At 39.3% G+C, this 144,179-nt stretch overlaps 1 protein-coding gene across 1 annotated transcript; it reads left to right on the top strand.

The window, feature by feature from the left end:
- The first annotated feature begins 66,096 nt into the window (after positions 1-66,096).
- Positions 66,097-136,353, top strand: LOC110901083 (uncharacterized protein DDB_G0279979-like). Its single transcript, XM_022147935.1, has 6 exons — positions 66,097-66,256; positions 66,353-66,411; positions 66,481-66,603; positions 134,410-134,552; positions 134,898-135,037; positions 136,346-136,353. Exons 1-6 carry the CDS (start codon positions 66,097-66,099, stop codon positions 136,351-136,353), a joined length of 633 nt encoding a protein of 210 aa, XP_022003627.1.
- The last annotated feature ends 7,826 nt before the right edge of the window (positions 136,354-144,179 follow it).

Genomic DNA, 144,179 nt, shown 5'->3' with positions numbered 1-144,179 from the left:
TGAAAGCTACTAACTTATATTAGAGTTTGCTTCCTTTAGCTGACTTATCAGAGATCGAGAGAATTGCCATAAAGTGAAGACAGAAACCACGCAAAGGTGTACTAGTATCAAAAGTGAGTAGACAAGAAGGCTGTCGGTCGTTTGGCAAGGCTGTCTGTTGGGGGCACTACTCCCCAAGGAGCCGAGTGGGAAGGAGTGGCCTCAGCTTCGTTCTATAGCGCGGAGTCCTTTAGTTCTCACGCTCCCCTCTCAATCATAGTCGTCTTGTCTGTAGCTGCGGAGTTTCGCTGTTTCCGAACTTGGGGGAAGACTCCCTAACCCCTGGGGAGCTCGGAATGCTAGTTCTTAAGCTACAGTTTCTATGATCACTTAAGAGATTTCTCATTTGAACCAAGGAGATAATTCATGATTTCTAAATAGAATAGATTTGTGATTCGATTTAGAAAGTAGGAAACTATAACTATATATATAAAGAGGACAAAGTAATACAAAAAGAACTCTGTTCGATTTTTTAGTCTATCTATATGAGGAGATCATATGAAAAATGTAACCGATTCTTTCGTTTCTTTGGGCCACTGGCCATCCGCCGGGAGTTTCGGGTTTAATACCGATATTTTAGCAACAAATCTAATAAATCTAAGTGTAGTACTTGGGGTCTTGATCTTTTTTGGAAACTGAGTGTGTGCGAGTTGTTTATTTCAAGAATAGGCTGGATCCAACCAGATGTGCTTTTTCTGTTATAACTAGGAAAGTTATATCTAAGAAAGAAGAGTGCATGATCTCGCGAATTACTTCTGAATAAATTCAGAAATCATAGCTTTGGAATTGTATAAGAGCAGGCAGTTTTAGGAGAATTGTTCTTCGACATCATGCTCTTTGGATAATACAAATCTAAGTTCTGCTGATACGATGAGTGATTGACTTTGTATGTCTTCTTCAGTTCCAACTCGTGACTCTCGAGTTTCTCAATCAGCAAATCTATAGTAACACTTCTGGCGCTTTGATAGTATTTTTCAGCATCATCGCGTAATATTGCCAATCCAGCTCGTCTGGCAATGAATCGAACAATTTGCCTACTAGCTCATCTTTAGGATACTTAATTCCATGTCTAGCTAGTTCCAGCTTCAGGTGCCCAATGTGACATCTGTGCTTGTGATCATTATAAACAGTTCATTTATCAATGAAATAAAGTTATTTGATCCCTATGTTTGTTTGTTTGTGTTTGATGTTTTTCATGTTTTGACTTTTATTCGATTTCCAACTCTATATCGCTTTCTAGAGAATTATACGCAAACTGGTGCGAAAACGTAATCAGTTAAAAGCGACAAATACTCCGGAACATCAATTCATGCTTAACATACCTTAAATAACCTTTACATAACTTAGAAATAAGTTTTGAAGGCTTTGGTATGGCAAAATCCAGTCAATTCGCTTACAAGGACTAAAATTGACAAACTGCGAAAGTATGCCAATCTGAACTGTAACGAACGTTCCGGAACATGATCATAAGATAAACACACCTTAAATATCCTTTACATAGCTTAGAAATAAGCTTTGAGGGGTTCGGTGTGCTAAAATAAACTTTTGGGTCATTCAGGGACTAAAAGCGTCAAAAAGTGCATAAGTTTGCATTTTCGCGCATAACTCACGTTCTGAATACATCCGGACATCCAAAAATTTATGTAAGCATTAAAATATTATGTTTTAGTGTTTGGCTTGTCAAAAATCCATTCGTCGCGCAATTTGGACCGTTTTTGCATCCGTTACAACTTCCGTCGTAATTAACCGAACAACGCAATCGTACGACCAAACGAACCGACATCCGGCATATTTTTGAACATGTTTTATGTTCCCTATACTTTAACATCCTTGTAAAGCTTAGAAATGGGTTTGACGGGTGTTAGAAGTGCCAAAACACGACCATACGTGCACAGGGACCAAAACTGCCAAAACTGAAACATTGCTGGTCTGCAGGGTCCTTATGGACCGTATGGACCTGCTTACTATCCGTAAGCCCCTCCCAGATCAGCAGAAATGCTTTCCAGCCATTTCCAGCTGTTACACACCTTTACCCATGGTTTCTTGCATCTTGTGGGCTGGTTTTGGATGTCCCATGGTTTTCTAAAACAATGGGCACACATGGAGGGTGGAGATCGAAGCTCGGATTTCAAGAAACGATCTTAACGGTTCTACGAAATCTATAAATACCCCCCATGAATTCAGTTCCAACTCACTTGATTTTCTGAGATTTTCTCTAAGTTGGAGTGATTACCACTTCATACCTGAGAAATACTTGGAAATCAATCTTGCGGGGACCTTCTGTAAGTATTCTTTCGCGTTTTTCGTTCATTTTTAGCGTTTAAGTCAAACTGTGTTTGACTTTCTGCATTGACCAGTTTATGGTCAACGCGAAGTTCGTTTGAACTTCATAACGTGAGCGTAATCACGATGGTTATAGTCCCTAGTGACTATACCTACTGATTACCACGTTATCTAGGCTCAGTGACGAGTCGTAGTTTCGGCCAAAATGCGTTTTCTCGCGTATTTTGTAACCAAACTACTCTAGGTTATTAAAACTGTTTGTTTTAATACCAAACCTGTTTTCTAACTTCACTAAGCATGTTCTAGCATGTTTAGCTCGTCGCTTCTAGTTTTGTGCTTGTCTAAGGGTCGTAAGGTACGCGATCTAATCAATCGCCTATGCTTACGAACCCGACCCATTTGGTCGATCTTTAGGATCCGACCAAACATATTAGGTGACCATAGTTGTATAGGGAATAACCTTCCGAGGTTATACCTTATGGTCACATCGTTTAACTAGTTGTATGATAGGTAATGTATGTGCCTTAGGTAAATTACCAAAATACCCTTTTTACACCAAAATTCATTTTAAGCCTATGTAACATAATTTTTGGTATCTAAACTGATTTAACAACAATATTGAACATGTTAAGGCATATCTTGTTTATCATAGGGCTAGTTAGGCATTTCAAACGCGTTTTATGCGAACGACGCGTTAAAGTAGCATAAGCTACCTAAGCGGGTCGTAACGGGTCAAGAGCACTTAGGATAGGTTTCGTTTTAGTACGTAGGCTTTGTTAGACCATATTACATAAGTTCCCACACTTATTTGGTTTACGAAACCTCGTACTACCCGATCCTCCGATAGGTCCGTTTATTAATGTAGATACCTATATAGGTGCCGTTTGATTCCGTGATCTTCTAGCATTGCTTGGTGGTTATCCTACGACTCCTAAGCAATCTCAAGTGAGTACATAGACCCCTCTTTTACTGTTTACTAAACATCTTGGGGTGAAACACATGTGCCTACTTGTTACTTTCATGCTTTCATGTTTTCGCATCATATACTTGCTATGTTCATTAGTACACTAGTAGTACATTATTTCATTATGTTTTGCTATGTATGTTTACTTAGCATGCTAGCACATTGTTTTACATTACATTTCTTTTGCTATGTATGTTTACTTAACATGCTAGCACATTGTTTTACATGACATTTTCATGCTATGTATGTTCATCATACATAGTACACTTGTTTTACATGACATTTCACGCTATGCGTGTACATTTGATTACATACTTAGTGCATTGTTTTCACATGTTTATATTTTGGGTATGACATTTGGTTTGTTTAAATGGGACCATATACATTCATTAACTTTCATCACGCCGCTCGTTAGTAGGTAGTGGTACCATAGGAATTGACAACTCCCGTTCCTGACATCCTAGGTATGTTTGGATGAGAGGAATGACCGAATTCGATTTAAACATAAAAACCGATAGACCTTTAATTTGTTTAGAGGTTTATCACCACAGTCATAAGGCTTGAATGTATGCATTTTCACAATACCGCATAAATGTTTGTATTCAGTATAGCATGCATCTCCACAAAACAAAACGTTGATTTAAACTGAGTTTTACTTCAATACTTTGTTTTGTGCATTTTTCACCTATGGTTTAGTTGATACATATTTCACTTACCATACATGACATTTTGTTTACACATGACATGATTGACATTGACATAGACATTTTGACATTGTTACACACATTACATGATTTACACTTGACGTTAGACATGGTTTTTCGCATAAACATTTTGACATTTGGTTAAACATAAACATGTTTACATTGGTGGTTTGTTTGGGTAAGTGATTTGAGTGACGAGGCGTGTGTAATATGATACAAACATGGTGGATACGCCGCTGGTTCTTCCTATATATAAGTGTTTGTATGATATTACGCATCGCAGCGTTGTTTAGATCATTTCAGTTTAGCTATATAACATATTTTCACAATACATTGTTTTACAAACAACTTGTTTTATACAACTTATTTTACTTGGTTATTCATTTAACCATACATTATTCTTTCAAAAAAACATATCTACCATCGTTTTTCAAATGATTTACCAACAATACAATCAACAAGGTTCATGACTACATTTCATTAAACATTTTTCTAAAACCTAAGTCATGGATCCTATTTTCACAAAACCTATGTATCTCACAGGCATTTTTATGCTGCCGTACCTATTTTCACATGTGTTTCAGGAGCAAATGCATAGGATGATCGTGATACACTAGGGTGGACTTGGGCCTTAGTGACGATAAAATGGATCTAGACTAGTTAAAACTTGTTATGTACTTTGTTTCTTTTTTATTTTAAGACAATGTAACTTGTGGGTTCTCGTTTGAAACAATGTATTCCACCCTTGGGTGATGAATAAAATATTATTTAAATTACCTTGGTTGTGGAACAATAATTCTGTTACAACACTCCCCGACGTTTCCGCCACGATTTGATGTTTTACGTGGTCGGGGTGTGACAGAAAAGTTGGTATCAGAGCCAATGGTTATAGGGAATTAGGTTATTAGTATTGCTTTGACCTAGACTATAACCTTTCTAGGACCCCAACACAAGTTGTCTTGTGTTTAGATTTTAAAACATGCACTTCACCTATCCTTAGGTGATCACCAAAACAAGAACCCAGTTTTCTAAAACGATTTTTGAAAAACAATCTTCTGTTTTCAAATGATTTATTATATGGTTTTGAACCCTTTTGGTTTTTCAGTTTGATTTTGAAACTTTATCATTTGTTTTTAAATGATTCATTTGGCCTTGTGCCTTCCAAGTTTTCAAAATCTCGTCAAAGTTTTGGGTTCTAAATAGTGTGAACACGTGCAAACTGGAAGGGTGAATGCCTATACCCTGGGTTTTCTGTCTAAGGCTAGAGTGTTCGTACAAATCCACATAATCGGACCAGTCACTCTTACCTGGGAACTCCTGGGGTGAGTGTTCACTTATAGGCGAGCATGTCTTCGCTAAGCATTATTTATGAGCCCATTTACTTTGATTAGTCACTGTGTGTCGTTTGTTTGCTTTGTGATACGGACAAATGACCACCATCCTTGCTTTGTTGATTTTGTTTCGTCTCGTTCTTTTCATCTAATCATCTCACTCGTTTCCTCTCATGTTTTCCTCTTTTTAGCATGCCTCCTCGACGCGAAAATCAGCTACCCAATGCCGAACTGGCAGAAATCATCGCACAGCATATGGCTGTTGCGTTCCCAAATCTTATTGCTCAGTTTAACCAAGCCAACATCAATCAGAACGCTCCTTGTAACTTCAAGAGCTTCAATTCGACTAAACCACTCAAGTTCAGTGGTACTGAGGGGGCAACTGGGCTCCTTCAATGGTTTGAGAGCATTGAGAATACTTTCCGTCATGTTCAGTGTCCTGATAATCGCAAAGTTGAGTTTGCTTCAAGTGTTTTTCAGAAGAGGGCGTTAACATGGTGGAACGGGGTTATGAGAGATCGAGGTGCTGAAGTCGCTTTAGCGCAAACATGGGCTGAATTGAGGACTCTCATGATGAGTGAGTTTTGTCCTTGTCATGAGCTACGAAAGTTGGAAAGGGAGTTTGACGATCTGAAACAGGTTAGTGGTGAGCACCGGGCGTATACTGATAGATATGAAGAGTTGAGTTTGTTATGCCCAACAATGGTCACCCCACTTGACAAGGCTATCGAAAGATACATCGATGGTCTACCTGACTCTGTGCAAGACATCGTTACTGGTAGTAAACCTACCACTGTTCGTCAGGCAATCGAACTATCTGCAACGTTGACTGAATCGCAAATCAGAAAGGGTAAATTGCATAGGAAGGGTGACAAGGGCAAGAATCAGGCGTCTGACAAAGGGGATAGCAAGAAAGGTAAGAAGGGGAAGGATTCTGGCTCATCAAAGGGCTCCAGGAAGCGAAAGGCTTCCCAAAATTTTGCCATCACTGCCCAACAGAACCAAGCGGTTCCCAATCAGCCAGCGCAGCCTCCCGCAAAGAAGCGGTATGAAGGGAATGCACCTTTGTGCAATAGGTGCAATAGTCACCATCAACAGCAACTCCCGTGTCGTTTCTGTACCAACTGTGGAAAATCGGGTCATCTTGCAAAGGTTTGTCGTTCTGCTAGAAATCCAGCCCAACAGGGAGCTCAACTACCTGTTCAACAGCAAGCACAAGCTGCACGACCTCACTATCCTCCTGGCTCGTGCTTTAACTGCGGAGACCTAACCCATTATCGAAACCAGTGTCCAAGGCTGGTTAATGCAAATCCAGTTCAGGCTCAGGCTCGTGGACGAGCTTTTAATATGAATGCTGTTGAGGCGCAAGCAGACAACGAGATGGTGAACGGTACGTTCTTAGTTAATAATCAACCTGCATCTGTTCTTTTTGATTCAGGGGCCGATAAGAGTTTTGTGTCGTTATCTTTTGAGCCCTTGCTTCGCGTGTCTAGAACGAAACTAGGTAAGCCTCTGACAGTTGAAGTTGCGAGTGGTGAACCCATTATTCTTAATTCTGTTCTTCGCAACTTCCAGTTGAACCTCAACGACCATCTTTTTCCTATTGACCTCACGCCTATGCAACTTGGGAGCTTTGACATCATTGTGGGTATGGATTGGTTAGCCAAGCATCGCGCAGAGGTAGTTTGTTTTCAGAAGATCGTTCGTGTGCCGCTTTCGTCAGGTGAGATACTACAGGTTCGTGGTGAAAAACCTGCTAGTAGCCTCAAGCTTATGTCTTGTTTTCAAGCTCGGAAGTATCTGCGAAAGAACTATGTGGCCTTCCTGGCACATGTTACGGCAGATAAAGACCAAGGTAAGTCTATTCAAGATATCCCTGTTGTTCGGGATTATCCGGAGCTGTTTCCTGAAGAGTTACCTGGTCTACCCCCAGCACGCCAAGTCGAATTCCGTATTGATCTTGTACCTGGTGCAAATCCTATTGCCAGAGCTCCATATCGTCTTGCACCATCTGAGACGCAAGAACTGTCTAAGCAGCTTCAAGAGCTTTCTGACAAAGGTTTTATTCGTCCTAGCTTTTCACCTTGGGGTGCTCCCGTCCTTTTTGTCAAGAAGAAGGATGGATCCTTCAGAATGTGTATCGATTATCGTGAGCTGAATAAGCTTACCATCAAGAATCGATATCCCCTACCTCGCATTGATGATCTCTTTGACCAGTTACAGGGTGCTACTTGCTTCTCGAAGATTGATCTTCGTTCTGGGTATCATCAACTTCGTGTGCATGAAGAGGATATTCCCAAGACAGCATTCCGCACTCGATATGGGCATTATGAGTTCACAGTCATGCCATTTGGTTTGACCAATGCTCCTGCTGTTTTCATGGACTTAATGAATAGGGTTTGTAAGCCTTATTTGGATAAGTTCATCATCGTTTTTATTGATGACATCTTGATTTATTCTAAGACGCAAGCTGATCACGAGCGCCATCTTCGTCTTACTCTGGAACTCCTAAAGAATGAGCAACTTTTTGCCAAATTCTCCAAGTGTGAATTTTGGCTTAAGGAAGTTCAATTTTTAGGACATATTGTCAACGAACAAGGTATACATGTAGATCCCTCCAAGATCAGTGCGATTAAGGATTGGGATACGCCTACTACTCCTACTGAGGTTCGTTCTTTTCTTGGTCTTGCGGGTTATTACCGCCGCTTCATCAAGAACTTCTCAAAGATTGCAGTTCCTCTAACTGCTCTAACTCAGAAAAACAAACCCTTTGAATGGGGTTGTAAGCAAGAAGAAGCATTTCAGACCTTGAAGAAGAAGCTTTGTGATGCACCTATTCTAACTTTGCCTGAGGGCAATGATGATTTTGTTGTTTACTGTGATGCATCGAAATTGGGTCTTGGCTGTGTTCTGATGCAAAGGAACAAAGTCATAGCCTACGCATCAAGACAATTGAAAGTACATGAGAGAAACTACACCACTCATGATCTTGAGTTGGGTGCAGTTGTCTTCGCTCTCAAAATCTGGAGACACTATTTGTACGGTACAAAATGTGTGGTTTTCACTGACCACAAAAGTCTTCAGCATATCTTCAATCAGAAAGAACTCAACATGAGGCAAAGACGTTGGGTCGAACTCCTAAACGACTATGATTGCGAAATTCGCTACCATCCTGGTAAAGCGAATGTTGTGGCTGACGCATTAAGTCGTAAGGAACATACTATGCTTCATTGTGTTCGTGTTCAATCTGCTGTTCAAGCTCGATCTGATATCCAAGCACGCATTACTCAAGCTCAACAGGCTTGTGTTTCACAAGACTTGATGGGTAAGGAATTACCCTATCACATTAAGCCTGATCTTGTGCTGAAGGAAGATGGATCATATTATTTCATGGACCGTTTGTGGGTCCCAAGCCAAGATGATCTTCACACTTTGCTTATGGATGAAGCCCATAAGTCTCGTTATTCTATTCATCCTGGCTCAGATAAAATGTATAAGGATCTTCGTACTCAGTATTGGTGGCCTGGTATGAAGAAAGACATTGCCTTGTATGTTTCAAAATGCCTTACTTGTCTCAAGGTTAAGGCTGAACACCAGCATCCTTATGGTCTTTTGGAGCAACCTGAGATCCCAGTTTGGAAATGGGAAAACATTGCTATGGATCTCATTACCAAACTCCCGCGCACTAAGAAAGGTCATGATGCCATCTGGGTAGTTGTTGATCGTCTTACAAAGTCAGCGCATTTCCTGCCGATCCGTGAGAATCTATCTGCTGAAGAGCTGGCTAAAATCTATGTGGATGAAATCATATCTCGACATGGTGTTCCCCTGAACATTATTTCTGATAGAGATGCTCGTTTCTCTTCTCGTTTTTGGAGAACCATGCAATCTGCTATGGGGACCCAACTCAATCTGAGCACAGCATATCATCCACAAACAGATGGCCAAACTGAAAGAACAATCCAGACTCTGGAGGATATGCTTAGAGCTTGTGTGATCGATTTTGGTGGTAGTTGGGATTCACATCTTCCATTGATTGAATTTTCCTACAACAATAGTTATCACTCCAGCATCAATATGGCTCCTTTCGAGGCTCTCTATGGTCGAAAATGTCGTTCACCAGTCTGCTGGAATGAAATAGGTGAGGCTCAGCTTACTGGACCTGACCTCATCCTAGAGACAACTGACAAGGTAAAGAAGGTTCGTGATAACTTACAGGCAGCTCGAAGCCGTCAAAAGAGTTACGCGGACCAACGACGCAAGCCCTTAGAATTCCAAGTCGGTGATCGTGTATTACTTAAGGTCTCACCTTGGAAAGGTGTGATCAGATTTGGAAAGAAAGGAAAACTTGCACCTAGATACGTTGGACCATTCAAGATCGTCGAAAGAATCGGTAAGGTAGCCTACAGACTTACATTACCTCCTGAACTTGGAAATGTTCATCCAACTTTCCACGTATCCAATCTCAAAAAGTGTTTAGCTGATGAGAACCTCCACATACCACTTGACGAAATCCGTGTTGATAAAACACTACATTTTGTTGAGAAACCTGTGGAAATTATGGATCGTGAAGTCAAATGGCTTAAACGCAAGCGCATTCCGTTGGTTAAAGTTCGCTGGGAATCTAAACGTGGACCTGAGTTTACTTGGGAACGTGAAGATCAAATGAAGGCGAAATATCCACATCTATTCCCACGAGTTTCCTCTAAACAAATTTCGGGACGAAATTTCCACAAGTAGGGGAGACTGTGACATCTGTGCTTGTGATCATTATAAACAGTTTAGTTATCAATGAAATAAAGTTATTTGATCCCTATGTTTGTTTGTTTGTGTTTGATGTTTTTCATGTTTTGACTTTTATTCGATTTCCAACTCTATATCGCTTTCTGGAGAACTATACGCAAACTGGTGCGAAAACGTAATCAGTTAAAAGCGACAAATACTCCGGAACATCAATTCATGCTTAACATACCTTAAATAACCTTTACATAACTTAGAAATAAGTTTTGAAGGCTTTGGTATGGCAAAATCCAGTCAATTCGCTTACAGGGACTAAAATTGACAAACTGCAAAAGTATGCCAATCTGAACTGTAACGAACGTTCCGGAACATGATCATAAGATAAACACACCTTAAATATCCTTTACCTAGCTTAGAAATAAGCTTTGAGGGGTTCGGTGTGCTAAAATAAACTTTTGGGTCATTCAGGGACTAAAAGCGTCAAAAAGTGCATAAGTTTGCATTTTCACGCATAACTCACGTTCTGAATACATCCGGACATCCAAAAATTTATGTAAGCATTAAAATATTATGTTTTAGTGTTTGGCTTGTCAAAAATCCATTCGTCGCTCAGTTTGGACCGTTTTTGCATCCGTTACAACTTTCGTCGTAATTAACCGAACAACGCAATCGTACCACCAAACGAACCGACATCCGGCATATTTTTGAACATGTTTTATGTTCCCTATACTTTAACATCCTTGTAGATCTTAGAAATGGGTTTGACGGGTGTTAGAAGTGCCAAAACACGACCATACGCGCACTGGGACCAAAACTGCCAAAACTGAAACATTGCTGGTCTGCAGGGTCCTTACGGACCGTATGGACCCGCTTACGGTCCGTAAGCCCCTCCCAGATCAGCAGAAATGCTTTCCAACCATTTCCAGCTGTTACACACCTTTACCCATGGTTTCTTGCATCTTGTGGGCTGGTTTTGGATGTCCCATGGTTTTCTAAAACAATGGGCACACATGGAGGGTGGAGATCGAAGCTCGGATTTCAAGAAACGATCCTAACGGTTCTACGAAATCTATAAATACCCCCCATGAATTCACTTCCAACTCACTTGATTTTCTGAGATTTTCTCTAAGTTGGAGTGATTACCACTTCATACCTGAGAAATACTTGGAAATCAATCTTGCGGGGACCTTCTGTAAGTATTCTTTCGCGTTTTTCGTTCGTTTTTAGCGTTTAAGTCAAACTGTGTTTGACTTTCTGCATTGACCAGTTTATGGTCAACGCGAAGTTCGTTTGAACTTCATAACGTGAGCGTAATCACGATGGTTATAGTCCCTAGTGACTATATCTACTGATTACCACGTTATCTAGGCTCAGTGACGAGTCGTAGTTTCGGCAAATTGCGTTTTCTAGCGTATTTTGTAACCAAACTACTCTATGGTATTAAAACCGTTTGTTTTAATACCAAACCTGTTTTCTAACTTCACTAAACATGTTCTAGCATGTTTAGCTCGTCGCTTCTAGTTTTGTGCTTGTCTAAGGGTCGTAAGGTAAGCGATCTAATCAATCGCCTATGCTTACGAACCCGACCCATTTGGTCGATCTTTAGGATCCGACCAAACATATTAGGTGACCATAGTTGTATAGGGAATAACCTTCCGAGGTTATACCTTATGGTCACATCGTTTAACTAGTTGTATGATAGGTAATGTATGTGCCTTAGGTTAATTACCAAAATACCCTTTTTACGCCAAAATTCATTTTAAGCCTATGTAACATAATTTTTGGTATCTAAACTGATTTAACAACAATATTGAACATGTTAAGGCATATCTTGTTTATCATAGGGCTAGTTAGGCATTCCAAACGCGTTTTACGCGAACGACGCGTTAAAGTAGCATAAGCTACCTAAGCGGGTCGTAACGGGTCAAGAGCACTTGGGATAGGTTTCGTTTTAGTACGTAGGCTTTGTTAGACCATATTACATAATTTCCCACACTTATTTGGTTTACGAAACCTCGTACTACCCGATCCTCCGATAGGTCCGTTTATTAATGTAGATACCTATATAGGTGCCGTTTGATTCCGTGATCTTCTAGCATTGCTTGGTGGTTATCCTACGACTCCTAAGCAATCTCAAGTGAGTACATAGACCCCTCTTTTACTGTTTACTAAACATCTTGGGGTGAAACACATGTGCCTACTTGTTACTTTCATGCTTTCATGTTTTCGCATCATATACTTGCTATGTTCATTAGTACACTAGTAGTACATGATTTCATTATGTTTTGCTATGTATGTTTACTTAGCATGCTAGCACATTGTTTTACATTATATTTCTTTTGCTATGTATGTTTACTTAACATGCTAGCACATTGTTTTACATGACATTTTCATACTATGTATGTTCATCATACATAGTACACTTGTTTTACATGACATTTCACGCTATGTGTGTACATTTGATTACATACTTAGTGCATTGTTTTCACATGTTTATATTTTGGGTATGACATTTGGTTTGTTTAAATGGGACCATATACATTCATTAACTTTGATCACGCCGCTCGTTAGTAGGTAGTGGTACCATAGGAATTGACAACTCCCGTTCCTGACATCCTGGGTATGTTTGGATGAAAGGAATGACCAAATTCGATTTAAACATAAAAATCGATAGACCTTTAATTTGTTTAGAGGTTTATCACCACAGTCAAAAGGCTTGAATGTATGCATTTTCACAATACCGCATAAATGTTTGTATTCAGTATAGCATGCATCTCCACAAAACATAACGTTGATTTAAACTGAGTTTTACTTCAATACTTTGTTTTGTGCATTTTTCACCTATGGTTTAGTTGATACATATTTCACTTACCATACATGACATTTTGTTTACACATGACATGATTGACATTGACATAGACATTTTGACATTGTTACACACATTACATGATTTACACTTGACGTTAGACATGGTTTTTCGCATAAACATTTTGACATTTGGTTAAACATAAACATGTTTACATTGGTGGTTTGTTTGGGTAAGTGATTTGAGTGACGAGGCGTGTGTAATATGATACAAACATGGTGGATACGCCGCTGGTACTTCCTATATATAAGTGTTTGTATGATATTACGCATCGCAACGTTGTTTAGATCATTTCAGTTTAGCTATATAACATATTTTCACAATACATTGTTTTACAAACAACTTGTTTTATACAACTTATTTTACTTGGTTATTCATTTAACCATACATTATTCTTTCAAAAATACATATCTACCATCGTTTTTCAAATGATTTACCAACAATACAATCAACAAGGTTCATGACTACATTTCATTAAACATTTTTCTAAAACCTAAGTCATGAATCCTATTTTCACAAAACCTATGTATCTCACAGGCATTTTTATGCTGACGTACCTATTTTCACATGTGTTTCAGGAGCAAATGCATAGGATGATCGTGATACACTAGGGTGGACTTGGGCCTTAGTGACGATAAAATGGATCTAGACTAGTTAAAACTTGTTATGTACTTTGTTTCTTTTTAATTTTAAGACAATGTAACTTGTGGGTTCTCGTTTGAAACAATGTATTCCACCCTTGGGTGATGAATAAAATATTATTTAAATTACCTTGGTTGTGGAACAATAATTCTGTTACAACACTCCCCGACGTTTCCGCCACGATTTGATGTTTTACGTGGTCGGGGTGTGACACCCAAACCTCTCGATCATTTTTGACACTGATTCATTCTTTAAACATCCAAATAAATCAAATTCTTTCCTAAGAAGTTTCTTTTTTGTTTTTCATGATTTTAGTACTTCCTAAACATTTCTTTTCTAACTTATCCCAGAGATCTTTAGAACTAGAATATTCGATCAGAGAAATTATATCTTCACGAACAGATTGATACAGGAACGAAACACATTTCTGCTCAGCAACAAACGATTATATTTCCTCAGCTGATGATAAAGTTTCACCCTTTTTGCCTCCGTCATTATATCCATTTTTTAGACTCTTCCAGCTCGGAAACGCAAAAGCCATCAACTAATCTTCGAATTTCCTTGCCCACCGACTATATTCTTCAATAGCCATCAACTTCGGTGGTTTGTTGTAAGTTCCGAAAGCACTTTCAACCTCCAAAGCATCCGATAACTTCTTCTTGGCATTTGGCGGGTTCTCATTGTTATTGCTTGTAGATGTATCATCTCCCGAATTTCCAGCAAAAGCATACATATCGCTAAACGGGTTCAAGAAAATGTCATCCATCTTGAATGTACCTGACAAATCAGCAAACACTTAGAAAAATTTTTGAAATTCTGAAAAACAGTGTTTCGAGCGAAATCACCTATGAGCGAAATCAACAGAATGCACCTCGAGCGAAATCAGGTATATACTAATTTCGAGCGAAATCAGATAAGTTCCCACGAGCGAAATTAGAAATTTGTCTCTACGAGAGAAATCAAAAATTTCTATGAGCGAAATCAAGATTTACACTCGAGCGAAATCAACAGTTTCAAGCGAAACCCCTTTGATGACCGTAAAAGCGAAATCAGGTTTTTAGCTAATTTTCACCATTTTTAGTCCGAATTTTAACCTGATTCTTTCTAGGTTTGTTATTTCTATGTTTTACACGTTATACTCGAAATTCAGTCCATTTCAACCGTAGGAACCGGTTCAAATCAGAAAAGTATGAGAAGAAGTGAGTAGAAGTAAGAGAATCTGGTAGAATCAAGCTGTAGTAGTATGAACTCCTCGTCCTGAGCTCTGATACCACGTGTTGGACCGTTCTATGACCCTGAAAAGTCAGTTAAGGTAGTTCATCTTTGCGTATAAAGGCGGAATCAATGTACACAAAGTAACAACAACTTTTCCTTTCAATTTCCTTCTCTATTGATGCTTTCTGAATGAATTTTGACAGAGTTTCTACACCAAAAGTCAGTTGGACCGTTCTATGACCCTAAACAGTCAGTATAAGGCAGTTCATCTTCAAATACAAAGGCGGAATCAGTGTAAATGAAGTAACACAGCTGTTCCTCTTAATTTCCTCTTTATAAACACTTTCTGAGTCGTTTTACAACAAATCTGACAAAAATTCGACAGCACCTTGACTCAGATTTTAATCCAACGTTACAAATGAAGATCACACATGAGGTATTTATAAGCTGGCTGATTTCGCTCCAAACTGCATGAGCGAAATCACCATGTGACCTAATAAGCGAAATCACCAGGTAACCAAATGAGCGAAACCCCCTGGCTGACCCTATGAGCGAAACCTACTCAAATGTGCACATAGGAGCGAAATTACAAGACTAAATGATTTCGCTCAGAATGACACAAGTGTCATCTAGAGCGAAATTAACATCTAAAACCTATATCTTGATTTTCGTGCTCCAATCCTAACCTATCTAGACCTAAGACTCAATACAGACGTAGTTAACAGACATTCAGTGCAACAACAAGTAGCATATAGTCCAGTTAAACATACAGCCCAACCATGTCAGTACACCCTTTTTAGCCCAATAACTAAGTCAAGCAGCCCAGTCGAGACTAGGTGGTCTCGACTCGAGAACATGCAGTCTCGAGTCGCAACCAAGGGGTCTCGGGTTGCCAACTGAAAGTCTCGAGTGGTACATAAATGAGTCGCAACCTTGGAGGTCTCGAGTCCGGTCTCGAGTCGAGATCAGGAGATCTCGTGTCAAGATATTGCTGGTCTCAAGTCCTTATTGTCTGCTGCTTGTTCTCGAGTAGCAACTTTGATGATCTCGAGTCGCAACCGAAGGACTCGACTCGTACATCTGATGAAGGGATCTTTCTAGAACATCTACCATCATTTTGTACACTCCAATAGAATTACAATTTCATGATTTTGTACTAACCAACCAAAATGCACAAACATGTTTTCTTGTCTAACTCCAAATCAAAACAGATCAAATACAACAGTTTCAAATATTCATATCATATTCATATAATATTCAACACATATTCATCATATGTTCATATGGTTCATCCTAAGGGTTTTCATCTTGCACACTTGATCAATCATAATAAGCATGCATCATCTACCAAAATCTATTCATAGTTTGGTTTATTTCATCATTCAAACACATGTAACTATTTCATTATCCATACTTAAACCTTATATAGAAAATGTTATCAAGCAAGTGTTTAACCTTAATCATGTGAGGTCCTAGTTATCTTCTTAGTTTTTTTACTCTACACATATATGAAAACAGCTCATATTATCATTCAAATGTGCACATTATTCATGTTCATACATATTTATCATCATCAAGGAAACATCTTTACCACACAACAATATCCATAATACATCCTCCCACTAAACAACCGAGATATATGGAACTAACCGGAGCTTGCTTGGGTGCGAATGCATGTGAGATGATGAAGGAAGTCCCCATGTGATGAGCACAAACTGATCCGAGGGGCTTGATGCTTCCAGTTGAGTCTGAGAGAGAGATGAAGGGTGATGCAGTTAGGGTTTTGTTGAGAGGGTGAAGGAGTGTGTGTGGGAATGAGTGTGAGGGAATGTTTGGGGATTTGAGTGTCCAAAAATATAGGAAGGTGTCGGCTTATGCGGGGGTTTTATACCCGTTCCAATTCGGTGCATCCTAAAGGGGTTCCGAGTGGGCTCAAGGAGGGGTGCGGCCTAATGGCCCAACTCGTTTGGTTCACTCGAGACCGAGTGGTCTCGAGTCGGGTCCTTGGGGTCTCGGCTCACTAATATACCTATATATATATACTATATACAAATAACTTAATATAAGGATCACATAACACACCAAGAAAATTCACAGACTTTCATTTTAAACATACGTACACATAATGCTATTACAAGAAGGTTGCTCGGGAAAATCAAGAGTGTCACATTATCCTCAAGTTTTAAGAACTTTCGTCCCGAAAGTTAAGGCAGCCACTTTCAAGCTAGTATGAGTGAGAACGTTTCAACGGGGTGTTACATCATCCCCCCGTTAGTTTGGAATTTCATCCAGAAATTCCGTTGTAGCTTCAGTGCTGGGAGTTTTGTTTGAAAACAACTTGGGATATTTGCGCTTCATCTGGTCTTCTGCTCCCAGGTAAACTCTGGGCCACGGCGCGAGTTCCAACGAACTCGTATGATAGATATCTGGCTACGTTTGTGGGTTTTGACTTCTCGGTCAGTGATCTCAATCGGTTCCTCAATAAGGTGTAGCTGATCGTCGATAGTGAGTTTCTTGCAAGGAGCGGTGAGTGTTTCTTCAGACAGACACTTCTTTAGATTAGACACATGAAAGATGTTGTGCACAGCACTCAGCTCTTTAGGCAGATTTAATCTGTAAGCAACTTTACCGATCCTTTCAGTAATTTCAAATGGTCCGACGTATCGCGGATTAAGCTTGTCTTGATCACCAAAACAAATTACGCTCTACCTTGCAACAAGCCTGACGGCTTCTTGTATTTGATCTTGACCGTAGCATAGGTTAAAAATTTGTTAACGTACTTAGAAATGAGGACTTTCGTGTTAGGCCACCAATATAGGATCTAAGATCGTGCTACATTCCATCCGCACCAGGATATATCGAGTAGCGAGATTTGTGCACTTCGTCCATAACTAGTTCTTGGAGATTTCGATAAGGTGGGATTCAGATATGGCCAACAACGTAACGATTACCATCGTCCTTGAGTTCCAGCTGCTTCTCCATGCCCGGCAGGGATTTGGCTGGGGGGGGGGGGGTTCTTCTTTAAGTGCTTCAACTTGAGGGTTGTGGATCTGACTAGGGAAGTTTGAGTGGATAGTGAGCTGTAAAGCACGAACACGCTTAGGTTTGGTTTCCTTCCTGCTGAGGGCGTCGGCCACCACATTGGCCTTGCCTGGATGATACATGATTGTGTTTCCGTAGTCGTCAAGGAGTTCCACCCATCTACGTTGCCTCATGTTCAACTCCTTCTGATCCAAAATATGCTGGAGACTCTTGTGATCGGTGTAAATCATGCACTTGGTACCGTACAAGTAATGTCTCCATATCTTGAGTGCAAAGACGACTGCTCCGAGTTCCAAGTCGTGTGTCGTGTAGTTCCTTTCGTGAATCTTAAGTTGTCGAGAAGCGTAGGCGATAACTTTCTCGCGTTGCATCAGCACGCAACCTAATCCCTGAATAGACGCGTCGCAGTAAACCACAAAATCGTCGGTACCTTCAGGTAACGAAAGAATAGGAGCACTACAAAGGTTATCCTTTAGTTTCTGAAAAGCAGACTCCTATGCATCATCCCACTTGTAAGCAATACCCTTCTGAGTGAGAGTCGTGAGGGGTTGAGCGATCTTCGAAAATCCCTTGATGACTCTACGGTAGTATCCTGCCAATCCCAACAATTGGCGAACTTCGGTCGGAGTCTTAGTTGTAGGCCAATTCTTAATGGAGTCGATCTTGGCTGGGTCGACGTGAATTCCATCCTTATTGACTACGTGTCCAAGGAAGTGAACTTCTCGAAGCCAGAAGTCACATTTCGAGAACTTGGCGTACAGTTGCTCATTGCGAAGGAGTTCGAGAATAAGACGTAGGTGTTGTTCATGCTCCTCTTGACTTTTCGAGTAAATCAGGATGTCGTCGATAAACACAATCACAAACTTGTCGAGATAAGGGTTGCACACTCGGTTCATGAGGTCCATAAAAACCGCAGGCGTGTTGGTCATTCCAAAAGGCATGACGAGGAACTCGTAGTGACCATAACGAGTTCTAAATGCAGTCTTGGAGATGTCCTCGTCGAGGGCTCTCAACTGATGATAACCTGATCGCAGATCAATCTTGGAGTAGTAGTTCGATCCTTGCAACTGGTCGAATAGATCGTCGATACGCGGGAGTGAGTAACGGTTCTTGATGGTAACGTTGTTCAGCTCACGATAGTCGATGCACATACGGAATGTGCCATCCTTCTTCTAGACAAAGGGTACTGGTGCTCCCCAGGGTGACGAACTAGGACGGATAAATCCTTTATCTAATAGTTCTTGTAGTTGCGTAGAAAGTTCCTTCAGTTCAGCGGGGGCTAGTCGATAAGGCGCACGAGCTATAGGCGCCGCTCCGGGAGTAAGCTCGATTTGAAATTCGACCTGACGGTGAGGAGGGAGTCCAGGTAATTCCTTAGGGAATACCTCAGGATAGTCACGTACAATGGGAAAATCTTCAATCCTCTTTTCTTCCCTCTGCGTGTCAGTAGCGAGTGTTAGGATAGTAGTATACCCCTTTCGTAAACATTTCTGGGCCTTTAAGAAGGAGAGGATGCCTGTGACAGCTGTGTCTTTGTCACCTTGAACGATAAGAGGCTTGCCCAGAGGACGTGGAATACAAACGACTTTCTCTTGACAGAGGATTTCAGCCCGATGTTTGGATAACCAATCCATACCAAGGACGATGTCGAAGCTTCCAAGAACGATAGGAAAGAGGTCGATGGAAAAGGTCTGATCAGATAATACGAGTTTGCAGTTACTGACAACGGGTGAGGCCTCAATGTCTCTACCATAAGCCAATTCAACAACGTGCTTAGAGTTTGGTGTCGGCCTAAGCGTCTTCTTACGCGTATTGATACTTAACTATCATCGGTTTCGGAATTAAAGTATGACAACAAGATGATCGTTTAGCAGGAACTTACCCGTTACTATGTTGGGGTTGTCCCGGGCTTTACCAGTGCCTTGTTTGTTGCCGTTACGACTTTGATTCAATTGTGGACAGTCCTTCCTGATGTGTGATGTGTCCCCGCACCGAAAACACCCTCTAATGTTACCTTGTTGCGAGCAATTTTTCCTCATGTGCCCAACCACTCCACACCAAAAACATCCCTTGTTGATCCCTTGGTGTTGCTGTTGTGGTTGCCGTATCTGGTCTTGCTTTGCTGGGTGTGGGCTCCTACAATCCATTGCTTCATGTCCAAGCTTGTTGCATCGCTGACAACGACCCCTCTCGCATGGCCCATAGTGGTGTCGGCCGCACTTGTCGCACTTAGGGTGACTTCCCAGTTAGCCACCAGTTTGCTGGGTGGGACCCTTGTGACCCTCGACCTTCCTTTGCTGAGCTTGAGGCTGCGAGGAACTAACACCCTCGTCTTGTTAGCCATTCCACTTGCGCTTGCTTTAATCAAAAGCATTAGTTGTAGCACTTACACGCCTGGGCAACCTACCCTCTTCCACCGCTTGGTTCGTGAAATGGTGTGCTAGACGGATGACTTGCTGGATTGTAGGGGGTTTGGTTGCGATCATTGAACCCTGGATTTCTAGAACTAAGCCCCTGAGGTAGAGTTCGATTCGCTTGTAGGGAGGCTGCGATAAGTTAGGACACAAAGCAGCCAAGTCATTGGACCTTTTCGTGTACGCCTCGATCTCCGAGCCAACCATCTTCAACCCGTAGTATTCCACTTCCAGCTTCTGCATGTCATTCCTGTGACATAATTCTTCCCTGATTAGATCGTTAAAATCGTCCCAGGGAGTGGCATTTGCATCTGCCAATCCGAGCATCTGGACTTGATCGACTCGATCCTCGTTTACTGCATGGGCTTTCACCTTCTTCGAACGCTATTCCTTGAAACGTGTTAGTATCGTACTCTACTCGTTTGCTGCATGGGCTTTCACCTTCTTCGAACGCTGACTCGATCCTCCTGATCCAATGTAAAAGACCTACTGCTCCTTCCGTGCCATCGAAGGGGTGTGGTTTGCATTCCAAGAACGCCCTGAAGGTGCCAGCTCGGGGTTGGGTGTATGTGGATGGTCCTTCTGGGTTGGTTGCCAAGGCTTCAGCAACCCGAGCGTCTATCAGGGCCGCCAGCTAGTCCTTTGTCAGGGTTATGTTGTCTCCATCGGGTCCGGTCATTGTCTTGGTGTTAAGAAAACACAGAATGAGAAAGACGTCGTAGTGAAACAAGAGTGAGGAGGAGGATGGTGTATACATCTAACTAGTCACACTAGTATGTATAATAGCACATAATCACTTAAACAAACAAGCAAGTAAACACAAGTCCGAGCCATGAGGTCTAATACGTTGAGTCTTGCACTTGGAGTGTAGTGTCGTCACGAGTCACGGGTTATAGTCTGGTTTTTTTTTCTCAAAAAGTCCTTCTTTTTAAAACCGAGTTCACTATAACCAATGGCTCTGATACCAATCTGTCACTATAACCGCGAGGCGTGTGACATGACCAGGATCCAGCCACCAATTATACTGAGAATTTAGTTAAAAAATGTTCACCAACCATAATGGTTAGTAAATACCATAGCTAAAGTTCAAAGGTTTCAAGTTCAAATAACAGTTTAAGTAAGTAGCGGAAGCATAGGCAAAACAGTTTAAACAAAGTTCATGGTTCGAGTTTATTTAGAACCCAACACGTGGGTTAAGACGACCACTACACATCCCCAAGCTGCAAGCTCCTAAGTCACTGGGTACCTGCAAAGCATGCAGTAAGGTATCAAGATAATGTTTGCGAGTCCACGAGTTTGTCCAGTTTTTAGTTCCGAAAACTTGTTTCAACAGTTAATTTACTCATTTATACATGCCATGGGGAGCTACACCATAAGTAAGCTACTAAACTGTTTAACAATACCGAATACTATTCATCCGTACGTTTCCGTAGAGTGCCCCATTTGTCAAAGTTCTATCATCATTGATGGTTTGCCAGAGTCTATTAGTTCACGACCGATCCTTCAGAGGCACGGTGTGAGGCTGGTGAGACCTAAATAGCGCTATCAACTAATAACCCGTTCGCCAGGCCCCAGTGACTAATCGGTATTAAGTAGTAGGGACTTGAGTGATAGAGTTGCGTTTAGTGTTGCTTGTTGCATGCAGTATAAATAGCAATTAACTAAGGGTCCCGCATAAGGGGAGAAAAGTATGTTTGTATCCCTCATAAAGGGATAGCGTTGTCATAAGTTCCGTTTCCCAACCACCGGGAACGCATGCTTTTAAAGTTGTGAACTCACCTTGGGTTGCTCGGCAGAGAGTTTACTTGGTCAAGTATGCTGGTCACCACATCCTAACATGGTTACCAGTATGGGTCAGGCTCAGATACAAGTAAATCACATATATCCTACACGTAACTAACACATAGCATACAGGTTATACCATCATTTACCATGCGGGGCTGGTTCTAGCAAATTGAGCAGTAACAGTTAATATAAAGCACGTAAGTCACACTAATGTTATTCGGCCTGTCCTAATCATATAAACAGTTAACCAACAGTAGCATATAGTCCAGTTAAACATACAGCCTAACCATGTCAATACACCCTTTTTAGCCCAATAACTAAGTCAAGCAGCCCAGTCGAGACTAGGTGGTCTCGACTCGAGAACATGCGGTCTCGAGTCGCAACCAAGGGGTCTTGGGTTGCCAACTGAAGGTCTCGAGTGGTACATAAATGAGTCGTAACCTTGGAGGTCTCGAGTCCGGTCACGAGTCGAGATCAGGAGATCTCGAGTCGAGATCTTGCTGGTCTCGAGTCCTTATTGTCTGCTGCTTGGTCTCGAGTTGCAACTTTGATGGTCTCGAGTCGCAACCGAAGGTCTCGACTCGTACATCTGATGAAGGGATCTTTCTAGAACATTTGCCATCATTTTGTACTATCCAATAGAATTTCAATTTCATGATTTTGTACTAACCAACCAAAATGCACAAACATGTTTTCTTGTCTAACTCTAAATCAAAACAGATCAAATATAACAATTTCAAATATTCATATCATATTCATATAATATTCAACACATATTCAACACATATTCATCATATGTTCATACGGTTCATCCTAAGGGTTTCATCTTGCACACTTGATCAGTAATAATAAGCATGCATCATCTACCAAAATCTATTCATAGTTCGGTTTATTTCATCATTCAGACACATGTAACTATTTCATTTTCCATACTTAAACCTTATATAGAAAATGTTATCAAGCAAGTGTTTAACCTTAATCATGTGAGGTCCTAGTTATCTTCTTAATATTTTTACTCTACACATATATGAAAACAACTCATATTATCATTCAAATCTGCACATTATTCATGTTCAAACATATTTATCATCATCAAGGAATCATCTTTACCACACAACAATAACCATAATACATCCTACCACTAAACAACCGAGATATATGGAACTAACCGCAGCTTGCTTGGGTGCGAATGCGTGTGAGATGATGAAGGAAGTCCCCAAGTGATGAGCACAAGCTGATCCGAGGGGCTTGATGCTTCCGATTGAGTCCGAGAGAGAGATGAAGGGTGATGCAGTTAGGGTTTTGTTGAGAGAGTGAAGGAGTGTGTGTGGGAATGAGTATGAGGGAATGTTTGGGGATTTGAGTGTCCAAAAATATAGGAAGGTGTCGGCTTATGCGGGGGTCTTATACCCGTTCCAAGTCGGTGCACCCTAAAGGGATTCCGAGTGGGCTCAAGGAGGGATGCGGCCCAACGCCCCAACTCGTTTGGTTCACTCGAGACCGAGTGGTCTCGAGTCGGGTCCTTGGGGTCATGGCTCACTAATATACCTATATATATACTATATACAAATAACTTAATATAAGGATCACATAACACCCCAAGAAAATTCATAAACTTTCATTTAAAACATACGTACACCTAATGCTTTTACAAGAAGGTTGCTCGGGAAAATCTAGAGTGTCACACAGTATATAGGAAATCTAGGTGAATCGTCTAAAACTTAATGTGAAATGTAAGCTCAACGATGCTAGTGACACGTTGGTAGCTGATATGATCCTCTAACACTGCTCACAAAAATATGTTTGTAAATAGTTTACTGTTATTTCATTTCAGATTTATACCCAAAAAGATTTTTACTATGTTTTAACATAAACTTTCTAAAAATTCGAAAAATTTTATTTCTGCTTTAGTTTTGACGAACCATTGTGGAGAGCTGATCTTCAGAATTTCAGATGCGATGCAGAGAAAGTTTTTGCTGAACGACTGGGTTGGGAGCTAATCTGAATGTTTGAGAATCATAAAAGTCAAACAACTTCATTAATTGAAACTTGTATCTTTTAGAAAAGGTTGAAAAAGTGTCAGTTGGTTCGAATCAGGTCAACCAATGTCATTAACTTGGAATTGGTCGACAAATCTAGTAACCAGGGTCATTAACTTGGACCTGTATACTTGAGTGGATATTCAAAATTGATTAAAAGTGAAAAATTGAAAAATTTGATTTGGAGTGTCACCCAAATGGATGACCATCCGATCGGATGGCCATCCGAGTGGATGACACCCTATAAATACTCATTTGACAGTCATTAGTCTCATTCGATCGACTGCTCATCCGACACACTCACACTTTTTCTCTCAAATTCAAACTTTGATTCTGAGCCATTTTCTTGCTGGATCTTTTACATAGGCTTGTTGGTTTGCACATCATTCACTATGGTCAAGGTGAGTTCCACTGATCTCAACGTTTAATACATGTTTTTGATGTTTAAAGCCGCCAACAGTGCCGATGTCATACTTAGGCTTAGATCTAGGCTTGTTAGTGGATTTTTATAAAAATTTATCATAGATCCAGGTGCATCGGCCTTAGATTTAGGTGTTTCCCATTCCAATTTCATCAAAAACATGTTAGATTTGAACAAGATCCATTCGACTGTTCCGATAGCCAACAAGGGTTTTTGCTACATTTAGGGCTCATTAGACAATTTTGGGAGAAATTGAACATAGGGATTTCTTAATCGGTGATATTTTTAAGAGAAATTGAGTTCAATTTTGCAAAATCATGAAAAACTTGAGTTGATGTGTTTGAGTTATCATAACTGTTCTTCATTGTCACTCCAATGACCATTCGATCGGATGACCATCCGAGCCGTATCACTATCTTGTTTGAATGATATTGAGTACTTAACTGTTTTCACTCGAATGACCATCTGATCGGATGACCATCCGAACCATCATACAATCTTGTCCATTTTGCCATTTGGTGTCACACCCTGACTTTTACGGAAGCGTTTGATGTGTGACTGGTTTAATATCATTGCATTCAATCGTAATAAACAACACATGATCAAAACGATGTTCATCCATTCATAAAATTTAAAGTGTTACAAACATCAATTACTTAAGTTTTAAAACACAACCTTCGACTAAGTCACAACCAACAAAAGTGGATGACATCTAAACTTTAAATTTACTTCTAGAAACAACACCCGCGCCCAAGATCCAACCTGTTACCTGAAATACATGTAATTTTGGAAAACCTCAACAAAAGTTGAGCGAGTTCATGCGTTTTGTGTGAGTACTGGCAAACTTGTAAACATTTGAGAGACTCCTTTGAAAACAGGTATGAAAAGCGTGTATGAACATACCAAATAAATGTTGTACAAGGACATTAAAGCATGTGAGGGGACAAAGGGAGAACTCAAAATGAGTAGGCATATACCCTTGTCGATTTCCCTCGACTATGTCGATTTCCCTCGAATATGTCGAATTTCCCTTCGACTATGTCGAATTTCCCTTCGACTATGTCAATTCACCTTGACTATTGTCGATTTACCTCAACTGGGACACCGAAGCACTCAAGTGGTCACAAGTACCATGAGTGGGGTTCGGCCATACCCGTTAGATCGAACCTTCGTCCCTAATGAAGAATTAATGGCATTTCAATTTTGATCTATGCTCACATGATCCAATAGTTCATTTCATGGCCAATTCATACCGTTTAAGCATTCGTAACATGTATTCCACCCCGAGAGTTATAAAACCGAATACAGTTAAAGAAAATGGGGACATGAACTCACAGTTTTGCGTCTTCAGTACTCGTAACTCAAATCTCGCCAGCAAACACGACTACCTACAATGTGCTAGGGTTTATTAGACGAAAGGGTCGTGCCTTGCCTTAGTATTCACGTTTTTTAGTTACGTTTCTTCCACGTCTTCAGTGTTATCCCAAGTTATAATTATTTGTTAAAATAATAATTATTTTGACTTTAAATTATATTTAATTTTGGAATAATTATTAAGCAATATTTTGTAACAATACTTCTCAAGTATTTGTTTTCGTATTTCCTTCCCAAGGATGGGGGTATTTCATACATGTATTTTCGTATTCTTGTATTTGTAGTTCCGAAATAATATATTTTCAAGTTTCACTTAGAAAATATATATAAACTTATTTTGTCCAAAAACATGTATTTCTTGAAAATATATATTTTTCCCAAAGATCATATATCTTCTAAAATTCCAAGAAAATATATTTTTACTTTCAAAAATAATATATTTTCTCCTTGTCGAAAATATGATATAACTTGGTAATATTTACAAAAATCATATTTTCATTTCTTGTATCCAAAATAATATTTACCAAAAATATATTTGTTACGGTATTTTCCGGAATATTTTATAAGTTACGTTCTTGTTTGGTTTGCCGATATTCTGTGTGTAACTTATATATTTATCCCTTGTGATCTTTGGTATCATTTCGGATTTTAGTTTCTTGGTATTTTGTTAAGTTATATTATTTTAACCCCAAAATAATATAACTACTACACAAAGTATACAAATAATCACACACAATGTGTCTTGAATCTAAATATATATTCTAAATACATATCTATCCATTTTTATTTCTAAAAACCAACCTCCAATACTTGTATTTTTGTAACAAAATCTATGGCAAAGTTTATATTGAAAACCATAGTTAAACTCACTTGTAACTATTTGTTTAGAAAATATTTTTCTAAGTGTTTGTATTTTTAGAAAATTAGGCCATAGTTTCCCCTAAAAATGGGGGTGTCCATGCTATTTAAGCATATCATTTTCTTTTCAAAAATCATCATAAGCAATCAACAATCAATCTACACTTACCATGTGCTAAAACAAAGCTATCTACATAATGATCATGAACTTGAGTTTTCATAAAAACTTGTAGTAACTTGATAGTGTGTTTAGTAGACTTAGTTACCCCTTTAAAGTGTGTTTATTTCTTTAAAAATCTCATTCTTGAAAGATTTGAGTGTTTCAACTTGATAGTGTGTTTACAACTTGTTAGATGATTTTTCCAAAAATCATTCTTTTGAATCTTTCTTGTAAACAATGTATTCTTATACTTGTTTCAGTACTAGAAACATGGTTAGTTTCTTTAAAAACAATGTTCTTGTAAATCTTGTGGTTTAACTTGGTTTCTTTGGAAAACTATTTAGAAATCATCTACTCACAAGACTTGCATTTTGTTTAAATGATCATCACATGAAAACATCTTTTATCTTTCAAGTTCATGCAACATAAGGCATGATGATCTTGGTCTTTCACAAGATCATCACATTAACTTACTAGATCATGTGTTTAATCACAATCTAGTAGGCTCCATATGATGTCTAACATCATTAACACTAATAATTAATCAACAAGAAGCAAATAAACACAAATCAACAAGTATTCATATCTTTATAAGCTTATGTTAGAGATTCATGAATATGTCTTTCAATGTTCATCAAGATTAACAATGTATATCATCTTTTAACCAACAATATATGAAGTAACAAAGGGTTATGAGGGCCTTACTACTAGCACAAGGCTAGGGAAGAACACAAGGTGATGGTGATGACAAAAGTGTTGGATAAAAGCTATTGGGAGAGGTCCTTCAAGATCCAAGATCACCAAGCTTCATTAGATACCTTCTCACACCTTAGGATGTATATGGAATGGATGATCAATGGTTGAAAGTGGTGGTGGAGTTGTTGTTGATTCTCGGCCATGAGGTAGAAGAAGAAAGGGAGAGAGATGAGTGGGGTGAAGTGTGATAGTTCAAATCCATCTGATAACCATTTTAATGCATTATCCATTGGGTCTTGTGTCTCTATAGTACACAACATGATCTAAACAAATCTAAGTAATATCAAATGAAATCTAGGAGATCAAGGGAAGATTTGGGGTAATCTTGCAAGATCTTGGAGGTGGGGCCACCCTGATAACCGTCCATATGGACGGGGGGGGGGGGGGGGGGCGGTCTTGGTTGATTTTGAATGATAAGTTAAGTGATTAGTTAAAGTTCTAAGTATAATAGTTAGTGTGTATGCATATATGGTGTTATATAGTGTGTTAAGGTGTTCGGGGATCATAACTAGCTCAGAAACATTAAAACAATGCTTTTAGTATAATTTTGGTGTTTTGGGTAATGTCTGGTTGTTTGGTTAGATACCGGTTCGTTAAAGTGTTAAACTATTCCGTTTAGTGATATTTATGTACCCTTTTGTGACCCTTTTAATTCCCGACCCTTAGGAAAGCATTCAGGACCATTTAGTCATATTTTTGCATGTAACAAACTTGTTAAAATGCTGAATTTTGCTGATTTATGCAGAATTCTGCACTTTATGTGGGTTTTAGGCACGTTTCGGCACTTTATCTATTACCTAGAAGTAGTTTTGTGGTCCTTACTTCCCTACACACTATACTAGTGTAGTACGTCGTCTCTGGCTCATACTGGGCCTCAAAACACTGTCTGTCTATGTACTGAACTCCCGTCAGTGCTTTTTGTTTGTCTGATAAAGGTGCCAATTCTGTTCTGTGCATTTATTAGAACTATATCGTGTTGCATGTAGTAATGATAAAAGTCTTGCAACATGAAATGCCATTGTATGTATATAACAGTAATTCGAATTTCATTTGTCTTGTAAGCTAGATCATGCGCAGATTACTATTCAATTTGTGTACGGAATGTACGGAAAAGTGATAGTTGTCACATTCTCCCCCCGCTAAAAGAATTTCGTCCCGAAATTCAAGCGATGCCATCGGTCGCAGGGGAGTTGTGAATCAAATATGGTCACTTAGGTTTAAAATTGTTCTTCATGTTCCCAAGTAACTCTGGACCATGATATGAGTTCCAACTTACTCAAATAAATCAATTTCATCTTCTCTGTGTTTTGTGGACTCTCCGTCCGCAACCTTAATAGGTTCTATAATAAATTGGAGTTTGTCGTTGACGTGAATCTTGTTTGTGGGAATAACGACTGTTCCTTAAGTCAGACTCTTCTAAAGACTAGACACGTGGAATGTGTCGCGAGCACTACTGATCTTTTCTGGAAGTTTCAGCTTGTGAGCAATGGTCCCAATCCCTACCAGGATCTCGAAAGGTCTAATATACCGGGGGGTCTAATCTTCCACGTTTTCCAAATTGCACCATGCCTTCCCAAGGCGAGGCTCCCATTAAAGCCGTACTTCTTATCTCAAATTCCTACGATTTTCGCCGCTCGTCGGCGCAATCTTTCTGTATTTCGCGGGCTGTCATGATATGATCACATATCTGAACGATCTTGCCTCTAATTTTTTTTTCTGAACCATCTCGGGCCAGTAGATTGTTTATCTCCGGTCTCCGTTTAACACAACGGGGATCGACTTATTATGTTTCATCTAAAGCTTCACACGAAGCGGTTTAAACAGCGGTGTGATAAATACCGTTGTAGGAAAACTCCACTAAAGGCAAGTGAGTGTTTCAACTTTTCATCAAAGTTTATCACACACGCACATGAGATGTCCACACAGTCTGAATCGTTCAGTAGCTCAGTCCACCTTCGTTAATATTTAAGTTTTTATGATCAACGGTGTGCTGCAACCCTTGTGATCAGTAAGGGTCGTGCAACGTTTTTCTTGCAAGTAATGACGTCAAGTTTGCGGCGCGCAAATCACTGTATCTAGATCAAGGTTTCTTCTCATGATCCCTTAATCAACGTGTCGCATATGAAATGTCGTGGCCTCGTTGCATCGATGCGCAATCGAGACTTTGTCGAGAAGCGTCACAAAATTGCAATTCTAACTCCTTAGCTCTTGATTGCAGGGTTGGCATGAATCTCATTTTTATCCATCACGTATCCTAACAATCTTACCTCGCGAATCCCAGGTTTGCACTTAGACATCATAACACACAACTGTTCTTCCTCTAAGAGTCACAAGATAAATTGCAAATGTTGCTCATGACCTTCCTTGGTCATTGAGCATATAAGTACGTAATCAAATAATATAATCATGGCTTTATCCAAGTATGGCTTACACACCTGATTCATGAGGTCCATGAGTACCGTCGGTGCATGTGTTAAGCCAAACGGCACGACAAGGAACTCATATTGCTCGAAGCGAGTCCCAAAGGTTGTTCTAGGGATATTTTCCTCTTGTAATCGTAGTTGAGGACATCCTGACCTCAAGTCGATCTTCGAGTAGTAACTACAACCTTATGATTGGTTTGTTCATGTCATCAATCCTTGGCAAAGGATACCGATCCTGGATATCCAATTCTCTGAGGTTGATGTAAAGTGGAAACTGCCAACTTTCTTCTTATGCCCTTAACTAAGGACACCATGTCACACCCCTTTCTAAGGTGGAAGCACGAGGTGTGATCATGAAAGGTTCTCATTGCATACGAATGGTAAACATATTACATGCTCGTAAAAATAACTTCAAATGCCAATAACATTACGTAACTAAAAACTTAAGTTTAGTGTTTACATAACAAGACATCATATTGTCTAAAAAGTTTACAACTTTATTCAAAGACAAACATAAACATCATCCAAGAGTAAGAGTAGGACCGTGCGCACATCCACTTTAGTTACCTGAAATGCATGTGAGTTTTTGGAAAATCGTCAACATAATGTTGGTGTGAATTCATGCAGTTTTTGTATTGAACGTTTGTATACTTTGTATGAAAACATGGTATGTAATTTGTATAAATCAAGTATTTCTGTAAGTATCGAGATTGTTAATGGGTTGCAAGGCCATTAACATGTGACACGACATAGGAAGCATCCAAACCATAGGCATTTTTCTAGTTGTCGATTCACGACTGAGACACAAAAGCACTACTTGGTACTAGTTATCACCAAGAGTGTGGCTGCCCGAAAACCCATTAGATCTAACCTTTTGTTCTGCGGTCTTAGTATGTACACGATTAATGGTGCTTCTGGTACCCTATTCTTGACACGATTTAAAGTATCATTCCTTAGTTTTTGTATCCAGCATACCATAACACATGTATTTTCCCCAAGTTTAAAAAGTATGTAAAAGTTTAGAAGTGGGGACATGAACTCACAACTTTGCATTTCTCGCGCCGTAAACTTCACCTGGTTTGCTTATATAGCGTCGTGACCTTTACGTGTTTTATTAATGTTAGTCACTAGACTTGTATCGCACAAGTACAAGTCACCATCTTTCATGTATGTATTCTTTGTGTGTTAAAAATAATTTATATTTTTAACTATGTATGTTACTTATATTATTTTCTCAAAAATAAATATAAGTATCTTGTATTTTTCACCCGAGTTATGTATTTTTGTCCACGAAGACATTTTCAGTTCGTAACTTGTCCGTGTTACCTAATCTATTAAGAAATATATTTTCATAAATATATTTTCTTGTATTTGTCTAAGCATGTTGTGTGTGTATTTTGTATTTTTACTCCTTAGGAGTATTTAGTGTATTTTCAAGTCCTAATACACTTATTTACATATAATACATACTACATACACTTAGCACAAAATTTGGTGATCAATAAATATATATATTTTCCTCAAAAATATACATACTTAATATCAATTTTTATCTTGAAGAAATCATCATTTCTTAACTTGAAGTTTACATAAAAATTAGGGAAACCTTGGTAAATATTTTTAGGTGAATTTTTACGGAATAAGTTTCACCTAAACTTATATTTTTCTAAGTGTCAAAATTTTATAGAAATTTTGACATGGTTTCCCCTAAAAATGGAGGTTTCCCATGTTTTCAAAACATGTGTTTATTTTCTTTTAAAATCATCATCAATCATCAATAACACAATCAAGACTTGCCATAAGCCAAGATCATGTAAATCACACTACACAATGAACTTGAAGTTTTTGTAAAAACTTGTAGTAACTTACCATGTTATTTAGTAGGTTTAGTTACCCTTAAAAACATGGTTATTTGTTTGTAAATCACTTTATCAAAAGATTTAGTCATTTACATCTTGTAAGATGATTTTTCTAAAAATGTTTCTTTTGTATTTTTCTTGTTACAATCATGTTCCTATTCTTGTTTAAACACTAAAAATATGATTAGTTTACTTAGAAACCATGACTTTGTAAATCTCATAAATAAACTTGGTTTCTTGAGAAAATTATTTTTGTAATCATCTATTTACACGATTTGTGTTTTTTTTTAATCATCCTTTCATATGAAAACCAATTTCATCATTCAAGTTCATGAAGACATAAAGTATGATGATCTTGGTCTTTCACAAGATCACCACCTTAACTTACTAGATCATTTGTTCAATCACAATCTAGTAGGCTCCATATGATGTCTAACATCACTAACACTAATAATCAATCAACAAGAAGAAGCAAATCAACACATTCAACATGTATTCTTATTTTTTAAGCTTATGTTAAAGTATCATGATCATGTTCTTTAGTGTTCTTGTGATTAACAATATTTATCATCTTTTAATCATCAAAATATGAAATAACAACAAGTGTTAAGAAGCTTACAACTAGCACAAGGGCTAGGGAAGAACACTAGATGTTGAAGATGATAAATGGGTTGGTTAAAAGCAAACGGTGAAGGTCCTTCAAGATTCACAAGTTCCACACTTCGTTAGGCACCTTCTTGCGCCTTTAAATGAACTTGGAATGGAGGATTAATGGATGAAAGTGGTGGTGGTGTTGTTGTTGATTCTCAGCCGAATGTGGGGGCAAGGGGAAGAAGAAGAAGTGTGGTGTGAGAATGAACCTTCATATCTACTTATAACCATTCAATGTTATTATCCAAAGTGTAATGTGTTCTTAATAGTACATGCATATCTAAGATCACAATCTTCACAAATCTTATAAGATTAAGTAGAATCTAGCAAGATCACACAAGATCAAGAGTGGGGCCACTAAGGTGACCGTCCACCACATGGGGGGGGGGTAAAGTGTAAGTTTCAATGGTAAGTTAGATAGTTTAGTTGGAAATTAAGTGTAAAGTTTAGTGTTTATGTGTATGATGCATTATATAGTGTGTTAGGGTGTTCGGGGATCATAACTAGCTCAGAAACATTAAAACAATACTTCTAGTAATATTTTGATGTTTCGGGTAGTTTCCGGTTGTTTGGTTAGATACCGGTTTGTTAAAGTGCTACATTGCACCGCTTAGTGTCCTTTAAGTACTCCTTTGTGATGCTTTTAATTTCCGACACTTAGGAAAGCATTCAGGACCATTTAGTCATGTTTTTGCATGGTACAATCTTGCTACAATGCTGAATTTTGCTGAAATATGTAAAATTCAGCATTTAAAGTGTGTTTCGGGTGCTTTTCAGTGCATATTCTAGCTTCCGGAACGTCTATATGTTAACCCTTGTATCCATTCTTGGGTTTTAATGTATTTTAGACGTTGGACCTACACCTAGGCCCCAATTCTATTTTCTGACTGCTTTCTACAGAATTGTTGACACAATGTGTCTTACCGGTGAGTTTACTAGTATTTCTGACGCAACCCTATCATTAATGCATAAAGCAATATTTGTAGTAGAAAACGTGCATGAATTCACAAGTATAGCATGTAATATGACAATGTTGACATTTAAGCACATAATTGCAGTTATCAAGTATTAATTAAATTGTACGGAAATTACCGGTTTTGTGCCAGTTGTCACAGTCTCCCCCCGTTAAAAGAATTTCGTCCCGAAATTCAGGCTGAGCTAACTCTCGCAGGAGTTTTCTTGAACAGGTGGGGGTACTTTTCTTTAAACTGGTCTTCACGTTCCCACGTGTACTCGGGTCCGTGCTTAGAGTCCCAGCGTACCTTGACAAGTTTGACACTGCTCATTCGGGTCTTGTTGACTTTCCAGTCTGTAACCTCAACGGGTTGTTCTGTAAATCGGAAGGTGTCATCAATATGCACTTCATCCGCAGAGATGATCACTGTTTCTTGTGTTGGACTCTTCTTGAGGTTGGATACATGAAACGTATCATGTACTCTGTTAAGTTCTTCCGGTAATTCCAACTTGTATGCCACGGTACCAATTCTTTCCAAGATCTTGAATGGTCCGATGTATCGGGGTTTCAGCTTCCCATGTTTTTCGAATCTTACTACGCCCTTCCAATGTGAGACCTTTAACAAAACTTTGTCTCCCACCTCGAATTCTAATGGTTTTCGTCTTTGATCAGCGTAGCTCTTTTGTCGATCTCGAGCCGCCTTAATGCGCTCTCAGATCTGAAGGACTTTGTCGGTTGTCTCTTGCACATGTTCAGGACTAACCATACGTTTGTCTCCAGCGTCTGCCCAACATAATGGCGAGCGGCACTTGCGGTCATACAGAGCTTCGAATGGTGCGGCTTTTATGCTTGTATGATAACTGTTATTGTAGGAAAACTCAACTAAAGGTAGATGAGTATCCCAGCTGCCGCCTAGGTCCATAACACATGCGCGAAGCATATCTTCCAGCGTTTGTATGGTCCGTTCGCTCTGGCCGTCTGTTTGCGGATGGAAGGCCGTGCTTAGATCTAGTTGAGATCCAAAGGCTTCCTGAAAGGATTGCCAGATCCTCGAGACGAAACGTCCATCTCTGTCTGAAATAATTGAGATAGGCACTCCATGACGTGCCACGATTTCTTTTAAGTACAACTCAGCAAGCTTCCCAGTGCTATCCTTTTCTCAGATCGGTAGGAAATGCGCAGATTTTGTCAATCGATCAACTATCACCCATATCATATCGTGCCCCCTAGGGGTCCTGGGTAATTTTGTTAAGAAGTCCATCGAGATTTGCTCCCACTTCCACATGGGTATCTCTGGTTGTTGCAGTAAGCCAGACAATTTCTGATATTCAGCCTTAACCTTAGCACAGGTTAGGCATTTTCCAACATAAATAACAACATCACTTTTAAGTCTCGGTCACCAATAGTAGTCCTTCAAGTCATGATACATTTTGTCCGATCCTGGATGGATCGAGTATCTTGACTTATGAGCTTCATTGAGGATGACTTCTCGAATACCGCCATAGAGCGGAACCCAAATGCGCCCCTTAAAGTACAAGGTTCCCTCTTTGTTTGGCACCAAATTCCTCAGCATACCTCGGAGGTATTCAGCTCTACGATTTTCTCCCTTAAGGGCTTCTTGTTGTGCGTCACGAATGCGTGTAGTGAGGTTCGTTCGAATAGTCATTTCCAATACTCGAACCCTTAGGGTCTTAACCCTTTCTTTCTGACTTAATGCATCTGCTACAACGTTTGCCTTTCCAGGATGGTACTTAATCTCACAGTCATAATCCTTCAGCAACTCAACCCATCGTCGCTGACGCATGTTTAATTCCTTCTGATCAAATATGCGTTGTAGGCTTTTGTGATATGTGAAGATTGTACATCGAGTACCATATAAATAGTGTTGCCAGATCTTCAAGGCGAATACCCCCGCGCCTAGCTCCAAGTCATGTGTGGTGTAATTTCTTTCGCGCACCTTCCACTGTCTTGAAGCGTAAGCGATAACTTTTTGGCGTTACATGAGCACGCAACCCAAACCTTGACGCGAAGCATCGCAATATACCATGAAATCTTCTGTGCCTTCGGGTAAGGATAGTATCGGTGCATCGCATAGCTTGTTTTTGAGCAGTTGGAAGGCATCTTCCTACTTATCACCCTAGTCGTACTTCTTGTCTTTCTGCGTAAGGGTCGTCAGCGGTTGAGCTATCTTGGAGAAATTCTTGATAAACCGTCGGTAATAGCCCACTAAGCCCAAAAATTGTCGAACTTCAGTTGGGGTTTTGGGGGCTTCCCAATTCTTTATTGCTTCAATCTTGGATGGGTCTACATGAATGCCCTTCTCGTTCACAACGTGACCAAGGAATTGTACTTCGCGAATCCAAAATTCGCACTTGGAGAATTTTGCATAAAGTTTCTCTTTCTTCAGTAGTTCCAGAATGGTTTTGAGATGTTGCTCGTGCTCTTCTCTTGTTCGTGATTAAATCAGGATATCATCGATAAATACAATCAAGAATTTATCGAGATATGGTTTGCATACGCGGTTCATCAGATCCATAAATACCGATGGCGCATTCGTCAGTCCGAATGGCATCACAAGGAACTCATAATGCCCATAGCGTGTTCTGAATGCAGTCTTTGGTAAGCTCTCCTCTTGGATTCTTAACTGATGGTACCCAGATCGAAGGTCGATCTTGGAATAGTAGCTCGATCCTTGCAACTGATCAAATAATTCATCAATCCTCGGTAGTGGGTACCGATTCTTGACAGTGAGCTTGTTCAGTTCTCTGTAATCGATACACATCCGCAGTGTTCTATCCTTCTTCTTCACGAACAATACTGGAGCTCCCCAAGGCGAGAAGCTTGGTCTTATGAATCCTTTATCCAACAACTCCTGGAGTTGTGTAGATAACTCTTGCATTTCGGATGGTGCAAGCCGATAGGGTGCCTTGGCTACAGGAGCGGCTCCTAGAACCAAGTCTATATGGAATTCGACTTGTCGTTGCGGAGGTAGTCCTGGCAGATCTTCGGGAAAAACATCAGGGAATTGCTTCACCACAGGAATGTCTTCTGTAACATTTGTGCTTGAAATCATTGTGAACAGTTCAGTTATTAATAAAACAAAGTTATTTGATCCCAATGTTTGTTTGTTTATGTTCTACATTTTTCATGTTTTGACTTTTGTTCAATTTTAAACTCTACATCGCTTTCTTGAGAATTATACGCAAACTGGTGCGTAAACGTACTCAGTTTAATGCGACAAATACTCCGGAACATCAACATATACCTAACATACGTTAAATAACCTTTACATAACTTAGAAATAAGTTTTGAAGGCTTTGGTATGGCAAAAACAAGTTAATTCGCTTACAGGGACTAAATTTGACAAACTGCGAAAGTATGCCAATTTGAGCTGTAACAGATATTCCGGAACATGACCATAAGTTAAACATACCATAAATATCCTTTACATAGCTTAGAAATAGGCTTTGAGGGGTTCGGTATGCTAAAATAAACTTTTGGATCATTCAGGGACTAAAAGTGTTAAAAAGTGCATAAGTTTGCACTTTCACGCATAACTTACATTCTGAATACATCCGGACATCCGAAAATTTATGTAAGCATTATAATATTACGCCTTAGTGTTTGACATGAGAAAAATCAATTCGTCTCGCATTTTGGATCGTAAATGTATGTATCAATGTAACATGCTTTTACCTTGCAAAACATAACTTTTTGATATTTTCAAAATACTCTGTTTTGTCCATTTTTCTACATTTTAGTTATGTGACAATACTTCATTTACAATACATAACATTTGTTACACATTACTTGACTACACTTGGACTTTTAACATTTGACATGGCTTATACGTGGACTTTTTGACAATTGGTTTAAACATGGACTTTCTACATTGGTGGATTGTTTAAGTGATTTAAGTAACGAAACGTGTGTAATATGAGACAAGCATGGTGGATACGCCGTTGGTACTTCCTATATATAAGTGTTTGTATGGTATTACATATCGTAGCGTTATTTGAATCATTTCAATTTAGACAAATAACATTTTATACAAATAACATATCTTCCAGAAGACATTGCTTTACAAACAACTTCTTTTACTCAACTCATTTTACTTGGTTATTTATTTAACCATGTATTATTCTTTTACGTATACATATCATCTGATCTTATCGCTTTTCAAATGATTTACAAAACAAAACAATTTACAAGGTTCATGACTGAATTTTATTAAAACATTTCTAAATCTTAAGTCATGAATCCTATTTTCGCAAAACCTATGTATCTCACAGGCATTTTTATGCTGACGTACCTATTTTCACATGTGTTTTCAGGAGCTTTTGCGTAGGACAATGATCATGACACTTGGGCGGACCTATGCCTTAGAGACTTAAAAATGAAGATAGAACTAGTTTAATTACGTTCTTAACTCTTTATTTCCTGTTTTTGAGACAATGTAATACTCTTGTTGATAAATAAAATATAATTTTGTATGCCATGGTTGTGAAACAGTTAATTCTGTTACAACACTCCCCGACGTTTCCGCCACATTTGATTGCTCCACGTGGTCGGGGTGTGACAGAAGAGTTGGTATCAGAGCCAATGGTTATAGGGAATTAGGTTATTAGTATACTTTGACCTAGACTATAACCTTCTAGGACCCTAACACAAGTTATCTTGTGTTTAGATTTTAAAACATGCACTTCACCTATCCTTAGGTGATAACCACAACGAGAATATCGATTCCGAATCCGCTTTGAAAATTAATCATCTGTTCTAGGATGATTGATTACTAGGTTTTGAACCCTCTGTTATAAGGTTTTGAACCCCTTTGGAATTTTCAAAAATCTCGTCAAAGTTTTGGGTTTTAATAGTGTGAACACGTGCAAACTGGAAAAGTGAATGCATGTACCCTGAGTTTTCTGTCTAAGGCTAGAGTGTTCATACAAATCCATATAATCGGACCAGTCACTCTTACGTGGGAACTCTTGGGGTGAGTGTTCACTTATAGGCGAACATGTCTTCGCGATACATTATTTTTGACCCATTTACTTTGACTAGACATTTTGTGTCGCTTGTTTGCTTTGCGATGCGTAACCACCATCTTTGCTTTTGTTGAAATTGTTTCATCTCATTCTCTTCATCCAATCATCTCACTCGTTTCCTTTCATGTTTTCCTCTTTTAGAATGCCTCCTCGATGCGAAAACCAGATCTCGACTGCCGAACTGGCAGAAATTATTGCGCAGCAAATGGCTACTCAATTCCCAAATCTCTTTGCTCAATGGAACCAAGCCAACAACAACAACAATGCTCCATGCAATTTCAAGAATTTTAACTCGGCTAAACCACTCAAGTTTAGTGGTTCTGAGGGAGCAACTGGGCTTCTTCAATGGTTCGAGAGCATTGAGAATACTTTCCGCCACGTGCAGTGTCCTGACAATCGCAAGGTCGAGTTTTCCTCAAGTGTGTTTTAGAAGAGGGCTCTTACGTGGTGGAACGGGGTAACGAGAGACCGTGGTGCAGAAGTTGCTCTACCACAGACATGGGCTGAACTTAGGGCCATTATGATGAAGGAGTTCTATCCTCGTCATGAACAACGAGCTTTGGAGAAAGAGTTTGATGACCTAAAACAATACAGTGGCGAGCACCGGGCATATACTGATAGGTTTGAGGAGTTGAGTCTGCTTTGCCCAACAATGGTTGCCCCACTCGACAAGGCTATCGAAAGGTACACCGACGGCCTACCTGACTCGGTACAAGACATCATTACTGGTAGTAACCCTACCACACTCCGTCAGGCGATCGAGTTAGCAGCAACACTGACTGAGTCGCAGATTCGAAAAGGAAAGCTGCACAAAAAGGGTGACGAGGGTAAGAAGCAGGCATTTGACAAAGAAGATAACAAGAAAGGTCAAAACAAGAAGGGAAACAATTCTGGTTCCTCAAGGGGGTCAAGGAAGCGAAAAGCCTCCCAAAACTATGCCGTTACTGCACAGGCTCAAGTTGCACCAAATCAGCCTGCGCAACTACTAGCCAAGAAGCCTTATCTTGGCAATGCACCTTTGTGCAATAGGTGTAACGGCCATCACCCACCTCATCTTCAGTGTCGTCAATGTACCAACTGTGGGAGAAATGGTCATCTTGCTGCCACCTGCCGCATTCCTGGTAACCAGAATCAGGCAGTTCAGAACCAAGCCCAACAAATTGCTCAGCCTCTTGCTCAGCAACAAGGTCAAGTTGCACGACCTCATTTTCCTCCTGCTTCGTGCTACAATTGTGGGGATCTGACCCACTACAGAAACCGGTGCCCAAGGCTAGCCAACCAAAATCAGAATCAGGCTCAGGCTCGAGGTCGAGTCTTCAACATGAACGCACAAGAGGCACAAGCAGATGATAATGTGGTGAACGGTACGTTCTTTATTAATAATTAGCCAGCATCTGTTCTTTTCGATTCGGGTGCCGATAAGAGTTTTGTGTCTTTATCTTTTGAGCCATTTCTTCGCGTGTCTAGAACGAAACTAGGTAAACCATTGACAGTAGAAGTGGCTAGTGGTGAAACCATTGTTCTTGATTCTGTTCTCCGCAACTGCCAGTTGAACCTTAACAATCATCTTTTTCCCATTGACCTCACGCCTATGCAACTTGGAAGCTTCGACGTTATTGTGGGTATGGATTGGTTAGCCAAGCATCGCGCAGAGGTAGTTTGTTTTGAGAAGATCGTTCATATACCGCTTTCGTCAGGTGAGATCCTACAGGTTCGTGGTGAGAAACCTGCTGGTGGTCTCAAACTCATGTCTTGTTTTAAAGCTCGGAAGTATCTGCGAAAGAACTATATGGCATTTTTGGCACGTGTTGTAGCAGATAAGGGCAAAGGTAAGTCTATTCAAGATATTCCTGTTGTACGAGATTATTCTGAAGTTTTTCCTGAAGAGTTACCTGGTCTACCCCCGGCACGCCAAGTCGAGTTCCGTATTGATCTCGTACCTGGTGCAAACCCAATTGCCAGAGCTCCATATCGTCTTGCACCGTCCGAGATGCAAGAGTTGTCTAAGCAGCTGCAGGAAGTCTCTAAAAAAGGTTTTATCCGTCCTAGCTTTTCACCTTGGGGTGCTCCCGTTCTTTTTGTCAAGAAGAAGGATGGATCTTTTAGGATGTGTATCGATTATCGTGAGCTTAACAAGCTCACCATCAAGAATCGATATCCCCTACCTCGCATCGATGATCTCTTTGATCAATTGCAGGGCGCTTCTTATTTTTCAAAGATTGATCTGCGATCTGGATATCATCAACTTCGTTTGCATGAAGAAGATATTCCCAAGACAGCGTTCTGCACTCGTTATGGGCATTATGAGTTCACAGTCATGCCATTCGGTTTGACTAATGCTCCTTCTGTTTTCATGGACTTGATGAATAGGGTCTGCAAGCCTTATTTGGATAAGTTCATCATCGTTTTCATGGATAAGTTCATCATCGTTTTCATGGATAAGTTCATCATTGTTTTCATCTTCGTCTTACTCTAGAACTCCTAAAGAAAGAGCAACTTTTCGCCAAATTCTCCAAGTGTGAATTCTGGATTAAAGAATTTCAATTTTTAAGACATATTGTCAACGAACAAGGTATTCATGTAGATCCCTCCAAGATCAGTGCAATTAAGGACTGGGATACGCCTACTACTCCTACTGAAGTTCGTTCTTTTCTTGGTCTAGCGGGTTATTATCGCCGCTTCATTGAAAACTTCTCAAAGATTGTAGTTCCACTAACTGCTCTAACACAGAAGAACAAACCCTTTGATTGGGGATTCAAGCAAGAGGAAGCGTTTCTGACTTTGAAACAAAAACTTTGTGACGCGCCTGTTCTAACCTTGCCCGAGGGCAATGATGATTTCGTCGTTTATTGCGATGCATCTAAATTAGGTCTTGGCTGCGTCCTGATGCAAAGAAACAAAGTCATAGCATACGCATCGAGCAAGTTGAAGATACATGAGAAGAACTACACCACTCATGATCTTGAGTTGGGTGTAGTTGTCTTTGCTCTTAAGATTTGGATACACTATTTGTACGTTACAAAATGTGTGGTTTTCACGGACCACAAAAGTCTTCAGCATATCTTCAATCAAAAAGAACTCAACATGAGGCAGCGACGTTGGGTGGAGCTTCTAAACGACTATGACTGTGAAATTCGCTACCATCCTGGTAAGGCGAATGTCGTAGTCGATGCTTTGAGTCGCAAGGAACGTACTAAGCTTCATTGTGTTCGTGTTCAATCTGATATTTAAGCTCAATCCGATATCCAAGCACGTATTTCTCAGGCTCAACAATCTTGTGTTTCACAAGGTTTGATGGATAAGGAATTTCCCTATCACATAACACCTGATCTAGAACTGAAGGACAATGGATCGTATTACTTCATGGACCCGTGCTCAAGACGCAAAATCAATCTTGTAACATGATCATTACTTTCATCAACATTCTCTGCATCATCATGCTCCCTCTCACCACTTGCATTCTTTGATTCTTCATTAGCATCATCATGAAGATATTCATCAATCTTTTCTTTCTATGATGCTTCAGTATGCCTGTAGCACCTTGATCATCGTCATCATTGCCGTCATTATCATCATCACCTGAAGCAGAATAAACATCTTCTGCATCATCTTTCAGAATATCATCATCATCCTTTTCTTCATCATTTTCTTCATCATCATCTTCTACAGCATCATCAAACACACCAGAAACTGAAGATATAGGACAAGGATCAAGAATAGACGTTTCCGGAGTTTCTGTTGGCTCAGACACAACAATTTCCCTTTCACATACTTCAGCAACACTTTCAATTTGAACACCTTTGCCTTTGTTTTTCATATCAGCTTCTATCCTAGCTTTACGTCTAGCTCTAACTTCTTCAAGCTCGATCTCTTCAAATCTTTGTTCAACAAGCTTTCCGATCAAATTCTCCAATACTCTTGAATACCAACTTTCTGCAGGGGTGTCTTGACCTATGGAACAAGCATTTGTAAACATCTCCGGGTCCTTGAGAAAAGACTGTGGCTGGGTCCATACCTACTATCTGAAGCAGCTTTTATTCATCATATACATTTCATGTTCATTCATAGCGTTATTAGCCTCTAACTCTTTATTTTTCAGCTTGAAATACTCATTCTGCTCATCTTTTCTAGCCTGTTCTTCTTCTAACTCAGCTATTCGAACCTTTTCAACAAAGATGACTTTTCAGCTTCAACAGACTTCACATGATCTTCCAACTTCTTTTTCTCAACTAACACATCTTCCACTTTCTTTTGTAACTTTTTCACAACATCATCAGTTACAAAGTTACTCCAATATCTTCAAGAGCTATATTCTCTGGAACACATGGAAAATCTTTAAACCCAGACGATCAAGGAGTCGTTTATATTGGTGGTTGTGTGGTTGGTGGTGTTTGTAGGATGTGTGGTGAAGTTATAACAGGTTGTTCATGAATTGGTGTAGAAATACGAAGTTGTGGTGACGGTTGATGTGGTGGTGATGATTGTTTTGGTGGTGATTGATGTGGTGGTTGTCACACCCCGACCACGTAGGACAACAAAACATGGCGGAAACGTCGGGGAGTGTTGTAACAGAAGCTATTGTTTCACAACCATGGATACAAAAAGAGTTTCGTTTTATTGATAATATTAAACATTTACATTGTCTTAACATAGAGCAAACAAGTTTTATATCGTCTATCATAGTTATTATGTCACTAAGGCCTTGTCCCGATCCTATGTGACGCATGCATCCTAGAAATCACATCAAGCAACATCACCTGAAACATATGTAAAAAAACAAAGTCAGCAAAGAAATGCTGGCGAGTACATAGGTTTTATAAGAGTATCGAAATCATGGCTTCGTTTACATGTTGCAGTACTTAATTAGACTACAAGAGTCAAAATACAAACCTCGTTTTGAAAAGTGTATTGCAACATAATTAACCAACTCAAATCAAGAGGGTTATAGTTTATAAAATCTCATAGCCATGATTCTTAACCCCAAAAACATTTGTTTTAGAAAACCAACTTGTAAAACATCTTGTAAAACATCTTGTAAAAACTCGTTAAAAACTCGTATGGTTTATATCCTTTAGAAAAACATCATTGTTGGACATCGTTTCAAAATTGTTTACCCTAGTGAACTAAATAACGCCACGGTATGTAATATGTTGAAAGCACTTATATATAGGAAGTACCAGCGGCGTATCCACCATGCTTTCACCATATCACACCCGTCCCGTTATCTAAACACTAACCAAAAACCAATCGTTTACTCAAATCGTTTAACTCGTTAAACTCGTTTTCCAAATCGTTTACACGTTTAAATCATCCTCGTTTTAATTGTGAAAACTTATTTATGGTTGTCTCGCTAACTGTCACACCCCGACCACGTAGAACATACAAAACGTGGCGGAAACGTCGGGGAGTGTTGTAACAGAATCAATTGTTTCAAATCCATGGCAAATGAAGTTTCGTTTTATAAATCAAACATGAAAGTTTACATTGTCTAAACAAGAATCAAAGTGTACATAACATAAATTAACTAGTTCTTGTCTCGTTTTAAGTCACTAAGGCACAGGTCCGCCTAAGTATGTCTTGATAAGTCCTATGCATCATTTCCTGAAAACACATGTGAAAATAGGTACGTCAGCATAAAAATGCCTGTGAGATACATTGGTTTTGTGAAAACGGAATTCATGACTTATGTTTGAGAAAATGTTTAGTCATCAACCTTGTAATTTGCTTTGTCTTGTAAATGATTTGAAAAACGGTAAGATCAAATGATATGTATAAATAAGAGAACACTGTATGGTTAAACGGATAACCATGTAAAATGAGTTTGTATAAGATAAGTCGTTTGTAAAACAATGTCTCGTGAAAAGTGTGTTATTTGTATAAAATGTCATATGTCTCAAATTGAAATGATTCAAATAACGCTACGATATGTAATACCATACAAACACTTATATATAGGAAGTACCAGCGGCGTATCCACCATGCTTGTATCATATTACACACGCCTCGTTACTTAATCACTTACTCAAACCAAACCATCAAGATGAAATGTTTACAACGGTAGAAATGTTTATGTATAGTCAAATGGTTACAACGGTTCAAAATGTAGTATAATGTGTTCATATGCTGGATGAGCATATGCAACAGAAATGCAATGTGAAACAATGTACTACGTATGCACTCAATGGGCGTACGTAGCATGAAATGTATTGTAGAGTACAACGGTTCAAAATGTAGTGTAATGTGTTCATATGCTGGATGAGCATATGCAACAGTAATGCAATGTGAAACAATGTACTACGTATGCACACAATGGGCGTACGTAGCATGAAATGTATTGTAGAGTACAACGGTTCAAAATGTAGTGTAATGTGTTCATATGCTGGATGAGCATATGCAACAGTAATGCAATGTGAAACAATGTACTACGTATGCACACAATGGGCGTACGTAGCATGAAATGTATTGTAGAGTACGACGGTTCAAAATGTAGTGTAATGTGTTCATATGATGGATGAGCATATGCAACAGTAATGCAATGTGAAACAATGTACTACGTATGCACTCAATGGGCGTACGTAGCATGAAATGTATTGTAGAGTACAACGGTTCAAAATGTAGTGTAATGTGTTCATATGCTGGATGAGCATATGCAACAGTAATGCAATGTGAAACAATGTACTACGTATGCACACAATCGGCGTACGTAGCATGTAATGTAAGGCAATGTACTAAGTACGCACACAATGGGCATACATAGCATAAACACAATGAAATCATGTACTATATATGTACTATCGAACATAGTAGTATATGATGTGAAAACCGGAAAGCATAAAAGTAGCATGTAGGCACATGTGTTTCACCCCAAAACAGTTTGGAAAACAGTAAAAGAGGGGTTCAATGTACTCACCTGAGATTGCTTTGAATTCCTTGTATAATAACCAGATAATGCTAGAGGTCACGGGATATCAAATGGCACCTAATAGGTAGCTATATTAATATACCGGACCAAAATCGGAGGGTCGGATAGTATGCGGGTTTGTAAACCAAACGAGTATGGAGACTCATGTAATATGGTTTAACAAAGCCTACATACTAAAATGAAACCTAACCTAAGTGCTTACGCCCCATCATGACCCGTTTAGGTAGCTTAGGCTACCCTAACGCCTCGTTCGCGTAGAACGCGTCTGGAACGCCTAACATCGTGACCACAAGGTATAACCTCGGAAGGTTATAGCTATGGTCACCTAATGTGTTTGGTCGGGTCCTAATGACCGACCAAATGGGTCGGGTTCGAAAGGATAAGCGATGGTTTAGATCGCTTACCTTACGACCCTATATAAGCACCAAACTAAAAGTGACGAGCTAAGCATGTTAGAACATGCTTAACTAAGTTTGAAAACAGGTTTGGCATCAAAACAAAAGGCTTTGATGCTCACGAGTAGTTTGGTTACAAAATACGCAAGAATGCGCATTTTGGCCGAAACTACGACTCGTCACTGAGCCTAGATAACGTGGTGATCAGTAGGTATGGTCACTATGGACCATAACCATCGTGATCACGCTCACGTTATGAAGTTCCATGAACTTCGCATCGACCATTAGCTGGTCAATGCAGAAAGTCAACAAAACGTTGACTTTCGGACTCGAAAAGCGAATAAAAGAGCGAAAGAAGACTTACGAAGGGTCCCCGAGTGCTAATCTAGATCAAATAGCTCAGGTATGAAACAATGGTTCCAACTTAGAGCTTTAGATCTGATTCTTGTGGGTTTTTACACAAAAGGGGGGGGGTATTTATAGGAAAAGTGGAACCGTTAGGATCGTTTATCGAATATCGTGCCGCGATCTCGAGCGTACACTTGTCAAATTCTTGTGGTAAGTCAGAAATTGCCCCTTGGCTCTTGATTAGGTGAAAGGGCATTGCCTCTTGATCGAACGAAAGGCCAACTGCATTAAATAGATACATTGAATCTGTCTGACAGTCTCATGCGCCCCGCGTAAGGATTTGGTAAATCCTTACGCGCCCCGCCTAAGGTTCCCATATCAGAATTTACAATTTTGGTCCCTGCACTTCAGAAACACGTATTTTGGCGCATTTTTGGCACGTTTAAGCCCCGTTAACCTCATTTCAAGGCTCTAAGATGAAGTTAAAGTGTAGGGGACTTGAAATATGCTCAAAAATATTCCGGATGTCGGTTCGTTGGGCCGTACGATCGCGATGTTCGCTTAATTACGACGGAATGCGCATAAGCGCGAAAGACGATCCAAATGACGCGACGAATGGATTTTTCTCATGCCAAACACTAAGGCATAATATATTATAATGCTTACATAAATTTTTGGATGTCCGGATGTATTCAGAACGTAAGTTATGCGCGAAAGTGCAAACTTGTGCACTTTTTGACACTTTTAGTCCCTGAATGATCCAAAAGTTTGTTTTAGCATACCAAACACCTCAAAGCCTATTTCTAAGCTATGTAAAGGATATTTAGGGTATGTTTAACTTATGGACATGTTCCGGAGTGTTCGTTATAGTTCAAATTGGCATACTTTCGCAGTTTGTCAAGTTTAGTCCCTGTAAGCGAATTAACTTGTTTTTGCTATACCAAAGCCTTCAAAACTTATTTCTAAGTTATGTAAAGGTTATTTAAGGTATGTTGAGTATATGTTGATGTTCCGGAGTATTTGTCGCATTAAACTGAGTACGTTTACGCACCAGTTTGCGTATAATGCTCTAGAAAGCAATGTAGAGTTTGAAATTGAACAATAATTGGTATGTGCAAAACATACACATATTTATACAAGATCCCAAGTATGAAATACAATATTTCATCGGCTTGGTATTTGTTTGATGGTCGCGGTGACACAGGTGTCACACTAACAACATTCAAACCTTCATGACTCGACCACCTCGCTTCTCGCTTCTCGAGTTAACAAACCACCAAATGGTAAGTTAACAAAAATCAGATTCAGTCGCTACCCACAACCCCCACACATAACCATGGGTGTAGTAAAGTAACTGGATTTGTCAGATCCTATGGTACCATAACCTAATACTGGTCGGCTTGATCAATGCTAATGAATGTCATTTGTTATGTAACTACAACCAACAAGTTTGTTCACTTTATTGAAATCGTTATTAGTTTTGTATAAACCATCTTAATCGTTTTTGAAAACATTGTTTAAACTTTGAAAACATTTCGTACATATGAATCACCCCAAAACATGTAAAGATAGTAAAATAGGGGAACTATGTACTCACATGTAGTGCAAAGTATCCACAATCAAAGAGCTTCAACAAACTCAAGCAAACCAGAGAAATCATGTAGCACCTTTTAATCGAACCACTAGTCAAACAATAGACGCCTAAATCGGACGATCGGACAGAATGAGGTCTTGTAAACCAAATGAGTGTTGGAACTCATGTGATATGGTTTAACAAAGCCTACATCCTAAATTGAAACCTAACCTAAGTGCTTTCGACCCATCGCGACCTATTTAGGTAGCTTACGCTACTTTAACGCGTCGTGCGCGCAACTGTGCGTTCGAGACGTCTAACTAGTCCTATGACAAGTATTATATGCCAAAACATGTTTAAATATGTTACATAATTAGTTACGTGACAAAAGTTTAGGTTACATATGCTTAATTACCAATTATCTATGAAAAGGGTATTTTGGTAATTTACCAAAGGATATAAACTACCTATCATGCGACTTATCAAACCTATGTGACCATAAGGTATAACCTCGGAAGGTTATTCCCTACGCTACTATGGTCACTAAACATGTCTGGTCGGATCCTAACGATCGACCAAACGGGTCGTGTTCGAAAGTCTAAGCGGGTGTTTAGTCCGCTTGACTTACGACTCTACACAAGCACTAATCTAAAAAGTGACGAGCTAAACATGCTAGAACATGTTTAGTTAAGTTAGAAAACAGGTTTTGATATCAAAACAAATGGTTTTGATACCCTAGAGTAGTTTGGTTACAAAATACGCGAGAATATGCATTTTGGCCGAAACTACGACTCGTCACTGAGCCTAGATAACGTGGTAATCAGTAGGTATAGTCACTAGGGACTATAACCATCGTGATTACTGTCATACCCCCAAAATCCACACGCGGAGTATCACCGCTTGGAGGCGTGACATGACCAGGATCAAGGCACCAATCATATTGAACATTGTAAGTAATAAATAAAGTTCAACCCATCAATACGAAAGGTGTTCAAAACAAAACATAGTTAAGTGTTTAACGGAAGCATAAATGTGAAAACCCAAACATAAGTATCAAATTCCAAAATGTCATAATGTTTTTAGCATGGCATCACTGTCCATGTTCCACAACGACTGCGCCTCCCAGTGCAAGCTCCATGAGTACCTAACGTCCTGCAAGGCATGTAACAGAGAGTCAACAACAAAGTTGAGCGAGTTCACAGTTGATGGTTCAGTTAATGAGTTCGTTTCAGAACTTTTAAGTTCGTTTCATAACCATGCGTTACCCAGTATCTTTATTTCCAAACCTTTACAATAATAAGTAGGGGCTTCCGATGTTGTATGTACTAGACTAGTTGTATCTATAGGTGTCCTTCCCAAACCGAGGACAACGGTAAGTATGAGTTTACGTAGGTTTTACGTAAGTGCCCTTCCCTAACCGAGGACAGTACGTAGCGAGTACGTAGGTTTAGCGCTGGTGTCCTTCCCAACCCGAGGACATTAGTACGTAGGTTTTACGTAGGTTCTAACACTAGTGTCCTTCCCAAACTGAGGACATTTGTACGTAGGTTTTGGCACTGGCGTCCTTCCCAAACCGAGGACGGTGGTAAGTAGTCTAGTAGTGATGAAAGTACGGGTAGTCATACAAATCCTATTCCCAACCCACCGGGAATCCCATGCCTTGGAAAAGTGTGAACTCACCTGGGTTTGCTCGGCAGATAAACAAAAGGTCACTTGAGCCACTTGTGGTCAACCACGTCCTAACATGATTACCATACAAGTGAGATATAGGTTTAAGTAATGCACATATGGTTTTCTACACGTATACTAACAAGTTGCCTACAAGTATTGATCATGGCATACATGTATAAGCATGGCAGTTGTACAACAGTCCATACGAGTTCATCAGTAACATATACATAAACAAAGCCCAGATGTGCGGCCCAAATAGTTGCGCTTGTAACAGTATGCAAGTACAAACAGAATATATGATCATGTGGTCTCGAGTCGAGACTAGGGATCTCGAGTCGAGACAGTGCAGTCTCGGGTCATAGTCTTAACGTTCTCGAGTTGCAACTAAGGGTCTCGGGTCATGCATTTATCACTTGAGACTGGGTGGTCTCGAGTCAGGTCTCGAGTCGCAACAAGACCCGCAACCGTGGTCTCGAGTCTTGTTGTTTGTGTGCTGGTGATGTGTGGTCTCGGGTCGAGACAGTGGGGTCTCGACTCGCAACCCTTGTTGAGATCAGAAGATGTAACAACTTCCTTAATTTCAGCTCCTTAATTTCGTAACAATTGTAAACAACTTTGGCAGTTTCAAACCGGATCAAACAACATTCAATTCAGAAATCAAACATATTCATTCAACCCTAATCATCATCTAATCAAGAACAATTAATCAACATCATACGAAACATACAATCGGATCATCCGATTAACGAATTCAAAGACTAACATGTAAACCTAAGTCATGTGTACATCAAACCAATCAATACAACACATCATATGTTCAAAAATCATCAATCCAACACAAGCAATCGGTTATAAATAACCTAGATCGGTCATATAATTCCTTCTAATAGTTTTGCTAACACATGTTTCTAATCAATCAACAAAATAGTTTTCCCTGCACATGTTAATATCGAATTTAAACACATAATCTAGACTTGTGATCATAGTTTCGTCCACATATTTACTATCATGAAACCCTAGTTCATCATATAACAACATGACATCAAAAACATAGCAACTATCAAGGATTAACACTAACTAGAAAGCCGAGAAGACTAGTTTGCTCGAGATAGGTGGGCTTCGGGTGAGGGGGCTGCCGTCGCACAAGGAAGAGAGGAAAGGAGAGAGTTCTAGGGTTTTGTGTGTGTTTTCTTGATTGCAAGTTATGAGAAGCAAAAACCCCAATGATGGGTGTGTGCGTGGACATATAATCGGATTAGAAGAGTTGTTCGAACCCTTGCTTGGGTTGCCCCTTTTGGTCTCGAGTCGAGTAGAGTGGGCTGAGAGAGGGAGGTGTGCGGCCCAAAGGGCTTGTGTGATTAGCAACCAAGTTTATCATACATACATACATTACACATTCATGTAACACATATCATGTCAAAACATAAAACTCCATTGCAATCGAACATGTCAACTAGTCACGTATTGTTCATACAAGTTTCAATAAAACACAATGAAGGGTTCTGGAATACGGGTAGTCACATTATCCCCAAGTTGAGAGAAATTTCGTCCCGAAATTTAGCACGTACTCACGGAGGAAGCTAGTTAAGTTGCATGGTTTTCCTGGTTTTCCTGGGGTGTCACATCCTTCCCCCGTTGGTTTGGAATTTCATCCCGAAATTCCGCAGTAACTTCAGCCTCAGTAGTGGTTGTACTGTTCTCGAACAATTGGGGATACTTTTGTTTCATTTGGTCTTCGCGTTCCTAGGTGAACTCTGGGCCACGACGGGAGTTCCAACGAACTTGAACAAGAGGTATCCTGGTGTGCTTGAGGACCTTAACATCCCGGTCCGTGACTTCAACTGGTTTCTCGATGAATCGCAACTGATCGTCGATAGTGAGCTCCTTCAAAGGAACTATGAGGGTCCCATCTGACAGACATTTCTTCAGATTTGACACGTGAAAGACGTTGTGAACTCCACCGAGTTCTGCTGGTAGGTTCAGTTTGTAGGCCACCTTGCCTATTTTCTCAATGATTTCGAACGGTACGACATAATGCGGATTGAGCTTGCCTCGTTTGCCAAAACGAACTACACCTTTCCAATGTGAGACTTTGAGTAGCACTCGATCCCCAACCTGGAACTCGAGTGGTTTCCTGCGCTTATCAGTGTAGCTTTTCTGACGGTCACAAGCTGCCGCCATTCGTTGTGTCTACTACAAGTTTTGGACCCGTGATCTGACTATCACCCACCTCTGCCCAACAAAGAGGTGATTGGCATTTACGCCCGTACAATGCCTCAAATGGAGCGGCTTGAAAGCTGGTGTGGTAACTGTTATTATACGAAAACTCCACCAAAGGGAGATGTTTTTCTCAGCTGTTGTCGAAGTCGATTACACATGCACGTAGCATGTCTTCTAGAGTTTGAATAGTGTGCTCAGACTGCCCATCCCTCTGTGGATGATAAGCGGTGCTCATGTCTAAACGTGAGCCAAAGGATTTGTGCATAGCTTGCCACAATTCAGAAGTAAAACGTGCATCACGATGGTCCATAATAGAGGTTGGCACCCCGTGCCTCGAAACCACTTCTTTTAAGTAAATGTCTGCTAAGATAGAAAACTTGTCTGTTTCCTTGATAGCCAAGAAGTGTGCAGACTTAGTGAGTCGATCCACGATCACCCAAATAGTATCATTCTCACGTTGAGATCTAGGCAGGCCAGTAACAAAATCCATGGAAATTTCCTCCCATTTCCATTGTGGTATCTTTGGTTGCTGGAGTAGGCCTGATGGTTTCTGATATTCCGTCTTGACTCTCGCACAAGTCAAACATTTGCTGACGTAAGTTGCTATGTGGGCTTTCATGCTAGGCCACCAATACGTAGTTTTGAGATCGGGGTACATCTTATCCGAGCCAGGATGTACCGAGTAACGAGACTTATGTGCTTCATCCATTACAAGTTCTCGTAAATTGCCATAGAGTGGGACCCAGATGCGTCCTGTTACGTAGTAGGCGTCGTCTTCCTTTTGTTCTAACCGTAGCCTTGAGCCGCGTAAAGCTTCAGCCCTGACGTTTTCTGGTTTCAATGCTTCTACCTAAGCATCTCGTATATGTGCAGGACGTCTAGATTGAATAGTGAGTTGCAACACTCGTACACACCTGGTTGTAGTGTCCTTTCGACTGAGGGCGTCGGCCACAACATTTGATTTGCCCAGATGGTACTTGATGGCACATTCGTAATCATTTAAAAGCTTGACCCATCGACGTTGACGCATGTTTAATTCCTTCTGTTTGAAGATATGCTCGAGACTCCTGTGATCGGTGTAGATGGTGCACTTGGTACCGTACAGGTAATGTCTCCATATACGCTCGAGCTCCCAGCTCTAGATCATGTGTAGTGTAGTTCCTCTCATGAACCTTAAGTTGGCGTGACGCATAAGCAATAACCTTGTCACGTTGCATCAACACGCACCCAAGACCCTGGATGGATGCATCGCAATATACTACAAAATCGTCTGTGCCTTCAGGCAATGAGAGAATAGGTGCACTGCAAAGTCTATCCTTCAAATGTTGGAATGCTGATTCTTGGGCATCACCCCAACGATAGGTGACCCCTTTTTGAGTCAGTAGAGTAAGTGGCTGTGCAATCTTTGAGAAGTCTTTGATGAACCTTCTGTAGTAACCCGCCAAACTCAAGAATTGGCGTATTTCCGTTGGTGTGCAAGGTGCAGGCTAGTTCTTAATCGAGTCTATCTTGGATGGATCAACGTGAATCCCATCCTTGTTTACCACATGGCCTAGAAAGTGGACTTCACAAAGCCAGAAGTCGCATTTTGAAAACTTGGCGTACAGTTGTTTTGTTTGAAGAAGTTCCAAAATAAGTCATAAATGCGGCTCGTGTTCCTCCTGACTCTTAGAATAGATCAGGATGTCGTCGATGAATACAATAACGAACTTATCCAGGTAGGGTTTGCACACTCTGTTCATAAGATCCATGAAGACTACAGGCGCGTTTGTCAATCCAAAAGGCATAACCAGGAACTCATAATGCCCATAACGAGTCCTGAAGGCTGTCTTAGAGATGTCCTCGTCTCGGACCCTCAGTTGGTGGTAGCCTGACCTCAAGTCAATCTTCGAATAGTAGCTCGACCCTTGCAGCTGATCGAACAAGTCATCAATGCGTGGAAGAGGATAGCGATTCTTCACGGTCACCTTATTGAGTTCGCGGTAATCTATGCACATACGGAAGGTACCATCTTTCTTCTTCACAAACAATACTGGAGCTCCCCAAGGCGAAGAGCTAGGATGAATAAAACCTTTATCCAAAAGTTCTTGCAATTGTTTGGACAGTTCTTCCAGTTCGGTTGGAGCTAAGCGACAAGGTGCTCGAGCTATGGGCGCTGCTCCAGGGGCTAGCTCGATTTGGAATTCGACCTGGCGATGAGGCGGTAGACCAGGTAAATCTTCAGGAAATACTTGAGAAAAGTCGTGCACTACTGGAATATCCTCCAACCTCTTCTCTTTCGTCGATGCGTTAGTAACAAGCGCTCAAATAGTGGTGTGGCCCTTTCGCAAACACTTCTGGGCCTTAAGAAAGGAGATGATGCCCACCACGGCACCACTCTTGTCGCCTTGAACTTCGAGAGGTTCTTTACCAGAACAGGGAATACGAACAATCTTTTCTTTGCATAGGATTTCTGCTTGCTGTTGGGATAACCAATCCATCCCAATGACGATGTCGAAACTACCCAGAACTATAGGAATGAGATCGATAGAGAAAGTCTGACCAGCGAGGACAAGATTACAACCCTGAACTATGTGTGTGGCCTCTAGACTTCTACCATTTGCTAACTCTACAACATGCTTGGTATTCAAAAGTGTTGGTGTGCGCTTGAGCATTCGACTAACTTTTAGGGACATATAACTGGTATCGGCACCCGAATCAAATAAAACAGTAACATAAAAGTCATCGAGAAGGAACTTACCCATCACCACATTAGGATCATTCCTTGCTTCACCCTGACCCAGCACGAACACACGACCCCTAGCACCGTTGTCATTATTGTTTCCCCCATTGTTGTTCCTGTTATTGTTCCCGTTTCCTTAGTTGTGGTTTTGATTCTGATTCTGATTTAGCTGTGGGCAGTGTCTCTTGAAGTGACCTTCAGCGCCACACTGAAAGCATCCTTTGTTGCCCTATTGTTGTTGCTGATTCTGCGGTGCTTGCTGTTGCTGCTGACGATTCTGATTTTGAGGCCGTGAGCTCCTGCAATCTTTGGCCTCATGACCCATCTTAAGACACCTCTGACAACGTCCCCTGTTGCACTGACCACTATGGTGTCTGTTGCATCTATTGCACTTTTGGTGATTTCCTCGATATCCACCCTGCCCCTGACTACCAGAAGATTGCTGACCAGGACTCTGGTAGTCATCAGTCTTTCGCTGCTGTGCCTGGGACTGAACTGTAGTCGAACCCTTGCTGGAATCCCCATCCCATTTTCGCTTGTTATCACTGGGAATAGTAGAAGTAGTAGTAGTGGTAGCAGCACTGATACGTTTACGCAGCTTGTTCTGTTCTACTGCCTGGTCTGTGAGACGATGAGCAAGACGAGTAACATCCTGGATGGTAGAAAGGTTAGCAGAGGTCACATTGTGACAACCCTCACCAAACTAGGTATCCGTATGAATTAATTAGTATTTAATTACTGCTCAATTACTATGCCTGCTTACAGTGGTAAATAAACTTCTACATGATTTCTGAAATATATATAACCATGCCTCATACTCTATTTGCTGTTACTCTATTATTTACATATAGAACTTTAGTGACAACCTTGATGCACAAAAGCACAGTAGCACAATGAACGGATAACCCATTTAACACGCTGATACAGCCAGCACCAGGCAGACACTGCCTCTAAGGCCTGTATGAGCCAAAGATAGTTTACTACACCCATAGAGAGTGTAGAGAAGTGAGGATTTTAGAACTGCGTCACTAGGTGATAATTACAGTGACCGGATGTGCCTAAAACGTACTTTAAGTACAAAATTTAGCACTTTAAATAAAAATTCAGCATTAAGCTAACTAATAAAGTGCCAAAACATGAGAAAAATATTACTAGTCACTTTCCAAAGTGTCGGGAATTCTTCGTGTCACTAGAAATAATAATAACGATACTTTAAAGCTTTGTTAAGCACTTTAACGGATCCCTATCCAACCGAACAACCGGACTATACCTGGAACATAAAAATTTTGCCATCAACATTATTTTTCCTTGTTTAAAGCCAGTTAGGGCCCCCGAATACCCTAACATCCATTACAACTTACTACACACTAGAAATGGTTAACCTCCTAACTTATCTAACTATAACCTAACTTTTAGTTGGAAACCAACCATAAGACCCCCCCCCCAAACCGAATTCGGTCACCATATGGTGACACATTGTCCTTTATTTGATTATAATAATCTTGTATGTTTAATATTTAGCAAGCATAGTAACCCTTGGGTAATTAAGTTGAGATTTCTCTATAAGTATCTAACATAACCCATCATTCCTTCACAACACACATCAAAACACCACACTACTCCCTCCCTCCTCTCTCACTTTCGGCCGAGAGCCACCCCACACCCATCCATCATTTTCGATTTCGTTCAAGCCTTTCCATACATCTACAAGGGTTAAGGATTGCGTATAAGGAAGCTCGGTGCACTCGGATTGTGAAGGACCTCGCTACGTTGCTTTTATCCACTCGTTTTTCGACTAGTTTCTTCCCTAGCCTCGAGCTAGTATTAAGTGACTCTAAACGACTTCTTGATCTATTCTAAAGTGGTTAAGATGAACTTTGTCGGTTAAAAATCGTGAACATACAAGATTACATATGGAAAGTTTACAAAAGTGATAAATATGTTGGATAAAAGCTATGAAGTTGTGTAAAACTTGTAAGACTTATTTTATTTTGATTATTTAGTGTTGATCTATGTTAGTAGTAGCTCGGATCGTCATCTAACCCGGCTAAGTCATGTCCATGAAACATGACCTAGAGTATGTTAACATGTGAAAGTGGTTAGATGAAGAACACTACTACTATTAAACATGAACTTGTGTAAAAACAATTTTTCTTATGAAATGGAGTTGTAAACTAGTAGATCTACGGATCTACAAGTGGTATTTTCAAAGAACCAAGTGTCAAGTGAAATCATGTTTTCTAAACCGGATCTTACTAAATAAAGGTGATTTTTGTAAACACACAAGTGTGTAAACACTTGTGTAACACAAAGTTTTGACAAAAGAACTATTTTTGTAAATGTTGACAAGAAGTTGTAAAGATGTAACTTCTTTAAAAACGAGACTTTCAAGAAATCGGATTGATTTATACAAAGATCCACTAAAAGTAATGGAAAGTTACTACATATTTTGGATAAACCACAAGTTCATGTATTTTTGCGATTTATACCTATTTTGACTAGTTTGATGGTTTGAATATTGTTTATTGTTGATTGAGAAATTGTTGATTTGAATTTTAAAAGAAAATGATACGCTTGAAAGCGTGGCCACCTCCAGTTACAGGGGAAACTCTGGCGAAATTTTTCCAAAAACCTAACACTTGAAAATAATTTTCATCACAAGTGTTATAAATACATTTTTAACTTGTTTTCAAAAATGTAAATTTCGCCACAATTTTTACTACAAAATTTCTAAGTTTCGGAGGTGGGATTTTCACAAAATAAAACTCGATAAATATATATTTAGTATATATTTTTCATAACAACACTTGTGAGATTTTTATGATTATTTTGTGAACTATACAAATATTATTTTTAGGGTAAAAATAATATTACCGAATGTTAATGATTCCAAAATAATACGAACGCCTTCACAATAAATAATAAGTTACAACGGTATTATTAATACCACCCGATCTTTAAACGTAACTTACGCATTTTCGGAAAAATACTAGTGAACGCGTATTTTAACAAGAGTATTATTTTGAGGAAAATTATATGTAATAAAATATAATATTTTTGGGGAAAATATTTATATTTTGGAGAAGGGATTAACATATATTTTTAAGTGAGACTTAATAATATATTTCGAAAATTTACAAACGCACATGTATTGAGGCCCCCATCCTTGGGAAGGAATATATTTATCAAATAATTACGAAGTGTAAACACGAAATAGTTGTCTAACTATTTCCCAAAGACATTAAACCTTAAGCTAAGGCATGGCCGTCCGTCTAATAGAAATTAGTACGTGTAGGTCGACGCTCAGCAGACTGATCAGGTGATTCTCTTGTTAGAGATGCACCACTGTGAGTTCATGTCCCCCTTTTCTCTTAACTGTATTCAGTTTTCTAAACTGCGGGGGTGAAATACATGTTACTATGATTACAAATACTTTTTACATGGTATGGTTAGCGTAAGGAGGGTTATTATTTAGATCATGTGAGTGGGTAGGCGCAACTTGAGGCCATTAATCCTCATTGTAGGACCGAGGGACAGTAGCGGTAGATCTATTTGGGTGTAGCGAGCCCAGCCCTAGGCCCAGCGTAACGGACCTCGGGGTGACTTTGTACCCAATGCAAAATATGCTAGGTTTGAGTCTTCCTACTTGCACTTCACACATATCAATGGCCTTGCAAACCATTGGTGATCTCTTTTTCCTTATTTGCTACATACCAGGATTTTATACTTACAAATGTTTTACTTACTCACTACACATGAACTTGCTCAACAATTTTTGTTGATTTTTCCAACTTACATGTATTTCAGGTAATTAAGGACCTGGCATGGTATGCTACGTTTTTCACGCTGCATAAGAGAAATAAGGTCATCCAAGTTTAGGGGTCGTGGCTCTTGCCTGGACGAGCCACAGTTCTTAAACTACGTCTGCTTTATGTTTGTGGTTATAAATTCTGAACAATGTTTTTATGTTATTAGGTTGTAATCTCCGTTGCATGTGTCAGCACTTTAAAACAATGTTGTGGTACTTTTATTTTGAAACTTAAATCAATGGATGATCTGCATGGTTTTATTTTCATATAGCTTTGTTATGATTAAGCTATGGTATTAAGAAGTCACACCAAATTAACCACGCTTCCGCAAAGCCAGGGTGTGACAGCTTGGTATCAGATCTCTGATCATAGCGAACTAGGATTCTTTCTCGAGTCTAGACTATGATCACTAGGGCTCTCACGAAAACATTTTTACACTGCATACCACTTAAGTCCAGATCCAAAACGTTTTTACAAACAAATGTTGAACACATTTTATTTTATAGTTATAAGCTCAGTCTGGGAGGCTGAGGCTCGGTCTGGGAGGCCGAGGCTCGGTCTGGGAGACCGAGGTAGTTGTCTAGTGGGACTAGGAAGAGCAGTCTGGTAGGCTAGGAGGATAGTGGGACTGGGAAGAGCAGTCTGGGAGGCTGGGAGGCTAGTGGTACTAGGAAGAGCAGTCTGGGAGGCTAGGAGGCTAGTGGGACTAGGAAGGTCAGTCTGGGAGGCTGGGAGGCTAGTGGGACTAGGATAACTATTTGATTGCTTATTGGTGACTAATGTGTTTATTTGACTATGTGATTGATTATTTGTGCTTATGTGTGTTTAAGCCTTCATCCGGCACATGAGGGTCGGACACCACTGACCCTATGCCCATAGTATCAGACGACATAGTCCCATCAAAGCACGAGATGTATACCACAGATACCACCAGCACGGACAATGATGATTTCCAGCCATTTGCGTTGCCCGATGTCGTGGATGAGCCCGCTGATAGCCCTATCGCTGGGGATTCACCGTTCGCGGTGATCCCTGCCCCTGTACCCCTTGCTGCTTACCGTATTGTTGATATGCCCTTGACGTAATCACTGACGACGACGTCGACTTGTTTGATGAGGACCCACTCGAGGATGACATGGAGGGCGAGGCCCTTATTGCTGCCGGTGATCTCCTACTTCTCGCCGATGCTCCCGCGGAAGAGGCACCCATCCATTCACCTGTCGCAGATTCCTTTGAGTTTGTAGCATCTGCACCTTCACATGCGCTGGGAATGCAGCATCATTCGCACGACACGAACCCCGATATGGCATCATCTGTTGCACCTGCGCCTGCCCCTAGCTTTGAGTTTGGTCATGACAATGAGTTTATCCAACTAGATCAGCCCGTGGTGGACCTCGTAGCCCCTGTTGACCCAATGTTTGCTGACCCCGCAGATTTTTAAAAGAAGTCTGACGATTCGGAGCCTGCAGTGGCCCCGAGCCAGTAGTTGCTCCAGACCCCGTATTCGAGCATGACCCTATTCATGCTGATATACCCGTTGTTGATCCTTTGATTGATGATGTACCTATCGATGATCATCCTATTGTTGCTCCACTGTTGGAGGATGAGCATGTTGTTGATGCTCATGTTGATGCCCCTCACATTGCTGATATTCCTGCTGATCCTGTTATTGCCCCTTTTCCTGACCCTGTGCCTGTACAGTTCGATCATGCGCCTTTTGCGACCCGTGTTGATCCTCGATACGCGCACACCCGAAATGGGTGGATAGATGATGACAATGGTTACCCACCTTTCGAGTTTCCTATGACACTCTCTTGTGGCTCCTGTTTCAGCCCCTGTTTCAGTTCCTATGGATGCACCTTTGTTACCCACACTCACCGCTGATGTTCACCACACCGTTACATGACCCGGAGCCTGCACTTGAGCCAGCTACTACACCATTTGGGACAGTTTGATGTTACACCTGCTGAACCTACACCTTTACGTGGTTACGATCCTGTTTCTTTTAGTCTGCCAGACGTTGCACCCCTTATATCTACCTGCATCAGGCAACCCCCTCATTTGTGAAGAGGTTCGTTTTCCCTTGTGAAGATCGACGCCCGTTGCGCCATCGTGCCTAACACTTTCTGTCAGGACATACCCGCGCCTCGTAGAGATGCTCCAGGCTGCACCGCTTGCTACATTCACCTCTACAACACTCGATAAGCCGATTTGATGGTCCCTATAAACGCACTATGCTAACTATAAACCCTTACCATTCCTCGCATTATGAAAAACACACACAGGATAAGTTGCTCATGTAACATCAACTGCAGTTGAGGATATGAGTCGCGGAACGTTGAAGCTTGAGCTGACACCACAAAGGGCAACTTCAAATGCAAAACATTACATAACCAAAAACATGAGTTAAGTGTCTACATCACAAGACAGCATATTGTCTGAAAATTTTAAGTAAAACACCACGTCCTCCACCATCATGCTTTGATTCGCCACGTACATCAGGATCCCTTTTATGCTCTTGACCTCTGATATTTCACCGTCCCCAAGATTTCTGATGATCGTTCCTTTTACCATTAAGCGGCAAATCAGTTGACTACTTCGAGGAATATACAAGCTCGCGGAGGAATTCAAGCATGTCGACAGTTTACTTTTCTTTCCTCCCCCACCTTAGTCACTAGAAATGTTGGTGTCTGGATAACGCAGATTGCATTACGATTTGGTAGAGACCCCAAGATTGTGGAGATTTGTGAGGACCACGTCTGACTACGTAATTTCGATATGCTAATATACTTGCTGGGCAAGGGTAGGGAGACCCGGTGACCCTGATAATGTGATACGGTAAGACAATGAAATTGTAGCCGGAAAATGATGGGAACCAATTGCCATTAAGCATGCACTAAAACATTATGGCCAATAACCAACGAAAGCTCAGTCGCCATATCATTACTAAATGCGATCAGTAACGCTTATGTGCGTACTAAAATTTTAATACTACATGTTTACTTGCTATACTTTCATTAAACGAAACCCTCAAATTACGTACGAATGCTATGATTTTGATGCAATGTTCTTACCCGTTTAAGGAAAACTTAATCATAAGACGTGTTACCAATATAACGGGAATGTGCTATGACTGAGAAACACGTGTTTGTTTGTCATACTTTCGGTAAACGTGAATCCAATTACTTGCTTGATGAATTGCGTGATGTGTAATATGATATGTGCGATACATGTGGTTCCAAACGACTATTTACGTTCCCTGAAATGAAGAAACCTAACTAACATGAACTTCTTCCTAGAAGATGTCGCATCAAGAGATCACCCGACTGACCGAGGCAGAACGGTTAGCGCACGCCTCTCAAGTCAGAGCTCGGCACGAGGTTCTTCGCTACAAACATGGCGAAGGTGCCTCAGGGAGAAACCTACCTAACGGTAATGTTTAAGTCACCTAAGACACATTACGACACGTTTGGAAAGTGTAGGATCGTTAAACGACCTGACGAGTTGATCAGAAGAGTGCTTAGACAGAAACAAAGGCGGAATTCATTGATTCGGTCTTCGTGTAGCTTGATTTCACTATTTAACGTCTCGTTTATTGATCTATTGACAAATTACAAGCTCTGGAGACAAAATGGCAGGGCTTCACCGTACCTTACAAGACCATTACACTATCTATAGATCCGCTCATGTGTCCCCTATATATAGTCATGGTGGGTTCGCTTATATGGACATGTCCATATAAGCGGACCTACATCATGTCATATAAGCGGATCTCCTCCCTAGTTGACCAAATAAGCAAACCTCCTAACATATGGTCATATAAGCGGACCTACACACTAAACACCTACAATCTCCTGTTTTCTCGTACAATGAGCCCAAAAATAACATTCAACAAAGACTTGATCGAAGATGAAATCAACAGATGAAATGCACCAACAGAAAGTCCCCAAAGTGCCTTGCTAATACCTTTTGTGATGATGAATTCTTGAATACTGGTTGTACCTACCAGCATTTTCTAGAATGCAAACCCTTGAATTTCGGTGGCACGGGAGGTGCTATAGCTTTTGTAAAATGGGCTGAGAATGTGGATGCCATTGTGCGAATGAGTGGTTGCACGCCAGAGCAGCAAGTCCCGTACGTTTCCGGATTGCTACAAGATGGAGCTCTGTTATGGTGGGACCGTAAGGTTCGAGAATTGGGAGAGGCTGTAGCATATGCGATGTCATGGAGCGAGCTGAAAGAAATAATGCGGAAGGAGTATTGTTCACCGATTGATATCCAAAGGCTGGAATTAGAATTCTGGGAACTACAGAAAGAAGGTCCAGATGTGGTGAAGCACGTACGAAGGCTTTACGATTTGTCGCGAGTCGTTCCGTACCTGGTGGAACCCGAGTTGAAGAGAATGGAGCAATCCATTTGGGAACTGACACCTCAAGCCTTGAGCTTGATGATGGTATCAACGCCACCATCACCCATGATTGCCATGTGATAGGACTGGAGCTCACTAAGGAAGCACTTAGATTGGTGAAACTTTCAATCCCGGACGAGAAGAAGGAAACACCAGTGGAGACATCTGAGAAGAACAAAAGGAAGCTCAGTAAATTCCAAGGGGGTGATCAGGCAAATAACAAGAATGAGGCCAAAAAGGGAAAGATGTACCTGGGTAATCTACCTAAGTGCGAGAAATGCCAGCGCCATCATAACGGGCGATGCGGTAATAGGAAGTGTGACAACTGTGGTAAAAGGGGACACAACGACACAACAGGGAGACGCGTTGGCAGGAGACGAAAAGCGGAAAGGTAGAAAAGGAAGGATATAACTGCGGTGGTATGGGGCACCTTGGGAAAGATTGCCCAAGGGAGATTAACCAAGACCATGAAGGAGCATCCAACACCGGAGCTAGTGAAGCATGCCAGGATCCAGATATGGTCGCTGGTACGTTCTTTATCAACCCAAAATTTTGCATCCACGTTATTTGATAACAGTGCCGACCATAGCCTCGCATCTCATGAATTTAGGAATCTACTTAGTGTAGTAGAAAGTAAAGTTAGACGACCCACTCTTAGTGAGGCTGGTTAATAAACGACCTCGACGTAGTAACTAGGATGAACCCGCGGTCGAGCAACCAAGCGGAGAATCGTTATCCGCATCCCGGAGTCGAACGACGAAGCAATCATGACTCATGAGGCAAGATACGCCGCTACAAACTACAAATTGCTTGAAGGCATGGAGGATGTTGCATAAAGAATATGTTGTTTCTTGGCCCATGTCGGGGACAGGAGGAGCCGAAGTTGTTGGTGCACTACATCTGTTGATTTCGTCTAGGATTAGGTCTTACATTGTATTGTATAGATTAGGGCACGAAATACGAGAAAATGCGAGTGTGTATGATATTTGTGACCTAGGTTCGCTTTTAGGGACAAATGATAGAGGTCCGCTTTTGTGACACTTGTGAGGTCCGCTTTTATGGACACTGGTTACAAAAGCGAACCAGACACCCTATATAAAGGGGTCTTATTAGCGAACCAGAGTGAATTGAAGTTGATTTCCACGCCGAAGCTCTGCTGGTGTGACGATTGAATTGCAAACAGTGTCAAATCAATACAACAAGCAGTTAGAGTGTATTGTGTGCTATTTCTACCTTTGTTTCTTATTATTCCGCATCTGAAACACGGGAGATTACCTCTGAACGACTCGTATAGGTCGGCGTACGATCCTACAATTGGTATCAGAGCCAAGGAGGAGGTTATCTGCAGAATATAGCTGATTTTCGACATTTCTTCTTACTTCTACACTTTTTTTTTCTTGATTCGGGAAGTTTTCACGGTCAGAATTGATTCAAAAGCTCACAGATTGTGTATTATCAATCAAAGGCAAACCCTTGAAAGTTTCAAGCAAAAATACGGACGAGAAATGGGTCAAAACAGCTTCGTTTTGAAATTCGCTTTTACGGACAGTTGAGAGGTCCGCTCCAAGGTGCTGTCTGGTCCGCTTTTAAGTACATTTTGAGACTTGGTCCGCTCCAAAGTCACATTAGATCCGCTTGAAAGACAATTTTCTGGTCCGCTTGAGAGATCCGCTCGAAAGACAATTTTCTGGTCCGCTTGAGAGATCCTCTCCAAAGACCGGTTCGCTCTAAAGACAGATCCGTTCGAACGACAGTGATTTGGTCCGCTTATAGTGCATCCGGTTCGCTTTTTTGAACATTACTGGTCTGCTTTTATGTTCAAGTTTGGTTCGCTTATAAGTCATTTGCTTTGGAAATCGTGTCGTCATGGATACCGAGTTCTACAATGCGTTTGCAACATCGCCGTCACCAGCTGCGATTGCTCAAGCCATGAATCTAGAAATCGAGACGGGAACCACCCAGAAACCCCTGAAATTGATGAGTATCGAAGAATACTACGGGTGGAAGGATAGATTTGAAAACTGGGTTCAAGCGAATCATCTTAGATCATGGGAATGTATCTTGAAGAAGTATGTGTTACCAAGAACGAAGGTGAATGTTATCAAACAGATATCCGAATTCACAGATCAAGAACGTGCAATGTACAGAGCGGAGAAATTGATGATCAGTTTATTGCAACAAGCGATTAAAGAAGATATATTCATTCTGTTAGAGCACGACCAAACTGCTAAGTCGATATGGGATGCTCTTAAAGTCAAATTCGAGGGAAGAGAGAGTATGATTAAAAGCAAAAAGGCATTGCTTAAGAAAGAGTTTGATCTTTTTAGCAGCTTACCAGGAGAGGATACTAAGAAGCTGATTGAGAGATACTGTCACTTAGTAAGATCATTGACAATGATTGGTGTTGACAAAAGTCGTGAAGAGTATGTGGATAAGTTGGCTGATGCGTTACCTCAGAAGGAGTGGGGAACGTATTTGATGATATTGAAAAACACGGGTGTTTATGACGGGCTGACAATTGGGCAGTTTATCGAAAAATTAGAGGCTCAGAATCTGGAACAGCAAAAGATCATTAGGATGAATAGTCCGAGTGGTCAACAAGATGTGAAAATGTACTACAGGGGTAGCAGTCCAGCCACTGAGTCTGAGAGAAGTCTGAAAATTCAGACAGCATTCAGTGCTTGTGATTCTTCTGATAAAGCTGATCAGGGTTCAAACAATAGTAGCAGCGGGTTTTCATCATTTCCGAGTGTAAATCCTAAAGAGACAAATACAAGTTTTCAGTCTCAGAGTACAAAAACAGGAAATGAATATGTGATTCAATGCAATATAGCCCTCAACCTTCCAGAAGGTCAAAGCTTCTCTGAAGACACTGCAAAAGACCACATGGCACTTCTGGGTTCTGTTTTGTTATCCTATGAAGGTCTGGTTACTGGTCGGATCGGAAATCCTATGCTCACCAAAGAGGATTACGATCAAATAGACGCTGAAGAGATGGAACTTATGGATATCAAGTGGTGTCTTGCAAGTGTTCTTCGACGTGCTGAGAAGTTCAAAACCATCACCGGGAGAAATAACTTTCTTGATGCTCATGTATCTACTTTAGGTTTTGATAAATCTAAAGTTACTTGTTTTCGGTGCAGGGAGAAAGGCCATTTCAAGCGGGAGTGCAAGGGAAGAGAAGCTGGCGGAGCACAGAATCCATTTGGAAAAGATGACTACTACCGCAAAGCTATCTATCAACAAGTTGGTCAATCTCAAGAACCACAGACGGCTCATGGGAGAAAGATTGAAGATCCCGAAAGAGCATGTTTGGTAGATTTCAGCTGGAGTGATTACATATCATCTGAAGGCAAAGCAGCACGCATAATCGATCAAGATGATGAGAAACTACCAGAAGGTTTTAATTGGGATATGTTTGTGGATGAGAAGGGAGAGTTTAAAGCTTTCATTGCCAAGATTATGAGGGAGCCTGACATGTTTGCCACCTGGATGAAGTCTATCGGTGAAACGGTCAAATCGGTTGCTTCTGATGAAAGTTCTTATAGTTCTGATGAAAATACAGAAAGTGTTGATGAACTTTCAGAAAGATCTGGGGAGGTTTCAGAGAGTTCAGATGAGAGTATACAGAATGATGTTACTTTAGAAAAGGAAGTTGTATTTGATCAAACACCATCTGATTCTTGTGTATTAGATGCTGATTCTAAAAAATTTGTAGAGTTTGATCAATCACTAGTTGACAAAAGCAGTGATGATGAAGAAGAAAAATATATAAATGTTGCTGAAACTGATCTTTCTCCTAAAAGTTTTCATGTTTATTTTGCAGATCGCATGGAGAAACTAAAGGAGAAAAGAGCTGCTAGAGAACAACAGAAAGAATCTGAAGATGATGTTCAGAATGTTGAAAGTGTTGCTGAAAAAATTACCGAGGTTGAGCAAGAAGAAGAAAATGTGATTGGAGTAGAAAAGGTGATTGAAGTTGTGAAAACAATCGAGGTTAAGAAGATTGTTGAAGTCTTCAAGCCTTGTGAGAAGTGTTTGGAAGCCTGCAAGGAATGTGCAACAAAAGACGACATTATAGCTGAGTACGAGAAGAAGAAGGAGCAGTTACTGTTCAACCTTAATTATGTGAAAGAATCGTACGATGTCTTGAACAAAACAGTAACTGGTCTCCAAACGACAAACTCAGAAAGAGAACAGGTACTGACAATGATGAATGCAACTTTGATGTCAAAACAAAAAGCGATCAATTTCTACATTGAAGAGAGTGCCAAATGGAAGCAAGAGTTGGAAACTGAAAAGATCGAAAATGAGAGAATTAGGCGGTTATTATTAAGCTATACTACTTCTGATTATCTCATTGATCGTGTTTACCCAACTGTTGCAGGATTGGAAGCTTTTCAAGACGAGAAGCCAAAGAAGAAGAAAGACTGTGGTAAGAAACCGACTGTTAGCTATAACAAGTGTCCGCCTCCAATTTGGGATGGGTATTCTCCTAGGAAACCAAACGAGGAGCAACTTGAGAAAGCAGTCAATATAAAGTTAAAAACCGACACAACTGACGTTTTACCCGATAACATTGATATCTCATTTACCTCGTCCGATACCGATCATGAGTCTGAGTTAATTAAAAAGGTGGTCGATCAGGTGTTGGATACTGATGAGGAGTCCGAGTCGAAATCTGAGTCTGGAGGGTCAAATTCGTCAGTCAACAGTCCAAATTCGTCGGTCAAACGGTCTTATAGTTTATAATTTTTTTATCAAAGTCAAATTTGAATGATGAAACATTCGAAGTTGTTTATACTTTGAATGGTTCTGACAAATTATATTACAACAAAGAGTTTCCAATAATGAGTATTAAAACAGAATCGATTAACAAAACTTTCAAACTAATAGAGATTAACATTCCTGAATTGAAAATTTTAAAAAATTTTGAAAAACCCAAAAAGTATACTTCTAGAGTTCAACAACGTCTAAACAAGAAAAAGGGTTACAATTCTGGTTCGGGTTTTCAAAAGAAACCTAACCAAAATCGTAGCTACCAAAAGAAAGGTTTAGGCTTTGTTCCACCAGAAAATTATAAAAATGATAAAAATTCTAAAACAAAAACAGAATTTGTGTCAGGTGGAAGCTCAGATGAAGAACAGAAGAAACCATTCTGGAGACAGTCAAACCAAGAGTTTCTTGCTGAGTGAAAGAAGAATGGAACTGAAGTGTTTTATCAAAGGGAGACTCGTACCTGTTACAGATGCAATGAAACTGGTCACATTGCATGGAACTGTTCTGCAAATGCAAAAACAAAACAGGGAGTTTCTCAGAAACTAAAAGAAAAAGTTGTTGATGTTGAACCACCAACCGATAGACTTAAATGTTTTGAAATTTCTAAATATGAGGTTGGTGAGTGTTCGGAAAAGAATTTTTACAAAAAGAAAGTAAAAGACAACCAAGTGTGGGTTGTTAAAAAGGTTGATGTGAATGTCGGCGATGAATCTGGTTCCACAAAACCAGAAGAGCCACAAGTTGAGAAGAAAATTTTAGTAAATGATGAGGAGTTTCTATCACTGAAATTTGAAGAAGTTAAAAAGAAAGTGGGGAAAACTGAGATTTCAAATCAGTTTTACAATGAGAAAAAAGATTTTGATGTCGAGAAAACATTCAACGGGAATGTTAAAAAGATTTTTGGGAAAATGCTAAGTGGGAGAGCAAAGGGGTTAAAGATTTTTATGCCACGAAAAAGGCAACATACAACCCTACTGCTCAGGAGTTGAAATCCATCAAGTCTGAGAAGACTTTGATGGATGTATGCTTTCCATGATAGTCTTAGGACTCTGCCGGAGATCCCAAGTTTATATCGTGGATCAGGAATCGGCATCTTTCTAGTGTTTGAAAAGCTTGTTTGAAAGATGTTGTAAACTGTTTTGGATTTTACAGGTTGAAGGACTACGCCGGAGCTTCCAGGTTGGTAAGTGCGAAGCAGGAATCGGCATTCCTACAAGTGGTATTGTGTGTTTTTACAAGTGGTTATTTTTACAATTGGTTTAGAGGTTGCTTGATTGCTAATGGTAAATCAGGGACATTAGGTTGTACTTGATTTACTACATATGGGTAAAAGATAGACAAGATGATGAACCACATCCCCGTACTTAAAAATGATAAACCTACAAGTGGTTTTTATCAACACAAACCCATTTTCCGGAAAAGTCATTTCAATTAAAACAAACTTAAGTGTTTTGAAATCCAAATGAGAAAATGGTTTGTGATAGGGGGAGTTCTGATTGTTTATGCTGAGTGAATGGCGAATTGATGTGATTCGATGTCAGTTGTCAAGTTTCTGTACAGTTTGTGTTGTTTTCTATGTTTTCAATTGGGTCAGAGTCTAGTTGTTTTCAAATTTTCCTTTGAAATGTGTTTGCATTTTAGGGGGAGTAAGAAATTTTTCAGAAAATCCAAAAACATTTGAAAATTTGAAAAAGCCAAAAACATGATAAAATCAAAAATGAGTTTCGTTGTGAAAAGAGGAAATGATAGTACATCAGTGGACTATCACAGCACGCTAAAGAAATGTAATGTCAAAATGTGATAAACAATCTTACTACGGATATGTCAGTAGGTTTTCGCACATTTAGTAAATTGAAACGAGATATAAACCTAAATTCAAACTTGCTTAATTCGTGGGTAACTATTCTTGAATATATGGGTAACCCCCGAAATCTTGTTTGAAAGGTCCCGTATTCTAAGATACTAGGTCTTTAAACTCAGTGATATCTGGGGTATTATTTCGGGACTTCTGCTGTATGGAAGTACTGACCTAGTCCCCGGATAATACTTTCTGCATATGCTTGAAAAAGCGCAGCCCTCAGCATGCTGATGAAACAATAAAATTGATAGTCGCTGCTGTTGTAATCAAAAGATCCTCTAAAGGGGACCCACCACAAGTCGAGCCGTCATCTCTCTGCTGAACGGAAGTTCTGACCTGAGCTCTCACGGTTTCGCATCTACCCCTTTACAAATATCAGCTGTGGTATACTCACCTGTAAGACTGAATATTGGGATCTGGATACAGGAGTATATTCAAGTGGAGTGATACACAATTAAGTTTAAGTCTTTAAAACATTAATATCGTATCTCTGATCAATTAAACTTTGTGTGAAAATTTAAATGGACTAGTATACTGACAATCTAGGTAAATTTGTTTAAAACTTAGAATGTTTAAAGCTTAACGGTGTTGGTGATATGTCTTACATACTGATATGATCCTCTTACACGAACTCACAAAAATATTGTCTGTAAATATTTTCTTTACTGCATTACAGGTTTCTTTATTTCAAAATCCAAAAAGATTTTCAGTGTGTTTTAGCATAAATTTTTGAAAAAGTCAAAAAGATTTTCGACAACTGATGTTGAATAACTAATTTTCAAAATTCCGAGTGCTAAACATGATGAGCAGTATTTGAGAGGGAGTGTTTGTGTGAAATTAAATGCTTTCATAATATAACCTTTCATGTGGTTTATCAGAATTTGGGTTTGGTTTGAGAGGGAGTCTATGTTGGTGCACAGTTACATGTTAGTGTTGGTGCACATAAAATTGATAAAATTAGAAAATTTATTTCTGGGTTAAGAATGTGCAGGAAAGCCAGGTTTCGATTTTGGATCTGAAAATAGAGTGTCAGGTTTCAATTTCTGAAGCCCTCTGTTGGAGCCAGATTGATCGATCCTGAAAGCCTGTATAGAGTCAGACAAAGATCCTGAAGATGTTACTGAAGAACAAAGAAATGCCAGTAAATTGAGAGGGGGAGTCTGAAGATAGAGAGAAAGAAGCCCAGAGACTAATCAAGACAAGAAATCTTAAAGACACAGCGTCAGTGTTCGATAGTCGACTCCATCAACATCTGAGGGGGAGTCTGTTGGTGCACTACATCTGTTGATTTCGTCTAGGATTAGGTCTTACATTGTATTGTACAGATTAGGGCACGAAATACGAGAAAATGCGAGTGTGTATGATATTTGTGACCTAGGTTCGCTTTTAGGGACAAATGATAGAGGTCCGCTTTTGTGACACTTGTGAGGTCCGCTTTTATGGACACTGGTCACAAAGCGAACCAGACACCCTATATAAAGGGGTCTTATTAGCGAACCAGAGTGAATTGAAGTTGATTTCCACGCCGAAGCTCTGCTGGTGTGACGATTGAATTGCAAACAGTGTCAAATCAATACAACAAGCAGTTAGAGTGTACTGTGTGCTATTTCTACCTTTGTTTCTTATTATTCCGCATCTGAAACACGGGAGATTACCTCTGAACAACTCATATAGGTCGGCGTACGATCCTAGAGAAGTACTAAGCACGAAGATCTTCTTATTACAAGAAAATGCCCTAAGGTCTTCCCTGAGGATTTGCCAGAATGTTCTCTCCCACGGCTAATCCCGTTCACATCAGATAAATTCCCGGCGTCGCACCTGCAGTCAATACCCCTCAACGACTTACATCTTCGGGAATGCAAGGATTGACAGTGAAGTGTCAGAAGCTGATGGAGAAGGAAGATAACAGACCAAAAATCCCTTGTTGAGTAACCCCATATCTGCTCGTCAAAAAGAAGGATGATGATTTTCAAGTAAACGTCAGCTACCAGGAGCCGAACAAGCTAACCCACCAGAGTCAGTGACTCTTGCTAAAAATTAGCGGACCTCTTACACAACTGACTATGATGATCCAACTACTACTACACGACTGATCGACGATCGAACATCGTCAGCGGAGAAATTCAGGGAATATACCAGGATGAAATTGTGAGACAATGATTGTGCTTAGACATAAACAAAATGCTGCTTCCTACACAATGTATAAACCAGATCCACACGAGATGCGGAATCCGGAGAAACTAGAAGCCTTACATCTAGGAACCATATCTGCCAACTCAATCAAACATCATTAACTTGACCAACTTGTCATTCCAATTAACGAAACCGAAAGTACTTAGATTTTCTTCCGTTGAAGTCTTCACTTTCACTTCTAACGAGTAGATATTTGCATTTCTACTCCCCTCAAGTAGTTGCATCACGTTGTCTTCCTTCGTTGAGAGCGAATGCACGTTTGCTTCGTATATTTGGTCACTTCTTCGTTTTGGTAAGAACGCGTCGCTTCATTACTTGAAAACCAATATATAACCCATGCACCATTTGCTACGCATGCGGTTTCATTTCGAATAAATGCTTCATGAATGTTCAGATATTACGTCGTCAAATCTAATTACCGGTTTGTGATTCGAATGACCTACATTTTTGTCATTGTTGACTCTTTTGTTATCAAGTCAACACACTTTTTGAAACTACCTTCTTTCAAGTTACATGTTTGCTATCATGTCAAGATTTCCTTGTTGATATGTACGTTTATGATTTGGTTACGTCGAAACTAGGTTCAACTGCTTGAACTTATACAGTTCGCATGTTTGATTTGAGACGCCATATGATGTATTGAGAGCATCATATCCTAATACTTTGGCACAGATTCTTTTGTCTCGAGTCGTATTAGACTTATTTGGTCTATGACTCCACTAAAACGTTGATAGATTTCGATGCCTTACAGTGATACTTTCACAGAATTGAAGCTTGCGCTTATCTGACTACTCACTTCGTACACGGATTTAATTGATTATTTGACAACTTGCCCTAAATCCGTTTTCTTTATCACAATTAAATCACTCTCAACACACTTGCGTGCTGAGTCAAAGGTACATAAATTCATTTCATATCATAGTGTACCCCCTAACGATTCTTTCGTTATCAATCAAACGCCTTGCAGTACTTAGTTTCATCTTCCGGCTTGTTTCGGTACATCTTCATCTGGTCTCAAACTCGGTGTATTTGTTCAGTCACCGCTATTATGGAATCATGTCGTTGCGATACCTTGTGGTGTCATTACAAACATGTAGCTTGCGCTAATCATGGTCAACCGTTTCACGCAAAAATACGTAAACTTTTGTTGACTTGTCATCTAAACATTCCTGATGCAACTACAAATCAAAGCAAGAATACACCAGATTCGTTTGTATTCATTTGGCGTATTCTCGCAGTTCAAAATGTTCAACGCACTGAACCTTGCCACACGTCTACTTGGGAGTTGACAGATCACTTTACCATTTCATTTGAGTTGATAATTTTTGAATTTATATAGCGGGCGCTCTGTTTCGTGAAAACTCGCTTGGATACTGTGATCGGTCCTTTGAGGATCTTATTAGTTGAAACTCCTCTCTTGTGGACCCCCTGCTAGCTGGAATACATTTAGGCTATACGTAAAGTACGTTTTGTACTTCTAACATCAACTGCTATGAGCACCCACCTTCTTAACCCTAGGGTGCGGATTGTTAAATATTCTTGGACCCACCAAGTGTAAGTAAAGTTTGATTCAGTTTGATGACTATCTACCTCGATGTTATTTATATATATACATGTGTGACGTGACCATAAGGAGTTAAGGTAGTACAAATTTCGGGGACGAAATTTCTTTAACGGGGGGAGAATGTGACAACCCTCACCAAACCAGGTATCCGTACGAATTAATTAGTATTTAATTACTGCTCAATTACTGTGCTTGCTTATAGTGGTAAATAAACTTCTACATGATTTCTGAAATATATATAACCATGCCTCATATTCCATTTGCTGTTACTCTATTATTTACATACAGAATTTTAGTGACAACCTTGATGCACAAAAGCAAAGTAGCACAATGAACGGATAACCCATTTAACACGCTGATACAGCCAGCACCAGGCAGACACTGCCTCTAAGGCCTGTATGAGCCAGAGATAGTTTACTACACCCATAGAGAGTGTAGGGAAGTGAGGATTGTAGAACTGCGTCACTAGGTGATAATTACAGTGACCGGATGTGCCTAAAACGTACTTTAAGTACAAAATTTAGCACTTTAAATAAAAATTCAGCATTAAGCTAACTAATAAAGTGCCAAAACATGAGAAAAATATTACTAGTCACTTTCCAAAGTGTCGGGAATTCTTCGTGTCACTAAAAATAATAATAACGACACTTTAAAGCTTTGTTAAGCACTTTAACGGATCCCTATCCAACCGAACAACCGGACTACACCCGGAACATAAAAATTTTGCCATCAACATTATTTTTCCTTGTTTAAGCCAGTTAGGGCCCCCGAATACCCTAACACCCGTTACAACTTACTACACACTAGAAATGGTTAACCTCCTAACTTATCTAACTATAACCTAACTATTAGTTGGAAGCTAACCATAAGACCCCCCCCCCCCAACCGAATTCGGTCACCATATGGTGACACATTGTCCTTTATTTGATTATAATAATCTTGTATGTTTAATATCTAGCAAGCATAGTAACCCTTGGGTAATTAAGTTGAGATTTGTCTATAAGTATCTAACATAACCCATCATTCCTTCACAACACACATCAAAACACCACACTACTCTCTCCCTCCTCTCTCACTTTCGGCCGAGAGCCACCCCACACCCATCCATAATTTTCGATTTCGTTCAAGCCTTTCCATACATCTACAAGGGTTAAGGATTGCGTATAAGGAAGCTCGGTGCACTCGGATTGTGAAGGACCTCGCTATGTTGCTTTTATCCACTCGTTTTTCGACTAGTTTCTTCCCTAGCCTCGAGCTAGTAGTAAGTGACTCTAAACAACTTCTTGATCTATTCTAAAGTAGTTAAGATGAACTTTGTTGGTTAAAAATCGTGAACATACAAGATTACATATGGAAAGTTTACAAAAGTGATAAATATGTTGGATAAAAGCTATGAAGTTGTGTAAAACTTTTAAGACTTGTTTTATTTTGATTATTTAGTGTTGATCTATGTTAGTAGTAGCTCGGATCGTCATCTAACCCGGCTAAGTCATGTCCATGAAACATGACCTAGAGTATGTTAACATGTGAAAGTGGTTAGATGAAGAATACTACTACTATTAAACATGAACTTGTGTAAAAACAATTTTTCTTATGAAATGGAGTTGTAAACTAGTAGATCTACGGATTTACAAGTGGTATTTTCAAAGAACCAAGTGTCAAGTGAAATCATGTTTTCTAAACCGGATCTTACTAAATAAAGGTGATTTTTGTAAACACACAAGTGTGTAAACACTTGTGTAACACAAAGTTTTGACAAAAGAACTATTTTTGTAAATGTTGACAAGAAGTTGTAAAGATGTAACTTCTTTAAAAACGAGACTTTCAAGAAACCGGATTGATTTATACAAAGATCCACTAAAAGTAATGGAAAGTTACTACATATTTTGGATAAACCACAAGTTCATGTATTTTAGCGATTTATACCTATTTTGACTAGTTTGATGGTTTGAATATTGTTTATTGTTGATTGAGAAATTGTTGATTTGAATTTTAAAAGAAAATGATACGTTTGAAAGCATGGCCACCTCCAGTTACAGGGGAAACTCTGGCGAAATTTTTCCAAAAACCTAACACTTGAAAATATTTTCATCACAAGTGTTATAAGTACATTTTTAAGTTGTTTTCAAAAATGTAAATTTCGCTACGATTTTTATTACAAAATTTCTAAGTGTCGGAGGTGGGATTTTCACAAAATAAAACTCGATAAATATATATTTAGTATATATTTTTCATAACAACACTTGTGAGATTTTTATGATTATTTTGTGAACTATACAAATATTATTTTTAGGGTAAAAATAATATTACCGAATGTTAATGATTCCAAAATAATACGAACGCCTTCACATTAAATAATAAATTACAACGGTATTATTAATACCAACCGATCTTTAAACGTAACTTACGCATTTTCGGAAAAATACTAGTGAACGCGTATTTTAACAAGAGTATTATTTTGAGGAAAATTATATGTAATAAAATATAATATTTTTGGGAAAAATATTTATATTTTGGAGAAGGGATTAACATATATTTTTAAGTGAGACTTTATAATATATTTCGAAAATTTACAAACGCACATGTATTGAGGCCCCCATCCTTGGGAAGGAATATATTTATCAAATAATTACGAAGTGTAAACACGAAATAGTTGTCTAACTATTTCCCAAAGACATTAAACCTTAAGCTAAGGCACGGCCGTCCGTCTAATAGAAATTAGTACGTGTAGGTCGACGCTCAGCAGATTGATCAGGAGATTCTCTTGTTTGAGACGCACCACTGTGAGTTCATGTCCCCCTTTTCTCTTAACTGTATTCAGTTTTCTAAACTGCGGGGGTGAAATACATGTTACTATGATTACAAATACTTTTTACATGGTATGGTTAGCGTAAGGAGGGTTATTATTTAGATCATGTGAGTGGGTAGGCGCAACTTGAGGCCATTAATCCTCATTGTAGGACCGAGGGACAGTAGCGGTAGATCTATCTGGGTGTAGCGAGCCCAGCCCCAGGCCCAGCGTAACGGACCTCGGGGTGACTTTGTACCCAACGCAAAATATGCTAGCTTTGAGTCTTCCTACTTGCACTTCACACATATCAATGGCCTTGCAAACCATTGGTGATCTCTTTTTCCTTATTTGCTATATACCAGGATTTTATACTTACAAAGGTTTTACTTACTCACTACACATGAACTTGCTCAACAATTTTTGTTGATTTTTCCAACTTACATGTATTTCAGGTAATTAAGGATCTGGCATGGTATGCTACGTTTTTCACGCTGCATAAGAGAAATAAGGTCATCCAAGTTTAGGGGTCGTGGCTCTTGCCTGGACGAGCCACAGTTCTTAAACTACGTCTGCTTTATGTTTGTGGTTATAAATTCTGAACAATGTTTTTATGTTATTAGGTTGTAATCTCCGTTGCATGTGTCAGCACTTTAAAACAATGTTGTGGTACTTTTATTTTGAAACTTAAATCAATGGATGATCTGCATGGTTTTATTTTCATATAGCTTTGTTATGATTAAGCTATGGTATTAAGAAGTCACACCAAATTAACCACGCTTCCGCAAAGCCAGGGTGTGACAGCTTGGTATCAGAGCTCTGATCATAGCGAAATAGGATTCTTTCTCGAGTCTAGACTATGATCACTAGGGCTCTCACAAAAACATTTTTACACTGCATACCACTTAAGTCCAGATCCAAAACATTTTTACAAACAAATGTTGAGCACATTTTATTTTATAGTTATAAGCTCAGTCTGGGAGGCTGAGGCTCGGTCTGGGAGGCCGAGGCTCGGTCTGGGAGGCCGAGGCTCGGTCTGGGAGGCCGAGGCTCGGTCTGGGAGGCCGAGGCTCGGTCTGGGAGACCGAGGTAGTTGTCTAGTGGGACTAGGAAGAGCAGTCTAGGAGGCTAGGAGGATAGTGGGACTAGGAAGAGCAGTCTGGGAGGCTGGGAGGCTAGTGGGACTAGGAAGAGCAGTCTGGGAGGCTGGGAGGCTAGTGGGACTAGGAAGAGCAGTCTGGGAGGCTGGGAGGCTAGTGGGACTAGGAAGATCAGTCTGGGAGGCTGGGAGGCTAGTGGGACTAGGAGAACTATTTGATTGCTTATTGGTGACTAATGTGTTTATTTGACTATGTGATTGATTATTTGTGCTTATGTGTGTTTAAGCCTTCATCCGGCACAGGAGGGTCGGACACCACTGACCCTACGCCCATAGTATCAGACGACATAGTCCCATCAAAGCACGAGATGTATACCACAGAGTACCAGTGGCGTACTTCACCCTGTGAGCCTCAGGGCATTCACACATCTCGAAGACTGATTCGAGCTTCTCGAACCAGTGGAGGAGTCCAACGGCTCCTTCAGTGCCACTGAAAGTACTAGGACGACAGTCCATAAAAGTCTTGAATGTGCACTTAGGTGGCTGAGCGTTCTGACCTCCTGCTTGGGCAGCTGCAAGTGCCGCAGCAACTTGTTCGTTGATCAAAGCCATCAACTGGGCTTGTGTCATGTTGATACGTCCACTCATTATCTTCATACCAAAAGAAACAAGAGTGAGGGAGGTTCGCGGAAGTGCGATGACAGAAGAGAGTAAGCACACATGTGTTTTCAAACAATAGTTGTTACATTTATCTAAGCATACCATGAGCAAAGTTCTATGTAACTAGCAAGTAGGCAATAAAACATAAATCATATCACCTATAGTGTTGAGTCTTGCACGTGGAGCGAAGCGTCGTTGTGGATCGTTGAGCACTGTTCTGGTTATAGTCTGGTTTTATCCAAAAGTTTTTCCCCTTTTTAAAACCGAGTTCACTATAACCAATGGCTCTGATACCAATCTGTCACACCCCTAAAATCCACACGCGGAGTATCACCGCTTGGAGGCGTGACATGACCAGGATCAAGCCACCAATCATATTGAACATTGTAAGTAATAAATAAAGTTCAACCCATCAATACGAAAGGTGTTCAAAACAAAACATAGTTAAGTGTTTAGCGGAAGCATAAATGTGAAAACCCAAACATAAGTATCAAGTTCCAAAATGTCATAATGTTTTTAGCATGGCATCACTGTCCATATTCCACAACGACTGCGCCTCCCAGTGCAAGCTCCATGAGTACCTAATGTCCTGCAAGGCATGTAACAGAGAGTCAACAACAAAGTTGAGCGAGTTCACAGTTGATGGTTCAGTTAATGAGTTCGTTTCAGAACTTGTAAGTTCGTTTCATAACCATGTGTTACCCAGTATCTTTATTTCCAAACCTTTACAATAATAAGTGAGGGCTTCCCATGTTGTATGTAATAGACTAGTTGTATCTATAGGTGTCCTTCCCAAACCGAGGACAACGGTAAGTATGAGTTTACGTAGGTTTTAAGTAAGTGCCCTCCCTAACCGAGGACAGTACGTAGCGAGTACGTAGGTTTAGCGCTGGTGTCCTTCCCAACCCGAGGACATTAGTACGTAGGTTCCAACACTAGTGTCCTTCCCAAACCGAGGACATTTGTACGTAGGTTTTACGTAGGTTTTGGCACTAGCGTCCTTCCCAAACAAAGGACGGTGGTAAGTAGTCTAGTAGTGATGAAAGTATGGGTAGTCATATAAATCCTATTCCCAACCCACCGGGAATCCCATGCCTTGGAAAAGTGTGAACTCACCTGGGTTTGCTCGGCAGATAAACAAAAGGTCACTTGAGCCACTTGTGGTCAACCACATCCTAACATGGTTACCATGCAAGTCAGGTCTGGGTTTAAGTAAAGCACATATGGTTTTCTATATGTATACTAACAAGTTGCCTATAAGTATTGATCATGGCATACACGTATAAGCATGGCAGTTGTACAACAGTACATACGAGTTCATCAGTAACATATACATAAACAAAGCCCAGATGTGCGGCCCAAATAGTTGGGCTTGTAACAGTATGCAAGTCCAAACAGAATATATGATCATGTGGTCTCGAGTTGAGACTAGCGATCTCGAGTCGAGACAGTGCAGTCTCAGGGCATAGTCTTAACGTTCTCGAGTCGCAACTAAGGGTCTCGGGTCATGCATTTATCACTCAAGACTGGGTGGTCTCGAGTCAGGTCTCGAGTCGTGTTGGACGGTTCTATGACCCTGAAAAGTCAGTTAAGGTAGTTCATCTTTGCGTATAAAGGCGGAATCAATGTACACAAAGTAACAACAACTTTTCCTTTCAATTTCCTTCTCTATTGATGCTTTCTGAATTAATTTTGACAGAGTTTCTACACCACAAGCATGACCTGGTTTCGCTCCAAGTTACAAATGAGATCATACACTAAGGTATTTATACTACATCTGATTTCGCTCATATGACTGACATAAGAGCGAAACCCCATGTGACCATATAAGCGAAATCTCCTGGATACCTAATAAGCGAAATCACCTCTAACTTATGTACACATGAGCGAAATTAACAAGTTAAACCCTAATTTCTGATTTTCGACTCCGTACAACCTATCTAGACCTAAGACTCAATATAAACGTAGTCAACAGACATTTCATGCACCAACAAACTCCCCCTTGGATGTTGACGAAGTCTTCAGCTCCGAGTCTTTAGTATTGGTCTTTTCTCCAACTCTGTCTTTTCATCGTAAAAACTCTATCTTCACAGGTTCAGGTTTACTTCCTAGCTTCATCTTCAGACACCCCTTTGACTGTTGATCCAGACTCCCCCTTTCACAGACTCCCCCTCTCAATATGCTAGAATCTGAGGTCTTGATCTGGTTCAAGCTTTGACAATTAGCTTCCGTGGGAATGATGAAGTCAAAACCTGTGTCTCAAACATTAATCATTACAAACTTATCTTTTCACACAAACACAATCTATCAGAACTAGAAATCCGCTCAAGTATTCAGGTCCAAGTTAATGACCTGGATTACTCAATTATTCTACGAAGTCCAATTTAATGACCTTAGTTGATCTTTTGACGATACAAACTGATTTTGTAAAACATTTTCAAACATTTTCTGAAACATGTAACAAGCATCAAACTAATGAACTTGTTTTAACTTGAAAACACTCAAACTCTAACAAAGTAAGCTCTCCTCATTCTTCAGCTCAGAACTTTTCCTGCATCTGCTTCAATCTTCGAGAATCCAACGATTAACTCTCCACTTTGGTTTGCCAAAAATAAAACAGAAATAAAATCTTTTTGGATTTTAATAAAGTGTTCTAAACTAAGAAATGAAATACAGAAACTTAAATTGCAGAAATTTAAAAAATTAAACTATATACAAACGTATTTTTGGCGAGCGTGTCAGGGAATCATATCAGCTTTTCAGACAAAATTACAAGTACCGTTAAGCTTCATTTCATACTCAGACTTAAACAATTCACGTCGATTGTCAATATACCGATCCATCTTAAATTCTCACACAGATTTCAATCTATTCAGGATACGATTTAGATGTCTTATGAACTTAGCTTATTCATGTGTCCCACCTCTTGAACATACTCCCGTATCCAGAATCCCAGATATTCAGTCTTACAGGTGAGTATACCACAGATGATATCTGTCAGGGGTTAAATGCGAGGGCCGTGGGAGCTCAGGTCGATACTTCCATATACGCAGAGAGATGACGGCTTCGAATTTTCGGTGTGTCCCCTTTAGAGGATCTTTTAGTTACAATAGCAGCGACTATCAATTTTATTGTTTCATCAGCTTGCTGTGGGTGATGCTATGTTTCAAGCATTTGCAGAAAGTATTACTCGGGGACTAGGTCAGAACTTCCATTCAGCAAAAGTCCCGGAATAATACCCCAGATATCACTGAGTATAAAGACCTAGTATCTCAGAATATGGGACCTTTCAAACGAGATTTCAGGGGTTACCTATATATCCAAGTAGTGTTCCCCACATTACGCAAGTTTGAAATTTTAGGTTTATATCCCGAATAAATCTACTAAATGTGCGAAAACCTATTGACACATCATCAGTGAGACTGTTTAACTCATTTAAACTTTACAATTCTTTAGCATACTGTAATTGTCTAGCCGATGTACTATCATTTTCCCTTTTTACACAAGCTTTTTTTCAATTTTCTATTGTTTTGGATTTTGAAATTTTATCATGTTTTTGTATTTTTGCATTTTTTACTGTTTTTGTATTTTCAGAAAAATATATCTATATACATCTACTCCCCCTAAATACCAAAACACGTAAAAAATCGACAAACCATTGCAGATTGTTTCTCATCTTCATCCGCAACAGTACTCTCATCAACGCCAATTATCCCATCCGACACCGAAAGAAGCTTCATACCATTCAGTTTTAACAAATATTTAAACCGTGTTTTATCAAAAGCTTTGTTATGTAAATCAGCTTTCTGTTCGTCAGTGTGGATTTTCTCAATTTGTATCAACTTTTTCTCGAAACAATCACGAATAAAGTGATGACGAATTTCTATATGTTTAGTTTTAGCGTGATGTACTGGATTCTTTGTTATATTTATAGCGGCCTCATTATCAACAAAAAGAGGTGTGTTAAGAAACTGCAAACCGTAGTCACGCATCTGTTGCTGTATCAACATGATCTGAGAGCAGCAACTGCTAGCAGAAACGTACTCCGCTTCACATGTAGATAACGCCACAGACGTTTGTTTCTTACACTGCCATGTAAGCAATCTAGGTCCAAAGAACTGGCATCCTGCAGTTGTTGATTTTGTATTGACTTTGCAGCATCAGAAATCCGAATCGGAATACCCTTCGAGCGTAAAGTCGCCTGTTCTAAGATACCACAACCCCAATGTAGGAGTTCCCTTCAGATAGCGTAATATCCTCTTCACAATAATCATGTGCGAAGCTCTCGGGTTAGATTGATATCTTGCTGCGAGGCACGTTGGGTACATGATATCAGGACGTGAAGCAGTTAGGTACATCAAAGAACCTATCATGGAACGGTAGAACATTTCATCAGCTCTGTCTCTTGTGAGATCTGGGTGAATCCCATGATTTGTTGCAAGTGGGGTAGCAGCTGGAGTAGAACTTGACATTCCAAATTTCTCCAAAATATCATGCACGTACTTCGTCTAGTGAATGAAAATTCCCTCAGGCAGTTGTTCAACTTGTAGTCCCAGAAAGAATTTCATTTGCCCCATTGATGACATTTCGAATTTTTGCTTCATCACTGATTCAAACTCTTTGCATCGATTCTCATTTGTCGACCCAAAGATTATATCGTCCACATAAATCTGAACTATCAGAAGATGTCCGTCGACCTCTTTAGTGAAGAGAGTGGCATCCACTTTTCCACATATGAAACTGTTGGCTAGTAGGTGTTGAGACAAAGTCTCGTACCAGGCTCTCGGGGCCTGGTGTAAACCATACAGCTCTTTGTCCAATAAGTAGACCTTGTTCTTGTGGATTGGCTCGGTGAAGCCCGACGGCTGACCACATAAACCTCCTCTTTAACCTTCCCATAAAGAAACGCCGATTTTACATCTAGCTGATACACTTTGAAGTTCTTCCAAGATGCAAATGCAAGGAAAATTCTAATTGCCTCTAGTCGTGCCACAGGAGCAAAGACTTTGGTAAAATCAATTCCCTCCTGTTGACTAAAGTCCTGAACAACGAGTCGAGCTTTGTTCCTTACAACAACTCCTCTGTCGTCTATCTTACACTTGAATACCCATTTCGTACTGATTTTCCTTTGACCATCCGGCAAATCCACTAGCTTCCACACTCCCAACTTTTCAAACTGACTCAACTCTTCTTGCATCGCAATGACCCAGGTGTCTTCAGTAAGCGCCTCTTTATACGTTATTGGTTCGATCTGCGAGATAAAACAACTTAATGAAAATTCAGTTTGTAAAGGTGCTACTGTAGAGTAAAAACATGTAAGGCCCTGGTCGATTTAACGTCTCGTGCGAACGCCTGAATGCAATTCTCCTATGATCAACTCCTCTGGATGATACGAAAGAGTTCGCGGCATTGCTTCGCTTGGAACATCCACATCGCCCTCCAGATTAGTAACATTTTGATCTGAACCTTGTTCACCAATTTGGTTTATTTGACTTGAATCCTGAATCTGCTCCCCCTTAGAATCTGAATCTCCTCGATCAAATATCGGCATGTTCTCAGATTCTTGATTATCATTCTGAACCGTCTGATTATCTTGAGCAACATCATTCTGTTGGACATCATCGTGTTCACCAGCATTGCTAGGACCTGCTTCGTCATCATTTGAAGTTTCCCGTGGTCGCCTTGAATACTCAGCTGGGAACCTTTGCTGTCACTCGTATTCGCGCAAAATATGCAACTCGTCAAAGAAATCTTCTTCTTCCTCTTGTTCTTCCATCATGTCAAATGATTCCCACAACTTGTCATAATGATATCGCCATGAATCTCCTGGAGTATGTGGCGGCATAGTATAACCTTGACATTCAACATTTGCAGCTTCAATAATCCGCTTCTCACTTGGAACGAAGACACGTCACGTAGGACTTGAATATCCAACAAATATACCCTCAATGCACTTCGGACAAAACTTTCCAATGGTTCTAGATACTTCCAATTCGGTTTGCAGTTATTGATCAGCTCAAAGCATGTTTTGTTGAACTTCTTGACAGTGAGAACTCTGTTGATCGTATAGCATGCGGCGGAAACAACTTCAGCCCAAAAATTTATCGGTAACTTTGAATCTGCGAGCATCGTTCTGGCCGTCTCGATTAGTGTCCGGTTTTTCGTTCTGCGACTCCATTCTGCTACGGAGTGTACGGAGCACTAAACTCATGCAAAATACCTCTTTCATCACAAAATTCTTTCATCTTGATGTTCTTGAACTCAGTACCATTATCACTTCGAATTCTTTTGATACGCCTTTGGTACAGATTCTCAATCTTCTTGAACAACGCCATCAAACTGTCAAACGTTTCGTCTTTTGTCTTCAAGAAAGAAACCCACAAAAACCTGGAATAATCATCAGTAACCACAAGACAATATTTATCTCCCGTAATACTCTTGACATTCGCTGGACCAAACAAATCCATGTGAAGTCTCTCCAGGGGTCTTGAGACTGAATTGACTTGCTTTGTAGGATATGACTTTTTCTTCTGCTTGCCTTTAACACAGCTAGTATACTCCCCTTCCAGATGAAAACCTTTTACATGAACTCCTGTAACCAAATCATTGTGCACCAAGTGATTCATTTTTCTAAGATGTATATGCCCCATCTTCCGGTGCCAAAATCTCGATTCTTTTTCAGTTGCTCTGGACACGAAACAATGAGCTTGACCTGTGGTTGTAGTAGCAACGCTCATATCCAACACGTACAGATCATTAACTCTCGGTGCCCTCATGATAATCCATTCCTCAAGGATAACAAATCCTGGTTTCAAGATCAAACATTCTTTATCAGTGAAGTGAGTGGTATACATCCTGTCACAGATCTGCGAGATACTCAGCAGATTGTTCTCCAGCTCAGCAATGTAGTTTACTCTCTCAAACTTCACAATCCCGTTGGATAACGTTCCTTCACCAATAATCCTTCCTCCTTGATTACCCGCAAAACCAACATACCCTCCATTGATATTTGTCACACCCCCAAAATCCACCCGCGGGGTATCACCGCTTGGGAGCGTGACTGACCAGGATCAAGCCACCAATTATATAGAAGAACGTTGTGACACCTGTGTCACTCCAACCATCAAACAAATGCCAAACCAAGGAAATATTGTATTTCATACTTGGGATTTGTATAAATATGTGTATGCTTTGCACATATCAATTCTTGTTCAATTTCATACTCTACAACGCTTTCTGGAGAATTATACGCAAACTGGTGCATAAACGTACTCAGTTTAATGCGACAAATACTCAGGGAGACCATCATACACTTAACATACCTTAAATAACCTTTACATAACTTAGAAATAAGTTTTGAAGGCTTTGGTATGGCAAAAACAAGTTAATTCGCTTACAGGGACTAAACTTGACAAACTGCGAAAGTATGCCAATTTGAACTGTAACGAACATTCCGGAACATGTCCATAAGTTAAACATACCATATATATCCTTTACATAGCTTAGAAATAGGCTTTGAGGGGTTTGGTATGCTAAAACAAACTTTTGGATCATTCAGGGACTAAAAGTGTCAAAAAGTGCATAAGTTTGCACTTTCGCGCATAACTCACGTTCTGAATACATCCGGACATCCAAAAATTTATGTAAGCATCCTAATATTATGCCTTAGTGTTTGGCATGAGAAAAATCCATTCGTCGCGTCATTTGGATCGTCTTTCACGCTTATGCGCATTCCGTCGTAATTAAGCGAACATCGCGATCGTACGGCCAAACGAACCGACATCCGACATATTTTTGGGCATGTTTCATGTCCACAATGTTTAGGCATCATTTTAGGGCCTTAAAGATGACTTTACAGGTCTTAGAAGGGCTGGAAATAGCTTAAACACGCAACAGGGACCAAAAGTGTAAATTCTGCAAGTGGTGCAGATCAGAGGGGCCAGGCGGCCCGCGTAAAGATTGCCCAAAACATGAGGCGGGCCGCGTGAACATGTCTGACAGAAGATTTTGCATTTAATGCAGAATCTGGCCTTTCGTTCGATCAAGGGGCGATGCCTTTTCACCCAACGAAGAGCCAAGGGTCAAGTTCACTGAACTTATCCACTTGGACACATGTACGTACGAGATCAAGGCACGATATTCGATAAAACGATCCTAACGGTTCCACTTTTCCTATAAATACCCCCCCCCCTTTAGTGTAAAATTCACAAAATCAGATCTTAGAGCTCTAAGTTGAAACCATTGTTTCATACCTGAGCTATTTGGTCTTGATTAGCACTCGGGGACCCTCCGTAAGTCTTCTTTCGCTCTTTTATTCGCTTTTCGAGTCCGAAAGTCAACGTTTTGTTGACTTTCTGCATTGACCAGCTTTTGGTCAATGTGAAGTTCATGGAACTTCATAACGTGAGCGTGATCACGATGGTTATGGTCCATAGTGACCATACCTACTGATTACCACGTTATCTAGGCTCAGTGACGAGTCGTAGTTTCGGCCAAAATGCGCATTCTTGCGTATTTTGTAACCAAACTACTCGTGGGCATCAAATCCGTTTGTTTTGATGCCAAACCTGTTTCTAAACTTAGTTAAGCATGTTCTAACATGCTTAGCTCGTCACTTTTAGTTTAGTGCTTATATAGGGTCGTAAGGTAAGCGATTTAAACCATCGCTTATACTTTCGAACCCGACCCATTTGGTCGGTCATTAGGACCCGACCAAACACATTAGGTGACCATAGCTATAACCTTCCGAGGTTATACCGTGTGGTCGCAATGTTAGGCGTCCCGAACGCGTTCTACGCGAACGACGCGTTAGGGTAGCATAAGCTACCTAAACGGGTCGTGATGGACCGTAAGCACTTAGATTAGGTTTCATTTTAGTATGTAGGCTTTGTTAAACCATACTACACGAGTCTCCATACTCGTTTGGTTTACGAACCCGCGTACTATCCGATCCTTCCGATTTGGTCCGGTATATTAACTTAGCTACCTATTAGGTACCGTTTGATATCCCGTGATCTTTAGCATTATCTGGTTATTATACAAGAACTCCAAAGCAATCTCAGGTGAGTACATAGTTCCCCTCTTTTACTGTTTTCTGAACTGTTTTGGGGTGAAGCATGTGTACCTATCTGTTATTTTCATGATTTCAAAGTATAATTGATTATACATGTTAGTAATTATCTTTTGACAAACTAAATGACTATCTATGATTTAAACACTGATTTCTCAAGGACTACAAAAGTAATTGTTGGAATAGTACTTATTTTGTTCACCAGACCGATTGGTAGTATGATATAGCGCTATAGGACTAGACACCCCATTCCTGTTGTCATGGAATGTCTGAAACCAATTTGTTTCTCCATCCAAATAGGGATTTCCTTTGTGGTATCCTTATAGTCTCAAAGGTGTAGTTTGATGCACCAGGTCTGAATGAATTCTTAAATCGCACCTTTAAAGTATATTTTGATATACTCCCAAAAAGTATAGTTTGATATACTCTCATGTGTGGTATTGTACAGAACCAACATATATTTTGTAATCATCCAAAGCATATTGTGATATGTTACTTACATAACTAAAACATAGTTTAATATGTTATTTATCACATCCAAAGCATATACTGATATGTTAGTTACAAAACTAAAACATGGTTTAATGTGTTATTTATAAATCCAAGGTATACTTGTAATATACTACTGAAAACTATTATTTTGAACAACTAAAGTATATTTAATATGCTATCTATCAAACGATTTGGTTTTGGTTAGTGTTTAGATAACGGAACGAGTGTAATGTGATGAAAACATGGTAGATACGCCGCTGGTACTTCTGATATATAAGTGTTTTCATTGCATTACATACCGTGGCGTTATTTAGTACACTTGGGTTAACAATATTGGAACTGAAATATATTTTAATATATTACTTATTCAACTTTCTTAAAACCAAGGTATATTTTATATATACCATAAACGTTTTATTAAAACATTGCTTTTCAAACAACTTAACTTATACAAACTCATTTTACATGGTTATTCAGTTAACCATACATTATTCTCTTATTTATACATATCATCTAATCCTATCGTTTTTCAAATGATTTACAAGACAAAGCAAATTTACAAAGTTCATGACTAAACATTTTCTCAAACATAAGTCATGAACTCCGTTTTCACAAAACCTATGTATCTCACAGGCATTTTTATGCTGACGTACCTATTTTTACACATGTTTCAGGTGCTGTCTTGAGATGATTGTTGATACATGCTACATTTAGGATGGACTCGTGCCTTAGCAACTTTAAAAACTTGGAAGATCGTAGTTGTACTTATGTGATTGTAATAGAACAACGAGTTCATTTAATCAATAAAACAATATTTAAATTTCCATGTGTTATGAAACAATGATTCTGTTACAACACTCCCCGACGTTTCCGCCACGTTTTGTATGTTCTACGTGGTCGGGGTATGACAAACGTAAGTAGTAAAAGTAAATGTAATTTAACCAATCCAATCCATATGAAAGGTGTTCAAAAATTAAGTATAAATTCAACGTTTAGCGGAAGCATATGAGTAAAAGCCCAATCAGAAGTAAAGTATGAAATGTCTAATGTTTAATCAAAGCTTTCACGATCCTTGTCCACAATGACCGCGCCTCCCAGTGCAAACTCCAAGTATACCTAACGACCTGCAAGGCATGTAACAGAGAGTCAACAACTTGTTGAGCGAGTTCACAGTAAGTAAGTTCGTGATAGTAAGTCCGTTGCATCACCATGTGTTACTAACTAAGTCAATTGTATGTTCGTATAGTGGGGGCTTCCCATGTGTGCATGTACTAGACCAGAAGTAACCATAAGTGTTCTTCTTTACCCGAGGACAGTGGTACGCGGGGGTTTACGTAGGTTTTACGTAAGTGTCCTTCATAACCCTAGGACAGTAGTATATATGAGTTTACCTAGGTTTTATGTATGTGTCCCTCAAACCCTGAGGACAGTAGTAAGCACAAGTATTACGTAGGTTTTACGTAAGGGTCCTTCGCAACCGAGGACGATGGTAGATAGTCTAGTAACAGTGTAAGTCCAAATAATTCATCAATCCTTTTCCTTCAATCCTATTCCCTATGCACCGGGAATCCCATGCCTTGGTAAGAGTGTGAACTCACCTTGGTTTGCTCGGTTTGCTATTGCTTCTAGTGTTAATTAATGGTTAGGTCCGTTACACACGACCTAAGGTACATTGCACATAAACTCAATGTAAGTGTTTACGTTCAATAAAGGTTTGCAATCCCTTGGTGCCCAGACAACTGTGTTCCGTGTGATAATTGTTTACAGGTGGACATAACATAGATTGCACATACATACTATAACATACAGTAATACACAGTATCATACAGTAACATACAGAGTAACATACAGTGGCATACAGTAACACTTATGAACCAAACAACAATCTCGGACCCCTTTAGCGTTTGGAAACTCAGACCATGTGTTTTGTTTACAAAACTCGGACCATACATTTATCACAAAATTCGGACCAAGCATTCAACATAAACTCGGACCCTTGATTTAATCTAAAACTCGGATCACATGTTAATCAAAAACTCGGACCATAATCCACTTATATAATTCGGACCCAAGGATTCCACCTCCTAAAATTCGGACCATATGCTCATAATCAAAAGTCGGACTATATGTTCTTAATAAAATTCGGACCATGATCCCTTATAATAAAACTCGGACCAAGCACTCTTCCACAAAACTCGGACAAGGCAATATTAATGAAAATTCGGACCAAGTGTTCAACCAAAATTCGGAACATATAGCATTTAATCAAAACTCAGATCAAACATCCTTACAAATTCGGACCATGTAACATTTTATCAAAATTCGGACCTCATGAGCAATTATCAAAACTCGGACTATGCGCATCAAATAAAACTCAGACTTGTGACTTCACAAAACCCTGACACTTAACTCCGAGTTTTCAACATGCGTGAATTCCAAAACCATTTTATAGAATTTCAATGGAACAGTTACGTTTACGATCACAAACCCTAATTTTCATACAATCTCAATGCAGCAATCTAATCAACAATCAAACATCTCTATCATATCAGGCATCTTAGTATCAGGCAAGTGATTACACAACTAATCATAAACCATTTCACAATAATCAGAATTGATCAATAAACACAGAACCGTTATTTGGAGAACTAGGGTTTGCAAGAATCAAATAATGAATGATTAACAACAAATAATCATCAAACATTTACCGTAGATTGATTCTAGATGAAGAGAGAGATCAAAAGTGATGATTGAGAGCTTGTGCCACCAAGAATGATGAAGAAGATGATTGTAGGAGAGGATTGGAGAGAAAGATTGAAAGTACGTATGATGATTTGTGAGAGAGGTTAGGGTTAAGAGTTATTAAGATTTCACTAACTACTCTATTCGTCCCGAAATTTAGCATGCGGTTACTGAGGAAGCTAGTTGAGTTGTATCGTTTACTGGTTTCCCTTGGGCGTCACATCATCCCCCCCATTGATTTGGAATTTCGTCCCAAAATTATGTAGTAGCTTCAGCCTCAGTAGTGGTTGCACGGTTTCCGAATAACTGGGGATACTTGAGTTCCATTTGGTCTTCTCGTTCCCAGGTATACTCTGGGCCACGACGGGAGTTCCAACGAACTCGTACAAGAGGTATTCTAGTTTGCTTGAGGACCTTAACATCCCGGTCCGTGATTTCTACCGGTTCCTCGACAAATCGCAACTGCTCGTCGATAGTGAGCTCCTTCAAAGGAACTACGAGGGTCTCATCTGACAGACACTTCTTCAGATTCGACACGTGGAAAACATTGTGAACTGCACCGAGTTCAGCTGGTAGATTTAGTCTGTAGGCTACTTTGCCTATTCTTTCAGTGATTTCGAACGGTTCGACATATCGCGGATTGAGTTTGCCTCGTTTGCCAAAACGAACCACACCCTTCCAGGGTGACACTTTAAGTAGCACTCGATCCCCAACTTGGAGCTCGAGTGGTTTCCTGCGCTTATCAGCGTAACTTTTCTGACGGTCGCGAGCTGCCGACATGCGTTGTCGTATCTGTGCAATTCGTTCAGTAGCATCCACTACAAGTTCTGGACCTGTGATTTGACTATCCCCCACCTCTGCCCAACAGAGAGGTGACCGGCATTTACATCCGTATAATGCCTCGAATGGAGCGGCCTGAATGCTGGTGTGGTAACATTATTGTACAAAAACTCCACTAAAGGGAGATGTTTTTCCCAACTGTTGCCGAAATCGATAACACACGCCCGAAGCATGTCTTCTAGGGTTTGAATCGTGCGCTCAGACTGCCCATCCGTCTGAGGGTGATATGTTGTGCTCATGTCTAGCCGTGAGCCAAAAGCTTTGTGCATTTCTTGTCATAATTCTGAAGTGAATCGTGCATCCCGATCCGAAATAATAGAGGTTGGCAGTCCATGCCTCGAAACAACTTCTTTCAAGTATACGTCTGCTAATGTAGAGAACTTGTCCGTTTCTTTAATAGCCAGGAAGTGTGCAAACTTTGTGAGTCGGTCCACGATCACCCAAATGGTATCGTTTCCACGCCGGGATCTAGGTAGGCCAGTAACAAAATCCATGGAAATTTCTTCCCATTTCCATTGTGGTATCTTTAGTTGTTGAAGTAGGCCTCAGGGTTTTTGGTACTCCGTCTTGACCCTCGCGCAAGTCAAACATTTGCCGACGTAGGTTGCAATGTGGGCCTTCATACTAGGCCACCAGTACGTAGTCCTGATGTCGTGGTACGTTTTATCCGAACCTGGATGTACCGAGTAGCGAGACTTATGTGCTTCGTCCATTACAAGTTCTCGTAAACCGCCATATAGTGGGACCCAAATACGCCCCGTTACATAATAGGCGTCGTCTTCCCTTTGTTCTAATCGTTGCCTTGAGCCACGCAAGGCTTCAGCCCTTACATTTTCTGGTTTCAATGCTTCCACCTAAGCATCTCGTATCTGTGCAGGAAGACTAGACTGAATAGTGAGCTGCAAGGCTCGTACACGCCTAGGTGTAGTATCTTTTCGACTGAGGGCATCAACCACAACATTGGCTTTGCCTGGATGGTACTTGATGGCGCATTCGTAATCATTCAGCAGTTCAACCCATCGACGTTGACGCATGTTCAATTCCTTCTGCTTGAAGATATGCTCGAGACTCCTGTGATCGGTGTAAATAGTGCACTTGGTACCGTACAGGTAGTGTCGCCATATCTTAAGCGTGAAAACAACAGCTCCCAGCTCTAAATCGTGCGTCGTGTAGTTCCATTCATGAACCTTGAGTTGGCGCGAAGCGTAAGCAATAACTTTATCCCGTTGCATCAATACACAACCGAGCCCCTGTATCGATGCGTCGCAATAAACCACGAAATCATCCGTGCCTTCTGGCAATGAAAGAATAGGTGCGCTGCATAGCCTATCCTTTAGGTGCTGAAAAGCTGTTTCCTGGGGATTACCCCAACGATAAATGACACCCTTCTGTGTCAGTAGAGTAAGCGGCTGTGCAATCTTTGAGAAGTCTTTGATGAACCGTCTGTAGTAACCTGCCAAACCCAATAATTGGCGTATTTCCGTTGGTGTACGCGGTGCAGGCCAGTTCCTGATCGAATTTACCTTGGATGGATCGACATGAATCCCATCCTTGTTAACCACATGGCCCAAAAAGTGAACTTCATGAAGCAAGAAGTCGCATTTTGAAAACTTGGCGTACAGTTGTTCCTTTCGAAGAAGTTCCAAGATAAGTCGTAGATGCTGCTCGTGTTCCTCCTGACTCTTGGAGTAGATCAGGACGTCGTTGATGAAAACAATCACAAACTTGTCTAGGTAAGGCTTGCACACCCTTTTCATAAGATCCATGAAGACTGCAGGCGCGTTCGTTAGCCCGAATGGCATGACTAGAAACTCGTAGTGGCCGTAGCGAGTTCTGAATGCTGTCTTAGAGACGTCCTCATCCCGGACTCACAGCTGATGGTAACCTGACCTCAGGTCAATCTTGGAGTAGTAGCTCGACCCTTGCAGCTGGTCGAATAATCGTCGATACGTGGCAGAGGATAGTGGTTCTTTACTGTCACCTTGTTTAGTTCGCAGTAATCTATGCACATCCTGAAAGTTCCATCTTTCTTCTTCACAAATAGTACTGGAGCTCCCCAGGGCGAAGAGCTAGGACGAATAAAGCCCTTATCCAAGAGCTCTTGTAGTTGCTTTGATAGTTCTTCCAGTTCAGTTGGAGCTAAACGATACGGTGCGCGAGCTATAGGTGTTGCTCTAGGAGCTAGTTCAATCTGGAATTCGACTTGGCGATGAGGCGGTAGACCAGGTAAATCTTCAGGAAACACTTGAGGAAAATCGCGTGCAACTGGGATATCCTCCATTCTTTTCTCTTTCGTTGATGCATCAGTAACAAGTGCCAAAATGGCAGTGTGACCCTTTCGTAAACACTTCTGAGCCTTCAGAAAGGAGATGATGCCAACCACTGCACCACTCTTGTCGCCTTGAACTTCGAGAGGTTCTTTGCCAGGACGGGGAATACGAACTATCTTTTCCTTGCATAAGATCTCTGCTTGCTGTTGGGATAACCAATCCATACCAATAATGATGTCGAAACTACCCAGAACTATAGGGACAAGATCGATAGAGAAAGTTTGAACAGCGAGGATATTATTACAACCTTGAACTATGTGTGTGGCCTCTAGACTTTTACCGTTAGCTAACTCTACGACATGTTTGGTGTTTAAGGGAGTTGGTGCACGTTTTAACATTTGGCTAACTTTTAGAGACATATAACTTGTATCCGCACCCGAATCAAACAATACAGTAACATAAAAGTCGTCAAGAAGAAACTTACCCATAACTACGTTGGGATCATTCCTGGCATCACCCTGCCCCAGCACAAATGCACGTCCCCTAGCTTCGTTGCCATTGTTGTTCCCACCGTTGTTCTTTCCGTTGCCTGGGTTATTGTTGTTGTTGTTGTTCTGGATTCGGTTTAACTGGGGGCAGTGTATTTTGAAGTGACCTTCAGCGCCACAATGAAAACATCCCTTGTTGCCCTGTTGCTGATTCTGCTGTGCTTGCTGTTGCAGCTGATTCTGAGTTACAGGCCGTGGGCTCCTACAATCCTTGGCCTCATGACCCATCTTGAGACACCTCTGACAACGACCCCTGTTGCACTGGCTACTGTGGTGTCTGTTACAGTTGTTGCACCTGGGTGATTTCCGCGATAAACTCTCTGCCCGCGACTACCAGAAGACTGCTGACTAGGGCTCTGGTAGTGATCAGTCTTTTGCTGCTGAACCTGAGACTGAACTATAGCTGAACCCTTGCTGGAATCCCCCTCCCATTTTCTCTTGTTGTCACTGGGAGTAGCAGGAGTAGCTGAAGTGGTAGCGGTAGCAGTAGCGCTGACGCGCTTAGGTAGCCTGTTTTGTTCCACTGCTTGATCCGTGAGGCGATGAGCAAGACGCTGGATATCCTGGATGTTAGCAAGGTTGGCCGATGTCACGTGGCTTTGAATTTCAGGTGCTAGTCCCTTGAGGTACAACTCAATGCGCTTGACTGGCGGGTCCACCATAGTTGGACACAAGATGGCCAGCTCATTTGACCGTTTCTTGTAAGCTTCAATTTCCGACCCTGTCATTTTCAGATGGTAGAGCTCCACTTCCAACTTGTGGATGTCATCACGTGTGCAGTATTCCCATTTAATCAGCTCTTTGAAATCATTCCAAGGGGTGGCTTTAGCAGCTGCCAGCCCTAAAATCTGAACTTGCGCGTTCCACCAAGTTAGCGCAATTCCTTCTAAAGTACCAGTGGCGTACTTCACCCTACGAGCCTCAGGGCATTCACACATCTCAAATACTGACTCGAGCTTTTCGAACCAATGGAGGAGTCCAACCGCTCCTTCAGTGCCACTAAACGTGCTAGGACGACAATCCATGAAGTTCTTGAAAGTGCAAACAGGTTGCTGAACGTGTTGACCTAGTGTGTAAGAATAGGAGAAGGTTAAACACAAGAGTTGGTTTAGGAATGTAGGATCTAAAGATCCTAGTGTGAGTCACAACTGCAGGGTATACTACCTGCTTGTCCAGCTGGAAGTGCCGCAGCAACTTGTTCGTTGATGAGAGCCGTCAACTGGGCTTGAGTCAAGTTAATACGTCCGGCCATGATCTTCATAGCAAATGTAACATAAGTGAGAGAGGTTCACGAATAGTGCGATGACAGAAGAGAGTAAACACACAAGTGTTCTCTAGCAATAAGGAATAGTAGGCAATGTAATCTAGGCATACCACGAGCAAAGTTCTATGTAATTCTAGCATGTAGGCAATAAACATAAACCATATTACCTAGGATGTTGAGTCTTGCACGTGGAGCGAGGCATCGGTGTGGATCGTTGAGCACTGTTCTGGTTATAGTCTGGTTTTAATAAACACGTTATCCCCTTATTAAAACCGAGTTCTCTATAACCAATGGCGCTGATACCAATCTGTCACACCCCCAAAATCCACCCGTGGGGTATCACCGCTTGGGAGCGTGACTGACCAGGATCAAGCCACCAATCATATAGAACAACGTAAATAGTAAAAGTAAATGTAATTTAACCAATCCAATCCATATGAAAGGTGTTCAAAACATAAGTATAAATTCAACGTTTAGCGGAAGCATATGAGTAAAAGCCCAATCAGAAGTAGAGTATGAAATGTCTAATGTTTAATCAAAGCATTCACGATCCTTGTCCACAACGACCACGCCTCCCAGTGCAAACTCCAAGTATACCTAACGACCTGCAAGGCATGTAACAGAGAGTCAACAACTAGTTGAGCGAGTTCACAGTAAGTAAGTTCGTGATAGTAAGTCCGTTGCATCACCATGCGTTAGTAACTAAGTCAATTATATGTTCGTATAGTGGGGGCTTCCCATGTGTGCATGTACTAGACTAGAGGTAACCATAAGTGTTCTTCTTTACCCGAGAACAGTAGTACGTACGAGGTTTACGTAGGTTTTACGTAAGTGTCCTTCATAACCTTAGGACAGTAGTATATATGAGTTTACGTAGGTTTTACGTAAGTGTCCCTCGAACCCTGAGGACAGTAGTAAGCACAAGTATTACGTAGGTTTTACGTAAGGGTCCTTCGCAACCGAGGACGATGGTAGATAGTCTAGTAACAGTGTAAGTCCAAATAATTCATCAATCCTTTTCCTTCAATCCCATTCCCTACCCACCGGGAATCCCATGCCTTGGTAAGAGTGTGAACTCACCTTGGTTTGCTCGGTTTGCTATTGCTTCTAGTGTTAATTAATGGTTAGGTCCGTTACACACGACCTAAGGTACATTGCACATAAACTCAATGTAAGTGTTTACGTTTAATAAAGGTTTGCAATCCCTTGGTGCCCAAACAACTGTGTTCCGTGTGATAATTGTTTATAGGTGGACATAACATAGATTGCACATACATGCTGTAACATACAGTAATACACAGTATCATACAGTAACATACAGAGTAACATACAGTGGCATACAGTAACACTTATGAACCAAACAACAATCTCGGACCCCTTTAACGTTTGAAAACTCAGATCATGTGTTTTGTTTACAAAACTTGGACAATACATTTATCAAAAAATTCGGACCAAGCATTCAACATAAACTCGGACCCTTGATTTAATCTAAAACTCGGATCACATGTTAATAAAAAACTCGGACCATAATCCACTTATATAATTCGGACCCAAGGATTCCACCTCCTAAAATTCGGACCATATGCTCATAATCAAAATCGGACTATATGTTCTTAATAAAATTCGGACCATGATCCCTTATAATAAAACTCGGACCAAGCACTCTTCCACAAAACTCGGACAAGGCAATATTAATGAAAATTCGGACCAAGTGTTCAACCAAAATTCGGACCATATAGCATTTAATCAAAACTCAGATCAAACATCCTTACAAATTCGGACCATGTAACATTTAATCAAAATTCGGACCTCATGAGCAATTATCAAAACTCGGACTATGTGCAACAAATAAAACTCAGACTTGTGACTTCACAAAACCCTGACACTTAACTCCGAGTTTTCAACATGCGTGAATTCCAAAACCATTTTACAGAATTTCAATGGAACAGCTACATTTACGATCACAAACCCTAATTTTCATACATTCTCAATGCAGCAATCTAATCAACAATCAAACATCTCTATCATATCAGGCATCTTAGTGTCAGGCAAGTGATTACACAACTAATCATAAACCATTTCACAATAATCAGAATTGATCAATAAACACAGAACCATTATTTGGAGAACTAGGGTTTGCAAGAATCAAATAATGAATGATTAACAACAAATAATCATCAAACATTTACCTTAGATTGATTCTAGATGAAGAGAGAGATCAAAAGTGATGATTGAGAGCTTGTGCCACCAAGAATGATGAAGAAGATGATTGTAGGAGAGGATTGGAGAGAAATATTGAAAGTACGTATAATGATTTGTGAGAGAGGTTAGGGTTAAGAGTTATTAAGATTTCACTAACTACTCTATTCACCCCTAAGTATCATCTTTTACATAAAACACACACATAACAATTTAATTTACAATCAAGGCACAAAGTTCTCATGTAAGTCAAATAATGCATAAAGTAGTACATAGTTCCATGAAATGCTAAAGATTGTGAGACCAACTTAATTGTGTTAAGTTAAAGCATTAACCTGACGTTACGAGTTGTCACAATATTCTTCACATCATATAACAATGCAGTCTTCCCTGTCATATGTCGAGACGCTCCACTGTCCATAATCCAGCGTGAAACTAATCTCGGAAGATCCTGCACATATAACAAACATGATTTAAAACTTCAATAAGGATGACGATTCATGCTTCGCGATCAAGGAAGCTCTGGCAATTCAAACTGCTTAGTCGAACATTGTGTCCACCCAAGCCTCATCAGCCTTGGGTGTAACCATGACAGTTTTAACTCTTGCAACTTGAATTTTAAAGTTTTCAGCCTTCAAAGGTGGAAAATTTGCATCATAATCAATTTGAATTGAATCCTCAGAAGGTGAAATCTTTTTCTCAGTTTTAGGTTTCCAAACTTGTTAAGATAATGCAACCCGTTTGTAAAATTTGTCATTTTTAGTTACCACTTTCTTTACGGGCCCATTTTTCACTTTGGTGTTGTCATTTTTCACACTCTTTTTCTCAACAACCATTGGTGCTTTACCCTTCACCTCAACTTTCTTCTGTTGAATCTTCACAGTTTCAGTCTTAGGCTTCACGTTGATACACTTTCGTGCAATGTGACCAACTTGATTACATCTAAAGCATGTTCGAGTATCAGTCACTCGACTTGTGCCTTCAGACTGAGCCTATGAAGCTCTCTTCTCAAAAGATTCTTCATTCGATTTTGAAAAAATTTCTTTCTCTTCATCAGCAAGTGAACTCGAACTGTTGATAAACTTTTTCTTTTCAACAAACCTTTTGTTTTGAACATTTCTTCTCTGATAATTCTTACCAACTTGATAACCACCCGACCAATTGTTTCGATTTTTGTTATTATTAAACCGTGGTGGAACAACAGGTTTCTTGTAGTATGATTTATCTTTTTCAAAATTCATTTGTCTCTTTATTCGACTCAAACTGTCCACTTTTGACAAATCAACTTCACCAACTTGAAAACATTTGTTAACTTTTTCACATTCACATTCTCAATTGGAAACTCTGAATCCGAAAACAACTTATCAGATCCCGACATCTTGTACATGACAAGAGTAGATTCATCATTTAAGTTGTTTTTGGACTTTTGTTTGGGAATGTATTTGTCCAAGAAACATCCATCTTCCTCAGTAGTGTCACTATCCGTTTATAGCATATTTTCAACAACACTTTATACAACATCATGTTGGACACTATCGTCATTGGAAGATGTGAACGTGACATCAATACTTTTCGGAAGTTTAACTTCATTCTCTTCCCCAATTTCAACCAGCCCAGATTGCTTTTTCGAATAATTGTCCAGAATCGGTGGTGGAACTCTATGAAAACCCACCCCAGTTCCGTCAGAATAAACATCTTCGCCAGCTTTGTTTTTCCCGCTGGGTTTGGGAACAATGTGTTGCAAAACAAAGCTTGCGGAGCTATAACTGTTAAGCTTCAACTGGATTCGCTCATTTTCAATTTCAGGCTCTTGAAATTTAAGTTTTAGTTTAACGATTTCATCCAATTGTTGGTTGATTAATTCTTCTTTTACTCTAAGCACCGCTTTTAATTAAATGTTTTCTTTATAAGTTTTACCATTTCGATCATCATTATCTTTCATTGTGCTTTTGAGTTTTTCAAACTTCTCAGAAATCTGACGGTTTTCAATAATTAACTTTTCATTTTCTTGTTTAATTCTTTCATGATCAATTTTATCATTTTCAATTTGGTTAGTTAATTCTTTTATCCGTTCAGTTGAAGCTTTAAACATCTTGTCACGATCAAGAATTTGATTCTCAACGCTTCTGACTTTTGCTGTCAGATCATCAACCTTCTTACCGTTGAGATACGTGACCGTATTACAAAATTTGCATTCTTTGATGCAATTTTTGCAATCAACATTCCCATTGACCTTCTTACCTAATTCAGTCGTTGACGTGTTTGAACTGACCTTGCTTTTAGACTCAGATACGGAGTTAGAGTCTACCTCAATCGCCTTAGCTGCCAGCACCTTGTCAGCCATCTTTCCGAGATTTTCAGCAGTCAACTCCTGAGTAGTATCAATGATTCCAGTATCAACTTTCTTTGACTTCTCTTTCTCTTCTTTCTCCTTCTTCTCTTCTCCAGTTCCCGACCATTTATTCTGCCAATAATCATCATTAATTTTGAACTCATTGATTATGGCTTCTATATCAAGAGTGTTGTGATCAATAGCAATGTTTCCATATAGGTCAAGATAACACTCCCTGTCTGGATCCCATCTTCTTGCTCTTTTCGCTTCCAAATAGATACCAGATATTCTAGTAATTCTGTTTTCAGCTAACATTTTTCTATATCTATACTTCTGCTCTTCCGTTCTGTTGTCTTTCCATGGAACAGGTTCATTCTTTACCATGAAAGCGTAACCAACCGCATCTTCCTCCGGTAACAACTCACTCCAGTCGTAACCCTCATCATCATAAATCACCGCAAGAGCTCTAGATTTCTCTTTGTTCTCTTCAATCTGCTTCATTCTTGGCGGCTCCGATTTATTTTGATGATATATCGCCTTCTTGTAATAGTCTTCTCTGAACGGGTTCTCTGAATCATCAGCATATGCGTTTCTGCATTCTCGCTTGAAGTGACCTTTCTGCTTACACTTGAAGCACGTCACCTTGGACTTATCAAACCCCAGCTTGGTAAATGGTCCACCAATTGACTTTCTGCCGGTAATTTCCATGAAACGCTGTGCTCGACGAACAACACTGGCCATACACCACCGTATGTCGATTAATTCCATTTCATCATGATCTATTTGATCATAGTCCTCTTTCGTCAGGTTGGTGTTGCCTATCTTCCCTGCCACCAACCCTTCATACGACTCTAACACAGATGCTAGGAAAATCATCTGTTGTTTAGCAGACTCCTCGTCAAAATTCTGAGCATTCTTTAAGTCTATTGCAATGTTACATTGAAAACGATTCATTGCATCAGAATGACTTGCAGATGATGAAGATCCACTGTGATAACCATTGTGATTTCCACTGCTTTGACTTTCTTTGTTCGTTGTGGGAGATGTTGTTTTTGGCATCATGCTCTTTGGATAATACAAATCCAAGTTCTGCTGGTAAGAAGAGTGATTGACTTTGTATGTCTTCTTCAACTCCAACTCGTGACTCTCGAGTTTCTCAATCAGCAAATCTAGAGTTAACACTTCTGGTGCCTTGATAGTATTTCTCAACATCAGCGCATAATATCTCCAATCCATCTTGTCTGGTAACGAATCGAACAATTTATCAACTAGCTCATCTTCAGGATACTTAATATCATGTCTAGCTAGTTCCAGCTTCAGGTGCCCAAACCTCTCGATCATTTTACAAACTGATTCGTTCTTTAAACACCCAAACATATCAAACTCTTTTCTAAGGAGTTTCTTTTTGTTTTTCTTGATTTCTTCACTACCTATACATTTCGTTTCTAATTTTTCCCAGAGATCTTTAGAACTAGAGTATTCGATCAGAGAGATTATATCTTCACGAACAGATTGAAACATCAATGCAATACATTTCTGCTCAGCAACAAACGATTCTATCTCTTCAGATGATGATAATGTTTCACCCTTTTTGTTTCCATTATCGTAGCCGTTTTTGAGATTCTTCCAACTAGGGAACGCAAATCTTCGAATTTCTTTGCCCACCGACTATAATCCTCAATAGCCATCAACTTCGGCGGTTTGTTGTAAGTTCCAAAAGCACTTTCAACTTCCAAAGCATCCGATAATTTCTTCTTTGCATTTGGCGGGTTCTCATTGTTGTTGCTTGAAGATGTATCGTCTCCCGAATTTCCAGCAAATGCGTACATGTCGCTAAACGGGTTCAAAAATATGTCATCCATCTTGAATGTACCTGAAAAATCAGCAAACACTTAGAAAAATTTTCGAAATTTTGAAAAACTGTGACTAATAAGCGAAATCAGTTGTGATGACACAAAAGCGAAATCAACAACTTGTCACAAAAGCGAAATTAATCAATCAGTCAATGTAACATTTGTGCTTGAAATCATTGTGAACAGTTCAGTTATCAATAAAGCAAAGTTATTTGATCCCAATGTTTGTTTGGTTATGTTTTACATTTTTCATGTTTTGACTTTTGTTCAATTTTAAACTCTACATCGCTTTCTGGAGAATTATACGCAAACTGGTGCGTAAACGTACTTAGTTTAATGCGACAAATACTCCAGAACATCAACATATACTTAACATACCTTAAATAACCTTTACATAACTTAGAAATAAGTTTCGAAGGCTTTGGTATGGCAAAAACAAGTTAATTCGCCTACAGGGACTAAATTTGACAAACTGCGAAAGTATGCCAATTTGAACTGTAACAGACCTTCTGGAACATGACCATAAGTTAAACATACCATAAATATCCTTTGCATAGCTTAGAAATAGGCTTTAAGGGGTTCGGTATGCTAAAATAAACTTTTTGATCATTCAGGGACTAAAAGTGTCAAAAAGTGCATAAGTTTGCACTTTCGCGCATAACTTACGTTCTGAGTACATCCGGACATCCAAAAATTTATGTAAGCACTAAAATATTTTATTTTAGTGTTTGACATAAGAAAAATCCATTCGTCACGCATTTTGGATCGTTTTTCGCGCTTATGCGCATTCCGTCGTAATTAACCGAACATCGCGATCATACGACCAAACGAACCGACATTCGGCATATTTTTGAGCATGTTTCATGTCCACAATGTTTAATCATCATTTTAGGGCCTTAAAGATGGCTTAACGGGCCTTAAACATGCCGGAAATGGCCTTAAACCACAACAGGGACCTAAACTGTCATTTTTGAAAGTTGTTTTCTGATCAGGACACCCAGGCGGCCCGCCTAAGCCCAGGGTGATCCTTTACGCGGCCCGCGACAGCCCTTCAGATCAGCAAAGGTTGTTTTAACTGCTGTAAAAAGCCTTTCAACCCTCCAAAGGGCAATGCCTCTTGCAAATCTCTGGGGTTGGGGTCACATTATGATACCACAACATTGCGACACTTGTACGGATGAGATTCGAGCACGTAAATCGATAAACGATCCTAACGATCTTGCATATCCTATAAATACCCCCCCCCCTTTCTTGCAAAAACCCACAAAATCTGATCTAAAAGCTCTAAGTTGAAGCCATTGCTTCATACCTGAGCTACTTGGATCAAGATTAGCTTTCGGGGACCCTTTGTAAGTGTTCTTTCGTTCTTTTCATTCGTTATAGCGTAAAGTCAAACTTTGTTTGACTTTCTGCATTGACCAGTTTATGGTCAATGCGAAGTTCGTTTGAACTTCATAACGTGAGCGTGATCACGATGGTTATAGTCCCCAGTGACTATACCTACTGATTACCACATTATCTAGGCTCAGTGACGAGTCGTAGTTTCGACCAAAATGCGCATTCTTGCGTATTTTGTAACCAAACTACTTATAGGTATCAAAATCGTTTGTTTTGATACCAAACCTATTTTATAAATTTAGTTAAGCATGTTTTAACATGCTTAGCTCGTCACTTTTAGTTTAGTGCTTATATAGGGTCGTAAGGTAAGCGATCTAAACAATCGCTTATACTTTCGAACCCGACCCATTTGGTCGATCATTAGGATCTGACCAAACGCATTAGATGACCATAGTTGTATAGGGAATAACCTTTCGAGGTTATACCTTATGGTCACGACGTTTGTTTAATTGTATGATAAGTAGTTTATATGCCTTCGGTAAATTTCCAAAATGCCCTTTTATGCCAAATTTCATATTAAGCATATGTAGCATAACCTTTGATATCTAAACTAATTTGGCAACAATATTAGACATGTTAAGGCATATTTTACTTATCATAGGGCTAGTTAGGCGTTCCGAACGCGTTTTACACGAACGACGCATTAAAGTAGCATAAGCTACCTAAACGGGTCGTAATGGGTCGTAAGCACTTAGGTTAGGTTTCATTTTAGTATGTGGGCTTTGTTAAACCATATCACATGAGTTTCCATACTCGTTTGGTTTACGAACCCTCATTCTATCCAATCCTCCGATTTAGGTCCGGTATATTAACATAGTTACCTATATTAGGTGTTGTTTGGTATCCGTGATCTCTAGCATTGTTTGGTTGTTACACAAGGACTCCTAAGCAATCTCAAGTGAGTACATAGAACCCCATCTTTTAAATGTTTTCAATGTGTTTATGTGAGTACATAGTCCCCTCTTTTACTGTTTTCCAAACTGTTTTGGGGTGAAACACATGTGCCTACTTGTTACTTTCGTGCTTTCCTGTTTTCACATCATATACTTGCTATGCTCATTAGTACACTATTAGTACATGATTTACATTACATTGTTTCGCTATGTATGTTTACTTAGCATACTTAGTACATTGTTTTACTTTACATTTCTGCTATGTATGTTGACTCATAGCATGCTAGCACATTGATTTACATGACTTTTCTGGTTTGTATGTTAACTTAGCATACTTAGTACATTGTTTTCATATAACATGTTTACATTTGCTATAACATTTGGTTTGCACAAACGGGACTTATATACGTTCATTAACATTAGCTACGCCGCTCGGTAGTAAGTAGTGGTACCATAGGACTTGACAAATCCCATTCCTGACATCCCGGGTTTGTTTGGATGTAAGGAATGACTGAATCCGAAAACATTTCTTTTGATAACCTTGACTTAGGGTTATCCGACTGTCTCAAGGCTTGAATGTATGCGTTAACTTACCACATAAATGTATGTATCAATGTAACATGCTTTTACTTTGCAAAATATAACTTTTTGATATATTCAAAATACTCTGTTTTGTACATTTTCTACATTTGGTTATGTGACAATACTTTATTTACAATACATAACATTTGTTACACATTACTTGACTACATTTGGACTTTTTAACATTTGCCAAGGTTTATACAAGGACCTTTGACAATTGGTTTAAACATAGGCATTATACATTGTTGGTTAGTTTGAGTGACTTAAGTAACGAGATGTGGGTAGTATAATACAAACATGGTAAATACGCCGCTGGTACTTTTTATATATAAGTGTTTGTATTATATTACATATCATAGCGTTACTTAAATTATTCCTTTTTGACTTATACATTTTACACAAGTAGCCCGTTTTCACAAGGCTTTGGTTTGCATTACAGTTTATTTTATACAACTCATTTTACTTGGTTATTCATTTAACCATACATCATTCTTTTATCTATACATATCATTTGATCTTTTCACTTTTAAATGATTTACAAAACAAAACAATTTACAAGGTTCATGACTGAATTTTATTAAACAGTTCTTAAATCTTAAGTCATGACTCCTATTTTCACAAAACCTATGTATCTCACAGGCATTTTTATGCTGACGTACCTATTTTCACATGTGTTTTCAGGGGCTTTTGCGTAGGACGATGATCATGACACTAGGGCGGACCTGTGCCTTAGAGACATAAAATGAAGATAGACTTAGTTTAACTATGTTATGTACTCTTGGTTTTCATATTTAAGACAATGTTACTCTATTGTTGATAACTAAAACATAACTTTGTATGCCATAGTTGTGAAACAATTAATTCTGTTACAACACCCCCGCGACGTTTCCGCCACGTTTCGTTGTTCAACGTGGTCAGGGTGTGACAGTCAATTTGTGTCCCTAAGAGCAAAATTAGGGATGATCTAAGAGCGAAATCTGATTTTAATGTCTGTATGAGCGAAATCACAACTTTCCTATGAGCGAAGTCAGTAAAGTTATGTCCGTATGAGCGAAATCGGGTTTTTAGTTGATTTTCACCATTTTTAGTCCAAATTTTAACCTGATTCTTTCTAGGGTTTGTCATTACTATGTCTTACACGTTATATTCTAAATTCAGTCCATTTCAACCGTAGGAACCAGTTCAAATTCAAAAAGTATGAGAAGAAGTGAGTAGAAGTAAGAGAATCTGGTAGAATCAAGCTGTAGTAGTATGAACTCCTCGTCCTGAGCTCTGATACCACGTGTTGGACCATTCTATGACCCTGAAAAGTCAGTTAAGGTAGTTCATCTTTGCGTATAAAGGCGGAATCAATGTACACAAAGTAACAACAGCTTTTCCTTTCAATTTCCTTCTCTATTGATGCTTTCTGAATGAATTTTGACAGAGTTTCTACACCACAAGCATGACCTGATTTCGCTCCAAGTTACAAATGAGATCACACACTAAGGTATTTATACTACATCTGATTTCGCTCATATGACTGACATAAGAGCGAACCCCATGTGACCATATAAGCGAAATCTCCTGGATACCTAATAAGCGAAATCACCTCTAACTTATGTACACATGAGCGAAATTAACAAGTTAAACCCTAATTTCTGATTTTCGACTCCGTACAACCTATCTAGACCTAAGACTCAATATAAACGTAGTCAACAGACATTTCATGCACCAACAAGTCGCAACAAGACCCGCAACCGTGGTATGAGTCTTTTTGTTTGTGTGCTGGTGATGTGTGGTCTCGAGTCGAGACAGTGGGGTTTCGACTCGCAACCCTTGTCGAGATCAGAAGATGTAACAACTTGTCACACCCCGACCACGTAAAACATCAAATCGTGGCGGAAACGTCGGGGAATGTTGAAACAGAATTATTTTTCCACCACCAAGGTAATTAAAATAATATTTTATTCATCACCCAAGGGTGGAATACATCGTTCAAAACAAGAACCAATATGTTACATTGTCTTAAAACTACTGAAATAAAGAGTACATAACGTAATTAAACTAAGTCTAGCTCTGTTTTATGTCACTAAGGCCCGAGTCCACCCTAGCGTGTCACGATCGTCCTATGCATTAGCTCCTGAAACACATGTGAAAATAGGTACGTCAGCATAAGAATGCATGTGAGTAACATAGGTTTTGTGAAAATAGGATTCATGACTTAAGTTTAAGAAAAGCGTTTAATAAAAGTTAGTCATGAACCTTGTTAAATGTTTTGTTTTGTAAATCATTTGAAAAGCGATAAAATCAAATGATATATATAAATAGAAGAATAACGTATGGTTAAAAGAATAACCAAGTAAAAATAAGTTGTATAAAGCAAGTTGTTTTTGTAAAACGAAGTCTTGTGAAAATGTGTTATTTGTGTAAAAATGTATAAGTCCAAACTAAATGATTTAAATAACGCTATGACAGTAATACAATACAAGCACTTATATATTGGAAGTACCAGCGGCGTATCCACCATGCTTGTATCATACTACACACATATCGTTACTTAAGTCATTAAACAAACCACCAATGTATAAAGTCCATGTTTAAACCAACCATCAAATGTTCTTGTCTAAACCATTGTCATATGTTTAAAAAGTCCCAAAATGTAGTCATGTATATGTAACAAATGTCATGTATGTTAAGTAAATATGTATTCACTTTAACCAAATGTAAAAATGTACAAAACAAAGTATTTTGAGTATATCAAAAAGTTATGTTTTGCAAAGTAAAAGCATATTTTAAATGATACAAACATTTATGTGGTAAGTTAACACATACATTCAAGCCTTGAGACAGACGGATAACCTTAAGTAAAGGTTATCATAAGAAATGTTTTCGGATTCAGTCATTCCTTTCATCCAAACCAACCCAGGATGTCAGGAACGGGATTTGTCAAGTCCTATGGTACCATTACTTACTACCGAGCGGCGTAGCTAATGTTAATGAATGTATATAAGTCCCGTTTATGCAAACCAAATGTCATACCAAATGTAAACATGTTATATGAAAACAATGTGCTAAGTATGCTAAGTCAACATACAAAGCAGAAAAGTCATGTAAATCAATGTGCTAGTATGCTCAGTCAACATACATAGCAGAAAATGTAATGTAAAACAATGTGCTAATATGCCAAGTAAACATATGTAGCAAAGCAACGTAATGTAAATCAATGTGCTAGCATGCTCAGTCAACATACATAGCAAAACGATGTAATGAAATCATGTACTATAAGTGTACTAAGAACATAGCAAGCATATGATGTGAAAACAAGAAAGCACGAAAGTAACAAGTAGGCACATGTGTTTCACCCGAAAATGTTTGGAAAACAGTAAAAGAGGGGACTATGTACTCACTTGAGATTGCTTAGAAGTCGTAGGATAACCACCAAGCAATGCTAGTAGATCACGGAATCAAACGGCACCTATATAGGTACTACATAAATAATCGGACCTAAATCGGGGGATCGGGTAGTACGAGGGTTCGTAAACCAAATAAGTGTGAGAACTTATGTAATATGGTTTGACAAAGCCTATGTACTAAAATGAAACCTATCCTAAGTGCTCTTGACCCGTTATGACTCGTTTAGGTAGCTTATGCTACTTTAACGCGTCGTTCGCGTAAAACGCGTTTGGAATGCCTAACTAGCCCTATGACAAGCAAGATATGCCTTAACATGTTTAATATTGTTGTTAAATCAGTTTAGATACCAAAAATTATGTTACATAGGTTTAAAAATGAATTTTGGCGCAAAAAGGGTATTTTGGTAATTTACCTAAGGCATAAGAACTACTTATCATACAACTACTTAAACATCGTGACCATAAGGTATAACCTCGGAAGGTTATTCCCTACACAACTATGGTCACCTAAAATGTTTTGTCGGATCCTAATGATCGACCAAATGGGTCGGGTTCGTAAGCATAAGCAATTGATTAGATCGCTTACCTTTATGACCCTAAACAAGCACAAATCTAAAAGCGACGAGCTAAACATGCTAGAACATGTTTAGTAATGTTAGAAAACAGGTTTGGTATTAAAACAAACGGTTTTAATACCCTAGAGTAGTTTGGTTGCAAAATACGCGAGAAAACGCATTTTGGCCGAAACTACGACTCGTCACTGAGCCTAGATAACGTGGTAATCAGTAGGTATAGTCACTAGGGACTATAACCATCGTGATTACGCTCACGTTATGAAGTTCAAACGAACTTCACGTTGACCTTAAACTGGTCAATGCAGAAAGTCAAACACAGTTTGACTTTAACGCTAAAACGAACGAAAAACGCGAAAGAATACTTACAGAAGGTCCCCGCAAGATTGATTTCCGAGTATTTCTCAGGTATGAAGTGTTTATAACTCCAACTTAGAGAAAATCTCAGAATCAAGTGGGTTTGAATGAAGTTGGGTTGGGTATTTATAGGAAACATGGAACCGTTAAGATCGTTTCTTGTTCCCCAAGCGTTAAATCTGAGCCGTACAACACACACCCACTGAATTACAAACCCATGGGAGCCCCTAGGATTGTTAAAAACCAGTTGCAAGTGGTTTTTGGGTGTTAAACAGCTGTAAACAGCTGTTTGCACAATTCTGCTGAACTGGGACATGCTTAGGGACCGTAAGCAAGTCCATACGGTCCGTAAGGACCTAGCTTGCTGGCAGAAACTTTCATTAATTGGCAGAACAGGCCCCTATATTCCCAAACTTGATTTTTGATGCATTTTGGCACGTTTAAGCCCCGTTAACCCCATTTTAAGGCTCTAAAATGAAGTTAAAGTATAGGGGACTTGAAATGTGCTCAAAAATATGCCGGATGTCGGTTTGTTTGGCCGTACGATTGCGTTGTTCGGTTAATTACGACGGAAGTCGTAACGGATGCAAAAACGGTCCAAATTGCACGACGAATGGATTTTTCTCATGCCAAAGATTAAAACATAATATTTTAATGCTTACAGAAATTTTTGGATGTCCGGATGTATTCAGAATGTAAGTTGTGCGTGAAAATGCAAACTTATGCACTTTTTGACGCTTTTAGTCCCTGAATGAGCATAAAGTTTATTTTAGCACACCGAACCCCTCAAAGCTTATTTCTATGCTATGTAAAGGATATTTAGGGTGTGTTTAACTTATGGGCATGTTCCGGAATGTTCGTTACAGTTCAAATCGGCATACTTTCGCAGTTTGTCAATTTTAGTCCCTATAAGCGAATTAACTTGATTTTGCCATACCAAAGCCTTCAAAACTTATTTCTAAGTTATGTAAAGGTTAATTAAGGTATGTTAAGCATAAATTGATGTTCCGAAGTATTTGTTGCATATAACTGATTACATTTTCACACCAGTTTGCGCATAATTCTCTAGAAAGCGATATAGAGTTTGAAATCGAATAAAAGTCAAAACATGAAAAACATCAAACACAAATAAACAAACATTGGGATCAAATAACTTTATTTCATTGATAACTGAACTGTTTACAATGATTACAAGCACAGATGTGACAGTCTCCCCTTCTTGCGGAAATTTCGTCCCGAAATTTGTTTAGAGGAAACTCGTGGGAAAAGACGTGGATACTTCGCCTTCATTTGATCTTCACGTTCCCAAGTAAACTCAGGTCCACGTTTAGATTCCCAGCGAACTTTAACCAATGGAATGCGCTTGCGTTTAAGCCATTTGACTTCACGATCCATAATTTCCACAGGTTTCTCAACAAAATGAAGTGTTTTATCAACACGGATTTCGTCAAGTGGTATGTGGAGGTTCTCATCAGCTAGACACTTTTTGAGATTGGATACGTGGAAAGATGGATGAACATTTCCAAGTTCGGGAGGTAATGCAAGTCTGTAGGCTACCTTACCGATTCTTTCGACGATCTTGAATGGTCCAACGTATCTAGGTGCAAGTTTTCCTGTCTTTCCAAATCTGATCACACATTTCAAAGGTGAGACCTTAAGTAATACACGATCACCGACCTGGAATTCCAAGGGCTTGCGTCGTCGGTCCGCGTAACTCTTTTGACGGCTTCGAGCAGTCTGTAGGTTATCACGAACTTTCTTAACCATGTCAGTCGTCTTTAGAATGAGGTCAGGTCCAGTAAGCTGAGCCTCACCTATTTCATTCCAGCAGACTGGTGAACGACATTTTCGACCATAGAGAGCCTCGAAAGGAGCCATGTTGATGCTGGAGTGATAACTGTTGTTGTAGGAGAATTCAATCAGTGGAAGATGTGAATCCCAACTACCACCAAAATCGATCACACAAGCTCTAAGCATATTCTCCAATGTCTGGATTGTTCTTTCAGTTTGGCCATCTGTTTGTGGATGATAGGCTGTGCTCAGATTGAGTTGGGTCCCCATAGCAGATTGCATGGTTCTCCAAAATCGAGAAGAGAAGCGAGCATCTCTATCAGAAATAATGTTCAAAGGAACACCATGTCGAGATACAATTTCATCCACGTAGATTTTGGCCAGCCTTTCAGCAGAAAAATCCTCACGGATTGGCAAGAAATGCGCTGACTTTGTAAGACGATCAACAACTACCCAGATGGCATCGTGACCTTTCTTAGTGCGCGGAAGTTTGGTAGCTAGATCCATGGCAATGTTTTCCCATTTTCAAACTGGGATCTCTGGTTGCTCCAGAAGACCATAAGGCACTTTGAAACGTATAAGGCAATGTCTTTCTTCATACCAGGCCACCAATACTGAGTACGAAGATCCTTATACACTTTATCTGAGCCAGGATGAATAGAATAACGAGACTTATGGGCCTCATCCATAAGCAAAGTGCGAAGATCATCTTGGCTTGGGACCCACAAACGGTCCATGAAATAATATGATCCATCTTCCTTCAAAACAAGATCAGGCTTAATGTGATAGGGTAATTCCTTACCCATCAAGTCTTGTGAAACACAAGCCTGTTGAGCCTGAGAAATGCGTGCTTGGATATCAGATCGAGCTTGAATAGCAGATTGAACATGAACACAATGAAGAATTGTACGTTCCTTACGACTTAACGCGTCAGCCACAACATTCGCTTTACCAGGATGGTAGCGAATTTCGCAATCATAGTCGTTTAAGAGTTCAACCCAACGTCTTTGCCTCATGTTGAGTTCTTTCTGATTTAAGATATGCTGAAGACTTTTGTGGTCAGTGAAAACCATGCATTTTGTGCCGTACAAATAATGTCTCCAGATTTTGAGAGCGAAGACAACTGCACCCAACTCAAGATCAAGAGTGGTGTAGTTTCTCTCATGTACCTTCAATTGTCTAGATGCGTAGGCTATGACTTTGTTCCTTTGCATCAGAACACAGCCAAGACCCAATTTCGATGCATCATAGTAAACAACGAAATCATCGTTGCCTTCAGGAAAAGTCAGAATAGGTGCATTACAAAGCTTCTGCTTCAAGGTCTGAAATGCTTCCTCTTGTTTAAAACCCCATTCAAAGGGTTTGTTCTTCTGAGTTAGAGCAGTTAGAGGAACTGCAATCTTTGAGAAGTTCTCGATGAAGCGGCGGTAATAACCCGCAAGACCAAGAAAAGAACGAACCTCAGTAGGAGTAGTAGGCATATCCCAATCCTTAATCGCACTGATCTTGGAGTGATCTACATGAATACCTTGTTCGTTGACAATATGTCCCAAAATATGAACTTCCTTAAGCCAAAATTCACACTTGGAGAACTTGGCAAAAAGTTGCTCTTTCTTTAGGAGTTCCAGAGTAAGACGAAGATGTTGCTCATGATCAGCTCGCGTCTTAGAATAAATCAAGATATCGTCGATAAAAACGATGATGAACTTATCTAAATAAGGCTTGCAGACCCTATTCATCAAGTCCATGAAAACAGCAGGAGCATTGGTCAAACCGAATGGCATGACTGTGAACTCATAATGCCCATATCAAGTGCGGAATGCTGTCTTGGGAATATCCTCTTCATGCACACGAAGTTGATGATACCCAGAACGAAGATCAATCTTCGAAAAGCAAGTAGCACCCTGTAACTGGTCAAAGAGATCATCAATGCGAGGTAGGGGATATCGATTCTTGATGGTAAGCTTATTCATCTCACGATAACCGATGCACATTCTGAAGGATCCATCCTTCTTCTTGACAAAAAGAACGGGAGCACCCCAAGGTGAAAAGCTAGGACAGATAAAACCTTTGTCAGAAAGCTCCTGAAGCTGCTTAGATAGCTCTTGCATCTCAGACGGTGCAAGCCGATATGGAGCTCTGGCAATAGGATTTGCACCAGGTACAAGATCAATATGAAACTCGACTTAGCGTGCTGGAGGTAGACCAGGTAACTCTTCAGGAAACAGCTCCGGATAATCCCGAACAACAGGAATATCTTGCATAGTCTTACCTTTGCCTCTATCTGCTGTAACATGTGCCAAGAAGGCCACATAGTTCTTTCGCAGATACTTCCGAGCTTGAAAACAAGACATAAGCTTGAGGCTACTAACAGGTTTCTCACCACGAACCTGTAGTATCTCACCTGACGAAAGCGGCACACGAACGATCTTCTCAAAGCAAACTACCTCTGCGCGATGCTTAGCTAACCAATCCATACCCACAATAATGTCGAAGCTTCCAAGTTGCATAGGCGTGAGGTCAATAGGAAAAAGATGGTCGTTAAGGTTCAACTGGCAGTTGCGAAGAACAGAATCAAGAACAACGGGTTCACCATTCGCAACTTCAACTGTCAAAGGCTTACCTAGTTTCGTTCTAGACACGCGAAGCAAGGGCTCAAAAGATAACGACACAAAACTCTTATCGGCCCCTGAATCAAAAAGAACAGACGCAGGTTGATTATTAACAAAGAACGTACCGTTCACCACTTCGTTGTCTGCTTGCGCCTCAACAGCATTCATGTTAAAAGCTCGTCCACGAGCCTGAGCTTGAACCAGGTTCGCATTCACCAATCTTGGACACTGATTACGGTAGTGGGTCAGATCCCCACAGTTGTAACAAGAGCCTGGTGGGAAGTGAGGTCATGCTGCTTGACCTTGTTGCTGAGCAAGAGGCTGAGCAACTTGGTGAGCTGGGTTCTGAGCTGCCTGATTCAAATTAGCAGGAATGCGGCAGGTGGCAGCAAGATGACCAGGTCTTCCGCAGTTAGAGCATTGACGGCACTGAAGATGTGGTTGGTGATGGCCGTTACACCTGTTGCACAAAGGTGCGTTGCCAAGATAAGGCCTCTTGGCAGGTTGTTGTGCAGGCTGATTTTGCACAGTTTGAGCCTGTGTAGTAACGGCAAAATTTTGGGAAGCCTTCCGCTTCCTAGAACCCTTCGAAGAACCCGCATCACTCCCCTTCTTGTTCTTACCTTTCTTGCTATCCTTCTTGTCAGACTCCTGCTTCTTACCCTTCTTGTCGCCCTTTCTATGCAACTTACCCTTTCGAATCTGCGACTGAGTCAACGTTGCAGATAGTTCGATAGCCTGACGAATAGTGGTAGGTTTACTACCAGTAACTATGTCTTTCGATAGCCTTATCAAGTGGGGTAACCATCGTTGGGCATAACAAACTCAACTCTTCGTACCTATCAGTATATGCCTTGTGCTCGCCACTAAACTGCTTTAGATCGTCAAACTCCCTTTCCAACGCTCGCAGTGCATGACAAGGACAAAACTCACTCATCATGAGAGTCCTTAACTCAGCCCATGTTTGTGCTAAAGCAACTTCAGCACCACGATCTCTCATAACCCCATTCCACCATGTCAACGCCCTCTTTTGAAAAACACTAGAAGCAAACTCGACTTTGCGATTATCAGGACACTGAACATGACGGAAAGTATTCTCAATGCTCTCAAACCATTGAAGGAGCCTAGTTGCCCCCTCAGTACCACTGAACTTGAGTGGTTTAGCCGAATTGAAGCTCTTGAAGTTACAAGGAGCGTTCTTATTGATGTTGGCTTGGTTAAACTGAGCAATAAGATTCGGGAACGCAGCAACCATATGTTGTGCGATGATTTCTGCCAGTTCGGCATTCGGTAGCTGATTTTCGCGTCGAGGAGGCATGCTAAAAAGAGGAAAACACGAGAGGAAACGAGTGAGATGATTAGATGAAAAGAACGAGACGAAACAAAATCAACAAAGCAAGGATGGTGGTCATTTGTTCGTATCACAAAGCAAACAAACGACACACAGTGACTAATCAAAGTAAATGGGTCCATAAACAATGCTTAGCGAAGACATGCTCGCCTATAAGTGAACACTCACCCCAGGAGTTCCCAGGTAAGAGTGACTGGTCCGATTATGTGGATTTGTACGAACACTCTAGCCTTAGACAGAAAACCCAGGGTACAGGCATTCACTCTTCCAGTTTGCACGTGTTCACACTATTTAGAACCCAAAACTTTGACGAGATTTTGAAAACTTGGAAGGCACAAGGCCAAAAGAATCATTAAAACAAATGATAAATTTTTAAAACCAATTTGAAAAATCAAAAGGGTTCAGAACCATATAATAAATCATTTGAAAACATAGGATTGTTTTTCAAAAATCGTTTTAGAAAACTGGGTTCTTGTTTTAGCGATCACCTAAGGATAGGTGAAGTGCATGTTTTAAGATCTAAACACAAGACTACTTGTGTTGGGGTCCTAGAAAGGTTATAGTCTAGGTCAAAGCATTACTAATAACCTAATTCCCTATAACCATTGGCTCTGATACCAATTCTTCTGTCACACCCCGACCACATAAAACATCAAATCGTGGCGGAAACGTCGGGGAGTGTTGTAACAGAATTATTGTTCCACAACCAAGGTAATTAAAATAATATTTTATTCATCACCCAAGGGTAGAATACATCGTTCAAAACAAGAACCAACATGTTACATTGTCTTAAAACTACTGAAATAAAGAGTACATAACGTAATTAAACTAAGTCTAGCTCTGTTTTATGTCACTAAGGCCCGAGTCCACCCTAGCGTGTCACGATCGTCCTATGCATTTGCTCCTGAAACACATGTGAAAATAGGTACGTCAGCATAAGAATGCCTGTGAGTAACATAGGTTTTGTGAAAATAGGATTCATGACTTAAGTTTAAGAAAAGCGTTTAATAAAAGTTAGTCATGAACCTTGTTAAATGTTTTGTTTTGTAAATCATTTGAAAAGCGATAAAATCAAATGATATGTATAAATAGAAGAATAACGTATGGTTAAAAGAATAACCAAGTAAAAATAAGTTGTATAAAGCAAGTTGTTTTTGTAAAACGAAGTCTTGTGAAAATGTGTTATTTGTGTAAAAATGTATAAGTCCAAACTAAATGATTTAAATAACGCTATGACATGTAATACAATACAAGCACTTATATATAGGAAGTACCAGCGGCGTATCCACCATGCTTGTATCATACTACACACATATCGTTACTTAAGTCATTAAACAAACCACCAATGTATAAAGTCCATGTTTAAACCAACCATCAAATGTTCTTGTCTAAACCATTGTCATATGTTTAAAAAGTCCCAAAATGTAGTCATGTATATGTAACAAATGTCATGTATGTTAAGTAAATATGTATTCACTTAAACCAAATGTAAAAATGTACAAAACAAAGTATTTTGAATATATCAAAAAGTTATGTTTTGCAAAGTAAAAGCATGTTTTAAATGATACAAACATTTATGTGGTAAGTTAACGCATACATTCAAGCCTTGAGACAGACGGATAACCTTATGTAAAGGTTATCAAAAGAAATGTTTTCGGATTCAGTCATTCCTTACATCCAAACCAACCCAGGATGTCAGGAACGGGATTTGTCAAGTCCTATGGTACCATTACTTACTACCGAGCGGCGTAGCTAATGTTAATGAATGTATATAAGTCCCGTTTATGCAAACTAAATGTCATACCAAATGTAAACATGTTATATGAAAACAATGTGCTAAGTATGCTAAGTCAACATACAAAGCAGAAAAGTCATGTAAATCATTGTGCTAGTATGCTCAGTCAACATACATAGCAGAAAATGTAATGTAAAACAATGTGCTAATATGCCAAGTAAACATATGTAGCAAAGCAATGTAATGTAAATCAATGTGCTAGCATGCTCAGTCAACATACATAGCAAAACGATGTAATGAAATCATGTACTATAAGTGTACTAAGAACATAGCAAGCGTATGATGTGAAAACAAGAAAGCACGAAAGTAACAAGTAGGCACATGTGTTTCACCCCAAAATGTTTGGAAAACAGTAAAAGAGGGGACTATGTACTCACTTGAGATTGCTTAGAAGTCGTAGGATAACCACCAAGCAATGCTAGTAGATCACGGAATCAAACGACACCTATATAGGTATCTACATAAATAACCAGACCTAAATCGGGGGATCGGGTAGTACGAGGGTTCGTAAACCAAATAAGTGTGAGAACTTATGTAATATGGTTTGACAAAGCCTATGTACTAAAATGAAACCTATCCTAAGTGCTCTTGACCCGTTATGACTCGTTTAGGTAGCTTATGCTACTTTAACGCGTCGTTCGCGTAAAACGCGTTTGGAATGCCTAACTAGCCCAATGACAAGCAAGATATGCCTTAACATGTTTAATATTGTTGTTAAATCAGTTTAGATACGAAAAATTATGTTACATAGGTTTAAAAATGAATTTTGGCGCAAAAAGGGTATTTTGGTAATTTACCTAAGGCATAAGAACTACTTATCATACAACTACTTAAACGTCGTGACCATAAGGTATAACCTTGGAAGGTTATTCCCTACACAACTATGGTCACCTAAAATGTTTGGTCGTATCCTAATGATCGACCAAATGGGTCGGGTTCGTAAGCATAAGCGATTGATTAGATCGCTTACCTTTATGACCCTAAACAAGCACAAATCTAAAAGCGACGAGCTAAACATGCTAGAACATGTTTAGTAATGTTAGAAAACAGGTTTGGTATTAAAACAAACGGTTTTAATACCCTAGAGTAGTTTGGTTGCAAAATACGCGAGAAAACGCATTTTGGCCGAAACTACGACTCGTCACTGAGCCTAGATAACGTGGTAATCAGTAGGTATAGTCACTAGGGACTATAACCATCGTGATTACGCTCACGTTATGAAGTTCAAACGAACTTCGCGTTGACCTTAAACTGGTCAATGCAGCAAGTCAAACACAGTTTGACGTTAACGCTAAAACAAGCGAAAAATGCGAAAGAATACTTACAGAAGGTCCCCGCAAGATTGATTTCCGAGTATTTCTCAGGTATGAAGTGTTTATAACTCCAACTTAGAGAAAATCTCATAATCAAGTGGGTTTGAATGAAGTTGGGGTTGGGTATTTATAGGAAACATGGAACTGTTAAGATCGTTTCTTGTTCCCCAAGCGTTAAATCTGAGCCGTACAACACACACCCACTGAATTACAAACCCATGGGAGCCCCTAGGATTGTTAAAAACCAGTTGCAAGTGGTTTTGGGGTGTTAAACAGCTGTAAACAGCTGTTTGCACAATTCTGCTAAACTGGGACATGCTTACGGACCGTAAGCAAGTCCATACGGTCTGTAAGGACCTAGCTTGCTGGCAGAAACTTTCATTAATTGGAAGAACAGGCCCCTGTGTTCCCAAACTTGATTTTTGATGCATTTTGGCATGTTTAAGCCCCGTTAACCCCATGGGTTAAGGCTCTAAAATGAAGTTAAAGTATAAGGGACTTGAAATGTGCTCAAAAATATGCCGGATGTCGGTTCGTTTGGCCGTACGATTGCGTTGTTCGGTTAATTACGACGGAAGTCGTAACGGATGCAAAACCGGTCCAAATTGCGCGACGAATGGATATTTCTCATGCCAAACATTAAAACATAATAGTTTAATGCTTACATAAATTTTTGGATGTCCGGATGTATTCAGAATGTAAGTTGTGCGTGAAAATGCAAACTTATGCACTTTTTGACGCTTTTAGTCCCTGAATGAGCATAAAGTTTATTTTAGCACACCGAACCCCTCAAAGCTTATTTCTAAGCTATGTAAAGGATATTTAGGGTGTGTTTAACTTATGGGCATGTTCCGGAATGTTCGTTACAGTTCAAATTGGCATATTTTCGCAGTTTGTCAATTTTAGTCCCTGTAAGCGAATTAACTTGATTTTGCCATACCAAAGCCTTCAAAACTTATTTCTAAGTTATGTAAAGGTTATTTAAGGTATGTTAAGCATAAATTGATGTTCCGGAGTATTTGTTGCATATAACTGATTACATTTTCGCACCAGTTTGCGCATAATTCTCTAGAAAGCGATATAGAGTTTGAAATCGAATAAAAGTCAAAACATGAAAAACATCAAACACAAATAAACAAACATTGGGATCAAATAACTTTATTTCATTGATAACTGAACTGTTTACATTTATTACAAGCACAGATGTCACACAACTTCCTTAATTTCAGCTCCTTAATTCCGTAACAATTGTAAACAACTTTGGCAGTTTCAAACCAGATCAAACAACATTCAATTCAGAAATCAAACATATTCATTCAACCCTAATCATCATCTAATCAAGAACAATTAATCAACATCATACGAAACATACAATCGGATCATCCGATTAACGAATTCAAAGACTAACGTGTAACCCTAAGTCATGTGTACATCAAACCAATCAATACAACACATCATATGTTCGAAAATCAACAATCCAACACAAGCAATCGGTTCTAAATAACCTAGATCGGTCGTATAATTCCTTCTAATAGTTTTGCTAACACATGTTTCTAATCAATCAAAAAAATAGTTTTCCCTGCACATGTTAATATCGAATTTAAACACATAATCTAGACTTGTGATCATAGTTTCGTCCACATATTTACTATCATGAAACCCTAGTTCATCACATAACAACATGACATCAAAAACATAGCAACTATCAAGGATTAACACTAACCAGAAAGCCGAGAAGACTAGTTTGCTCGAGATAGGTGGGCTTCGGGTGAGGGGGCAGCCATCGCACAAGGAAGAGAGGAAAGGAGAGAGTTCTAGGGTTTTGTGTGTGTTTTCTTGATTTCAAGTTATGAGAAGCAAAAACCCCAATGATGGGTGTGTGCGTGAACATATAATCGGATTAGAAGAGTGGACCGAACCCTTGCTTGGGTTGGCCCTTTTGGTCTCGAGTCGAGTAGAGTGGGCCGAGAGAGGGAGGTGTGCGGCCCAAAGGGCTTGTGTGATTAGCGACCAAGTTTATCATACAGACATACATTACACATTCATGTAACACATAGCATATCAAAACGTAATACTCCATTGCAATCAAACATGTCAACTAGTCACGTATTGTTCATACAAGTTTCAATAAAACACAAAGAAGGGTTCTGGAATACGGGTTGTCACAATTACGCTCACGTTATGAAGTTCAAACGAACTTCGCATTGACCATAAACTGGTCAAAGCAGAAAGTCAAACGCGGTTTGACTTTGACGATAAAAACGAATGAAAAGAATGAAAGAATACTTACAGAAGGTCCCCGCAAGCTTTTGATCCAATTTACTCTCAGGTATGAAGCATAAACTTCAACTTAGAGAGCCAAAATCAGATCAAGTGTGCTTTGGGAGGAAGTGAGGGTGGGTAATTATAGGAATTCAAGAGCCGTTAAGATCGTTCGTCGAAAATCATGCTTCGATCTTGTCCGTACAAGTGGGCACATGGTATTTGGATATCGTGGGCACTTGAAAACCATCTAATTTTGCCCATAGAATGCTTAAAACCATGTTCCAGAACAAAGAAACCCAACTGCTTTTAAAAAAAAAACAATCTGCTGAACTGGGACTCATAAGCGGCCCGCGTAGCCTAAGACATTGGCTTATGCGGCCCGGGTGGCCCATCTATTCAGAAATGACAGAAATAGCCCCTGCACTTCAGAACTTGGATTTCGGCTCATTTTTGGCACGTTTAAGACCCGTTAATCTCATTTCAAGGTTCTAAAATGAAGTTAAAGTATAGGGAACTCAAAACATGCTCAAAAATATCTCGGATGTCGGTTCGTTTGGTCGTACGGTTGCGTTATTCGCTTAATTACGACGGAAGTCGTAACAAACGCAAAAAACGATCCAAATCAAGCGACGGATGGATTTTTCTTATGCCAAATACTAAAATAAAATATTTTAATGCTTACATAAATTTTTGGATGTCCGGATATATTCAGAATGAAAGATATGCGCGAAAATGCAAACTTGTGCACTTTTTGATGCTTTCAGTCCCTATTGATCAATAAAGTTTATTTTAGCATACCGAACCCTCAAAGCCTATTTCTAAGGTATCTAACGGATATTTAGGGTATGTGTAACTTATGATCAAGTTCCGGAATGTTCGTTATGTTGGACTCTGTATGTCCAAGACACATATTAAATTGATGTGGCTAGTACGTTATGATCCAAGTCGAGTCATACCCAAATACAAGCTAGACAAACACTTATACTATTTATTTGTGATATGATCAAACAAATAAATATTTACACTTACAATATTTAGAAATTGGTGTTCTAAATAATTACACTTGAGAAACCAATAAATTATATGGATAATTTATTTTGAGAGAATATTTTATTTTGTTATTTAATGGGTTAAATAACATTTTAAAAAGGTTGTATAAAGTCTTGCATTTATGTAGTGTTATATTTATAAAAGTTATAAATATATAAACCAAGACTTGAATTTTATAAAAGAAATCTGATTTTTTTATAAAATAAAGAAGTGGGCCCCCCCTTTTTGTCTTACCAAGATAAGATCTTGGTCCAATCACAATTCATGCTTTTGCATGTGTTAGAGAGGATTTGATTGGATGGTCTTTCCAAGACCATTTTGGTCCAATGAACTCTCATGCACTTGCATGTGGAAGAAGCTTGGTGATTGGCCCCAAAGGAGGTGCATATCTCTCATGGTTCTAAAAGGAATTGGATGACCAAATGAAGAAGGTGAACTAGTAATTTTACTCAAAATTTCGGCCATCATAGGGAATTTTCTCAAGTGTTCGGGTCTTGACCATTAGTGTTAAAATCCTAGCTAATCTCGTGGTGTTTGTTGGAGGCTTAGGGTATACAAGCTTGAGGTCTTCTACTCTTGAGGACAACCATTTCAAGAATCATCATCCGTTTCATCATCCTATTACTCCAAGAAGGTAGTATTCTAAACACCCTATGGTTGTGTTTGATAGTATGCATGTTCATATATGGATCCGGGTTTTGGGATTTTGCTTATAAATGAAATTTATATCTTAAAAGGAAACATGTTTTAAATATTATTTCCACTGCATTTTTATTTCATATGGATGAAATTACTTTGATAAACATGTTAAAATCCCATCAATGGTATCAGAGCTGCTTATATGAGTGCATGCTTCAATAAGATTAAAATTTCGGGTTTCGGGTTTGAATAAAACCCTATGGCCGAAAATTTTAATATGGTTATCCCTTAGTTTTTCAAGATTATTTTCTTACATGCATAAGAGAATCTTGAAAAATTATTTCATATGGATGATTTGTTTGTTTGGACAAAACTTACCTTTTCGGTTTTTTGAACATAGCCGAAAATGTTTATAAAAGGGAACCATTTTTTTTATATGTCTCTTGAAATTAATATATATATTTGGATATATATTTTGGTGCATATGACCTAGCCATGACCTTGTGTTGAATGATTGTGTTGTGATTCATTTTATTATTTATTCAAGGGTTGTAATAATTATTATTTTGTTCTTCCATTAGAAGATATGTAATTTATTTATTTTCATTTGGTATGTAAAATAAATAGATTAGGTGCATTTTATTTTACAAGAAAAAATGTATTAGGATATATTTTGTAAAAGAAGATGCACACAAAAATGCGGTTTTGGTTTGGACCACAATATTCGGTCCAAAGAACTTCATCGTTCTCAACGGGATTTTAACCCGATAACCAAAACACATTTTTTTTGAAGTCTAAAGGAGTTTGGAGCTGAAAATAAAAGACTTTTGGAAGCTCAAAGAAGGTGGAGAAATCACAACACAAGAAGGGGACTTGAAGCATTTGGATGCGGGATCAAGTGGGAGTTAATCGACACATTATTTGTTTCATTTTTCACCCCTTAGGAAGGACCTTTTGGCACACTTGTTTCGGCTAACAAGTGTTGTCAAAATAGTTGGCTATGCTTATGCACCTATTGTTATGTATGATATGCTTGTTTGGTTGCTTATTTTGTTGTTTTAGATGATATAACGATATGCATAACTTAACAAACTAATAATCAACCACAAGCGTAAAATTGGTTCTTAACAAAATCATTAAAATGGTTAATAAAGGTTTTATTAAAAATTAATGATTTTGTAATAAAATGGGTTTTATTAAAAAAGAACCTTGAAAATTAGTTTTCACTAAAGTACCATTGATTTGAATGCATGCAAATGTATGGTACATAATATTTTCTAAACTAGAATTTTGAAATATTGAAAACCCTTTTATAAAAAAGTCAAACACCATCCTTTTATACAACACTCGAAACACTTGTGAACTCTTATTGTGGGATAAAGGTCACCTAACCACATTTGAGGGAACTTGTATGCTCGAGGTGGGTTTACCATGTTTGTGGGATAAAGGTCACCTAACCACTTATGTGTATAAACTCACACGTGTGTATAAGTTGGACGACTTGATTTGGAAACCATGAACTTAGGGTCACCGAAGCATGGGGAAGAAAGGTGTTGATGGGATTAAACATGCCAACTAAACATAAAGATGTTTAACCGATACCATATGGCTAGAAATTGCAAAGAGTTGCAATTGTCAAACGTTGACTACCTTGTTAATTTAAATAGAGGGATAAAGGTCACCTAACCAATATTTAAATGTAACGTTGGATTCTAGATTTTAATTATTAATTGTCTTTAAGACACAAAAGGGTGTTAATGATTAAAATATAATAATATCAAAAATACTAAAATTGAACTTGTTAAATTTTGTAGATGGCCGCTAACAATGCAAACCCGACTAACCAAATCGTCCGAAACCTATCACTAAGAACCATCCTAGAAAAGGATCGTCTCAACCATAACAACTTCATGGATTGGTTTCGAAACATGAGAATCGTTCTCAAGCAAGAGAAGATATCCTATGCGTTGGACGATCCTATTCCTGATGAACCTAACGTGGAAGATGTGGAAGCCTACAATGATTAGGTTAAGTACACCGAGGACTCCATGCAAGCCTCATGCCTCGTGTTGGGAACTATGATTCCCGAAATTCAAAAGGATTTTGAACATCACGGGGCATACGACATGATTACCCAGTTAAAGGAAATGTTCCTACAACAAGCAAGGGTAGAACGCTTCGAAACTGTTCGGGCGCTTCATGCATGTCGAATGGAGGAAACCCAATCGGTATCATCTTATGTTCTCAAGATGAAAAGCCACATTGATCGCCTAGAACGGCTAAATTGTCCCGTCTCTAAAGAGTTGGCGACAGATTTGATTCTCAACTCTTTAACAAAGAAATTCGAAAGCTTTGTAATGAATTACAACATGAATGGATGGGACAAGAGCATTGATGAGCTTCATGCAATGCTCAAAACGGCTGAAGCAAGTATGGGCAAAAGGGCTTTACCCGTCCTAGCGATCAATGAAGGAGGCAACAAGAAGAGGCCCCACCCCGACTCTAAAGCAAACTATGCTAAAAGAAAGGGACACATCAAAGGGAAAGAAAGAAAAGAAAGGCCAAAGCGAAACCACTGAAACCAAAATATAAGAAGGCAAAGGTTGCCACGAACGATCCATACTTTGAGTATGGAGAGATAGGACATTTAAAATAGGAATTGTCCAACCTATCTCATGGAGTTGAAAAAACAAGAGGGATGCTAGGCAAACCTCGGGTACAATCTTTATGATACATATTGACCTTAATGTTATTTCTTATAACACATGGGTATTAGATACCAGATGTTGAACTTATGTTTGCAATTTGTTGCAAAAGGTTCAAAAGAAATAAGCATTACAAGAAAGGAGACTATGTTTTGAAACTTCCAAATGGCTTGGAAATTGTTTTAAAATGTTTTGAATGCTCCTAGTTTGACTAAGAACATTATTCAAGTTTCCCTTATAAGACGATATGGTTTTGATTGAAAGTTTGTAAACAATGACATTTATATTTCGATGAATGACAGGTTTTACTTTAAAGCTATGCTTTCAAATGGTATTTATGAATTGCTTCATAATAATACATCATTTGATAGTTCAATGTACCAAGCAATCACCAAGAAACTCAAAATGGATTTGAGTGAGACCCATCTTTGGCATTATTGCCTTGGTCATATAAACAGATGTCGCATGTAAAAACTTCGAAAGAATTGTTTTTTTGGAGACAAATGAAGTTAGTTCATTTGATACATTTGAATCTTGTTTACAAGGCAATATGACCTAGACACCCTTTAGCGGAACATTTGAAAGGGCTAAAGACTTACTAGGTATCATACATTCAGATGTATGTGGTCCTTTTAAGCCGATGACTAGGAATGGTGAAAGATACTTCATTACCTTTACCGACGACTATAGTCGTTACGGTTATGTGTATTTACTAAGACACAAGGATGAAGCATTTGAAATGTTCAAAGACTTCAAAAGTGAAGTAGAAAATCAACTCAAGAAAACAATCAAAGTCCTTCACACCGATAGAGGAGGTGAATACCTTAGTGGTGCTTTTCAAGATCATCTTAGGAGTTGTGGGATTATCTCACAACTTACTCCACCAGGAACACCACAACACAATGGTGTGTCCGAAAGGAGAAATCAAACTCTATTAGATATGGTCCGTATATTAAATATGGCCCCAACCAAGAAAGTGGAAAAGACACCTTTTGAAATATGGCATGGAAACCCTTCATCATTATCATTCTTAAGGGTTTGTGGTTGTGAAGCTTATGTTAAGCAATACAGTCCAAATAAATTGGATGTTCGATCCACTAAGTGTATCTTTATAGGATATCCTAAAGATGATATAGGATATTATTTCTACAACCCAACCGAGATAAAGGTATTTGTTGCTCGAAAGGGTAAGTTCTTGGAAGCTAAGTTCCTTATGGAAGGAACTAGTGGTAGAACAGTGGAACTTGAGGAGGATCAAGAACCACAAGACGATACACGTTTGGTTGATACTAGCACTCAACAAGAGGTTGTTGAAAACGATCAAGAGGTTGATCAGAACACACAAAATGTTTGCAGATCTGGTAGAATTAGTAATCCACCTGAAAGATATGGATTTTTCATGGATGGATGCTACGTGGTGGATTCAGATGAACTAACCACATACCATGATGCAATGTCAAAATCTGATTGTGACAAATGGCTTGAAGCCATGAACATAGGGATGCAATCCATGTATGACAACCAAGTTTGGGAATTGGTTGTGCCACCACTTAACTCCAAAGTAGTTGGAAGTAAGTGGGTTTTCAAGAAGAAAACTGATATGCATGGTAACTTGGATACTTATAAAGCAAGACTTGTAGCAAAAGGTTTCACTCAAACTCAAGGGATTGATTATGATGAGACCTTCTCGCCTGTGGCGATGCTAAAGTCAATCAGGATATTATATGCCATAGCTGCATATTATGACTATGAGATCTGGCAATTGGATGTCAAAACGGCTTTTCTTAATGGATATCTTGATGAAGATGTCTATATGGTTCAGCCTGAAGGTTTTGTCGATCCAAAACATCATGACAAAGTATGCAAGTTAAAGAAATCAATCTATGGATTAAAACAAGCATCTAGAAGTTGGAATCACCGTTTTGATGAAGAAATTAAGACTTTTGGATTCATCAAGAACGGCGATGAAGCTTGTGTGTACAAGAAGGTTAGTGGGAGTATCATCACTTTCTTAGTACTGTATGTCAATGACATTCTACTATTTGGAAATGACATTCCAACCATGGAAGGTGTAAAAGCTTGACTTGGAAGTTGTTTTTCCATTAAGGATTATGGTGAAGTCGCCTATATTTTAGGAACAAAGATCTATAGGGATAGATCAAGGTGCTTGATAGGTTTAAACCAAAGTGCATACATTGACAAAGTCTTGAAAAAGTTCAAGATGGAGAACTCTATGAAAGGTTTGGTACCTATTCAAGAGAGGACAATATTGAGTACGTCTCAATGTCCAAGCTCAAAGGATGAGCAAGAAAGAATGAAAGGAATCCCATATGCGTCAGCTATAGGATTCATTATGTATGTAATGATATGCACTAGACCGGACAAGTTATGCGCTTTAAGCATGACGAGAAGATACTAGTGAAATCCAAATAACGGTCATTGGATGACTGTTAAAAATATATATTGAAATACCTTAGAAGGACTAAGGATATATTTCTAATATATGGATCTGGTGAAGAAGAACTCGTTGTAAAGGGTTACAGGGATGCGAGTTTCGGAATTCGTTGTAAAGGGTTACATGGATACGAGTTTCCAAACTGATCGAGATGGTTCTTGATCACATTCAGGGTAGCATTGTCCACTAGAGAATCAGAATACATCTCCGCTTCATTGATTGAAATAATTCATATGGATCTGCCACTTGAATTATTGTCGATCTAGGGGTAGTCCCTACCATTCAGGACCCCTAGAGATCTTTGTGATAACGACGGTGCGATTGCTCAAATCAAGGAACCTCGTATACATCAAAAGACAAGGCACATTAAGCGGAGTTTCAACTACATAAGGGATGAAGTTGAAAAGGGAAAGATATGTATTCGCAAAGTTCACACTGATCAAAATATTGCGGATCCACTCATGAAGCTCCTTAAACGGGCAAAGCATGAAGGGTCATACTTGTGCCTTAGGACTTCGATATTCTAGTGATTGGATTTGATCTATTTTGTATTTGGATATTGGAACAATTGTTATTATAACTCTTTATGGTATGTTGAGTTATATTCCATTTTAGCATGTTTAAATCCGTGAATAAGTTAGTTATTCTAAATGTCCATAGTCGATCATAATTGTGGGAACAAACATGAATGTAAGACTATTATGAACTTGGATTGGTGGATATTCATTTAGAATGAATATAGAGCAAAGTGTTGCTGCCAAAGTTCATAGATATTTGTGGGATACAAATATTGGACTGGCTCGCTCTCAAATATTACTGCATGGAATCATTTGTGATTGATCTTAAGTAAATTTTGAGTAAAGGCGAATATCATAGTATCCTCTGACCTGAGATACATATTGGGTCTTGATATTCACCAAATATTATGTCTTGACTTATTTCTTCGTTGTCAGTAATATGACAGTACATAAGGCTAAGTTCAGGTGTGATACAAGGTGACTGTGAGAGACGTATGTAGTCAAGAAGGGATTTGTTCCTCTTATTCGTTGAGAGTAAGATGTCTAAGGCCTGCTAAAGTTAAATCAACAGAGAGTGATCACTCTATGTCTCTGGATTTAACATGACATCTGTAACGAAAGGATAAATGATAGATTCACCTAAATCATGTTCGAGTAAGGGACTTGAAAGGGATGATGTTATTGAATGGCAAATATAGTCATACGTATTGGGGGTAGTAAACCATAGTTAGGCGTCATTTACTTCTTGCATCAATCTTCTATGTATCTTGTGCAAGTAGGAGATTGTTGGACTCTGTATGCCCAAGACACATATTAAATTGATGTGGCTAGTACGTTATGATCCAAGTCGACTCATACCCAAATACAAGCTAGACAAACACTTATTCTATTTATTTGTGATATGATCAAACAAATAAATATTAACACTTACAATATTTAGAAATTGGTGTTCTAAATAATTACACTTGAGAAACCAATAAATTATATGGATAATTTATTTTGAGAGAATATTTTATTTTGTTATTTAATGGGTTAAATAACATTTTAAAAAGGTTGTATAAAGTCTTGCATTTATGTAGTGTTATATTTATAAAAGTTATAAATATATAAACCAAGACTTGAATTTTATAAAAGAAATCTGATTTTTTTTTATAAAATAAAGAAGTGGGCCCCCCCTTTTTGTCTTACCAAGATAAGATCTTGGTCCAATCACAATTCATGCTTTTGCATGTGTTAGAGAGGATTTGATTGGATGGTCTTTCCAAGACCATTTTGGTCCAATGAACTCTCATGCACTTGCATGTGGAAGAAGCTTGGTGATTGGCCCAAAAGGAGGTGCACATCTCTCATGGTTCTAAAAGGAATTGGATGACCAAATGAAGAAGGTGAACTAGTAATTTTACTCTATAATTTCGGCCATCATAGGGAATTTTCTCAAGTGTTCGGGTCTTGACCATTAGTGTTAAAATCCTAGCTAATCTCGTGGTGTTTGTTGGAAGCTTGGGGTATACAAGCTTGAGGTCTTCTACTCTTGAGGACAACCATTTCAAGAATCATCATCCGTTTCATCATCCTATCATCCTATTACTCCAAGAAGGTAGTATTCTAAACACCCTATGGTTGTGTTTGATAGTATGCATGTTCATATATGGATCCGGGTTTTGGGATTTTGCTTATAAATGAAATTTATATCTTAAAAGGAAACATGTTTTAAATATTATTTCCGCTGCGTTTTTATTTCATATGGATGAAATTACTTTGATAAACATGTTAAAATCCCATCACGTTACTATACAAATCGGTATAGTTTCGCAATTTGACACAAATAGTCCTTGCGATCGAACAAACTTGATTTCAACACACCAACCATCCAAAACTTATTTCTAAGTTATGTGGAGGTTATTTAAGGTATGTTAAGCCTATTTCACTATTCCGGAGTGTTTGTTGCATTAAACTGGTTATATTTACGCATCAGTGCGCGTATAACCTTCCAGAAAGCGATTTAGAGCTTGAAATCGGAATTGAATCAAATTGTAAAATCACCAAACATAAATACACACATAGTAACATAAAAACACATATAATAACACCAAAGCACATTGTTTTATTAATAATCAACATTGTTTTACATTGAACACCGACCATAGAACACAGTTGTCACAGTCTCCCCTACTTCGGGAAATTTCGTCCCGAAATTTTAACTAGAGGAAGCTTGTGAAAACAAATGCGGATATTTCGCCTTCATCTGGTCCTCACATTCTCAAGAAAACTCTGGGCCACGTTTGGACTCCTAACAAACTTTGACCAATTTAATCCATTTGTTCTTCAACTGTTTGAAAGTACGGTCCACTATCTCCACAGGTTTCTCGACAAAGTGTATCGTTTCATCGATTCGGATCTCGTCGAGAGGAATGTGAAGATCAGTGTCAGCTAAACACTTTCGCAAATTGGACATGTGAAAAGTCGGGTGAATATTTCCAAGCTCTGGAGGTAGCTCTAGTCGATAGGCAACCTTCCCAATTCTTTCCACAATCTTAAATGGTCCCACATATCGAGGTGCAGGTTTTCCTTTCTTTCCAAATCTTACGACTCCCTTCCAAGGTGAAACCTTGAGTAGGACACGATCTCCGACTTGAAATTCTAAGGGCTTGCGTCGCATATCCGCATAACTCTTTTGATGGCTTCGAGCTGTCACAAGATTATCGCAGATTTTCTTGATTTTGTATGTTGTTTCCAGAACGAGCTCAGGTCCAGTAAGCGAAGCTTCCCCGATCTCATTCCAACAGATAGGTGAACGACATTTTCGACCGTAGAGAGCTTCGAATGGCACCATATTAATACTAGCATGATAGCTATTGTTGTAAGAGAACTCGATCAATGGAAGATGAGAATCCCAATTACCACCAAAGTCTATCACGCATGCTCTAAGCATATCCTCCAAAGTTTGAATCGTTCGCTCAGATTGACCATCTGTTTGGGGATGATAAGCAGTGTTTAGATTCAGTTGGGTTCCCATAGCATATTGCATGGTCTTCCAGAAATGAGATGAAAACCAAGCATCACGATCAAATATGATATCCAAAGGCACACCATGTCGTGATACAATCTCATCAACATAAATCTTTGCAAGTTTATCAGCAGATAGATCCTCGCGAATCGGAATAAAATGAGCTGATTTCGTTAATCGATTGACAACAACCCATATAGCATCATGACCTTTAGATGTACGCGGTAGTTTAATGATGAGATCCATCGCAATGTTCTCCCACTTCCAAACCGGTATCTCTGGTTGTACAAGCAAACCAGAAGGTCGTTGATGTTCAGCCTTGACTTTGAGACAAGTTAGGCATTTTAATACATAAAAGGCAACATCCTTTTTCATATCAGGCCACCAGAACTTAGTACGAAGATCCTTGTACATCTTATCAGCACCAGGATGGATAGAATATCGAGACTTATAAAATTCGTCCATTACCAATGTGCGAAGATCGTCTTGTTTCGGAATCCACAAACAATCCTTGAAATAGAGCAAACCATCGTCCTTCCTTTCGAGTTTAAGCTCAAGCTGACGTGGCAATTCCTCACCTATCAAATTTTGTGAAACACAAAATTGTTGAGCTTGAAGGATACGAGTTTGAATATCAGATAGAGTTCGAATAGAATGAAGCGTGACTCGCTCCTTTCGACAGAGCATCGGCTACGACATTCGCCTTACCAGGATGGTAGCGAATCTCGCAATGGTAATCGCTCAAGAGTTCAACCCAACGTCGTTGCTTCATGTTCAGATCTTTCTGATTAAGAATATGCTGGAGACTTTTGTGTTCTATGAGAACCACACACTTCGTTCCATAGAGGTAGTGTCTCCAGATTTTCAGCGGGAAAACCACAGCTCCAAACTCAAGATCATGAGTTGTGAAGTTCTTCTCATGAATTTTCAGTTGTCTTGACGCGTAAGCTATGACTTTACCTCGTTGCATAAGAACACAACCAACTCCTAGATTCGACGCGTCACAGTAGCCAACGAAATCATCAACTCCCTCGGGCAAAGATAGAACAGGAGCATTACACAGCTTCTGCTTCAGCGTTTGGAACGCTTCTTCTTGCTTGGGTCCCCACTCAAAAGGCTTATTCTTCTGAGTCAAAGCAGTGAGTGGAACCGCGATCTTCGAGAAGTTTGAAATGAATCGACGATAATACCCAGCAAGACCAAGAAAAGATCGAATCTCTGTAGGTGTTGTTGGTGTATTCCAGTCTTTAATAGCAACAATCTTGGATGGATCCACATGAATACCCAGCTTATTGACTATATGACCCAAGAATTGAACTTCTTTAAGCCATAATTCACACTTGGAGAATTTAGCAAAAAGTTGTTCCTTCTTCAGGAGTTCCAATGTTAAGCGAAGGTGTTGCTCGTGCTCGGCTCGAGACTTTGAATAAACAAGAATATCATCGATGAACACAATAATGAACTTATCTAAATAAGGTTTACAGACCCTGTTCATTAAGTCCATGAAGATAGCTGGAGCATTTGTCAAACCAAAAGGCATGACAGTGAACTCATAATGGCCATATCTTGTGTGGAACGCAGTTTTGGGAATATCTTATTCGAGAACATGAAGTTGATGATACCCAGAACGTAGGTCGATCTTGGAAAAGCATGAAGCACCTTGCAACTGGTCGAAGAGGTCATCAATTCGAGGTAGGGGATATCCATTCTTGATGGTAAGCTTATTAAGCTCACGATAATCGATACACATTCAAAAAGATCCATCTTTCTTTTTCACAAAGAGGACAGGAGCTCCCTAAGGTGAAAAGCTTGGACGGATGAATCCTTTATCAGATAATTCTTGAAGTTGTTTCGATAACTCTTGCATCTCCGACGGTGCAAGACGATAAGGTGCTTTCGCAATCGGGTTGGCATTGGGTACAAGGTCAATATGAAACTCGACTTGACGAACTGGAGGCAAACTGTTGGTGCACTACATTTGTCGACTTCGTCTTGGATCGAGTCTTAGTTTTAGATTGTTAGATCAGGGCATGTTTTATGAGAAAATAGGATAGCATATAGGTTTAACCTGGTAGGTCCGCTTATGTGTCACTAGGAGGTCCGCTTATGTGTCAGGTCCGCTTATGTGTCACTAGGAGGTCCGCTTATGTGTCAGGTCCGCTTATGTGTCCATGTACCTTGGAGGGAACCTCAACACCTATAAATAGGTGCACATAAGCGAACCATATATTAGACCTTGTAACTCGTACCGAAGTGCTGCCGGATCGAGATTTGGATGTAAACTGTTATAAATCGATACAGAAAGGTGTTTAAAGTGATTTGTAAGCTGTTTCTACGTTGATTACTTATTTTCCACACCTGTAATTGACGAAAACTCCTCTGAACGACTCATTCGGGTTGAAACACGATCCTACAAGTGGTATCAGAGCTTCAGGAGGAGGAGTTCTATAGAGATTTGCTGGACTTCATCTAAAATTCTTACTTCTACACCTTCTTTCTTCATCAGAACGAGATTTAACGGTCGGAATCCACTCAAAATTTCACAGATTGTAGATAATTGATCATAGATAAACCCATGAAAATTTGACACTGAAATTCGATCTAAAAATGGGTCAAATTAGTCTCCGAATAGGTTCCGCTTTTTCGAACAAATTGTAGTTCCGCTCTTGTGAACATTTAAGTCCGCTTATTTGACCAATCAGGTTCGCTTATTTGGACATATTTTGAGAAGATCCGCTCCAAAGATCAATCAAGTCCGCTTATGTGATCAATCAAGTTTTGCTCTTAGTGGTTCCGCTCATTTGACCAAGAAGGTTTCGCTCCAGTGAACTATCTAGTTTCGCTTTTAAGGACTGTTATAGAAAATTGTTGAAATCTGAAAATGGACGAGGAGTTCTACAACGCATTCGCTACTCCGAGTACCCCAATCACTGTTGCTCAAACCACAATGCTCGAAAATGAAATGGGAACAATGCAAAAACCACCCAAACTATTGAACATTGAAGAATATAAAGGATGGGAGGGTCGTTTCGAAAACTGGGTTCAAGCTAACTACCTAGATCCATGGGAGTGTGTGGAGACGAAATATGTGAGACCGTTAAATGATGATGAAGAGGAAGTGGCGATCAAAGACATGAGTGCCGATGACAAGAAGAAGTACAAAAATGAGAAAATGATGTTATGTCTACTACAACAAGCTGTGAAGGAAGATATTATGGTATTGTTACAACATAACGGAAGTTCGTATTCAATATGGAAAGCGTTGCGTTCAAAGTTTGTTGGAAGTCAGGAGATGGTGAAGAATAAAAAAGTCGCTTTTGAAAAAGGAGTTTGATTTGTTTAGAGGATTGAAGAATGAGAGTACAAAGCAAATCATTGAAAGATATTGCAACTTGTTGGTGAACATGAAAAGGTTAAGTATCAACAAAGACAATGAAGTGTTAATTGAAAAGCTTGCTGATGCTTTACCACATGAAACATGGGGAACTTATCTGATGATGCTGAGGAACAAAAAGGGTTTTAGCACGTTAACTTTGAGCAAATTTATTGAAAAGCTGGAAGCTCAGGAAATGGAACAGAGAAAGATTGTTCGAATGAAAGATTTTGATGGTGAACAGGATTTTGGGTTGTATTACAAAACAGGGGTGAATGAGAAAGCTGCAAATCTATCTCCGAAAATAGAAACTGCTTACAATGCCAAGAATTCTCCTGGAAGTTCATCATTAGGATCAAACAGTAAAACAAGTTTCACATCATTTCCGTCTTTTGATCCGAACATTTCAGCAACTAAAAATGGAAGAAAACTTCAATGCAACATTGTATTAAACCTTGAGAGTGATCAAGGTTATTCTGAGGAAGTTGCTAAAAGTCAAATGTCTTTATTGGGAATGGTTTTAGAATCTTATAGCTGTTTTATTGCAGGTCGTATCGGGAATCCAATGCTCACAAAGGAAGATTACAACCAGATAGATGTTGAAGAGATGGAACTGATGGACAAAAAGTGGTGTTTGGCAAGCGTGTTACGGAGAGCTGAGAAATCTAAGCAGATCACGGGGAGAGATGATCTTCGTGAGGCTAATGTTTCTACTTTAGGTTTTGACAAATCTAAAGTCACTTCTTTTCGTTGCAGGGAGAAAGGTCACTTCAAGAGGGAGTGCACTAATCGCGAAGCAAGTGGAGCTCAGAATCCTTTCAACAACAACAATGATTACTACCGAAAAGCCATCTTCCATCAAGTTGCTCAACAGCCATCTCAACAGAATCAACATCAAGCACAAACGGCACATGGAAGATCTATAATTGAAGATTCTGGAAAGAGAGCTTGTGTGGGTAATCAAGATTGTTTGAAGAGAAAGGATGGTAGTGCCTTAGTAATTGATCAAGATGATGAAAAGTTACCCGAGGGATTTAGCTGGGAGAATTTCTCTTGGGATAACTACATTCCTGATCAAGCTACAGCTTACACAGCTTTTGTTGCCAAAGTTGAAGATGAAAGTGATGATGATACTGAGTACTATGCTAAACAGATGGCAAAACATTTGAAGATGTTAGCAGAAAGTGACAGTGAGGATGAGAAGGCAATGAAGAAAAAGAAGAAGGTAAAGACACCAGTTAGCAGCGATGATGAGACAGTACCGGTAGTGAGAAGAAAAATGAAGGAAACTCCAAAGTTCGAGATTAATGAAGAAGCTATTGCAAAGAAAAGTCCAATTACTTGTGAAAATTGTGAAATTGTAAAGAAGCAGAACAGTTCATTGATTCACAATATGAACCGATTGAAAGAATCATATGATGTGTTGAATAGGGCGATGAACATGTATAACGACACAAGTGAAGAGCAAGCTACAGCAATGAAAACAATTCAAGGAGCTTTCATGGTCAAGCAAAAAGTTGTAAACAACTATATTGAGAAGTGTGTTGAACTCGAACAGAAACTTGAACTTCAATGAATTGAAACTGAAAGAGTTAACCGTTTATTGAAAATTTATTCATGTTCGTCTTATGTCATTGACAGGATTTATCCAATGGCTGAATGCTTGAAGGCATTTGAAGAAGATGAAATAACTGTAGAAAAGGATGCTGGAAAAATTGCTGATGAAAAGACTCCTGAGAAGAAGAGTGACACAAAGCAAAAGACTGACAAGAAGAATTCTGGTAAGAAACAAGGTGTAAGTTACAACAAGTGTCCACCTCCGCTGGAAAAGGGATATCTGGCTAGAAATCCAAATGATGAAAGAGTCAAAAAAGCGACAAATTTACAGTGGGAGTCAGAGTCGTCAGTAAACTTGCCAGATAGTATTGATGTTGTGTTTACATTGTCTGACACTGATCAACAGTCTCAATTGATGAAGAAAGTCGTGGATCATGTGTTAGAAAACGATGAAATAGAGGAGTCAAAGTCGGAGTTCGCGTCAGAGTCAAAGTCTGGGTCAAGCACTCCGTGTCAAACAGAAAAACAGGACAAAATAGTTTATGATAAAAAATTTATGTTATCAAAATCTAGTTTGGATGATGGATTGTTCAAAGTTGCATACACTTTGAATGATTCTGACAAATTATATTCTGATGAGGAATTTCCAATAAGAGGTGTCAAAACTGAATTGATAAACAAGGTTTTCAAACTCACAGAAATTAATATTTCTGAAATAAAAGACTTATGTCTTAATGAAAAACCTAAAAATTACACCTCAAGAGTACAACAAAGATTGAACAAGAAAAAGAATTACAGTTCCGGTTCAGGTTTCCAAAAGAAATCAAACCATAACGGAAATTTCAAAAAAAAAAAGATTAGGTTTTACTCCTAAGAAAAATGAAAAATTTGTTCGTGATTTTAAATCCAAAATGACATTTGTTTCAGGAACGTCATCTGAGGAAGAAGAAAAGAAAGATTTCGGGAGACAGTCAAACAATGAATTCCTTGCAAAGAAGCAAGATGAATTGAAGAAGATGGCTGAGCAGATGAGAGACACGAGAACCTGTTTCAAATGCAACAATGTTGGACATATTGCCAAAGATTGTTCTAAGGCAATACAATCAAAACAGGGAGTATTTTGTAAACTCAAAGAGAAAGTAGTTGAGTTCGAACCACCAATTGATAGAACAAAATTGTTTAAAGATTCTACATTTGAAATTGGTGAATGTTCGAACAAGTTTTACAAGAAGAGAGCTAAATCTGACAATCAGAAATGGGTTGTTAAGAAAGCTGCCGAAAGCTCTAGCGATGATTCTGATAGATCAAAATCAAAGGAGCTATCTTCGGGCGATGAAACTGATTCCACAAAGTCAGTTGAGCCACATGTTGTTTCAAAATGTGAAGTTGTTTTAAAAAATGAAAAATCAGTTCCGAGTGAGAATGATGAGAATTTTCCATCACTTCGGGCTGAGAATTATAAAAAGAAAATTGGTAAAGTTGAAATTTCTAACCAATTTTATAATGATAAACATGAATTTAATGCTGAAAAGGTTTTTAATCCAAAAGTTCAACATATCTTTGGTAAGATGATTGATCGAAAAGTCAAGGGGGTTAAAGAATTTTATGAAAAGAAAAGGAAATGTAAGAGACCGGGTGATGGTGACTCGGTAAAACCCAAGGCTGGTCAGGCTTGGGTGGATATTTTCTTTGACTAAAAACCTGACTTGCCGGAGCTCCTAGGTTGGTAAGCATGGAGCAGGTATCGGTATCTTACTTGAGAAATTGGCTACGGTAATGTCAATCATTCAAACGGTAAAAAGTTTGTTTGTGTTTGCTTACTAGTGGTATTTGTTGGTTATAATTATAAGTGGTTAGGTGAGTTGATGGTGCTTGATTGCATATGGTAAATCTAGGACATTAAGTTGTACTTGTATTTTCCTACAAATTGTTGAGAGACAATATGATGAACCACATCCCCGAATCTATTATTGATAATCCTACAAGTGGTAAAATCAATCAAACTTATTTTCCGGAAAAACCATTTTGATTAAAACAAACTTAAATGTTTTGAAATTTAAATGAGAAAATAGTTTGTTGATAGGGGGAGTTCTGATTGTTTATGCCAAGAGAATGGCGATGTGATGTGATTTGATATCAGTTGTCATATTTCTGTATAGTTTGGTTTACTTTCATGTTTCTAGTGGGTCAAGAGCTTAGATAGTTTTCAAATTTCTTTAATGTGTTTGCATTTTAGGGGGAGTAGAAAATTTCAGAAAATCCAAAAACGTTAGAAAATTCGAAAAAGTTAAAAACATGATAAAATCAAAAATGAGTTTTGTTGTGAAAAAGAGGAAATGATAGTACATCAGTGGACTATCACAACATGCTAAAGATATGAAGTGTTAAAATGTGATAAACGATCTTACTGCGGATGTGTCAGTAGATTTTCGCACATTTAATAAATTGAAACGAGATATAAACCTAAATTCAAACTTCTTGCTTAATTTGTGGGTAACTATTCTTGGATATATGGGTAACCCCCGAAATCTTGTTTGAAAGGTCTCGTATTCTGAGATACTAGGTCTTTTTACTCAGTGATATCTGGTGTATTATCTCGGGACTTCTGCTGTATGGAAGTACTGACCTAGTCCCCAGATAATGCTTTCTGCAAAATGCTTGAAACACAGCATCGCCCTCAGCAAGCTGATGAAACAACAAAATTGATAGTCGCTGCTGTTGTAACAAAAGATCCTCTAAAGGAGACCCACCAAAAGTCGAAGCCGTCATCTCTCTGCGTATACGGAAGTATCGACCTGAGCTCTCACGGCCCTCGCACATAACTCCTTTACAGATATCATTTGTGGTATACTCACCTGTAAGACTGAAAATTGGGATCTGGATATAGGAGTATATTCGAGTGGAGTGATACACAATTAAGTTTAAGTTTCTAAAACATTAATATCGTATCTCGAATCGATTGAAATTTGTGTGAAAATTTAAAGTGGACCAATATACTGACAATCTAGGTAAATTGTTTAGAACTGAGAATGTTTAAAGCTTAACGGTGTTAGTAATATGTCTCGAAACTGATATGATCCTCTTGCACAAACTCACAAAAATATTGTCTGTAAATAGTTTATTTCTGCATCGTATTATTTTTACAAGTGGTGTCAAGTTTTTGTCTTTGCAATTAGTGTCATTTATTTTCTTTCAGAAAAATACAAAAAGATTTTAGTGTGTTTTAGCATAAATTTTGAAAAAGTAAAAAAGATTTTCGACAACTGATGTTGAAAAGCTGATTTTCAAAATTCTAAGTGCTAAACATGATGAACAGATGGTTTGGGAGATTGTGATATTTTGATAAAATGATACAATGTCAAATGGTTCATCAGAAATGAATTGGTATATTTGTTTGTGATAGTGTCAAATGGTGTTTGTATGCTTAAATGTTTATCATAAAACTTATGTTTGTGGTAGAAGTTTTATGCAGAACGACTCAACATTTGAGGGGCAGTGCATGTTGACGATGAGGAATCTTAAAGATGTCAACATCTAAGAGAAGGAGTTTGTTGATGATAAAAGAGAAAGAGATGAAGATAGAAAGAGAGAAGCCCAGAGACTGATCAAGACTGAAGGTGCGAAGACATGACATTGTCAAAAGACTCGATGAACGACTCCGTCAACATCTGAGGGGGAGTTTGTTGGTGCACTACATCTGTCGACTTCGTCTTGGATCGAGTCTTAGTTTTAGATTGTTAGATCAGGGCATGTTTTATGAGAAAATAGGATAGCACATAGGTTTAACCTGGTAGGTCCGCTTATGTGTCACTATGAGGTCCACTTATGTGTCAAGTCCGCTTATGTGTCACTAGGAGGTCCGCTTATATGTCAGGTCCGCTTATGTGTCCATGTACCTTGGAGGGAACCTCAACACCTATAAATAGGTGCACATAAGCGAACCATATATCAGACCTTGTAACTCGTACCGAAGTGCTGCCGGATCGAGATTTGGATGTAAACTGTTATAAATCAATACAGAAAGGTGTTTAAAGTGATTTGTAAGCTATTTCTACGTTGATTACTTGTTTTCCGCACCTGTAATTGACGAAAACTCCTCTGAACGACTCATTCGGGTTGAAACACGATCCTATACAAACCAAGCAGTTCATCAGGAAACACCTCTGGATAATCCCAAACAATCGGAATATCCTGAGTACTCTTGCTCTTGTTTTTCTCCTCGGTGACATGTGCCAGAAAAGCAACATATCCTTTTCGTAAATACCTTTGGGCTTCCATACACGACATAAGCTTCAATCAACCTGAAGGCTTCTAACCCCGAACTTCCAAAATATCGCTAGAAGACAAAGGAATACAAACAATCATATCGAAACAAACCACCTCAGCATGGTGTTTCGTTAACCAATTCATTCCAACGATGATGTCGAAGCTCCCAAGTTGCATTGGTGTGAGGTCAATAGGAAAAAGATGGTTATCAAGTTTCAATTGACAATCACGAATAACAGAATCGAGAACAAGAGGTTTACTAGTAGCAACTTCGACAGATAAGGGTTCCTCAGTTTAGTTCTAGGTATCGCAAGCAAAGGCTCAAAAGATAATGAAACGAAACTTCTATCGCCACCAGAATCAAAAAGAATAGATGCGGGTCGATTGTTAACAAGAAACGTACCGTTGACAACAAAGGTACCATTGACAACGAGGTTATCAACTCGAGCCTCGTTTGCATTTAGATTGAATGCTCATCCACGAGCGGGATCGATCATTGGAAAAACAAAAGAGCCATTGAAAATATCGACAAAACACAAGAAAGGCTATCATTTGTTCGTTACCTCGAACGAACAAGCGACACGTAGTGACTAATCAAAGTAAATGGGTCAAAAATAATGTATCGTGAAGACATGCTCGCCTATAAGTGGACACTCACCCCAAGAGTTCCCAGGTAAGAGTGACTGGTCTGATTATGTGGATTTGTACGAACACTCTAGCCTTAGACAGAAGACCCGGGGTACATGCACCCACTCTTCCAGTTTGCACGTATTCACACTATTTAGACCCAAACTTTGTCGAGTTTTTGAAAACTTAGAGGGTTCAAAACCTTATAACAGAGGGTTCAAAACCTAGTAATCAATCATCCTAGAACAGATGATTAGTTTTCAAACAGGATTCGAACTTATTGTGATTATCACCTAAGGGTAGGTGACGGTATTGTTTTAAAATCTAAACACAAGTAAACTTGCGTTAGGGTCCTAAAGTTATAGTCTAGGTCAAAGCATTACTAATAACCTAATTCCCTATAACCATTGGCTCTGATACCAACTTCTTCTGTCACACCCCGACCACGTAGGACTACAAAACGTGGCGGAAACGTCGGGGAGTGTTGTAACAGAAGCTATTGTTTCACAACCATGGATACAAAAAGAGTTTCGTTTTATTGATAATATTAAACATTTACATTGTCTTAACATAGAACAAACAAGTTTTATATCGTCTATCATAGTTATTATGTCACTAAGGCCTTGTCCAGATCCTATGTGACGCATGCATCCTTGAAATCACATCAAGCAACATCACCTGAAACATATGTAAAAAAACAAAAACAGCAAAGAAATGCTGGCAAGTACATAGGTTTTATAAGAGTATCGAAATCATGGCTTCGTTTACATGTTGCAGTACTTAATTAGACTATAAGAGTCAAAATAAAAACCTCGTTTTGAAAAGTGTATTGCAACATAATTAACCAACTCAAATCAAGATGGTTATAGTTTATAAAATCTCGTAGCCATGATTCTTAACCCCAAAAACATTTGTTTTAGAAAACCAACTTGTAAAACATCTTGTAAAAACTCGTTAAAAACTCGTATGGTTTATATCCTTTAGAAAAACATCGTTGTGTGACATCGTTTCAAAATTGTTTACGCAAGTGAACTAAATAACACCACGGTATCTAATATGTTGAAAGCACTTATATATAGGAAGTATCAGCGGCGTACTCACCATGCTTTCACCATATCACACCCGCCCCGTTATCTAAACACTAACCAAAAACCAATCGCTTACTCAAATCGTTTAACTCATTAAACTCGTTTTCCAAATCGTTTCCAAATCGTTTACTCATTTAAATCATCCTCGTCTTAATTGTGAAAACTTATTTATGGTCGTCTCGCTAACAATATTCAAACCTTCGTGACTCGACCACCTCGCTTCTCGCTTCTCGCTTCTCGAGTTAACAAAACACCAAAGGGTAAGTTAACAAACATCAGATTCAGTCGCTACCCACAACCCCCACACATAACCATGGGTGTAGTAAAGTAACGGGATTTGTCAGATCCTATGGTACCATAACCTGATACTGGTCGGCTTGATCAATGCTAATCAATGTCATTTGTTATGTAACTACAACCAACAAGTTTGTTCACTTTATTGAAATCATTATTAATTTTGTATAAACCATCTTAATCATTTTTAAAACATCGTTTAAACTTTGAAAACATTTCGTACATATGAATCACCCCAAAACGTGTAAAGACAGTAAAATAGGGGAACTATGTACTCACATGTGGTGCAAAGTATCATCAATCAAAGAACTTCAACAAACTCAAGCAAACCAGAGAAATCAAGTAGCACCTAGTAATCGAACCACTAGTCAAACAATAGAGGCCTAAATTGGACGATCGGACAAAATGAGGTCTTGTAAACCAAATGAGTGTTGGAACTCATGCGATATGGTTTAAGAAAGCCTAAATCCTAAATTGAAACCTAACCTAAGTGCTTCCGACCCATCGCGACCCATTAAGGTAGCTTACGCTACTTTAACGTGTCGTGCACGCAACTGCGCGTTCGAGACGTCTAACTAGTCCTATGACAAGTTTTATATGCCAAAACATGTTTAAATATGTTACATAATCAGTTACGTGACAAAAGTTTAGGTTACATATTCTTAATTACCAATTATGTATGAAAAGGGTATTTTGGTAATTTACCAAAGGCATATGAACTACCTATCATGCGACTAATCAAACCTAAGTGACCATAAGTGTCACACCCCCAAAATCCACATGCGGAGTACCACCGCTTGAGGGCGTGAGTGACCAGGATCCAGCCACCAATTATACTGAGCAATTTAATAAATAACATAAGTAGCATTCACCAATCACAAGGTTAGCAAATATCATAACCAAAGTTCAAATAGTAGTTTAGGTATGTAGCGGAAGCATAGGCAAAATAGTTTAAAAACAAAGTTCATAGTTCAAGTTTATTTAGAACCCAACACAAGGGTTAGACGACCACTACACATCCCCAAGCTGCAAGCTCCTGAGTCACTGGGTACCTGCAAAGCATGCAGTAGGGTATCAACATAATGTTGGCGAGTTCACGAGGTGTCAAGTTTTAGTTTTCGAAAATGTAAGTTGTTTAGATAAAGCATTTATAATCACGTTATGGGGAGCTACCCCATTTGTAAGCTTACTAAACTGGCGATACCGAAACTGTTGACGAATAGTTGTTGTGCCCCGTGTCAATGTCTATCATCATTGACCAAGATGCAAGGTCTACTAGTTCACGCCCGATCCCCCCGGTCACGGTGTGAGGTTGTCAAACCTAATAGCGCTATCAACTAATAACCCGTTCGCCCCCGGCGATTAATCGATACTGTATGCAGGGACTTAATATGATAGAGTTTCGTTTAGCTTGGCTAGTTGTGATTTATAAATAATATCCAAACGTATCTCCCCCGGAGATAGTAATTTAAAAATACCCATTCGTATTTCCCCCAGAAATAATAGTTCAAAAGTATTTTTCCCAAAGTTGGCAGTTTGTCCGTGTCCCTCCCAGGGACGCATGCTTTTAGTGTGTGAACTCACCTTGGGTTGCTCGGCAGACTGTTTACTTGGTCAAGTATGTTGGTCACCATGTCCTAACATGGTTACCAGTATAGGTCAGGTTTGGGTACAGAGATGTTACGTATATTTTACACAAAACTTAACACATAGCATGCATAACATACAATTGTCATTTAAGTTATTGGGCCTGTCCCAATCCTTAAACATTCAATCAGCACATAGCATAGTAGCACAGATACAAGCCTGTTGGTGCACTACATCTGTTGATTTCGTCTTAGATCGAGTTTTTCATTGTATTGTATAGATTAGGGCGCGTTTTACGAGAAAACTGGAGAGTTTAGGTGTTTTAGAGTGCTGGTCCGCTTATACGGACATGCTGAATAAGAGGTCCACCTCACACCTACCTGGACCGCTTATACGGACATGCCGAATAAGAGGTCCACCTCACCTATAAATACCATATGAGAGGTCCACATTTGTAACTTTGAGATTTCCATACCGAGGTGCTGCCGGTGTGAGAATTGCGTGTAAAAAGTGTTAAATCAATCAGTAAAGAGAATTAAGTGAAGATCTAGTTGTTTCTACGTCAGGTACTTGTTTTCCGCACCTGTATCTGATCAAACTCCTCTGATTGACCCGTTCGGGTCATATTCCGATCCTACAAAGCCCAAAACACATTGTCACATTTGGTGGCCCAATAACTGAGTCAGACAGCCTAATCGAGACTAAGTGGTCTCGACTCGAGAACATGCAGTCTCGAGTCGCAACTAGGAGGTCTCGAGTCATAGACGTCCAGTTTCGAGTAGTGCAGGCTTAAGTCGCAACCTTAGTGGTCTCGAGTCCAGTCTCGAGTTGTCACTATGTGGTCTCGAGTCGCAATCACAGCGGTTTCGAGTCGCAACTTGATGGTCTCGAGTTGAAACCAGAGGTCTCGACTCATTTGCCTGCTGATTCTGGTACATCTGCGAGACTTGTACTAACCAATAGAATTTCATGTTCATGATTTTATGTACCATCCAATGAGGGTTCACAAACATGTTTTCTTGTCTAAACTTTGTTCAAAACAGATCAACACACACAATTTCAAACATTCAAACACATTCAACACCCATTCATATCATATTCATATAGTTCATCACTAGGGTTTTATCATTCATCTTTATATTCAAAGCTTGTGCATAGATTCCCAATACCGCAACATATAACACAAGATTTGTGAACAAGAATCATGTGACATATATCCTAAATATCAAGACAATCTTGTAAACCATCATTAAACACAATATTTGTCCTATTTTATCTAACATGAATCGAATGGTCATAAGCATCATCTCTTATTTATCATTCAAAGCACAATAGTTCACATCTCATTCCTCATTTAATCATTCAAAACAAACATCCATTAACAAAGTGGTATTATTATGTATTCTAAATCATCAAGGATTAAACAAACCATAGGGCACTAACCGGCTAGATATGGAGAGTGTATGGAGGATCGGTGAAGAAAGTTCCCGAGTGATGATCCTTT

The sequence above is a fragment of the Helianthus annuus genome, chromosome 6 (assembly GCF_002127325.2).
Source record: "Helianthus annuus cultivar XRQ/B chromosome 6, HanXRQr2.0-SUNRISE, whole genome shotgun sequence".
Classification (NCBI taxonomy): Eukaryota; Viridiplantae; Streptophyta; class Magnoliopsida; order Asterales; family Asteraceae; genus Helianthus; species Helianthus annuus.
This window is presented reverse-complemented; position numbering and strand designations above follow the sequence as displayed.

Coding starts and splice junctions, on each gene's coding strand:
- LOC110901083 (XM_022147935.1), top strand. CDS start 66,097: ATGAGGGAGCCTGACATGTTTGCCACCTGGATGAAGTCTATCGGTGAA. Junction 66,412..66,480: donor AAGAAGAAAAATATATAAAT/GTTGCTGAAACT, acceptor GAGAAACTAAAG/GAGAAAAGAGCTGCTAGAGA. Junction 134,553..134,897: donor AAAATGAAGGAAACTCCAAA/GTTCGAGATTAA, acceptor TGTCATTGACAG/GATTTATCCAATGGCTGAAT.